Source organism: Phoenix dactylifera, unplaced genomic scaffold (genome assembly GCF_009389715.1).
Source record: "Phoenix dactylifera cultivar Barhee BC4 unplaced genomic scaffold, palm_55x_up_171113_PBpolish2nd_filt_p 000112F, whole genome shotgun sequence".
Taxonomy (NCBI): domain Eukaryota; kingdom Viridiplantae; phylum Streptophyta; class Magnoliopsida; order Arecales; family Arecaceae; genus Phoenix; species Phoenix dactylifera.
This window is the reverse complement of record NW_024067684.1, coordinates 1,239,907-1,382,623: the sequence shown is the minus strand read 5'-3', so window position 1 is coordinate 1,382,623 and position 142,717 is coordinate 1,239,907. Positions and strand designations below refer to the sequence as shown.

Sequence of the window (142,717 nt, the reverse complement as noted above, 5' to 3'; positions counted from 1 at the left end):
TCTATACTATTGAAGATTAAAAGCTAATTAAAAAGAATTGAAAGATTGAAAGTTAATGAATCAAAAATAAAAGGATTAAAGATAAAACCAAGTTGAGAATTTCATAAGAGTATTCAACCAAAAGGGTTTCTTTTCTGTTCCACAACTTCATGTTCCTCTGCTAGCCATTTGAGTAATGCCTTTTCCTCTATTTCGCCATGTGTTCGGTAAATCATCGCGACTACTCTTGTTTTCTCCGTCGCTTACTTGCTTTAATTTCAAATTTTTTATTGTTCCTCCAATTCTTCTGTGAACCATATTTTGGTTTACACCTGTTGGTATTCATTTTCCTCTTTTTTTTTTTTTTTTTTTTTTTTTTGCTGTGGCAGGTTCATCATACAATGCATGTACGAAACACCCAATAAAATCAAAAAATACAAACTCACGGAGCCTCGTGGCAGCTTCCTCTCCCCTGGCCACAGTGTACCCTGAGTGGTGAGCCGTGTAGGCAGCCATATAGTCGGCCGTCCTGTTGGCCTTTTTAAATACATGCCTGGCTTGGAAGGCCACCCCATCCTTTGTCATTATTTCTATATCCCAGGTCAAGGGGTGGTCTATGCTCTCGCCCCTCGGATCCTTTTGAATCCACCTGATCATTGTAATCGAATCGCCCTCCAAGATAACCGAACTAGTCTGCAGCACCCGCCTTGTATGTTGAAGACTCGCCTAGGCAGCCTGCAGCTCCGCCCGAGAACTGACATGTCGAACACCTGGCAGCCGCCTGCTGCCACTACCCTAGAGTACGGATCCTGTATAACAAAGCCCGCACGTCCTTATGCACTTCCATCCAATACCGACCCGTCAAAATTGATCTTAAAAAAGCTTGAGGGTGGGGGCTTTCAGGTGAAGAACACCGTCTGAGGGTCTGCCTGAGTAGAGAGGGAATTCTAGGTGTCCCGTACTATCAAAAATCCATCTGAAAAGGGGGTGGGGTTGATCTTCGTCGCTTGCACTCGAGCATACTCCGCAACAAACGTCGGTGACATCCTGCGCTCTTCAAATGTACGAACGTTTCTTGCTAGCCAAATTTGATACGCCGTGCAAGTTGCTCAATGGCCTTCTGACGTGTTAGCGGACTGCCCAACTACTGTCGTATCACCTATAGGAACTACAGCCTCTGACTCCAGGCCTCCTGCGGAATCCCTGCCGACTGCCATGTCAACCTCGCCTAAGTGCACTGGAATAGCACGTGGTCCACTGTCTCGTCAGCATCGCACGTCCCGCACTCAGTGGGAATTCCTAAGCCATGCCTGCTCAGCATTGTTCTCGTCGAAAGGCGGTCCCATGTCACCTTCCATAAGAAAAGTGCTGCCTTCGGGTGAAGCTCGGACCTCCAGATTCAAGTGTAGTCCGGCTCTGGCTCGTGCTCCTGCTGGATAACTTGGGAGAGGTCTCTCAATCCGATACTGGTTCTGCTCGAGGTGCCCCAAGCCTGGACATTTGGCCCCGCACATTCCAGTACCGAGAAAGACCGGACCCTCTCAACAAAGTGTATCCCAAACAGCTGTCGTAGCTTGTCTCATCTCACTTTGCCCCTCCTGGTGCTAAGAGGTGGCACACCAGCAGCCCCTCAGCTGCCTTAACATCAACCGTGGCCGGCCAGCTTCTTAGGCGAAGGGTATCCAACCACGGGCCACCGGTCACATCGATGCTCCGCTCATTACCTATCAGCCACCTGGCTTGCAATATAATGGGATGTACATTGATTAGTCCTATCACACATTGTTTTCATGTATTCTCGACCTATGCAATCAGTTTCTTGTAGCTTAGTCCTATCTTTTGTAATTTCTCCATTTAATCTACGTTTTTAGACGACATCCCTTTGGTGAATACACCATGATCAAGGTTTCTCAGTCTGTCCTTGCAAGCATACCTTATCCTTTACTAGGATGTCTTGGTACTCGACTTTTTTTTCTTGGGTGAATCAACTCACTTCTAATGATAATGTGTGATAGCTATGTTGAAAACAATTTGCGATGTGTCATGCACTATTTTTACGACACATCTTCGAATTTTAATCTTCGGTCAAGAGGGTAATCAGATGTATATGACACCACATCTTTGATTCCAATTTTTGTTTGATTGATTTCTTTGCCTGCTTGGTTCTCATTAACCTGCACAGTCAAATCGTCTTCTATACCATGAATGGCCATCACTTGGTGCTACGTGTTCACATCCTCACGGGCCATTCTAAGTAATATGAATGGTGCACACAGCCCAAAAGATTTATAAGGATTCTTTTCCTTTAAGCCTTGGTATGGTGCACCTTACTCTTCTATGAAGATAATCTTAACTTTTTTATCACCATCTTCTGCAAAGAAAACCCTAGTTACGAGTTTTCTTTCGATCTCCTTGCTTAAATCTTCCCTTGCTTGTCATCTCAATCACCATGAACTTTGAATCGACCGTTGTCTGATCCATGCTCACCAAGTTGAGAAGAAGAAAGAGCAATTAGCAAGCTCCGATCTTCTTGACTCTGTAAATCCACATTTATTAATTCATGACTCCTCTGGTCTCCTTATCTTAGGCTCCATTTTCGAGCATGGTGTCCTTCCTTATTTTTCCTCTATTTTTCTTCTTCATCATGAACAAACATTTCTTCTTCTTTTTTTTTTTGGTACAACGGCGGGTCACATCCAACGAATGTGAATGCAAGCAACAAAATCAGAAAGCAAAATGCTACATAGCAAATCTGGCACCGGCCCATGATCTGTCCAAATGAAGCCTCCGGAGTGGTGAGCCGCAAAGGACGCCACCTAATCTGCAGCACCGTTCGCCTTCCGGTAAATGTATAGCCTGATGGGATGCGCGCTGTCTCAATAGTCTATGAACGTTATCAGAGGCCCAACTTTAGGACTTCAATCTGGAAGGATCCCAATCCTCATCGATCTTGGCCTGCTAAAACAGCCTATGGAATCATTGGCTTGACTATGGAATCATTGGCTTGACCTCAGCCCTAATTTCTTCCTACATGCTTCCTAACTCACCCTTGGTCTTGATGTAAAAACTCTAGAAAGATCTGTTGAAGTCATATTAACAGCCATCTTAGGAAATAAATCTCCATCTACCAATATCACATCCTTGTCTTTTTCTAGGAACTTTAGCCTGCCATTCATAATAACCCTCTGAATTGCATTTTGAAGCATGACAAAGTTATTTGTGCTATGACTCACTCCATTGTGCATTTACAATCCTTGTTATCTTTTCATACTTCGGGAGGAGGGTTCTCATGTCCTTCAAGTAGCTTAATCTATTTCTCTTAGCAAATGATCAAAAATCTATTTCGCTTTCTTCTTGGCATTACCTTTAGGACTGATGGTTGAACCTGTATATTCAATTTGCATAAGGCTTTAGAAATATAAGGCTTGCCTATCAAAATTTCAGCCATGCCAACCTCGGCCTCATCCTGATGCATAATCACATGGTCAAATTCAGTCTCCACAACTAAGATATCATAATTTAGAAACCCTTCTCTGCTCATCTTTTCTCAAATTGCTTCATAAGTTAATCACCTGCATGGTTAGCTGGACTAGCTCGAAAAACTTTTGTCCTACAAACTTCTTTCTTAATCTAAGGTTGAGGCCATTTTATGCAATTTTAATATATTCTGCGTCTCTAAGCAGAGCATAACATCTATTTCTAGCTCACTTAAAACTTGTCATATATTTTTGACTGATTCGCTAGGTTATTATGTCAATCTAGCTAAATCGACCATGGATACTTTGTACTCAGTTCTATAAAATTATGTATAAAACCGGCACTCTAAATCTTGCAAAGTATGAATAGAATTAGGAAATAAATTAACACAAAAAACTGACCGGGTCGGCAAATTTGCGAAGAGCCTAAGCTTAAGAATATCGTTATTTCTGGCTTCTCCACACTGGAATGAATGTTTTCCTATATATTCAATAGTGGATATCCCATCATCTCCAAAGAATCTCAAAAATTCCGGAGACTTATGCTCTCGAGGAAAATCATATGCTTGAAACCATAAGGCATCCTATAAATTAGCCTTGTTACTGGCCGGTAAGTGAAGCCTAGTTGATCCCTAATCAACTCCATCAATTGCACCAAATTTTGTTGAATTAGACCATGATCAGAAATATTTTGATTCAAGAGAGGTTATAGAACAAGCCATTAAATATTTGGCTGATACAATGGAATCCAATATAAATTATAACCCTCATTCTCTGCTTGCAATTGCCTCTCGGCCTAAAGATTTGGTAGACGAACTCAAGCTTGAGGATACCGCATCCATTGAGGCATTTCCCCCACAAGCTGTGTGGTCTGAGGAAAATCTAACCTGTGGAACAAAAGATTGCCCTCCAATGCTGATACCAGGAACTATTCCAACCGAAGAAACTATTGCCCCCAAGATATGCTCCCCACATCTACCTGACCTCTCATATCGAACCCGGATGCATGTAGGTACTTAACAAGCTTGCTTGATCCCATTTGTAGGTAAAGCCTTCATCATATCACTTGAGCTTCTAGAGATTGAATCTTTCTAAGATCTTCACACCCCTATATTGTAAGTTAAGAGTGTGCTGACCTATTAGTCATTAGGGAACTGATATTAGGTAGTTCGATAACTGGAGAGCTGGTCAATGGAAATTGTGACAAGCAGTGCAGATCCACCAACACTATGGCTAACCTCTCCATTTGCTTAGCTATCTCAATCGAAGACGTATCTTGTTGGCTAATGAATGCCTCGCTACCATAGCAATCTAGCTCATCAATACCTCCGAAAAGTTGTTCATTCAAGTGGAATTTAGATTGTATAATCGCATCACACGGTTGTCCTGCTATCCACTGTAAAATCCCCAAATGTGGAGTCCAGCCTTCAAAACCATAGTCCTTCGATGGGCTTGAATTGAGTTGTGCCTCACAGATGGTGGTGGTCTGAACCTGCCATGCTTGTGGACTATGTTCCAGTAGCTCTGCTTATGGCGCCTGCTGCTCCTCAGGAGCACTATGGGCAAAATTTTGGAATTGAATGGTTGCATATCAATTCTTTTCTTGGGCATAGATATGCCAAAAACTTGTTTCCCCCTTTTCTAAAATGGAATGGAGAGGAAGCAAAGTCTATGATCAGATCAAATAACTGTGCAGACATGCCAGCGGTTGTCACTGGATCAAAAAAGGTAAATGGATTCAAATGTCTTGATCTTCGAGAACTTTTAGCTATCAGAATGCTACCTGTGCTATCAAAGATTAGAAGCTAGTTAAAGAAAAATAAAAAGATGAAAGATAAAACCGAGTTGATAATTTCATGTTCAACATACTGCAACTAGTTATATATGTTTCACTGTACAATGCTACAAAATGCTATGAAATCCATCCTTCTGGTAACGTGTATGACTCTCAAATCGAACTCCCATAGTTACCGGAACAAGTTACCTTCTATACCTCTCATCAAACTCATGCTTTGTTTGTTATTGATAATAAGGAAAATGAGATCCCAATGCATGTGTAGCTAGTGTTGATACAATTCTGCTATTCTGAACAAATAGCAAATTAGAATCCACCAAAGGGGAAATCACTACTTTACAGTGTTAATTGATCGTAACATTTCTGATTCTTGATATTAAGACTTTCTATAACCATGACCTGGTACACATTACAACCTTGCAATTTTTGGACACAAGCAATAAAACAAAAAGATTATCCGAAAATTCATGAATCAATCAAGAAGACATATAAGATAATGCTGACAGAAAACATTGAAAGAATGCTCTCCGCCAACATAAACATACGGCGACATTTTCATAGAAATTGCGGCATAGCAGCTAATCAAAGGACTTCCTATTTGTGATAGATAATTATGGAAACCATATATGAGATTCAGTTTAGGCCATTGGTGCAAGACCAGCCTTACCTAAATCTTCTGACTTGTGGCAGCATCAATCTTGAAGGATTTTACGAGGAAGGAATGGCTAATGCCAGGTCCTGACTGCTGCAGTACTGGACATGAACAAGTTCCTTGACAAACACAACCATGTTCCCAGGTTGGAGTGTCTTGAGTATAGAGCTTGTATGTAGTGTCAACAAATCCAACTTCTAGGTAACCGCCTGCAAGGAATAGGAGCTCAGCAGAATAAGAATGAGTATGAGGTGGATTGCCCCTGCCCGTCGAGATCTGGGAATTCTGCCTCGGTAGCTTTTAAGACTCTGAAGGCCTTTGGTGGTTCTGAAGTGATCAGTGTTCGCATTCCAGTGAAAGTGAAGAAGCTGCCTTCGACGATGGTGGGATGGTAAAATCTGAGGTAATGTCAGGATCACCTGCAAGTGCCACATAAGACATGTCCAAGGTAAGCAGTAGGAAGAACCAAGGCATTGTTGAGAACATTCAGAGCTATGGTTCTGAACTTCGAAAACTTGTGAGGAGCTTAGCATAACCCATGTATTTCTATATGTTTGGGTGGATTGTAAGCCTTGACCATGATATGGCCATGTTGTTGATATGGTGGCAAGCTGAAGGAAATGTCTAGGGCAATTTGTTCTTTATCCTTTGGCCTCTTGTCAAGTTATGACAAAAGAAGGGACCCTTCTGCTGAAACTACCAATTGAACTCCAATGAGGGGAAAAAAATAGTTATAAATTAAACAATTAGGAAATGGCACGCCTCTAATCTTTGATTATGACATTATCTGAATAGATCACCATGGAAGATGTCCGTGTCTCGAAGTCCAGAGGCCATCAGTAGGTCCCAGTTTAACCAACAAAGAAATGACAGAAACAAGGGAAAATTTGTGGTTGAAGTTCAACTTAACCAATACTTTCAAAAGGATCCCTGGAAGAAACATTTCAGGACCTGCTTTATCAGGATGACAGGAAAGGTCTATTCAAATTCTTAGCTCAAACCTTGGAATCCAAGAAAGATGGTGACTGATAATATCAAGAAAGCCGAGCACTGTCTGGCAGCTCCTTCTCCCATTTATCTTAGCCTTTTAAAGTGGTAATGAGATGAATGAGATGTCAGGGTACAGATGATATAGTTTTTGAATGAATGCTAAGCTTTTGACATTATGCAGGAAACAGAAAAATTCTCAATCCTCATGGAGCAATATTAATTATTATAGAAAGTAAATGCACATAAAATTCCTATAACATGCCTCCTGAGCTTAATCTTCCGTGTCTTTATGGCAGTTTTGTTCTCTTTGGATGGATGGAGACTGAAACAGAAGTGGCACACTGACTCACTGCAGATCTTATTTCTGATTCCAGTGAAGCAAGTTAGAGATATCAAGTCCATAGTGAGTTAATGAACTGAAAATTAGCCATTTCAGCAAGACTTAATTAACAATCTAGATTCCTGATCGGGTTCTTATATCCTTGTTTTGGACAATCCTACATCAACCATCTTTCACACTCCTTACTATGTTCAGCTTTTTTCAAAATTCACTAGGAGATAGAAGAAAGGTATTACTTATTGCATAACATTGATCTATTTTTCACATAACTTAGTTTCTATCTGGATTTTTGTAGGTTATCTATGATATATTACAAGAAAAAAGGATTTCAATTATTTTTTAGTTCATTATCCAAATAATCCCTATAACCCTCAAAATCAAGCAAACAACATCCCTTTTCTAGGCTATATGTAGTCTTGGTACCACAAAATCAAGAAATCCTCTGTCAATTGATGCTGAGATTTTTTTTTTCCAGAGCAACTTTGAGAAGAGAGGGTTGCTAGCTTATTCAAGCAAACAACATCCCTTTTAAATTCGACAAACAAGAATTTCCAGTATATATAGGGAAGAATGTAAAGTCTGCCTTGCAAAAGTGCTCTAAACTCTCAGACACAATTAATATAGAAACATATTAGAGCTTTTAACATGCATCTTCGAGCTTTTTCTTCATTGTCAACTACTATTTTGGAGTAATGCTGGTGCCACAAAAATTTGCAGAATTTGGAAGTGCTCTTAGCATTCGATAGCCATAGAAATTATCCTCTTAAAAATTAAACAATTGTTATTGGTGGAAGTAGTTGCAAGTTGTATAGGAAAATAATGATACTTTGGTTTCTATAAACAAAACTAATATGCATAAGACTAACTAGTTGCAGAAATAGCAATCTTTGGGCCTTGACTTCTGCAATACTGGTAGTGAACAATTAATTCCCTTGGGGTATGCAAACATGTCCCCTGGTTTGAGACTCTGAGAATATAGCTTGTTCTGGTGTCCACAAACCTCACTTCAAGAAAACCATCGACGAGGAATAGGAGCTCAGCAGCACAGGGATGAGTGTGAGGGGGATTGACAGTGCCAACAGGATACATCAGTATGAAATTACAGACTTCTGGGAATTCTGCTAGGGCAGCTCTGAAGACAGTGAGGCTTTCGGTGGTTCCAAATTGATCACTCTGCACATGCCGGTGAATGGAAGCTGCCATCAACAGCAGTGGAGTTTGGTGGGAGGACAAAATCTGAGGTGAAGTCAGGATTACCTGCACGGGCTACATGAGATGGGGCCAAGGCAAGTAGGAAGAACAAGACATGATTAAGGACATTCAGGAAATGACTGCACATTAAATTGTTAGTAATATTATTCCTACACTAATTTTTTCTCCATCTCCGTTGATGCTTATGCTGTCCTTGGATTAATAGACAAAACCTAAATGGCACATCTAATTTGCAAGTCTTCTGATTGCACTGGAGAAGGTTGCTGTTGGGGATATGACTGCAACTTGACGGCTAGCTCATAAACACCATGAAAATCTTAGCTAAACTTACATCACTTGGTCCTTACATCCTTCTGAAGGATTATCACATCTCCTCCATCTTTGATGTTCCTTGTGGTCAGCTTTATTTCATATTCATGAGGCGATTGAGATGATTAAGGGCGTGATCCACCAACTTTACATACTATTAATATGTTTTTCTTACGACATGCATGGTTTTGTTCATATGTTCAACTGTATTAAACTACATCTATGTTTTGTACATGGCCCAGATAAAGGAGGAGGGTTGCAATAGGTTGAAGCTCAACAAAAAACTATAGTCATATCATATGAACAAGAATCATGGTTTTGTTTATATCTAGGTATTTTTCTTTTACAAAAAAGATGTTGGGGATGTAACTCGGGGTTTGAACCTTAGACCTCTCCCTAGTAGAGAGGAATAGCAACCAGCTGAACTATGATTGTGCAGCATATGCAGGAGTTTATTAGCTTCTTTTCTACTATATGCACATTAGAAGGAAGTTATGCTTTCTGGAATGTACAGATTAATCCTTATAACCTGCACTTAACCAGAAAATCATATCTCATCTATATGGGATCACCCACATTGATCAAAGTATGACAAGGGAAGTCTAGTAAACTTTTTAAAACTGGCTGAATTCTAACAATAAATTCCTATGAATTGGCAGCAGATACTTGGCCAAATTACTTGTTCAAGTTGTTTTGATCACCCTACCCGAGATGAATCCTGAAATATAATGGATGAAAGCATCTTTCCATTATGATCCTATGCAACTCCAACAAGCAAGGAGCCTGTGATGATACTACAATGGTGACTTGGAGTAAGTTTATGCAAATGATTAGCAAACCTTAAAGAGTCCAAATGCATGAATAGATTGTATAAGGATAGGAACGAATGTAAGATTGTTATTTGGTAAGCAATGAGTCCAATGATAAGCCAGATACTCTAACTGAAAATTACAGCAAGACAGAACGTGTCTATCCTTAATATCTTTTCTGATCAAACAAACATCTTTATTATGTTGCCAGAACTGTAATTCTTGAAGGTGTTGATAGCAATAGCATAGTTAAACACAAGTTTTGGCCATTATATGCTTTCCAGGCAATTTTTTGTTTCTGGGCAGCAGTCCTAGTCAAATTTAACAAACTAATGAGAAAAAGGTCATACAAACAATAGCCAATGAAATTCACAAGTCAGTTTCATTTTAGCCAAGAATTCATGACTTAATAAACAATAGGCTAAGCCCTTTGTCATCTTGACAATCAGAAGTTTTGATGCTCGAAAAAGAAGAAAAAAAATCCGTATCTTATAAGCTCCACCAGATGGAGAAAGAGTGGCATCCCCAAAGTATATATGTAGCATTAGTAACGATTTTTATTACTAGCCAAACAAAATATCATATTATACCTTTTTTGAGCCATAATCATGATTTAGAAGTCTTTATAAATGTATGTTTGCCCAATGGCATTAATAATATCTATTTTAAATTATGAAAATATGCTAAATTATAATACAACATGGTAGGAGACTGGAGTTACCTCATTGCAAATTCAGTTTATCACCAATAGTCCCCACAAGAACAGCACCCTTCTTTAAAGTGGTGAAATCGGTTTGCATCTCGAACAATGATCTCCCTCTGTACAATAGCCGATACCAGCTTAGTAAATGTGTGGCAGTCCCCACAGACTCTAAGGTTCTTAGCTATCCTGATTGTTGTTCCATCAGCTGTTGCAATGAGACCAAACGCAATCGCCAGCTTTTCACTGTGAGTGTATAAGAACTCTGCTTTAAGTTCCTCGTCCACGTCATGCAGCACAAAATTTGTATCAGGAACGTAACCAGCCAACTCCAACTTCTCTCTCAGGACCTTCAACATTTCATAGATCTCCTTTGATTGAGGATGGCTCTTGTCACCCACTCTAAACTGATAAGCCGTGTTATCAATCTCAATCCATGTCCAACCAGGAGTCTTCTTCAATCTCCTGCTGGACATCAAATCCCTTACCTTGGCCACATCTTCCCACCTACCCGCATTGGCATATATATTAGAAAGCAAAATGTAGTAGCCAGAATTTCGTGGACCAAGTTCGAGAAGGCTTTTTGCAGCCTTCTCTGCCAGCCCTACATTCCCATGGATCCTACAAGCACCTAACAATGCACCCCAAAAGCCCTCATCTTTCTCTAAATTCATTCTGTTTGACAATTCCAGTGCCTCATCAAGTTTTCCTGCTCGGCCAAGAAGATCCACCATGCAAGTGTAGTGCTTCAAATCCGGTTCAATCGAATAGTCTCTCTTCATTGAATGGAAAAACTGCCGACCTTCATTAACCAAACCAGCATGACTACAAGCAGATAGGATGGAAACAAAGGTAATTCGGTTTGGTCGAATCCCACTCTCCAACATCTGAGGGAACAACTCCAAAGCTGCTCTACCATGCCCATGAATCCCATAAGCCGATATCATAGAGCTCCAAGTAATGACATTCTTTTCCTTCATCCGATCAAAGATCTCCCTGGCAGCATCCATGCTGCCACATCTGGCATACATATCGATCATTGCTGTCCCCAAAATCACATCAAATGAGAAATTTCTCCTTGATATGTAATCATGGACCATCTTAGCCTTATGCATGGCCCCTAGCTTCGCACAAGCAAAAGCAACGGTCACCATCGTGACCTTATCAGGAACAATTCCTTCTTCCATCATTTTGTCAAACAAAACCAGAGACTCATCAGGGTTCCCACACTCGGCATACCCGGAAATCATGACCGTCCAACTCACCATGTCCCTCTTCGACATCTTATCAAACACCTTGCGAGCATCCTCAACAAGCCCACATCTGGCATACATGTCGACTAATGCTGCCGACACAAAGAGATCCGAGTGAAGCCCAGCCTTGTAAACAAGATGGTGGATCTCCGTACCCAATTGGACTGACATTGTATCTCTACACACTCTTAATGCAAAAGGCAGAGTGTAGTTATCAACCCGAGAGCCAGAACGAATGTACTCTCTAAAAATTCTCAAAGAATTCTCGTAATCTTCAATCTTTGCAAACCCACCGACCATCACACTCCAAGACACATTGTCCCGCTCTTTCATCCGGCAAAAGAGAGCATGGGCATCAGCCAACGCCCTGTACTGCGCATAGATATATACCAGCTTGTTGGCGACGCCGAGGTTTTCGATCATTGAGGTGGTGATAGCCAAGGCATGAACCTGCTTGACCTGGGTTGGGTTCCAGCATTGCACCAGGGCCGCGACAAAGGATCTGGGATCAAGGGAGATGGGGAAGAAGCGGGTCTCCGGGACTCGAGTTTCGAGATTTGAAACGATCCTTTGTGGCTGTGAAATGGACTCTATAACCACGGGTGCCACCGCTGCCACGGCCGAGGAAGAAGAAAAGAAGAGATTTTTGGCTTCATGGGGATGGAGGGAGAGACGTAAACATTTAAATTTGAGCATGGGATTACTAGCCGTTAGGAAGGGAAGAGAGGCTCGCACCATATCCCACAGGGATTTATGTAGGGGCACCGCGGTGAGGTTAGCTTGGATTACCGCGGTGGACCACGGCTACCTTAAAAGCAATGGAGAATCTGACACGTCTGTGAGCGCACTCCCGCTGCCTTTATCCGAGGTTAAGTGAGAGAGGAGGAGAGGGAAATGGGTTTGGTTTAGCTTTGGTGGATGTAGAGATGGGAAATAGGTGGAGAAAACTTGCTCTCCTTTTGCTCCTTGCTCTGTTTCTTCTTCTTCTAGTGGTGCAGTCGATTGGCGCCAATGATTCAGGTAAGTTTTTCTATCTGTTCCTTCTGTTTTGATGCTGTTTTCTGGTGCTTGAGTTTTTTGTTGCTTCCGCTTTTATTTTTTTCCTTTTTCTTTTTTTTGGTGGGGTGGGGTGGGGTGGTGGTGGTTATGAGAACTTGGTTTTGAGCTGTTATTGGTTCTGATAGATGATCAGTTTGTTTATGGATTTCCGTTTGTATGTTAAAAGTATGCATGTGAATTTAGATTATGAATAAGGATTGAAGAAACTGCAATGAAAGGGATTCCAAAGATAATTGGGCGAGATATGAGAAAAGGAATCTAAAAATATGGAAAGGTGTATTTTTTGCCCTTTCAGATATGTTCAGGATATAGCTTTATAGTCTGTGTTAATAAGTAAAAACAATCTACTAGCTTGGGCCCATCTCTGAAGTGCAATTGAGAAATAAAAGGTGAGGAATGAGTTATTTCCAAATTAATTGTTATGAGATCATGATTAATTTTATTTGATGGTAATGATGATAATTGTTTTCTTGCCTTCATGGTTCAAGCTTTTACTACGAGAATGTCTAGTTTCATGCCAGTTTGAGTTGTCTATATTTTGGGTGGTTGAACTACTAAAAGGACAGGCTCCCACCATTGCGGGATCTAGAGAGGTTAAAATGTACGCAGCCTTATCCTGTGTAGAAAGGTTGCTTCCATGTTTTAAATCCATAATACCTAGCTCATAGTGGAGCAACCTTGCCATTATACCAGGAGCCACCTGTTGCGCTACTAAACTACTTTGTCTGTAATTGTAATTTTTTTTATTAAATGAGAATTTTGGACTTTTTTTATCCATCGGCCTTTGTTATCTACCAAATATGGAGAAGAATGAGAAAAACGGTATCCCAATAGTGACACTAATGTGAAGCTTTGAACAAATTATTTTTTCCATACATTTCAAAATTTTGTTTTTAGTTGAATGATTTGGACTGAATCTCTAGTCTAGACAGTTTGAGGAGCTTTTAAATAAAAAATTTGTAACCTAAAAAAAAATAGGAGCATCTAATAGATGGAAATGTTAGGCATGAAAGATGCATCTTCTTTAAGATAACAAAGGTTGTTGCAATAAGATATCATATATTCTTGGGTAGTTGCTTGTCAATAGATGCTCGAAGTCCTATGAACAATATGAATCGGGCTGGTGCCTAAGATGTGTGCATGATCCTGCAACCAGAGAAAATAAATTGGCAACTATTTTGAGGATTTGGGAAGCAAACATGCAAAATCATCTAACTATTGGATTCTTCAGCTTTAGCACAATCATAATAACATGTGCTCAAGCTCAGCTCATAACTCACCTGAATGGGCTAACTTTTAAGCCAAACTCAAGCTTATATCTCTTGCAGTTGGATCAATTATAAGATAAGCCCTAAAATACAGGTTCGACTCAACTAATTTTTAATTAAGTTTGAATGAGCCAGTTCTTGAGCCGAGCATGAGCTTTTCATGAGTGGTTAAATTTCATTAGTAACCCTACCCTATGAAACATGCAGAATACAACTTTTGTGGAAAGATGAATTTTAAAATCTATGATTATTGAAATTCAATATTTCCATGTCTCAGTCTTACATGTACTCTTATTTTGCTCTAGTTTGGTCTCTTTTGCTTTCAAGTTTGAGCATACTCTCAGTCCCTCATCCGCCTGACTAGTTGCTCATAAAACTTTGGTGATGCATGCAAGCTTCTCTTCTCCTCACTCATTTATTTCTTCAGTATGCGCAGGTCAAGCGAAGTTACCCAAAATCATTGTCTATGCAAATAAAAATTTCTAAACAAAGTATGAGGAAAACATGATTCAGGCCTGTTGTAACGGCCAAAACTTAATATAGTGATGCCTATATCCTTGAAAGCACTTCTGAGGATTGAGTTTCCTCTAGAGGGTTTTATGCCCCTTGAACATCGAAACATTAACTGACTTGTATTGTGGTATAATTGATCATGGCAGCTGTATTTTAATGATGACCTGGCTTCGAAAAATTAAATACAAAAGACAATTATTTGTCACTTTCTGTTTTCTTATTCTATTATTTTCCAATCTTATTTTGCAGATTTATGGATCAATTGTTTTCTAAAGATTTCACTCATCTACTTTTGTTTTTTATATGGAAAGTCTGTTCGTCAAAACATGATATTGTGAAGGTAGATTTATTTTGAGAATCTGAGAGAAGCATATTCATTTTTGGCTCGTTGTTAGGCATTGGTCACATATTATACTAAGATAGCTGGACAAATGACATAAAGCATGAGTTCTTATATAATTCGATAAGATACTCTTTATCTAAGTAGTTGCCTTGTGTGTCACCTATATGATTTCAGGCTGGCCTCAAAAGAACCTTAGGACCCTAAAACAGCTACCGTTCTATAAAATCCTTTTTAGAAGTTGTTAAATATCTTCTAGCCAACCGAAATAATGATTTCTAATTAAATTCAATACATCGGATGTGATTCCAATGCCATGAGTGTTATCCAGTGTTGCATGGTTATGAGCACAAGATTGGGAGTGTGTGATTTAGCAATAGGAATAAAACTAGATATGAGTACATGAGAAAATTAATATTCATAAATTGATATTTACATTATTATTCAATGTTGTAAATGTATTATTAAGGTGTTCTATTTTCTGTATAAAATTGACAAAGTGCTTTTTATTTGTTGAGTGCTGACATATGAGTGTGATTGTTCATAATGTTACCCTTGATTTGAAACATTCCATTAACTGGGGCTTTTCTTGACACATATGTCAAAAGGTTTATGCTGGTAAGTTAGTGATATTTCCACAGATCTTAAGTAGTGGTTAGATGAATATTAGGGTTCCAAAACTACCAATATATAAAACCTGCAAACAAGTTAGGAAGTACTTAGGGTGTCCGACACACATCCAACTCACAGACGCATGGTGACATGGATTCTTCGGGCTGGACACAAAAGTCGATGCGCCACTAGTTTTATAAAAGTGACCAACTTCTTCAACACTTTCTCATTGGAAAGGATTTCACCTGCTGGAGAAGGTGGCAATAAATGGTTCAACATTTTTGGTTGTCTCAAATTTGTATTTAGGCCCTTCTTGGTCGGTGACTTTATGTTCAGTTATTAACTTCTTCAGAAAGAGGTGACTTTGCTAGCAAGGCTCGCAAACTCTTCTATAATTATTTGGTTTTGGAGTCTTGAAAAATCCTTGTGAACATGGAGGTGCTGTCATGTGAGATATTTAGGTTCTTTGGTGATTCTTAGTTAATGTCGGCACCGACCTTATCCGGAGGATTTTCTTAAAAGGCTTTCTCCTGTAACATCTATGTAAGCACTTATAATCCTTTTTCTGTTGAGTTCAGTGTGTCCACCTGTGAAGATTGTCAACTATTGCTGGCAAGTCCTTGTCATGAGAATATGAACAAACGATATTGCTCACAAGTTTTCCTGATAAAAATTTTATGATGCGCTTTGAAAAGTGGCGCATCATGCCAACTTTATAGAATTAGTAGCTTATATTTGAGTAATCCTGAGCACATTGTTGGGAGCTTTTGCTCAGTGGCCTAGTAGCCTCACACTGACAAAGAAATCTGGGACATATTCTGAAAGCAGTGTTTTTAAGTATTCTGAAGGAAAAGAATAGATTCTAGTCCTTTACGGTTTCTATGTTGCTTGTGAATAGTTCGCTTCCTATCATGATAAAAGCAACTTCTTTTTAGCAAACACATTAGATGTCCAAAATGTTTAAACAACAGAAAATAAAATTACTGATAATTTCAGAAAAAAGAAAATGAGGGTAGTGAGACATTATAGAAATATGAAGCCTAATCCCCTGATTCTAAGGTTGGACACATCAAACCTACTTGCAACAGAAATACTTTAGTAACTCAGGTGCAGCTCAAAAAATCACTCAGCTGGTGTTTGTGTTCTCATGCTCCCTTTGTATTTGCATTGTGAACGGTGCCTCATATTGAAGCAAAGTGAATGGTGGAAGACAGTTGAATGACTTTCTTGAGTGATTTTTCTGAGTTACCATAGCACTGCTCTCCTTGCAATTATTTCTTATTGAATGGTACACATATAAGGATGGATCCTCCAACTTATAAATTTCCTTACAGTTCATTTCCCCTTACCACTATCAAAGTTATCTTTAATCATGCCTATGTCTTTTGAGACCTTTGACTTGATTGAAATTGCTTCACTTGATCTGCTGTTAGTGGCACTTCATAAATAGATCTTCAAAAAATGCATTTTCCCCCCTACATCTGATTGCCAATGGTATAACCATTTTATTTTTCTTTTCTGTGTTCATAAAATGGTGGTCTTATCAATGAGAATGCATTAGTGGTGGTTCAAGCCATGAAAAAAATGGCTCTTTTCCTGGACTCTTGGCTGATAGTAATCCTTTTGAGGAGGAACAGTTACATCCAATCTTTAGTTACTTCCTCGATGAGCTTTTGTTTGCAGTAAGGACTAATCTGGTGGCTTGTAAAATTGCTCTTGACTTAATATTGCATACCTTGAGACTTTGTTATTCTGTAGATACCAGCAAATACATTAATGTCATTGATTTTGTCATCTTACGTACTTTAATTGCTCCTCCAGCTCGCATGCAGGAAACAGCAGGAGAAAACAAAACGACCGCCACCAGACGGTCAAGTGGTGGCGGTTCGCATGGAGGGCATGGTGGTTCATCTGGTAATGGTGGTGATGGAGCCTCAGATGGCACTTCCAACACACCTGATGGAAGGGTAATCCCAGTGATTGGAGGGGGTCTGGCTGCTCCAAGGAATGGAGCTGCCGCTGGCCACCGGAGGCATAATGCAGCGAGCAGCACCCACAGCTGCTGCCTTCCCATTGTGCTCACTTCTACTGCACTTGGAGTCGTCTTTCTGGCTTTGTAAAGAGATATGCAAAGACACCTAAATATATACAAGATGCTCTGTATGCTGTCAACGTAATTTTAGAAATCATGTAACAATTTGTATAACTTATAATATTTTTTTTTATTAATATAATCCTATATCAACTTATATTATTTTTTTTAGCATGATCTTGTTAAAGTGATTTTAGAGATTACATAACAACCTGAATCACCCATAATATTTTTTTTTGTTAGTGCGATCCTACATCAGCTCATATTATTTTTCTTATATGATATCTGTACACAAATATATACAGCCCGTGAGATGTACTGTATGTGATGGAACAAAGAAATAAAATTACTTTTCTCTCTCTTTCTCTTTATTATTTTTTTCTTCTTCTACAAATATTTTAACATGGTATCAAAGCCACCGATAATCTTTTAATAGCTGCCGCTATCTATTCTGCCTTTACTATGTCGTCGTTGCCATGTCTAGAAGCTTTAATTGGAGACTCCTATTGTTGATCTATCGATCTCTATTTTATGGTAAATCAACACCCAAAGATCCACTATATTCTAGTGGATCCACAGAGTCTCTGTTTCCCTGCAAATCATCTATTTCCTAGTGAATCAATATTTGAAGATCTCATATTCCTTAGTACATCTGTATATCCTCTATTTTTAGTAGCTTAATACCCGAAAATTCTTTATTTGCTAATGGATCCGTAGTTTCTCTCTATCGCTTTTCTTTTTAGCTTCAGATCTTCGGTCATCTATCCTCATCATTGCTTAGTCCCTTTTTTTCCATCTCCGATTTTATTTGCTACCTCCGGCTCCTTCATCATCCAGTTCGAGGTCTCTTGCTTCTCTTTCATTGTGCCTCTGTCTATGAGGATCGTCAACCTTCAGTTGTCTTCTTTCTGAGCTCTGTCCTTACTGCAATTGTCATCTTCTATGTGTCTTCTCGCTGCCACATCATCAGATAAGTCAATCAGCTACATCGTCAAACACGTCATTCAAACACATCTACAAACACACCAGTTTGCTATGTTAGTCATGTCAATGGATGCATTAGTCTACTGCATCAGTTAGCTACGTCAGCATTGCTGTGAGACCCTGGAACTGGCCCGATCAACTTGACCGGCCCAGTCCCAAGTTTCGACCTCATATGTGGCGGCGAGATGGAAGGATCCATCCCGAAGGAGAAGGAGACTCTGATTTAGGGCTTCTTCTCCTCCTTTGTGGTATCAGGGAGAGCCGCCACACCCAAGAAGAGGGAGGTGGGGTTCTTCTTCGTGTTGCCGCCTAAGAGAGAGGGAGAGAGAGAGTCGTTAAAGCCATAGGGGGTGGTCCTTTTTCCTCCATTGCCGTCGAAGAGGAAGAAAGCCGCCGGACCTTCATCGGGGCTGAGGTAAGGCCTTCTCCTCCTCCTCTTTTGGTGATTAGCCATAGTGCATGGTGGTTTTGAGCTAGCCGATCGCTGAAATTGGGTCAAAAAAAGGGTGTTCTATTCGACCCGGAAGCTCTTGCCACCGGCCTTGTTCGCCACCGCCAACTGCCGGGGGTGGTCGGGCTTGCTCTGCCACCTCCTGCCGCTGTTAGGGCCGGCCACCGTGGCCGCCCTTGGGCTCGACCGAGGAGGGAAGAAGAAAAAGAAGGGGGGTCACGGCCCCAGTTTCGCCAAAGGAGAAGAGAGGAGTCGGGAGATGAAGGAAAAAAGGAAAAACAAAAGAAGAAGGAAAAAGAAAAAGAAAAGAGAATAAAAATTAAAAAATAAAAATAGATAAATAGATAAATAGAGGGGGTGGTTTATGGGTACGAATCCGAACTCGGGGTGCTATGCACTTCTGCAGAGTCAGCCATGGGAGAATATTAAAATTTAAGTTTTTGCATACATATATTGTGATGAATTTTAAAAGAAGAATATGAGTTTTGGATGTTAGGTTCTGTGAGGGATTTGCGGAATTAATTGGATTTGTTGTGAATCGCGTTCGTAAAGTAAGTGATGTAACCTCTTTACTAGATTTATCGACAAACTATATATGTTTTACGAATCGAATTATTCGTGATTACGAATTTGATGCATGGGTTATATGTATATTTTTAAAATACTGTATGACTCTAATTGGACGTATTTGCTTCTGATTTGGATTGTGTTTGATTGCTCTGACATTGTACCTTTCGGTTTGGAACACTGAACATAATGTGAGAAAAGATAATAACTAGAAATAAATCAGACTCGCAGTCAGGCTATGTTGAGGATCCTGCCAATGGGGGCTAATACATTGGTATCGCAAGAAGACTAGTCGGTGATATGGCCCTGCCACAGGGAACATGTGGTCATAGTTCCTCGCTGTTGAGTTGAAGCTGATAAATTGAAAGAAATTAAGATATAAACGATATTTGGTTTTGACACTGCATGTTTTCATAACTGAAATATGAAATAGAGAACTAATTAAACTTCAACCTAGCTATGTTGAGGATCCCGCCAACGGGGGCAGATACGTTGGCAATCGACTATTCTGAAGGACTCACCGCAAGAAGATTAGTCGGTGATGATGACCCTGCCACAGGAAACATATGGTCATAGTTCAGGATCGACAAGATAAATTGAATATGTGAAAGAATCTCAAAACCGTGAAAAGAATCTTAAGAATTTAAGAAATATTTGACTTGTACCTTGGAACTGCATATATATTTATTTTCTACATATTATTGCTGATTTATCTAGCTAAAGTATTCATTACTTACTGGGTTGTTTAGCTCATTATACAATTTTTTGTTGTTTTACAGATTTCGAAAACTAGTCTATTGGGGTTCCAAAATAGGAGAGCGACTAGAAGGATTGTGGTGCAAGCTATCTTAGATTAGGGTTATTTAAGTTGAACTGTTATCTTGGATATTCATTATGATTGTTGGACATTGCAAGGTTTTGTTATTTTAAGAACTAAGTGTTGCATGCTGATAAATTATTGTTCCGCTGCATATTTGGAACTGTGAGACTTTATGACTTGAGTTAGTCAATGGAATAAGATTGCATTTATTTAGTTGAATTATTTTTGGATTTATATAATTGAGATGTTGGTTAAGATGCCTTGTATGCTCGTAGGGAGAGTTTCCTATGGGTGTGCGGCGGTTGGCGCGACCTCCGGCTCACAATATCAGGCCGGGGGCGTGACAATTGTCAAACACATCAGTGCACTCGTTAGCTTCCTAAAAGCCGCATCAGTTTCTAAGTAGCTATATCAGCTTCTGTTCTGCCATATCAAATTCTATATTATCACATCAGCTTGACACGTCAGTTTGCGATATCGGCTTTTAAGATGTTATGTTAACCCCTAATCTGCTACATCAGCTTTCAAGCTGCTATAGCAGCTCGTGTTTCGCCACATTAGACTCTATGCTGTAACATTAGCTCTTGATCTACTACCACATCAGCTTCTGAACTCCTATATCAGCTCCTAGTCTATCACGTCAGCTTCTGAGCTGCTACTTCAGCTTTTGATCTAGTACAACAATTTTTGGATATTCGTGATCTAGTTTTCAAACTCAACATTTTGACTTTGAAAAGGGATGTTAACATAATTTTAACATAATTATGTTAAAGTACCACATCTACAGTACCATTTTGACTTTGAAAAGGGATGTTAACATAATTTTACGAATCATGTAACAACTTACATCACCCGTAATATTTTTTCTATTAGCGTGATCCTATATTAGCTTTTTTTTTTTTTTGTTAGCAAGATCTTATTACAGTAATTTTAGGGATCATGTAACAATCTGTATCGCCTATAATATTTTTTTTTGTTAGCATGGTCCTATATCAGCCTATATTATTTTTCTTATATAAAGTTTATATGTAAGTATGTATTACTCCCGAGATGTACCAAATGTGATAGGATAAAGAAATAAAATCACCTGCCTTTTTCTCTTTTCTCTTTTCCTGCAAATATTTTAACAGTTTGGTATATTGAGTCTGGCCAGATGACAATGATTATGAGATATCTGCTCTTGGTAAAAACACGGGTTGCTACCTCTTTGTTTTTGAACCACAGCTAGTGATCAGTTGAGCGTGCTTGTTCATTTGACATTGTACATGAGTAATTTGGTTTCTCTATTCCAGTACTCTGTTTTGGTTACAGATTAGTACTTCCATTATTATCTTTATTCATATTTAGTCGTCTATAATGAATGTTCTTCATATTTATCGAGTAGTTGATTCAGTTAGCTGGGCAATGTAATGAAAAAAGTTGCATAGGAGAAGCATCCATGACTGCATTAACAGGACATGATATGATATAATTTGTGGAATTAAAGAAGATGGTCTAAGCTTCTGTGTATTTCACTCCGGATTTTACCTGTCAATTTTTTAGATAGAATTGTCCTTAGTTTTTTTTTTCAAAAAGAAAAATCAGTTTATCTTTTTTGAAACTAATTGATAATAAAAGTCTGACTACTCGGCAAACAGGATAGCATGTTAGCTTTAGTATCTATTTTCTTTCTTTTAATTGCTTGATTCAAACATCTCTTGAATCGAAGACTGACTTTTATAGATTATGTAATACTTAAAATTTTATATTTTTAGTTTGATAGAATTGTTTAATTAAAAATCTTCTAACTTGGACGCTTCTTTCTCGCTACTCTGCAAGGGCTGTAGAAAGGGAAGCTCTAAATGGTGAATGACCCGGCCACGAGCAGCCCCTGTGCATCGGTTCATCCCAAGATCATCCATCCTTTTATTTTTTTCTTTTTTTTTGGATAAAAGCAGCATTTTATATCACTCTAACATGCGTACAATCTGCCAAATTAGAAAAAAAATAAACAGTACAGAGGAGTGGATATCTCTGATGCTCCTTTCTTCAAGTCTATCCGAACACTCTAAACGAGTTCTAGGCCTTTTTAGCCATTTACATGCTCCGTTCTTTATGTTTATTCCTGCATTTTTGAATTTTATATCTTAATTTTTAAAAACCTAAAACCAAAAATTGTAGTGATGATACCAAATAGGACTCAAATGAAAACTTCAAAGCCCCACTTTGCCTTTTTTTTTTTTTTTTGGTAAAATGGATGAATAAATCATTTAAAATGAGTATAAATAATTCATAAAAATTAGAAAATAAAATATTTAAAAAAGTTTTAGAAGAAACGAAGAAAAATTCTATAATGTAAATTCAGTATGCTTAGCTATATAGCTCACCTTCTAATCTACAAGAAATTCTTAAATATGATAATCCCATGATCCATCATCCTATGATCGCAATTGATGACCCGACCCATCAACCTGACCTGCGACAATCTGCTTTAAGCATGTTTGAATTTGACAATTGACATAAATGGATCAACCTGCCTCGTCCTGTTTGCTAAATGAGTTGGATTCAAATTTAGATCTTTAATCCATTCAACCCATTTTGACCTGTTTAATAATTAATTAGATTGCAACATAACCCAACCCATTTAACCTATTTAAAATCTGTTTAAGCTATTTAAAATATACTTAATCTATTTCTGGCCTATTTAATCAAATCTGTTTAACCTGTTTCATCTTTTTAAATTTATTTAACTCATTTAATTTGTTTATGCTGATTTTATCTGTTTAAAAAATAAGTTATGTAGATTCGCATCGTATTAATTACCTACCGACCTATTTATTTAATAAATAGATCCGATACAGTTTTAAAATTTTGATCAATTTAATAAATAAATTAAATTCGAATTAATAAATTTTTAATTCGATGCATGTCCGATTTAATTCATATCGATCCGATCTGATTCGGTTGTCGCCCATTATTAATAATGTCACTACCATCTCGCATCCCGCTTTGCATTTCATGCGCCTCCGATAATGGAGCGCTCTTGAACCACTCCATGTGAATGGCGGCGGTTCGCCCAACTACTTCGGTCGCCCTTGAGACGACGACCTCATTGTCGTCTTGATCACGTGGATCCCACGTGCCTAATGCTCTAGTACAGCAGCAAACCAGCCGACGACAGTAAATCGACAGTGTCCAAGAACCCGAAAAAAAAAAAATCCGTACGGAGAGAAATAATGAGCAACCGGCGGCGGTGGAGCTGGAGCTCCGCCCTGATCGGCGCGGCTTCCGCCACGGCGGCGGCCACCATCATTTGGGGTCGGCCGAGGGACCCCACCTTCCACCTCATCTCCATCACCCTCTCCTCCTTCCACCTCAACCTTCCCCTCCTCGACATCGATCTCAACCTCACCGTCCACGTCACCAACCCCAACGTCGTCCCGGTCCGCTACTCCGCCGCCACCGTCTCCATCTTCTACGCCGGCTCCCGCCTCGGCTCCGCCCAGCTCAACGCCGGCTCTCAGCCCCCCATGTCCTGCCAGCTCCTCCGCCTCCCCGCCCGCCTCGAAGCCCTCGAGCTCGCCCACCATGCTCCGGCCCTCCTCGCCGACGCCGCCCGCCGCGAGATCGCCCTCGACGCCTCTGTCGACATTGCCGGCACCGCCCAGGTCCTCTGGTGGGCGCACCGCTTCAGCGTCCAGGCCAACAGCCACGTCCTCGTCGACCCCATCTTCCTCGAGGTCATCGACCAGGAAAACCACTCCGAGACCCACCTCTACCTTGGCTAATTGTAGCCATGGAAAATTTGGAAGCACCTCTCTCGTTATTGTTAAGAATCAATGCCCTTTCTAATGCAAATAGTAACTGTTTGACAAAATGCTTGCGGTCACACAAATATTGCACTCTTTTGCTTTGTTTTCTCTTTCTTCCATACATCACAATAGTACAAATGGATAGAATGGGGAGCTAAGTTAGCTCCCTCCCTGGCTTTAAATTTATACCAGCAGATGATAAAATTACAGTACGTGAAATGAGGGAAGGAACTCCAAAGAAATAGAGGGAGAAAAACCCAACTTCCATGATGCTTTGAGGTCGAATAGGTATCAATCAGTTGAGCTGGACGAGTGGAGAGCGTGGTATGAGAGACGGTTTGGGCTCCTTGGACTCGTATGGATGGTTCTCCCGGAACTCTTCAAGGAGGGCTTCTATCGGCATGGCTCGAAGAGATTCGATTGTTCCCCTGCTTGGTATATCTGGTTCCGACCTTGTTGGGGTTTCTCCCGTTGGTTCATAGTCCTGTAAGGATGGGTCATTTCATGTTATGGTATAGTAAATTAAGAGCACTGTCGCCCATCCATCCTAGCCTGTATGTGAGCAGCATTTTACTTGAAATAAAACTAGTGACTAATCAATCTGAGAGAGAGAGAGAGAGAGAGAGAGAGAGCCAGTTTATTTTGTTGGATCCTAACCATGTAGGTGTTTTGGAATGTGTCCTCCGCATGGCTATTAATCTCTGTTGCCTGGCTTGATTGTTCCTCTTGCAGTTTATGCAGGGTTGCTGAGTGAGCTTCGACTGCTGCCATCACTCCAGCGGCTGAGTTGCGCTCATGATCAATCACAGCTGAAACAAATTAATTCAAGATATGTCAAAAACTTTAAAAATTTACAAGTTACTTTTCTTCATATTGCTTTCTTGTGTTACAGAGCATCAAAGGGGGCAGATAAAAAGATGAGCCAATCAACTCACTATCAAAATGCTGAAGAACATCTTTGCTATTTTTCGCTACATCCTCTTCTGCTGCCATTCTTGCTGAAGCAACCTCAGCATCATGCTGATCATTGCTCTCAATGGCACTCCTGCAATGAAGTTATGCAACCATGGGTTTGATGCAAGAAAATGGAAAGAGAAAACAAGATGAATGAGAAACCACAGGACTTACCTTACAAGTGCTTCAATTTCAGCAACGTGTTTGCTGCTCATCTCACTAACAGATGCATGTGTCTTCTTCCACTGTTGAGAAGTAGCATCAACAGAGTTTACACTGAGGCATAAAGAATGCAGTGAGGAAAATGATAAGATGGATCCATGAAAGTAAGAGAGGAACAAAGAAGAGAACTAGAATATACCACTGTTGGAGCATGAGTTCCATGCGACAATGTTTTGCTGCTGAAAAGTTAGAACCGTCCTCTGAATCTTGCTCTGCCTGCTTGGAATATTCTTCCCACTTCCTCTTAGCATCAGTTGTGACGATGTCCATTGATGATGCATGGTTATCCATAATTGCTTTGCTATCTCGAGCAGCATCTCCCAGTCCAGTGAGCCTCACTTCCACCTGCAAGTCAAATCATCTTATAATTTCACTGGAAACAACCAGAAAAAAAAAAGCCCAGATAAGATGATAGAAAATCAGGACAGACCAGTTCTTTCTGCCGGCGCATGTGACTGGACACTAAATTGGTTATGCCTGCTAAAAGTTTCTCTTCTTCTGATCTAGATTGTTCCTGCTTACAGTGTTCAATGATTAGATGCTCTATGAAGACAAATTTGCAGTACTGGATAATAACATGTTGCAAGCAGTGTACCTCATATGCCTTTTGGAAATCAGCAATGCTCTTCACCTGAGCCTCATGTACCAAAGTTGAGTCATTCTGAAATTCTTTTGTTCCCTTCCCTATCTTTTCAAGCAGCTCAAGAATAAAATTGGACATCTCCTTTGTCCGATCCAAATTAACTTGAAATTTCTGCGCAAGTTTAACATCAGCAAAGTCCAATGAACCTCTGAATTAGGTTCTCATTATATTCATGAAATAATAGACTCTGAAAAAAAAATTATATAACAAACCTCACGAAGTTCACGGGTGAAATTTGCAATCTCTCCTCGGTGAATTGACAATATGCTTTGCAGATCACTAAAAATCAGATCTGCTTCGCTTTGCCCCAAGGCAAGTAACTGATGCAAAAGAAAGCAGCCTTTTTGTGGTGAAAGAGGAAGTCTTATGATGTGAATTCAGAAATCCAGATAAATATAGCTACTCACCTGATCAAGAGAGCAGGTATTGGCAGAAATCATGGATGACATCTCTTCTAAGCTGGCATTGCTGCTTGCCTTATGCAAACGCACTACATTTTGTAGTGCTTCCATATGGGAAGTATACAAAGCTCTTGAAGCTGACACTTTCCTTTTCAGCTCTGATACTGCCTGAATGCAGAATATCAATAGGGAAATAGGAAGGTAAAGAAATCATAACAGTGGAAATATTTGAAGATCAAGAAAGTGACTTTTGAAGGTTAGGAAACCTCTTTATCATCATAGGTACCTTGTCATGGAAATCAAGGCTAGATTGACATAGTTTCTCAACAGACTGAAGGTGTTCATTTTGCCGATCCAAGGATGCAACAACAGTATTACAAAGTGTTCCAACCCTTGTTGCAAGATCAGCCCGAAAATTGTTCACAATAGATCTGTTGGCAGTATTCAGTTTGTCTTCTCTAGCTGTGGCATCATGTTTAAACATGAGAACATAGTAACCTTAAATGTTAGGGAATAACAAATAGGATCGGCAACATATTGTGCAAGTAGAGCAGTGTATGAGAAGCAAAACATACCTATTTTAGAAAACAATGAAGCATTATCACGTAGAGATTTTTCCAAGTCGGATCTCAGAACACAGGCTTGATGTGCCAAAGCATTTTCTGTTTCACGCATTGCAAAGATTAAGAAGTTGTTATAGTCTTTGAAACATTAAACATTTATTAATTATACAGACCTGCTTTCCTCTGCTCTGATATAACAAAATCTTTCTCCTTCAGAGTATACTGAGCTTGCTTCAGATCTTCTCTGGCAGCAGCCAATAACTTGCTAGTGTGCTCCAAACTTTTCTGCATATTAAAAGAGCTTAAGACAGATATATGACAAAAAAAAAAGAAACACAGAAAATCTTGAAAAAAAAAGGACTTTGGAAGACTCCAACTCAAATTACCTCGGTGGCATCAAGCTTTTTGCTCAGGTCATCAGACTGTTGAAGTTGAGTATTATACCTTTCTTGTAGATCCTCAATTTGCTTTTGATGAAATGCAGAAAGACAAATACCGATTCAGAAACTGAAAAGCTTAAATAGGACAATTTATAAATCAAGGACATGCAAAAAAAAAATGTTCTGACCTTTTGATTGTTTTCGAGCAAGACCCCCATTTGTTCAATTTGTTCTGCCATTGCCTTTAAGTAACAAAACACAGAGACTCAGTCAACATTATAAATAATATTGCAAGTTTTGTTGCAGAATATAAATGTTACAGGAATGATAGACTTTAGATAGTGAGATGGAAACATCAGGACAATCCACATATCCTTCATGGGACACCATAGTGGGGGTTTCAGAAGTAGGTTTGCAGACAATTATGAAAAACTGAAGCTAAAGCCATAAATGAATTGTGGTGACACTGACTATAGGATGACTCATAAAGCCAATCCCAAAAAGGTGGGTTGAGGCTTTCAAGGTTGCATACACCCTAAAAGGACCTGATGATGTACACGATACTAGTGGTAGCTTATTTTTTTATGTTAAAATATCATTGACATATTATGAGAGACTTTTTCATGTTTCATGGAACTGACATTTAATATGGCAGCATATTTTTGGGGGAGAGAGAGAGAGAGATGGACAGCATAGTTAGCCCAATACCTTCCGTTCGCTCTCTTCTTGATGGTAGCGTTCTTTTGGTATGTAAACTCCAACTTTCTCACGAGCAGCATACACCTCTGAAAAAGAAAAGCTTTTAGTCCATTTAATAATGCTGCAGTATACAATTGACCGCCAATAGATGGCTACTTACCTGCTTTTAGACGCTCAATTTCTCCATAGAGATCTTTGATTAATGTACATTTCATCATTTTTTGGTTTACCTGCAATTATTAAAAACAACAGAAATTAAGATGAGTAACTCGTAACTAACAAAGTCATATGAGGATGATTTACAAGCCTTGTCCCAATTATTTGGATCACGAGGACTAATGGTAATTGTGAAATGAGCATAAATAACATGGTGGCACTATCCTTCTCTCAAAAGAAAATATCAGCATTATCAGAATATATTGCAAACCATCATCAGCAGAGCTCTTTCAAATGCACAGCTAATGATTCTGTAAGCATTTAGTAGTTCAAATAAGTTCAGCAGAGCTCTTTCAAATGCACAGCTAATGATTCTGTAGGCATTTAGTAGTTCAAATAAGTAGTACATTTGGATCATGATTCAGTCAGCCCTGACTCAGACCACATATTTTGTTACAATCTATGAATTATCAAATTGGCACTAGATTAGTTTCCTCAAGTACAATGAAGAGAGCGATATAGAGAGAGCTAAAGACAAAAACCATTTGTTGATATGTTATTCTAACGAATGATTACAGGCATTGAGTAGTTGAAAGAACTAGAACATTTTGAATCTTTGATCCTAAGTCTGTCGGCCTGGTTCAGAGGTCATATATTCTGCTACAATCTAGGATCATTTGATTGATGTTAGACTAGTTTACTTAAGTACACAGATATCAAGAAAGCTAAAGACAAAAACATCTATTGATACTTTATTCTTAAAAGACTTATTTTTTCATGGCATGATATTTAAGATCTTATTTCACTTTCATAGATATTACATAGAAGATGCAAAGGTTGAGATGTTCTGGTGATGTCAACATAGTGGAACTGGATCAGCTGATCCAGTTTTGGAAAAACTGGAGACTTTACTACCGAACAAGACAGACCATTTTTTTTCTAAACCCATGATAATGTCAGATTACTGCAGTTTTAAAAGTGATGAAGCAACATAAACTTCATGTAAGTCGTATTCACACCTACATAAAACAAGAGTGGAATCCACAGTTTCCAACCTTCAAATGTGCCTTACATTTTTCCATCTAGAGAATTGCTTACAAAGTCTCATGAATCATGCCTTGTAAATCACTGGGATAACAAGTTCCAAAATCATCTCTAAATAGCTTCTGAAACTGAAAAACACCTTCTCGATGATATATATGTGCAAGGTTGAATGGTATAAATGTCTAAAGTACATGCCAAGTTAGCACAGGATGAAAGAAACAGATGTGCACCTAAAGAATGGAACTAACTGATCTTTTCTTGATATATACCAAAATAAATTACATTATCTGAACAAACAAAAATGGGGAAGAAGAATGCACCTCAGGTCTGTTCTTTATATTCTTCGCCCTATGAGCATAGTCTAGTGTACTAAGGGTTTCCTCAAGACAGTGTACAGATGGTGATACAGTAGCTATTATGCATGTCTTAGTTCTTCCACCCAGTGAATCACGAAGTAACCGTGTCAGCTTGCTGTCCCTGCATGTCCAAGAAATAAACTTTTAAAACAAGTGGCTGGAAGAGTATCAAGATGAGCAGCTAGAGATGATCAAAGTATGATAAGTGTCATATTTCAAAGTTTAAACCTGTAGGGAACATGTCCTAGATGTTCCACAAGAGCAGTAATGACACGGCCCAGAGTAAGTAAGCTTTTGTTTATCTCTCCAGCTTCTCTTGCGCGACCCTTCAAAAAAAAAAGAAGCTCAGAAAGGTAGAGATTTACGAACAGGTTCCAAATTATCAATCATAGAACTAAATCAGATAGATAATAGTGCACTATATTACTTAAAATAAGCTAACAAAAAAGTGTCAGTAGAATAAAATTCTGACTATAATGCACTACCTCCCTGGCACCTGAACGAGAAATATTCTCTGACCCAGCAAGGTCAACCAAATTTAGTTTCCCACATTTGATCAGCTCTTCACCTTCTGGAGTTGCCTCTTTGATGTGAATGGTAATAGAAAATAGAGAATGTGACCGACTGAAATTATGAAATAAAAAAGGATTAAAATAAGCAGAAGCAATTACATAGCACATTTCATGAAGACAATTGCAAGTATCACCTGGATTGTTTGTTTAATAAAGTCTCTGCAGTACGGCGTTTTGCAGACCCCCTTTCTAGAAGTGAAAATATTTCATCTGCACTTGTTACTATTTCTTCCTCTAGGCCTCTCACCAACACACCTCCTTTACCATCCTCCATGAGAGGTAATGGCTTTTTCTGCTTGTCCTCCACAGAAATTTTGGACAACTCTTCTGGAGCAAGCAAATCGGTGATTTCCTCATTATACAGCTCTAGGAAAGTAACCTTAACACTGTATTCAGCATTTTGACTTTCTAACGTGTCAAAAATCTGTTTGACAGCTCTTGGTATGACACCCGCATCTGCAGGTAACTGGCCTTTAGGCCCACTCTGCAAGGATGGTTTCCACAAAAGAATAAAAGCCATTCTTATGGTAGCATATATTTGTAAAGTGCAATGAGTTTGTGGAAGAACCCCATTGGAAAATGATAGCAGGCAACAAAAAACTTTTCTAATCTAAAGTCCAAAACCTACCTTAGCTCTTTTGCATTCACCTTCCATTGTGTAAGTTTTCCCTGTGCCAGTTTGACCATAAGCGAATATAGTACAGTTGAAACCCTCTAAGACCTCATTTACAATTGGAATCACTGCTTGGTCATAAAGAACTTTCTGCTTAGCTGAGGGACCAAAGACCTGTGAAAATAGATATTTGTAACCAACATGAGATGTCTGAATTTATATGAAATACAAATTAGTTATGGAAGCACAGAATATTCATGTCAAACATGGAGGGGAATGCTATAGTCAGAATACATGCTGCTTCAATAAAAGGTCATACTAAACACACTGCAAGGAGCCAGACAGATGTTTTCATTTTTTCCTTCTACTGAAAAAACTGGGGACCATTCATCCATACCAAAATATCATACAGTTAGCACATCAGCACAGGTCAAAATAGCATGTAGAACCATCAATAAATCCACAACACACCATCGAGAATCCAAGCCTGTGAGTCAGCCTGGAGTAGCCAGCCAATTAGCAACATATGGTCAGTAATAACCAGGGTTGCAGACACCTGTAGTGGCTTTAAGGTCAAAAAATCATTCGAACTACCAATACTCTTGAGCTTGGCCAACTAGTCTGTGTTGCCTGTTGGAGTGTGACAAAATTCAGCTCCATTAGAAGGTGCAGATCCTTATCTTGACAAGCAAAGAATGACCACCAATACAGATAAAGACTAACCAATACAAAGAGTAGTTTAATGTGTTTCTGGAGATTTAGTCCTGCAAATAGGCACTGCTATCTTTCACAGTCTCAACCAGTAGCTTCCACTTCTGCATCAACCAACTAGTTGCGAGAAAAGTTCTTAGTACTCAATTCAAGCTAGCTACTATATGATCATTTCCAACAAACATAGAAGGCCTGAGCTGCAGAGTACAAAGGCACTCATGAAATAGCACTTACTGACTTGCCTATATATAGGCTTGAAAATGACAAACAGTCATGACTAGTTTCTGACACATGCTCTGCATGCAATCCAGTGCAAGTGTTTGGTGGGTAGACAAAATGCAAGAGAAAGGAAGGTAAACAGAGTAGGCCAAACACCAAACTCAAGGTAGAAAGTAGGGGGGAGCATATGGAGTCGGTTTCTTAAAGAACTGCAAATTATACACAATATAGTTCACATTATGACTAGCTTACCACATCAACCAATTGCTCATGTAACGTCACGTCACATGGGTGTTTGTGTCGATAATATAGGGTTGTGCATCTGCAATTCAATGTAAGCCAACAAAATTTGGCAACTGACTGGAGTATGTGATAATGTGATAGACATCGACCTAGTTTGGAGACCCAAATAAAATCTGAAATTGATGGGGCAATCATCAAGCACACAAAAGATGCGAGTTTTAGAGCAGTTCCCATTAGAAAATGCTCATTTCTTATTAGGAGTATCAAAGAATATTACTTGTGTCTTTATCACATTGCACAGTACTGCCTCTGGTGATATGTTTAGAAGCATACTAAACTAAATCTTCCCCAAACAGAATCAAGTTTCAATATTTAACAACGAACATAAACTTAGCAATAGCATCCTTATTCTCATTTAAATACATCCCATTCCTGACTAAAATCATTTCATCAAAGGAACTATTATGTTAATGAGTTCTTGATTATCTCTAACCACTAAATAGTTGGAGACGTTCATCTCAGCATTATATTTAAACTGATAGTTTCAAAGGAATTATTATAATATAAACTTACAGATCAATGTTAAGGATAAAGTTTTGGTCACTAGACAGTAGCAGGGGTTTTATGGAAAGATGTACTCATGGGCCATGGCATGAGATAATATCAATTTACAACATCATCAAACTCAACCAGCAAGAAGAAATGTTTAAATCATTTCAAAGAAAGAACAGGTACACTAACAAAGCATGAGTCCTGAAAATGCTACCAAAATGTCTGCATTAAGAACCTAATTAAGTCAAATATTATAATACCAATTAAATAACAAACAAACACTAAAACTAGTGCAAAGTAACAAAGGAAAGGCAAGGACAAACTAGTGAACTTAAGCCACAATTTCACAGGCATATATGTAGCACCAACTGAAAGCATCTTACCTGTTAATCATGAATCGCTCTCGTATCTGCCTCTCTATCAAATTATTGCTTTTATAAAAAAAACTAAATCGATCAAATCATTTTCATATATCATACTCCTTCAACATTATATTACCAATAAACAACCAGTAATTCTTTTGGCTCCCCATCATGCATAAAAATTGAAAAAAAAAATGGACGAAATGCCTGAATTGAATCAACAATGAGGTATCCCAACTTTTTCTTTATGCCATTAGTCACAAGATTTCTTATGTCAGGAAAAGCAACAGATGTGAAGCTGATACAAACTGCCATCCACACTGAATATAAATAACATCAGTAAATGAAAAGGACAATAAAAAACTTCCCACTGAATTGTATTGCCAAAATTTCAATTTTTTATCATAAGGGGACAGAAAAGCTACTGTGGTGATGGCTTGATTTCAAAAATGCCAGTGCAGCTTAAACTAATTCAATCAATTTAATAGTCAATATCTATAAAAAAAAGCTCAACGAAATTTTCATGGTATATGTCCCCACCAAATTGCTTCCAGATAACAAGAAGCAATAACCAAAAAAAAAAAAAAAAACATGATACAGAATAGAAATTAGCAAGTCGTAATGCAGCAAAAAAAAACCCTAGAAATGAGTAGCAGATACCTTGTCGAACGTAAAAACCCTATCAATTTGCTTCCCTGCGATAGTCTGCGTGACGGCAACCTCTCTCTGGTATTCATTGCAGGTCACGACCTGCGGCGCGTTATTCCTCAGCTCGTCATCGTTGAATGGCCTGCGAAAAAATAAGCAATCAGTCACCAGAAGTAAGAAGTCACAATCAAACAACATCAACACTATCTCGAACCGAGTCTGTATCTCTCAAAAATTACGGCATAGATCTATCCCTAGATCGGGGAAAGGGAAAAACCCTAACCCTAATAGAATAGATCAGAATAAAAATTCCTTTTTTCCTTGGTACCTGCAGCGCAAGAGGACCTGAACGTTTACGGCCTTATCTTTCTCGTGGCGAGATCCCATCGCAGAAGAGAAGAGAGAGCGCTGCTGAGACCTCGAAGCTCCTTTAATGGCGACGAAAGGAGACAAAGCTCTCTCTCTCTCTCTCTATCTCTCTCTCTCAATTCTATTTCGTTTTATTTTTATAGAGGGAGAGCGGGATCGGGAGGGTATTTGAAATTTGGAGCGCCGCCTCGTGAAACTAGAATGTGTATCGGCCGTCTGATTTTTGGTTCAGAAAAACGGACGGTTCAGATGGTGGGGAGAATAGTTCGCCTGTTTGACTACATTGGCCTTAACTTGTAGTTGGATTTACTTAATCATCCTACATTCGATTAGAGCGGATCCGGTGCCGACCACCGATCGGCGAATGTCACCGTTGGATGAATTCCAGGCGGTGATCTCAAGGCAAAGCCCGGTTTTGGGTCACAAGACTCGCTCAATCGACTATTGCAATCTGAAAGGTGATATAAAATTAGCAATTGAGTGAGATGAAAAGGATTGTGTTGGCCCTGGTTAAGAAAAATCCAACACCAGACCAATCATCATTGGTTCTCAATTTTTGAAGTTAGAATTTAATCAATTAATGTCAGAATCAAGCCAACGCAATGCAACTGATATCAAATTGGCTTGTGTCTCTTCTTAAATTATCATATAATAATAAAAATAAATATATTAGTAAAGAATTTATTTGTTTTAATTTAAAAAATTAATTTAAAATAGATATATAAATTATTAGGCAGCCGGTTCAAATATGGGCACCCTCATTCCTCCACAACCATGAAAAATAATTTTATATCCATGTTCTCTACAATTATAAAACGTTTTTATAATTTTATTAGACAACTAAATCGAGTATGTACCCTTTCATCTTTCTATAATCATTGCAATCATTTTTATATCTTTTCTCTCTATAATCAGGATTCATTTCCGTATTTATGTTCTCTTTAATCATGAGATTATTTATTGTTGACTTCTATTATCTTACATACCTTATAGTTATTTTTAAGATCATTGAATTTGTATTTCTTGCCATCCCAGAAATTATAGAATTTAATTCTATGAAATTATATATATTTAAGAAAATGTAATTGAAAAGAATAAATCATTCTTTCTAACCAATTTTCTCATGGTATTAGAGCGAGACATCTAACATTCTATCTCCTCTTCATTGCAATCTATTGCACTCCTTGCATCCTATCACCATAAGCATATCGGAAGAAGTTGCCTCAAACAAATCCAATAGCATCAACAATGATGATTGTATGATATTTGACTTGAACTCTCATTATTATTTGCATTATTACTCTGGTAGTCTACATACTATACTAACTCCACAAGTTCTTATTATTGATAACCATAGTAATTGGTGGCTTGAGGTTATTATTGTCCTTAGAGCAAAAGAATAAATTTTGTGGTTGCTTCTTTCTCTAAACTAATTGCACACAATCCTACTACTAAGGCAAGGAAGGATGCTGATGACCCAAAGATTGATTTTGATGATCACAAAACCTTGAAGTATAGATACTAATGTTTATGTTGCAAGGAGAAAGATATTTATTTTGCAAGGAACATAGCAAGTTGGGAGAACACAAGAAGGCCTCCAAAGCTCTCAAGTTGGAAGAAAGCTACAATTTATTGGCCCAAGCTTAAAGTTCAAAGGATTCAAATTGGAGGAGTAAAATCAAAGAAAAAATTCAAAAGAATAGTCTTCGAGTCGACTCCTGAGGAATTCGAGTCGACTCCAATGTTTACCGAGTCGACTCCGGAGAAGTATGAGTCGACTCCTAGGAGTCACAGGCAGAAAAGTCAGAGAGCAGTTTTCGGGTCTGAGATTCGAGTCGACTCCAGTGGAACGCGAGTCGACTCCAGTGGAACGCGAGTCGACTCCGATGGTTGGTAGGTCGACTCCAAAGAAAGCAAGAGTCGACTCTCAGCGGAACACAAGGAAAAAGTCAGAGAGCATTTTTGGGACTCTGAGATTCGAGTCGACTCCCGTATTGCACGAGTCGACTCCGAGACTCCGCGACCATCAACAGACAGAAAACCAAGTTACTGCCTCTGAGATTCGAGTCGACTCCCAGACAGCTCGAGTCGACTCCAAGGCAGCGCTACACCAAGATGGCAGAAGGCTGTGTTTCGCAAACTGAGAGCCGAGTCGACTCCAAGGAAGTTCGAGTCGACTCCAAGACTGGACGAGCCAAAAGACAGAGGATCGGGAGTTCGGGCTCTGAGATTCGAGTCGACTCCCAGGACAGTCGAGTCGACTCGAGAGGACAAAATTCAAAATTGGATCCACGGACTTCAGTGGATGAGCCGACTCCGAAATTGCCAAGTCAGCTCCAGAAGTTGGCGAGTCGACTCCAGGTTAAGACGAGTCGACTCCCAGTCGAGGCAAGCACATTAATTCAAATTTGGAACAGTGGCCGAGTCGTCTCCGGTAAAACACGAGCCGACTCCTGCAACAGGCGAGCCGACTCCTGATCGCGCGAGTCGACTCCGATCCCAACGGTAACATTGTCAGGAAATGCAGACTGTGTCCAACGGCTCCTTTTCTTGTCTCTAACGGCTATATTCTTGTTTCCACGCCATCTAAAGCTATAAAAACAAAAAGAGAGCTAGGGGAGAACTTATGGAAGTGGGAGAGATCATCTAGGAAAGAGATCTCAAAGAGATTACAAAGGAAATCTCCCATAAGCACAAAAGGGCCATCCAAAACGAAATAGAGAGAAGAAGAGCATCCAAGTGAATCCGAAAGCTTCCTCTCCATCCGTGTGCTGCCTCGGGGATCCTCTACTTCATGCCAAATCAGAGGAGGATCAAGTAAAGAAGAAGCCGAGCTCCTCCATCTTCAAAACTCGTTTGAGGGCTTCTCTTTACTCTATTTGTTTATATTGTCATATTTACTTGTTTAAGAAGCTTTGTTTTGTTTTATACTTTGTTTTAATATCTTGTAACTTGATTCAATCAAGGGATTGAATCAAGGGGTTAAGGTTTGTTGGTGAGCCAAAGAAAAACCAACGGTGTTAAGGTTTGTTGGTGAGCCAAAGGGAAAAACCAACGGTGATAGGTTTGTTGGTGAGCCGAGGGTAAAACCAACGTGTAAGGGTTTGATTGTGATCCCGGGAAAACAATCGGGGAGGTTCTAGTCGGTGAGCCTGGGAAAACCGACCGAGTTCGTTGTGACCTCGTAAAACAACAAGTTGGGTTGTGAGCTTGTAAAACAACCGGCTGTAATCTGTAGGATTATAGTGAAATTCCCAAGAAGTCTTGGGGAGTAGATGTAGGTGCTGGGGTGCACCGAACCACTATATGTTTGTTGTGTTTGTAATGCTTCTGCTTATTGTCTAACTAACACACTCACTTACTTAGATAAACTGCTTGCTTAACTCTTATCTGGACATCCTTTAGTTGCAAGCATATTTAATCAAGTCACATTCTATACATCAAACTGTTGCTAAGTTTAACTTTCATTGCGCATATATACAACTTAGCATAATTAATCAAAAAGTACTGGAAGTAGTTTAAAAGTTTTAAAAGACCCAATTCACCCCCCCTCTTGGGTTGTATCTACTGGGCAACAAGTGGTATCAGAGCAGGTGCTCAAATATTATTTGTAGTCTTAACCGACTAGAGCCAAAGATCATGACAACTCAAATAGATAGTTTTCTAGGAGAAGGACAATCAATTGATACACCTCCACTATTTAATGGCTTAAACTATACACATTGGAAAATACGCATGCGCGTTTTTATTCAATCACAAAACTATTACTTATGGAAAATCATAATAAATGACCTTCACACACTCTCTCAAACTTTTAATGAAAAGGACTTAGCACAGTTGAATGCTAATGCTATGAACATATTATACTGTGCTATTAAAGAAACAAATTTTAATGAAATTTCTGCATGCTTATCTGCTAAGGAGATCTGGGATACTTTAGAAAATGTTTATGATAAATCTCAGACTAGCTCACATGTGCTTCAATTATATACTAACAATGAGACTGCAGAAAAGGGTGTTGAATCTCCCTCAGTCGAGTCGACTCCAAGTATCTCAGAATCGACTCTCAAGTTCACCGAGTCGACTCCAATAAGGTCCGAGTCGACTCCGAGGCAAATCAGCTTCCTAAAGACAAAGAAGAAGAGGAAGCAAGAAGAAAGGAAGAAAGAGGTAAAAAGGAAGAGAGCCTTGACCAAGAAAGAGTCTAGCAAGAAAATAGAAGTTAGGAGCAACAATGATGATATCAGCTCCAAGGAACTACAAGAGGTTACCAACTTGTGCTTTATGGCACAAGAAGACAAGGTAAAATCTGAATCTACTCTTACCTCAAATGATTTTCAAGAAGAATTCTCTTATGATGAATTATTAAATGCTTTTCATGATTTGTATAGTGAATGTAGAAAATTAACTGTAAAGAATAAAAATCTTAAGAAACTAAATTCTGAAAAAGAAAGCTTAAGGTCATTTTCAGAAGAATTGATTCAGAAAAATCATAGCTTAATTAAAGAAAATCAAAACTTAAGTAAAGAAATTAACCAATTAAAATCTTTTATTAACAAATTCACCGTAAGTTCAGAACGATTAAAAATGATGTTTGAAAGCCAATATGTTACTTATGATAAATCAAAACTTGGCTTGACTTCTTTACTTAACAATAAATCTTTAGAGAAAAAGGTTATTAATTCACCAAACAAACCATTAAATAAGATAACTTATTTCAAAAATGAAAAGGGTGGGAATAACAACTTTACCTATCGTTCTAGTATAATTAAATCAAATGGTAAGGTTATTACTATTAAACAGATATGGGTTCCAAAAGGAACCATATGTCCTAACTCTCAAGGACCCAAGCAAGCTTGGGTACCCAAAATGAAAATATGAGGATGTAGACATAGATGTGCCAAGATACCCATGGAACAAATAGAACCTTCATACAAATGGGTGCTCTAGACACACATCAAAAATGAAACTTAAAATATACTTATGAAAAGTAATTTTAAATGAAATAATAATAATAATGAAATCAGTAATCCTTGCATCTCATCATTATTTTTGCTTTAATATTTGATATGAATTGCTAGTATTGATCAATTTTGTGATATAGAAAATACTTTTGGAAATATAATCAAATCATTTCATTTTATAGTATACTTTACTCACTATTGGATAAGTTGCTAAATGATTAAACAATTTATTAAAAATAACTCTATGAACCCTCTATATGCTTGATTAAGAATTTTTATCCATGACATTATTTTTATTGATCATCAATATGATAATGTGTACTTGGTATGCTTTTGAATATATGCACTATGAATACCAAGATTAAAGAAACCATCCTTGGCACATAGAATCAACTCATGCTAGTATGTACTTAATCTCAAAAGACCTTGCCATAGGCTTGCTTAGATTATCTACTTAAAGGTCAAAGTTTTGCTATGCATGCTAACTAAGGAAACAAACAAAAATCATTTCTAAATCTAAAGATGTTGTTTCCATCTCTAAGTCTTCAAAAGCTTACATTGGACTTGTTCTTGGAGAATAAAACTGAAGTATTTTTCTGTATTTACTAAATCTTGTAGAAGCGTTTCAAATGAAAAAGGTTTCCAAACTGTGAAGATCATGGCACAGTGTTGAAAACCAAAATCCAGATTAAGGTTATACAGAAAATAGTATTAAATTCAATTATTTCAGCTCCATGGACATCATAAGTAAAAAGGGGTTAATAGAATTCTTGAAGAAATGAAAAAGACAATTATGTATGATAGTCATCTACTTAAATAATTTTTAAAAGACTATCATCACTGCTTGTCATACATATGATTTCTATTAGATCTATTTCTGATGAAAATTTTGATCTTCTGAAAAAAAATGAAAAATGAACCATTGCATATCTTTCATATTTTTCAGTCGTACATGTTATGCTTGATATGCTCTTATGAAAATAATGCCAAATCTGATAGAGATATGTCTATCCTTGGATATCATTCATCAAGCAATGCATATAGAGTATTCAATGAAAAGTTTTTAGTTGCAAAAATATCAAAGTATTTTATTCTTTATGAGACTAATGATTTATTATCAAGATACTAAAATTAAATTATGTATGTATATGGTTAATCTTTTACATATAACAATCTGAAAAACTTGTTAATAATTAGAACCAACTTGGATTTTTCAGATATACTCTTAATGAAGAAAAAGTGATGACTGTTAAAAGACTAAATCAAGAAAAAATGAAATAGATCTTGATAAGTTTCTTGCATAATTAAAAGTAAAAATCACCATTATCATTTGTTTGCTTAATGAGCTTTATTCTCTATCAAATGAATGTGTAGAATGCACTCCTATGTGGTTATTTCATTAAAAAGAAGATATATGTTAAATAACCACCATATTTGAAAACACTCATTATAAATATGATAAAGCAATATATGATTTGAAACAAGCATCAAAAGCGTGTTATAAAAGCTTAAGCAACCTTTTCGACAGATAGTGATAAATCTATGCATCAAAAAGAAGAATCTATGATATCTTGCTTGCTCATAGCACACATTGATGACATCATTTTTGGTTCTACTAATGAAGAGTTATATTGCAAAGTGAGTTTGAAATATGATGAATGAATTAACATCTTCTCTCAAACTCCAAATTAAGACAAACAGGAAAGGGGATCTTCATTGACCAACGTTAGTCTTATAGAAGATTGGCGTGAAGAAGATTACTTGAGAATAACAAAAAGAGAGAGAGATAAAGAAAAGAAAATGGACATCGTTCAAGAGATGAAAAATCTGAGCAAAGGCAAGTACTTCAATCTTAAGGAAAAGCAAAACAAGCATAATATATTCGGCACATTTGGAAGGGATAAAATCTATAATTAATTACACTCAAACAGGAAGAGTTTGAAGTAAACATTTTAACCTTTCTATATTGCTCATCATAGGGATGGTGCCAATGGGGAGGCTAGTGGTAGTACCCGGCACTATTTGACCCAACTATTCGGTGTAGGGCATATTAGGGACGGCACAAGAGGGAGGCTAGTGGTAGTACCTCGTGCCTCTTCCCAACTCCACCGGATAGGGAGCACATAGAGTATAGAGCATAAGAAAGTAAAAATGAAAGACAAAGTAAATGAAAGTATATAAGAAGAATCAAGTTTTTTTTTTTTTTTTTCACTTGAAAACATAATTTAAGGATGAAATCAATGCAAGATAATATTTAAATAGGAGGAGTTTATTTGAAAAGAATTGATTTTGATCCTTGACATGCTTGTTCTTACTATTTTAATGTATGACTTAACACTTAATATAGTGTGCATATGGTATGATGTCTTGATTTATGGGTTCTCAATGTTTTACAATGCTTCATGCTTGGATAATTTGATTGAATATTTGGAATACTATATAAATTTTTTTTTGTATTGTTAAAAAAATTTCAGATTTGTCATTCACAATCATCGTTAAAATCTGAAAGGTGAATAAATTTGTAAAAAGGAGAAGAGAAGGATATTTCTATTTAGGCAAAATGAATTGAGTTTGTTCTATCCTTCAAACCTTGGTATATAATGTGCTAAACATAAATACAAATAGATATACTATAATTTTGAAAGATCCATTGCAGAAATGATATTAAGAAGATTTATTATGCTTCATGTATCCATTGCAGAAAAACTATAATTAAGAAATTGAGTTCTATAAATAGATATACTTCAATAATCATCTATATGTTTTTCTCTCCTACATTATTAAAGACTTCCATCAATAGAGTGAATGATCTTAAAACTAGAAATATTTCAGTTCACTCAAATGACTCTAAAAGAAAGAAAATGTAAATGCTTTTGAAAGAAATTGAGCTTCAAATGAATCATTTTCTGATTAATATTTCTATACATTTTCTCTAAGATTAAGAGAAAGCATAACTTGTTCGTAAAGGATTAGAAAGAGTAATTACTACAAATTTTGGAATAATACTAGATTACTCTACATTCTCGATATTACAGAATTTCAGTGTTATTCATGTTTATCACTAAAATCTGAAATTCAACAATTTAAAATGATTAAAGAAGAATGCATCTTTTGAGGGGGAGCTTTAGATATTCAGTATCCTATCCCAAAGACACTTTATTTTGATGCATACTTTGAATTTTATGGATTGATTTTGATGAACCTCCTTATATTGCAAGACATGCTTTAATTTCCTTGAGATGAGTTCTATAAAGGTTGTCTTATCTCAAACCTTGAGTCTTATGAAAATAAGCTGAAATATATTTTTGAGATTGACAATCTTATTGAACATTATCTTAGGATTCTAAACTCTTAAATGGAATGATCAATTGAGGGGGAGAAAGAAAATTTCAGAAGGAGAGGTCTTATGGAACTTAATCGCATAAATCTATAACTAAAGGAGAGAGAAAGAACACTAAATGAAAAGTGATTCTAATACTCTCCAATATGTATCATCTGAAATTTAAATCTGAAAATCTGTATGATACACCTTGAGGCGTGTTATTTGGTTAGTATATCTCATGCATCACTCTTGAACCAAATTGCAAATCTTAAGAGCCTCTAATTTAATGAAAACGGGGGAGAATAATGTGTTAAATTTTCTTGAGTATCTCTTAGAAAATCTATTTTTGGAACTTCACTAATGAGCTCTAATTGGCTTGCTTTTTGGAACTTCAATTTTATGCAAATTCATTATTTTATGTATCAAATTGTACTTATTTTCTAAAGAAATAAAAGAAAGTCTTTAAAAGAGCTCTAAGATGTATCAAAAATTGCATGAATGTATATTTTGATATTTGTGCCCCAATGCTCCTATTATCATAAAAGAACTTTGAAGTCATTAAGAAAATTAATTAAATTGCTCTCATGGTTGATAAAATACTTAATAGATTGGGCAAAAGGTCTTAAATGAACAAGCTTTCATACTCAGTGAAGAGAGGTTGGATTTCCACTCATGTTTTTCCTTGAATATCATTTGTAGTACTTCTTGAATTAACCTAAGGAAGATTCCACCTACACTTGATTAGAAAACTATCTGTAGTATCAAATTAGAAAACCTCTTGAATTCACACTCGATGTGTTCTGCTCTGATCTTTGTGCTTAATGTTTCACTATCTTTTTGATGTTGTCAAAAAGGGGGAGAAATATCTAAGTATATGCTATATACCTCAGAATGCTTTATTACTTTGAATTGAATACAAATCAGCTTAAAATTTAAATATGTTGATTGTGTTAAGCTGATTAAATCTAAAAGCATTATCATGAAGTATGTTTTAAATATACATGTCTTCTACTTCATGCAACTTAGCTATGTATTACTTCTAGAAAACAATATCTTTTATATTGCATATACTCCAAGTTTTGTCATCATCAAAAAGGGGGAGATTGATGACCCAAAGATTGATTTTGATGATCACAAAACCTTGAAGTATAGATACTAATGTTTATGTTGCAAGGAGAAAGATATTTATTTTGCAAGGAACATAGCAAGTTGGGAGAACACAAGAAGGCCTCCAAAGCTCTCAAGTTGGAAGAAAGCTACAATTTATTGGCCCAAGCTTAAAGTTCAAAGGATTCAAATTGGAGGAGTAAAATCAAAGAAAAAATTCAAAAGAATAGTCTTCGAGTCGACTCCTGAGGAATTCGAGTCGACTCCAATGTTTACCGAGTCGACTCCGGAGAAGTATGAGTCGACTCCTAGGAGTCACAGGCAGAAAAGTCAGAGAGCAGTTTTCGGGTCTGAGATTCGAGTCGACTCCAGTGGAACGCGAGTCGACTCCAGTGGAACGCGAGTCGACTCCGATGGTTGGTAGGTCGACTCCAAAGAAAGCAAGAGTCGACTCTCAGCGGAACACAAGGAAAAAGTCAGAGAGCATTTTTGGGACTCTGAGATTCGAGTCGACTCCCGTATTGCACGAGTCGACTCCGAGACTCCGCGACCATCAACAGACAGAAAACCAAGTTACTGCCTCTGAGATTCGAGTCGACTCCCAGACAGCTCGAGTCGACTCCAAGGCAGCGCTACACCAAGATGGCAGAAGGCTGTGTTTCGCAAACTGAGAGCCGAGTCGACTCCAAGGAAGTTCGAGTCGACTCCAAGACTGGACGAGCCAAAAGACAGAGGATCGGGAGTTCGGGCTCTGAGATTCGAGTCGACTCCCAGGACAGTCGAGTCGACTCGAGAGGACAAAATTCAAAATTGGATCCACGGACTTCAGTGGATGAGCCGACTCCGAAATTGCCAAGTCAGCTCCAGAAGTTGGCGAGTCGACTCCAGGTTAAGACGAGTCGACTCCCAGTCGAGGCAAGCACATTAATTCAAATTTGGAACAGTGGCCGAGTCGTCTCCGGTAAAACACGAGCCGACTCCTGCAACAGGCGAGCCGACTCCTGATCGCGCGAGTCGACTCCGATCCCAACGGTAACATTGTCAGGAAATGCAGACTGTGTCCAACGGCTCCTTTTCTTGTCTCTAACGGCTATATTCTTGTTTCCACGCCATCTAAAGCTATAAAAACAAAAAGAGAGCTAGGGGAGAACTTATGGAAGTGGGAGAGATCATCTAGGAAAGAGATCTCAAAGAGATTACAAAGGAAATCTCCCATAAGCACAAAAGGGCCATCCAAAACGAAATAGAGAGAAGAAGAGCATCCAAGTGAATCCGAAAGCTTCCTCTCCATCCGTGTGCTGCCTCGGGGATCCTCTACTTCATGCCAAATCAGAGGAGGATCAAGTAAAGAAGAAGCCGAGCTCCTCCATCTTCAAAACTCGTTTGAGGGCTTCTCTTTACTCTATTTGTTTATATTGTCATATTTACTTGTTTAAGAAGCTTTGTTTTGTTTTATACTTTGTTTTAATATCTTGTAACTTGATTCAATCAAGGGATTGAATCAAGGGGTTAAGGTTTGTTGGTGAGCCAAAGAAAAACCAACGGTGTTAAGGTTTGTTGGTGAGCCAAAGGGAAAAACCAACGGTGATAGGTTTGTTGGTGAGCCGAGGGTAAAACCAACGTGTAAGGGTTTGATTGTGATCCCGGGAAAACAATCGGGGAGGTTCTAGTCGGTGAGCCTGGGAAAACCGACCGAGTTCGTTGTGACCTCGTAAAACAACAAGTTGGGTTGTGAGCTTGTAAAACAACCGGCTGTAATCTGTAGGATTATAGTGAAATTCCCAAGAAGTCTTGGGGAGTGGATGTAGGTGCTGGGGTGCACCGAACCACTATATGTTTGTTGTGTTTGTAATGCTTCTGCTTATTGTCTAACTAACACACTCACTTACTTAGATAAACTGCTTGCTTAACTCTTATCTGGACATCCTTTAGTTGCAAGCATATTTAATCAAGTCACATTCTATACATCAAACTGTTGCTAAGTTTAACTTTCATTGCGCATATATACAACTTAGCATAATTAATCAAAAAGTACTGGAAGTAGTTTAAAAGTTTTAAAAGACCCAATTCACCCCCCCTCTTGGGTTGTATCTACTGGGCAACAGATGCAACCATATTGTTTTGTCTAAGTTATTGAATATTATTAATATAGATTTTGTTGATAGTGTTGCTTATGTTGAGACTACTCAAGAGTTATCCTGACCACTTGTTAAACCTACATAAAGAATAGCATTTGGTCAGTTGCATATGGCCAAGTATAGTGATTTAACATGGAAGCCCTGTGAAGGAGTGGCCATGATGTCAAAGTATGAGAAGACGAGGAGGGAACTGGAACCCTCCGCCCACTCCGCCTCACACCTTTGGCCAACGACCATTTTCACTCTCAAACTAAAATTCCTCTATTGTTCAGAGCAAACACAATATGGCTTGGGTGACAAAGAGAACACGACCTTCCTTTCACTATTCCATCTAGAAAAGCCAAACATGGATCTTGGACCTCCATTCATCACACTATTAAAACTGAAGCGCTTTCTAAAGTTTCCTGGTCCAAACCACACGGTAGATGGACCCGATCTCATCTTGGGAAAACAAAAGCTTTCTCCAAGGAATAAGAGGCCTATCATTGAGAGTGCTCCCAACCCTTCATGCAATCATCCCTTCAGGGAGCATCAGCCACGTTCATATGCTGAAATGGTTAAGAAAACCTATTCTAATTGCCATGCCACTTTGATATCTCAACGGCAATCAGTGATGAGAGGTAAGAGCCCCCTCACTCCTCATACCTTCCTATCCCAGCACCCCAACTCTTCTCATTCTCATGCAATAAAAGCCCCCTCCTCCCTTCCAAGAGTTTTTAAAAGAGGTGTACGCTTTTGATGTGAAGACTTGGATCACCTCAAAAAGACATGCTGGAATCCATTCAGATGCTTCAGTTGTCTCTATTATTTCAGTCACTCCTTTAAATCCTGCAGATATCCTAAACTGAAGTCCCAACACAATTCTGCTAGAACCCGCCCTAACTCTTTCGAAACTCATTACCCAATTCCTATTTCTATCTCCCCACAGCTATCTAAGAACCTCCTAAACCTAGCCAATCTTCCCCCGAACCACTACTACAGTTTCCAGCCCTCTATCCTGCAAACCCTCTAATGGCATCTACTTCATCGACAATACCCCATTATTGCAATGCATATTTGCCTTTCACATCAAAGATGGAAAACATCTCCTTATACCTTAATAGGGTGGCACTTGTAGAAGCTTTTGGTAAACCCATTAAGGTCAACGATATGGCGATCACCCTTACTAACAAAGCCAAGGTGGCCAACTCATAGACAATTGTCCAAAGAGAACTAGTTCTTCATTTCTTGCCTGCCAATGAAGTTGTCCAAAAGTTCGTGGCTGTGGGTCATATTAGGGGTGATGGGTTCTTCTCAGTAATGAATCATTAGGACCAGTTCAAGGAGGAAGTTTCCCATAAACTCAAATAGAAAGTTAGTGGCAGCCTCGTAAACCTCCCTCTTATTTGCTGGAATGCTGAAGGGAACTCCCCATAAACTAAAATAAGAAGTTAGCGCCAGCCTCGTAAACCTCCCTCTTATTTGCTGGAATGCTGAAGCTATAGCTAATGTTATCTCAAGTTTTGATGTCCCTTTTCGAGCTAGTAGATCTAGTTTACGGTGGAAAGACTCAACCAGTTTCAATCTCCACTTTTATTGTGAAGACCTTACTGGAATTCTTAATTTGGTCGATATAACAATCGGGCCTTATACATACAATATGAAAAATCTTTGTTAACTTCTCTAAACTCCATGTTCAATCGAATGACCTATCTTCATCACACGATGAGCAAGGCAACATGGGGGATAGCGACTGGAAATTTTGGTTTGGCCCTAGGAGCCAAAATCCTCCGTCAAGCCAATTGTGACAACATCTTCCTTTGGAAAGTAGTTCTTTAGAAAGAAGAAATTCAAGGAATGGCGAAAGCTCTCACCAATGACAGTCGGAGATGCCTACCTTCCACCTTACCAACAAGCTTGATTTTCTCTCCTTACCTAAATTGATATCTACCATGGAGTTGTACCACATCCTAGCAAGCTTTTTCCTATCGCTGCTTCTCCTAGCCTTATGATACCACAAAACCTAAACCCTAATGGCCTTTTAGGTTCCAGCTCCAACACATCTGCTTCAAATCCTTGTTTGAATTCAAATTCAAAACTATCCTTATCCATCTTTGGTAGGGTGCCTTAGACTGTAGGCCAATTTCAGTCTCCCAATAGGACCCTAAGTCACCCCCATACCCTTTTGATTGGACCTTTGCCTTGAACATCGGTCACCCCTTATTCGAAAAGCCAAACTCCATCAGAGCTAGCATATGATCTCCCACGTGCATCAAAACTCCATCGACCACCCCTTATATTTATGTTCTTTAGGATATCTTGTTAATTGATCATGATTTGGGCTTATTTTCATTTAATGATAGTGAATATGGATGGAGATGAATGAGTTGATTCTTTTCAACTAGAGAATAATATTGAAGACAAGAATAACGAAAGTAATATTGAGCTTGATACACTTGTTCTAACTAGTATAGTAGTATGTGTTGATTATTTTCTCAGATATATTTATAAGGAGCCCTGTAGAGATTCTTCATACATGTGGGTTATGGATATTTTGCATGGTTTTGGTAATAGATGCTATGAGGAATTTCGAAGGGAGACACATGGGTTTCAAAATCTTTGCAGTCTATTCAAAGATAGGTATGGTTTGACAAGTATTGAAGAAATGAGCATTGAAGAAATAATGGCTATTTTTTGCTAACCTTGGTTCATGGAGTTAGTACTAAATTTGTTCAAGAACGACTTCAATATTTTGGGAAGACTATTAGCAAATAATTTTATAGAGTTCTTTGAGCATCTGAAAAATTTGCATTTGACATGATAAGGCCACCACCATATTATAATGATATCATCCATGAATACACTTGACAAAGACAATAATTTTACCTATATTATAGACTTGAGTTATTTTTTTTATATTCATTAGCATCTCTACATATCATAATGCACAGGACTACATTGGCGCTATTGACGGGACACATGTTCGTGTGGTAGCTCCTATGGATAAGTAAATTCCATATATAGGGAGGAATCTTATTACACAGAATATTATGGCGGTATGTGGGTTTGATATGTGTTTTACATTTGTCTGAGTTGGGAGGGAATGCATCGCTCATTAAACACATATTGATTGAGGCTTTACGAACACCAGACTTAAATTTCCCAACACTTAAGAGGTGGTGAGCATAACAAATAATTCTATTACAAACTTCATTATTGGAATGAATAATTCTCCTATTTGACATAATATTATTTCTACCTTGGTCGATAAATATTATGTTGTTGATGTGGAGAATCCAAACATGAAAGGGTACTTGGCACCTTACAAAGGAGAAAGTTCTCATGTTCCTTAATTTCAAAATGGTAGTCAACCAATATGAGATCCAAATGATGTATTCAACCAAGCTCACGTGTCTCTTCAAAATATTATAGAGTGTGTATTTGGATTTTGAAAAAATAGAGAGACTATAATTAGGCAAATGTATGCATATCGGCCAGATGATCAAACAAGAATTGTTGCTGCTAGCATGGCAATCCATAACTATATTGGAAGAATGCAAAGCATTATGAGGAGTTTGATAAAGCGGATAATGATGATGACTATATGCCATTTGTTGTGAGCGATCTTGGCCATGAGAATATTATACAAGAGCCCCTACCAAACATTGTGGCACAAGATGATAGCATTATGGCTTAAATACATGATAGAATGCGTGAAATGTTAATGTATAGATAGGTATTGAAGTATTTTAGTGTAACCTTCTTTTGATGGAACATTCTTAATTGATAATTATTTATTATTTTTTTTCCACTTTTCACATTAGCTATATGTAAAACAACAGTGTTATAAGATTGTTATTAAATTTATTTACATCATGGTACTCAACTGTCTTATATCTAAATAATTTTAGAACCACTTTAAGCATTTGTCCTTTTTGATCATTTTGTCATTCAAAATTAGATTTTGGATTTGCCAACCTAGAACATATTAGTTGATAAGTTGAGTTTATTTATTTTTAAATGATGGAGTACTTGGAATCTTTCATTGGCTTTAGAACCTACATAGAACATATTTTTTATCTAATTATTGTTTAGAATTTGCTGACCAATTTGATGTTTTAAGTAATATTGTTGGGCTGGTAATACCATGGATCTAGTCCTACAAGGTCTACTTACGTTGGATTTGTTGTGATATGGGCTTGACCCATGAGAGTTTCCTCACTTATGTGAGATGGCTCATATCATGATATATCCTACCATTATAGTTAGAGAGCCAAGGGATTTTTCAAGAGACATTCTTGAAGAATAAAGAGCTATTCCTAATATTTGATATGGAATAAAGAAGGGTTCAATAGAATATAGGACCCTTTACTCCATTAGTTCCACTTTAACTTGCTAAACACTAAAAAAAATAATCAATTTATTTGGAAAGTAAATTGGGCATTAGAAAGTTTCAGTTACTGTTCAACATAATGCATTCATGTAGGGTGGTGTACTATATTCCAAAGTAAAGTGGCTTAGGAACAAATTAACCAATTTACTCTATATTAACTTATTCCATAAATAAGCATTTGCATAAACTTTATAAATCTTGGTGTTCTTGTGTTGGCTCTTGATGATGCTTGATGCTATGTTTTTAGATCATTTTTGTGTGCTCCTATGCTATTCTTGCATATTTTTTGGTGAAAATATCTCTTAGGAAGATTATAAACCATTCCTATCCCATTTTTCTAAATTACCATCCATCTTTCAACTGTGCTTTTGAAGGTGTTTTTTTTTTTGGAAAGAAAGTGAGAGAAACCCACTTGCGGTTTAACTAATCAAGTTCACATCTTGTGCATGAAGTTGTGTAAAGCATTTTCACAGTCGCTCATGTTCATAATTGTTGTTATGCGCTTGTTTTTACTGCAACAGTTTATTGTACATATTTTTGCCTACCATCATGCAATTCATGCAATTTGGTTTTGTAGTTTTGTTTCCATCATAGGTGGTGTTTAGGACACTGACAAACCCTCTTTTGGATATTTGTTTGGAACATGATTATAGATTCCTTGTTGTAATTGTGGGTTCAAGTTGTCTGTGAGTTGGGTGTATGGGCCAAGTTTTCTAATTGAATCATGTTGGTTGCATCAGTTATGTTCCTAACAAGATGTAGGATATTTGTAATTTAGTTGCTTACTTGGATACATGTTGGTTTTTGGATTTTTTTGGAATGGAGGTTTATCGCATGAAAATTGTGTTGATATTTTAATTTATATTTGTGAAAATTAATTGCTATGATGTTAACCATAACCTGTTTATTTATTTGAAAATAATTGGTCAAGTTGTTCTTGTTGTTTGTGAGAGCATATATTCAAGCTATAAGGTATGAATAGAAAGATTGGTTCAAGTCCTTATATGTCCCTAATTGTTGAACTAGTTTGAATCTAAACTATGCTAAAACAACTGGATTAAGCTTATATTTGAATTGGATTAAGTTTAAAGATGCATTAGACTAGATCTGATAAGTGGGCCAAGCTCAAAGCAAAATAAGGTTAAACTTGACTTGAATTTGAACTAGGATTACTAGAAGAGAGATAGAGTGTTAAATTTTAGTGTTTTACCATAATAAGTTAATAATTAATATTTATTAGTTAATAACATGATTAGGGTATAATCTTTTTTGTATTATTTATTTTTCATTACCAAACGTGCCATGTGAGTGTACATATTATTTTATTGTGTATAATATTATTACCTTGTTGATTAGTCTTCAAGTTGGAAGATAATTATCTCATATCAATAATTTAAGCTATTGAATATAATCTGCTATCTCCAAATTACTTACATTTTATAGACTATATGATTCCGATATCTCTAGCCTATGTGTAAGTTGTCAAAAGGAGGCATAATTTTAACTATCCATTTTGATCATACCATATAGAGATTTGGGTCTCCAAATTACATAATTTTTTTCTGTAAGTAGTTTGAAGGTAATGTCTCATAGTTAATGGCTTAGATCATCGGTGTCCAATACTCATCTTCCACTTTCACTTCAACAATCTTATTTGAAATTCAGTCAATTGTACCTAGTTCACCTCATATCTGTATGTGTTTATATTTGTGTGTGTGTGTGTGTGTATATATATATATATAGGTGTATGTGTGTGTATGTGTGTATGATATGTATGTATGTGTATGTGTGTCTGTGTGTGTGTGTGTGTGTTTATTTGCTTATCTAAGTTGAGTGTATTAGACTTGTTTAGGTAGCTGATTTGTGTTGGCTTTAACCTCAACCTTAACCTAAGCTACTTTTGAGTCGAGTTGGGATTTTTGAATCAAAACCAAAGCCAAGCTCATTAAACTTGCTCTAATATTGCCCCAATGAAGAAGCTGTCTGCTCAAGCTCGTGTTGAGTCTGTTAAGGAATGGTCCCACTGATAATTGTGCCAACTATAATAGTTTCTTGATTTAGGATGCATTCCTCCTGTCGGGGCTTGGGATCATGTGCACGGAGAGACAGGCGGTCCCAAGGAGAGAGTTGTATTAGGGCAACAAATCTAGTGGGCCCATCCATTTACAAGCTAAACTTTTGGGTCAGGATTTTAATGCTGTCCAACCAAGATTGAGCCGCACTCTCCTCCTTCTCATCATCTTTGTTTTTAAAGATTTTTCGCATACATATCCTCCTAAATATTAAAATTTATATACATATCATTTCAAAATTGATATTTGTATGTTTGCTCTTATAAAATACTTGTTATGTATGTATACCCTTTATTTTTCTTTTTTTCTTGCATATATGCCCATACCATCCAACGCCGTTAAAAAAATTAGCAGTTTAAAATTAAAAATAACTGAAATACCCTTAATGGGTAGATATGCAAAATAAAACATTTGATAAGATAACACTTTGCGAGAGTATTCATACAATTTCACATATTTAGGACGGTTGACATGTAAAAAAAAAAATCTAATTTTATTTTTTTCTATTTTAACATGTTTTAACACCTAGATCTGTCTAGTGCCTTCTCCTCAATATTTTTCGTAAAAATATTGTTTAAGAAAAAATTAATTTGACAATTAGATAACAAAAAGAGCTATGAAAGTTCTTTCACTAATCATGAGATTATTCTATTTTATTCTTCTTCATTTATAACAACCACTATATTTTATTTCATTGAAACATAGCTTATAATATTTATTATTATAGATGCATATATGAGGGCATATATTAAAATATAAAAAATGATTAGAATCTCTTAAAGACACAAGATATATTGCAATGATTAAGCTTTCTTGCTACTACTAAGTATAGTGGTTCGGTGCCAACTGCACCTACGTACACTCTCTAAGCTATCTTGGGAATTCCACTATAATCTTTCTGATTACAATGTAGTTGTTTTACAAGTTCACAACCCAACTCGTTATTTTTTCGGAATCACAACGAATCCAAGTTGGTTTTCACAGGCTCACCAACCAAAACCTATACCGATTGTTTTTCGGGTTCATAATCAACCCAGTTGGTTTTTCCAAAGGCTCACCAATCAAAACCTTTACACTGTTTATTTTTCGGGCTCACAAACAACCCATTTGGTTTTTTCTGAAGGCACACCAACCAAAACCTTTTCCCTTGTTGAATCTTCCTGATTCAACAACTTCCAATTTAGGTTTGGAAGTACCTTTACAAGTGCAGAAATTGAAAGAATTAAAGTATAAAAGATTATTGCTCAATAAATAAAAATGTAACTGAATAAGGAGAGCAATAGAACGTTGTTGGTGATCTGAATGCTGTCATGGATGCTTCACCAACTTCCAGAGCTGTAGACTTGATGTTGAATGCTTGTAATAAAACTCTTAAGGCTTTCACTTGATTGCTCACTCCTATGCTCTAGTTTTTGGGGCTCTTTTATGATTTGGACATTGGGTAGTGGAGCTCTCATCAATCTGAGGTAGTTCCCTTGTATTTATATCCTTTGAGGTGGTAGGAACTTGATTTTATCTATTAGAGATAAAATAGAGCTGTTGGAGATGAAAAACTAGCCGCTGGAGTCGTGAAAAACTAGTTGTTATGCCTTCCAGCAGATTTAGAGTCGGCTCTTGTAGGCTTGGAGTCGACTCGGCTGAAACAGAAGTCGACTCGAACTTGTTGGGAGTCGACTCGAGCTCGGGCTCTTTAAAACTAGGTTTCTATCCTTTCCTGCGGGAGTCGGCTCACGTTTTGTAGGAGTCGACTCGAGTTCGGGCTCTTCAAACTTGTGTCTCTGTCTTTTTCTACGGGAGTCAGCTCGTGTTTTGTTGGAGTCGACTCAAGCTCTGTGCCATGAGACTCCAAAGTGCCAAAGTCGACTCTAAACTTCTAGGAGTCGACTCGAGGACTGTTCTTTTGAATTTTTCTTAGAATTGCTCCTCCAACTTGAATCCTTTGAACTTGTAACTTGGCCTAATGAAGTGGAGCTTTCTTGAGAACTTTTGAGCCCTGCTTGTATTCTTCCTACTTGCTATTCTCCTAACAAAATATCTTTCTTCTTGCAACACAAACATTAGTAATTATACTTCAAGGTTTTGTGATCATCAAAATAAATTTTTGGATTAACAGTAGAAGAATAACATTAATCATCCTCAAGCAAAATTATTGAAGAACAACCTACGCGACCATATAGTAGAAAGCCGCTCCTTACATTATGTACCTTCAGTCAATTTTTTTAAAGCTTTAATTTTCTAGGAGAAGAAAATATCTAGTGTATGGGGCCCATCTTATCACAATAATTTGAAATCATCCATCAGTCTGCACATGAAAAATTTTCAAAATCTAAAAAATAAAATGTTGTAAATCTCATACACTAAAAGATAAATGTTGCTAATCTCTCACAATACTTTTCTTTAAATAATTTATAAAACTAAAAGCAGAACCTAACTATCTTCATGTAAAAAAGATACAATGAAGGACTATCTATGGTAGAGAATGAAGTCGAGAAAATAGTTTTGATTCTAGACGGAGAAGTGAAAGAAGGGGTCGAGAGAAATCGAAAAATTTCTCAAAGAAGGTAGAGATATTAGTTTCGAGTAAGACCTATTTACCTGTTATCCACTTCAAAAATAAAAAAATACTTTTATAATTTTAATTAATTTTAATTTAAATAAATATGATTTTGGCTAATTACGTTAACTGAATCGCTATATCAAAGGTATTCATACAAAAATAGTATTTTATGAGAGCAAGTACGTAAATATCAATTTGGAGGGCATTCATGCAAATTCTAATATTTAGAAGGATATTATACAAAAATGTAAGATTTTTTTTGCATATATACTCTCCTAGATATATAAGTATGAATATCCTTCAAAATTGCTATTTGTATGTATATTTTTATAAACATTTTTTTTGTTGACATGTTTATCTGATATTTTCATCATTCCAATTTTAAACTGCTAACTTCTTAACAGTATTAGATGGCATGGATACATGTGCAAAAAAAACAAAAAAGAAGGATATACATACAAAACAAGTATTTGATGAGGATATATATAAAAATATTAATTTTAAAAAAAAATATTTCTATAAATTTTAATATTTAAAAAGATATGCATAAAAAAATTATTTTTAGTCTATATAAATGAACTGCTTTTCTTTGGAAATGGGTTCCCAGGCGCATTTATGGGAGCCCCTCTCCTCACTCCCTTTCCCATGTGGTGGTTGGCCAGCATCTCGGGGGGCCCCAACTCCCAAGGTAGCTCGCGGTCAGCCAAGAGAGCCTCCCTAGATGGGTCTCTGCGAGGGAAGTGAAGGGAGGAGGGCCGTCCCAACTCCCAAGCCTTCTCCATTCCCTCAATAATGAAGCTATGGGATGACGAGCACTCTCGACAATAGAAGAATGAAAGCTGGAACTGAAATTTTTTTTGCCAAACAATGGACAAAGAGTAGGTGCGAGATAAGCATCAAATTGTCCCGAAGGCCAAACCAACCAAATTGAAGGAGAAAAAATAAATAGCACATGATGGAGGAAAAAATGGATCATTCAACACATATGGTTAAAGCACCCGAATCCGACAATAAGCTTGGTCTCGACGTGATCTCGATAAGTATGGTCTCGGCTAAGCAAAGCTCGATTGACCTCGAGGTCAAGGAAGACCTAATCAGAAGCTGAGATCGACCCCGACTCCACCGACAGTCAAGCCGGTTCCTAAATCGAAGCGTCTGGATAAAGAAGGGGTCACCAAATCCTTCATATTTGGGATCAAATCCCGCAGTCTCCGCCATAACAGCTGTCAAAATTTGAATTCTTGCAATCTCAACAGATTGCCAACTAGCCTGAAATTCCGTGCCATCTAAGGTCTGCCGGAGACAGCCGTCCACCACCGCCTACGGCAGAAGCTCCTCCTCCTGGTTCGCAATCACCCCCGGGTCTGATTTCCAGCAATAATAGCACAAGTTCACAATAATAACTAATAACCGTTTGAATGATGATAGTTATTTGACCAACCGTAGCAATTATTATGTAATGCTTTACCCATTTTCTCCAAATAAAGTAATATTTTATTGGTTAAGTGCTTTGAACAAATGGTGTCATTTCTTTTCTACAAATTTGTGTTGAAATGACATAATGGTCATTAATTTATTTTGAAATAAACCCAATAATGGGTTGAAATGGTCTAGAATGCCACCAACTCGATCAAACAGCGAATAACCATGATAGATGGGTATAACTACAACTAGAAACTTGGACTAGAAGTGTAACACCTAGCCCAATCGGACAAATAAAGAGCTAAGCCTGATTCACTTGACCGACTCAAATATAAAAATTTATTAGACAAAATCCGACTTTAGGGCGGCTTGGATTCCGATGCCCTTTCAGCTCCATTTAGAGCCCTTCCAGCCTCCCTTCCACCTCATTGATGAAACGAGGCCCATAATCGGAGTTAACCGCCAGATTTTTTCTTGGTCTTCTCCCTAAATGTCGACTGTCACCAGTATTGTGGCCATGGCCAAATACCGCCGGAAGCCAGGTAAAAATCCGACATCTCTTGATTGACCCTCCTTTCCCTCTTCCATAGTCCTTGGAACTCGAATTTTGGCCAATAATCTTTGGATTTCAGCTAAGAAGGGTGATGCCCTATTTTCCCTATTTTCGAAAGTCCAACCCTTCTTTTTTGCAAGATGTTTTTCATTGTCGTTGCCAGATACCGTGGTTTCACAATTAAAGTGTCGAAGCCTTATTTTGGTTATTTTTTTGCGGTTGTTTTCATCGCCGTTGATTGCCGGTTGCAAGACCTACAACTATACCATTATGGCCAACACCATTGTCGGCCACAACAACTGCTGGCCGTGAGGTTTTTTCGTTTTAGAAAGGGATGGGCGTGAGCTACTATGTTCTACAAAGAAGCCAAGAAAAAAAAAAGAAAAAGAGATGGAGAGGGTTCCATTTCTCTCTCTTCTCTTCTTCTCTTTTTTCTCCCTTCTCCACTTTCTCTCTCTTATTTCTTTCTCTACATAGATATTCTCTTTCTCTAAGATTGTCGGATCCTGCAAAGGGCTTTTCTCAATCATTTTGGATTGATCCCATCTAAGACTGTCGGACAGTGTGCCGATCCCCACCTTAGTTCTTGTCGAATACTATTCGATTTAGGGTTTTATTTAAAGTTGTCGTAAGACTTTAGAATATTGTTGATATTATGATGCATTTAATCTTAATTTAGTTATTTAGAATAAAAATTTGAATGTTATTATTTATATTTATTCCGCTGCTTATTTATGATATCATGATGAGCTGTCTTGCATGCTTATGAAAAGAATTTTCTATAAGTATGGAAGGAAGAGAAAGAGGATCAATTAATGTCGAAACCAAAATTTTCAGAAAACATTTTTTCATTGCAGCCACCCTGCAAGACATGTTACTCATTTCTATACGGGCCAAACTACCCCATGTGATGCCTTTCAATTGAAAAAAGACAAAAAAAAAAAAAAAGGTCAAACCTCAACATGGCTAGGTTGATCAATGGGACGAACCACTTGGGTCTGAATTTATTGCATGACATTAGAGCGCCATTCCTTCTAGCTAAATTCGTTTGCTCCAATTCTGTTCCCATTTATGAATCTTCATGGGACTTCGCATGGCTACCATACCTAATGAATAATTCTATATGGATGTCACCAGCTGATACTGATAAAGTGCTTATTCTGGTTTCGATTAATTAAGCCAGAAGTGAACAAAGCATTAAAAAAATTGCCCACCATAAGCAAAATATGCTCTCAAAACATTCACATTTGAATCATCTTGTAGAACTCTTGTATCCTTCAAATCCAGTGAAGCTACTCGTAATTTTTACTGTCTCAAAGAAGAATCTAAGATTCACCATGGTAGATTTAGAGTATGGAGAATCGACATAAATGTTGGCATTCACAGATGATACATCAGCATGATATGCTGGAATATTGGATCGGAGGAAGGTCATATGATTTCACTCTCTTCTTGGCAACATATGGCCCCCTCATGAACATCTAACTACACAAACAATGAACTAGATGGACCAAGTACTTGCATTTACCTGAAAGGGATTGGTCGTAGAGGAGTCTTGGGATTAGGCGCAAGGATGGGCCAAACATCCGTGCACCACGGGCATTTATAAATTCACGTGCTCCTACAGTGCCCAATTGGGAAGAGAAAGGACGGAAGGTGTATGTTATTATGTGAGGAGAGGGAGAAGGGGGAGAAAAGAGAGAGAAACAGGAGGTGTATTTTATTAGTGCAGGACAGAACGAGGAAGAAAAAAAAGAAAATAAAAAGAAAATAAAAATGAAAAAAAAGTAATTTAATATTTTTAAATTTTACATCTTAATAATGCAAATTTATATTCTCAAGTATATAATGATAGGTTTATATAGATTCCTAATAAAAGTCCGCGTAGAAATAGAATACTAGAGTTCTCATAAAATTTTAGCCCTAAAATCCTCATAAAAAATAAAAATTTAATTAAAATTCTAAAAATTTAAATATAATAAGTTTTTTTTTAATTTTTATATTTGTGCCTAACTAAACTATGCCAAGATGTTTTATAGGATGGTCCTCTGTCAATATGTATGTATGTACGTATGTTGTATGCATATGTATATGTATATGGACTTTACTTTTTTTCGGAGAACACCCAAAATCAATTGTGAGATATTCAGATTAAAGATTCAATTGCTGTTCATGATTTATACTACTAAAACTGCTTATAAGTCAAAAATTACTTGCTTTGATAGTCACTAATCTATGTGTCAAGTGAGTACAAAATGACGATTAAAATAATATGGGATCATGTTTTGCTATGATAGAAGCATTAAAATTAATTGATCTTCAATCTATATTTTTTAATATATATTAATCATGATTAATAGGATGGATTTTTAATTTAGATACTTTAGCATATATTTTGGCATACTAGCATAACAAAAATCGTACATCGATGTATTAGTTGGAGACTATAAGATATGTGATATTTATTTTCTAAATATTTTTATCGATATAGATCGTGCATATATATGTATGTATGTGTGTTACGTGTATAATTCAAATTTTTAATATACCTTTTAGATTAAACTTCATCTTTGGCCATGTATTTACACCAACTCCAATTGAAATGGGAACCCTTTCCTAAATTCTTAAGATAAATTGCATCATTTGGATATGGGTCTTAGTGCAATGGATCTTAGGATTCTGAACACAAGCTATTTAACAAAAACTTCAATGATCCATGATTGAATGGGACCACAAATTGATGCATCACAATTGTCATTGCTTCCATCATTAATTTTGTACCATGCAAAGATGATACGATTGATCAATAATATTAATATACTAGCAATCATCATATAGTTTTCATGTACCGACAGTTACCACGTACTCTGTGAATAATTCAACAACATCATCCATGAGCGAAGGAAAATCCCGGCATCCGCAAAGAGACGTTTCGACTCCATTCTCTTACAATATATATAGAAAACAAAAGGAAGCCAAACCAAGCATCAAACACCACCTCTCCCTCCCTCCTTCCTCCACTCCATCTCTTCCTCACAATCAACGATGGATTCCCAAACCCTCGGCGGCGATTTATCGAAGGGCCGGCCTGTCGGCGGCACCGAGTTCAGCTGGTGCCAGGCCGTCCCGGGCGGCACCGGCATCACCGTTCTCGCCATCTTCCTTTCCCGCCCCGTCTCCCTCCCCGCCCTCCAATCCGCTCTCCAGTCCCTCCAAACCTCCCACCCCATCCTCTCCGCCGTCCTCGCCGCCGCCGACACCCCCCAACCCCTCCTCTCCATCCCCTCCTCCCCTCCTCCACTCCGCCTCCGCCGCCTCCCAGCCGCCGACCTGATCGCCGCCCTCCCCTCCGCCTCCCATCTCCACTCCCTCCTCGAGCACGAGCTGAACCAGAACCCCTGGTCCGACCCGGCCGACGAAACCGGGGTCTTCTTCGCCACCCTCTACGAGCTGCCCGAACCGGGCCGGTCGGTCCTCGCGCTCCGGTTCCATACCGCGGTCTGCGACCGGACCGCGGGTGTGGCGGTCTTGAAGGAACTCTTGGACCGGCTGGGGGGAGATTCTGGGAATAGTGGAAAGGGGAAAGAGGAAGGGATCATTCTGGGAATAGAGGATTTGATTCCAAAAAAGGACGCGTGGAAGCCGTTCTGGGCGCGGGGGAGGGACCTGGTCGGGTACTCGATGAACGGTCTGAGGGCGTCGACGCTTCGGTTCGATGACGCCGGTTCGGACCGGGCTTCGCGCGTGGTGAGGCTGGTGTTGAGCCTGGAGGAGACCCAGGGACTCCTCACGGTAAGCGATGGCTTCATGTTACTTAATCTGTGGTGTCCGGATTCAATTATGGCCGTTTGATCTTTGGTACGGAAAAAAACGATGACAGGGACCATCAATGAAACGTGAGCCTCAGAAAACTTATCTATCCCCTCCCCTTGCCTTAATGATGTTTCTTTAGAAACGCAAAGGCATGGAAGTCTGGCCGAATATCCCAGCCAGAGGGGAGAGTATCAAACCCAAGCCCAATGTTTTCTTTGTATCAAAACAAGAAATTTTATTGTTAGCTACATTAAACATTATTTGTTTAAGTAATTTTATTATTATTATTTTTTGAAACAAGGTGTCTGAGTTGGGAATTTTGGAGAAAATATCCACATTCTTTTTGCAAAATCAATTCAGTATCATAATAACATACTCTCCCACACTCAAATGAATGCCTGCATTTAATTGATGGATGAATATTATTGTAGCTAGTGCACAAATTTTGGTAGTACATTGATGTAAATAAGGTACACCAATGCACAAGTAAAATGTTATTAAAATTAGTTTGAGGATAGGAGTTATAGTAAAATCTAAAAGAGATTGTTTTTGTTAAATTAAGAAAAATTTGACTTATTTTTTTGCAAAAATCAAATGAATTGCATTTTCTTAGAAGTTTTCTTGGGAATTACACTAGCATATCTATAAGACACGGCCTCAAAAAATTATTATCTAGAAAGTGAGGCCAGTTTAAATATTTCTAGTGTTTACTGCTGCAAATATTTTTAGGTGATTGGACAAGGCTTATTAGGAAATAAAGATCACCCTGAAATTAAAAAAAATCTGTTTTAGGGAAGTTGGAAATTAAAAAAAATCATAAATTTGAACCTATTATATATTTCTTGTATCAAGATTTCATAGCATATTCTCTCAAAAATAAAAAAAAAAGATTTTATAACATCATAAATTTGAACTTAGCAGCCTATTTTGTAGATTTTTCTGTTTCAATCATTCATTTCCAGAATTCTTCCAAAATATTGACAAAGTTTTTTCAAGGAACCAAAGGATACATCTAGCTATGACATAGAAATAAAATACATATGAAAGGTTAGTCAATATTGTTAATAGCAATGCTAAAATAACAATAAGCATCATAAATAACTATAAAGTCAGGATTAGCATCCTGAAATTTTTGTTTATATAGGGTTGACCACCAAGAGCAATGCCCATGGCCTTTTGTTTGTAATGGTTATTACTAATTTAGCACTTCTCTACTTTAAATGCTTCATTGTTTAGACAGAAACATTTCATGTTTTGAAATCAGGCATGCAAGGCAAGAGAAGTCAAGCTCTGTGCTGCTATGTCAGCTGCAGCACTAGTTGCTGCACATTCTTCTCAGCATTTCGAAAGCAATCAGCAGAGGTCTTACATGGTTGCAACCCTCATCGATAGCCGAAAGTATCTGAAACCCGTTCTACATGATAACAATATTGGTAAGCCCTTACAAAACCATATCTCATTGATTTTGGAGATATTGATTAGATAATAAAGCTAAGAGCAGTGCTACAGTAACACCAACATTTCAGACATTGGAGTTACACACAGAATCTGTGGCTGTCTGTGATGGTGTGCGTGCAGAGGGCTAAGCATGAATTTCAGAAAATTTTTATGCGGAAAGAACGGGTTAAACATTTTAACCAAAAACATGCTTGATATTTTAGATATTTTAACTCTGGTACCAGTCGAAGACAGTCTTCAACTGCACATCACATGTGGCGCAGGCTCAGTCCCAATACATAGGGTGACACCCGCGCATGCCTATCAAAGCACTCATCATATGAGCCCCCGGGTGGAGAGCCACGCTTCGTCACACGATCACGCGTGAGAGTTCCCGAGAATTGGATAGTCTCCACTAATCCTTTGCTTTGACACCAAATATCACAAAGCCCTCAGATCCCGAGGATTGTGTAATTCAAATCAATATGCATAAATCACAATTTCTTGTGATTTGAAGATTGAGATCATATCTCAACCATAAAAGAGATCAGATCTCTTACCTTTAGAAGGGGGTTCCTTCAAGGATGCTTCGCAGCCGCACAAGCGTCCGGCCTCGATGACTCGTCCACGCGAAGCTCCGGAATGATCAGCTTCCCGGGGAGTGCTAGCTCGCAGGGAGGCAGAAGGTTGGCTGAAAGGGAGAAGGAAGAAGATGGACCTTCACAGCTCAAGAACTCCTTCTTGGGCTTTCACCTTCAGAACTACTCTCTCCTCTCACTCTCTTTCTCTGGTGCTCTCCATGTGTTGGGAAGAAGGAAGAGGGGTGGCCTATTTATAGGCCAAGAAGAAGGTGAGGTGTCCCTATGAGGTGTCCTGTGAGGTGTCCTGCCAGGACACATGTCACACATGCAAGGAAGAGAGATGTCCTGCTCCGCCACGTGTCACGCATGCAAAGGGGTGAGGTGGCCTGGAGGGCGATGTCATGGATGACCTCATGAGGCAGATGAGGTCATGGATGACATCAGGAGGAGTGTGAGGTGTCCAGGCCCGCCACATGTCACACATGCAAGCAAAAGAGGTGTCCTGCTCCACCACGTGTCACGCATGCAAGCAAAAGAGGTGTCCTGCTCCGCCACGTGTCACGCATGCAAAGGGGTGAGGTGGCCGGGATGTGGGTCCCACATACAGTATGTGGGTCCCACCTAAGCAGGACATGGGTCCCACATACAGTATGTGGGTCCCACCTAGGCAGGACGTGGGTCCCACATACAGTATGTGGGTCCCACATAGGGAAGGAAGTCCTAGTCATACTAGGATCATAATTGATTTTAATCCAATTTGACTCAAGCCAAATCTGATTTGGTTGGGGCAAATTAGACATTTTCACCAAACCAATTTTGGTGTCAATTACGGTTTTACCAACTTCAAATCATATTTGAATTTGGTCAAGCCCAATCTCTATTACTCAATCAAATTGAGTCTAATCAGTGATCTAATCACCAATTAACTTCTCCAAGCAACAATTGCTTAGGGCAATCAGTCAATCACATTGACTATTTTACCTCTAGACGATTCTCAATCGTCAATCAGCCATTTGATCAATCCAGAAACTTCTAAGCGTGTGACCTCACAGGTTCGAACCTAAGCCGGTAGTACAAGAACACTTCCTGCACTAATCGAAGTAACCATCTAGCAATGGGACCCGACGACCGGATAGGCCGAATAGATGCAAAGCAACATTCTAGAACCTATGGACTATGGTTACTGCATAATTCATCCTCTTGACCAGAAAATGCCCAGGATGGGTTTAGAGTCTGTCTACCCTGAAACGATCCATCCGGAAATATGTTTCAATTCAATAAGTCAAGTGATAGTGATTTGACTTTTCCTGGCCAGGGTACTACTTAATTGAAAACACAAGGCATTCACCCTTATTTCTAAGGGAGGTCAATCCCATCTTGATCTGCAACTGACTACCACAAGTACTTGACTGGACCCAGAAACCTTTCGTCGCTGGATTAGAAATTCAGGTAGTCCGGCACCAAAGTACAGTGAGTTGCTTGCAAGCCACCGGTTGCAATCTCAGGTCTAAAGGATACATATACCCATATCCACTCGGAACAACTCTTGACAAGAGAGAGTCCGTCAATTGGTCACGTTCAGTGAACGTACACTACCATTCACCTGTATACCATACTAGTATCTCTATACTCTTTGGTTTGGAAGACAACCAACAAATATGATACACAATGACCTACGCCCGATAATACTATCGTCCTATTAATAGTATATCATACGGTCATGAACATTTAAGGACCTGTGTGACAAAATCATATTTCATTACACAAAGCAGTCCTAAGGACTTCATCACATCGGAGTTTGTGAAGATGTTCTGGTGATGAATAAATACCATGTTATTTATAATTGATTCAAATACATTTACAATCAACAATTGATTGGATTTAGGACATAATTTCCAACAACTCCCACTTGAACTAAAGCCAATCAGTACAGTATCGTATACCCATCTTCAAGTAATGATGGTCAAACTCCTTTACACTGAGGGCCTTAGTGAAGGGGTCGGCTAAGTTATCCTTCCCGTCAATCTTTTGAAGATCAACGTCACCTCGTTCTACTATCTCACGAACCAGGTGATATCTGCGCAGAATGTGCTTGGTGCGCTGGTGAGCTCTTGGTTCCTTGGCCTGAGCGATGGCACCAGTGCTATCCGAATAGACAAGGACTGGTCCACTAAGGGAGGGTGCAACTCCGAGCTCAGCAATGAACTTCCGCAGCCACACAGCTTCTTTTGCCGCATCCGATGCCGCAATGTACTCCGCCTCGCACACAGAGTCCGCTATAGTAGTCTGCTTGGAACTCTTCCAACAGACAGCCCCACCATACAGGGTAAAAACATAACCAGACACAGACTTGCTATCATCACGGTCTGATTGAAAACTTGAATCGGTATAACCGACAAGTCTCAACTCAGTATCTCCATAAACAAGCCACTTATCCTTAGTATTTCTCAAATACTTGAGGATAGTCTTTACAACTTTCCAGTGGCTTTCTCCTGGGTCAGATTGGTACCTACTCACTACTCCTAGTGAATACGCCACATCTGGTCTAGTACAAGTCATAGCATACATAATAGATCCCACAGCAGAGGCATATGGAATTCTACTCATACGCTCTCTTTCTTGGGGAGTTATGGGGCAATCTCCTTTAGAAAGAGTAATTCCATGACCTATCGGAAGATAGCCTTTCTTGGAATTTTCCATGCTGAAACGTTTCAGCACAGTATTTATGTACATGGATTGGGACAGACCGAGCAACCTCCTAGATCTATCTCTATAGATCTTCATCCCAAGGATGTAGGATGCTTCTCCCAAATCCTTCATGGAGAATTGTGATGAAAGCCATATTTTTACTCCCTGTAGTGCAGCAATGTCATTCCCTATTAGGAGAATATCATCCACATATAGTACAAGAAATAAGACTACCGTACCATTAGCTCATTTGTATATGCAAGGTTCCTCTTCGTTCTTAACGAAGCCATAAGTTTTGATAACCCTGTCAAAACGAATGTTCCAACTCCGAGATGCCTGCTTTAGTCCATATATGGACTTTTGCAGCCTACACACCTTAGACTCATCTGCAGAAATAAAACCTTCAGGCTGTATCATATACACCTGTTCCTCTAAATCTCCATTTAGAAAAGCGGTTTTAACATCCATCTGCCAGATCTCAAAGTCCAGATGGGCCGCAATCGCAAGCATGATCCGAATGGATTTCAGCATTGCCACAGGCGAAAACGTTTCGTCATAGTCAATACCATAACGCTGACGAAATCCCTGGGCAACCAGACGAGCTTTATAGGTTTCCACCTTTCCGTCTGCGCCTCTTTTCCGTTTGAAAATCCACTTACACCCTATGGGTTTAAATCCTTCGGGTGGGTCAACCAATGTCCATACATCATTGACCTTCATGGAATCCATTTCAGATTCCATGGCTCCAAGCCATTTATCAGAGTCAGACCTTTGCATAGCATCCATATAGGTGACGGGATCCTCATCGTTCTCATCGAGACCAATGGGATCATTGTCCCGGACAAGAAAACCATAGTATCTATCCGGTTGATGCGGTACTCTACCGGATCGCCTAACGGGTGCAACCTTAATGGGTTCTGAGTTTGATCCAATCAAATCAGACTCTAACGGTTCAGTTCTAGTTGTCTGATCCTCTACCTGTTGAACTTCATCAAGCTCAACCTTAGAGCTGTTCGTTCTTTCACCAAGAAATTTCTTCTCCAAGAAGACAGCTCTATTGCTGACGAACAACCTTTGTTCATTAACCTGGTAGAAATAATACCCTTTGGTTTCTTTTGGGTAGCCGACAAAAAGACATTCTTCCGACCTAGCTTCCAGTTTATCTGCTTTCAAACGACGGACGTAGGCTGGAGACCCCCAAACTTTAAGGTGAGAGAGTACAGGCTTTTGACCGGTCCATATCTCATATGGAGTTTTAGTCACAGATTTACTGGGAACTCTATTAAGAATATAACAAGCGGTCTCAAGTGCATAACCCCAAAATGATAAGGGCAAAACTGTAAACCCCATCATGGATCGGACCATGTCCAACAGAGTCTGATTCCTCCTTTCAGACACACCATTATGCTGCGGTGTTTCGGGAGGGGTCCACTGAGAGAGAATCCCATTCTCCTCCAGATATGTCAAGAAATCACTGGAGAGGTATTCACCACCTCGATCAGATCGAAGTATCTTAATACACTGTCCAGTTTGTTTCTCTACTTCATTACGGTATAATTTGAACATTTCAAATGATTCATACTTGTGTTTCATAAGAAACACATACCCATACCGAGATAGGTCGTCGGTAAATGTAATGAAATAGCTGTATCCACCTCTTGCACTAGTGCTCATAGGTCCACATACATCCGAATGTACAAGACCTAATACAGCACCAGCTCGTATACCTTTTCCAGTAAAAGGCGACTTGGTCATTTTTCCAAGAAGACAAGACTCACAGGTAGGTAATGATTCACAATCATTAATATTTAAAATATCCAGTGAGGCCAACCTGTTGATCCTGTTCTTGTTAATATGACCTAGCCTACAATGCCAAAGGTAGATATCAGAGACATCATCAGATCTAGGGCGTTTACTTGTAGTGTACATTACACTAACAGGTTGTGACAATACATAAATGCCATTGTTTAATCGTCCATTGATTACTGTAACACCATTCATAATGATATCACAATAATCCTTCTTTATACAAATTTCATAACCGTTTAAGGCCAAATGACCAACGGAAATGACATTCATTAAGAAACTAGGACAATAGTGACATTCACCAAGGGCAATTATGTGAGAATTTGAAACAATTTGAATATTACCTAATGCAAGAACTGGAACAGTTCTTCCATCTCCAACATTTAGGAATTTCTCATTGTTACCGAAATTCTCAATGACTTGCAGTCCTTTCAACGTATTACAGATATTAAAAGGACTTCCGGTATCCAATACCCAAGTCATCATATCACATACAGAGAAATTATAAGGTGTTATCATATAACCACCTTGACCAGCAACTCTTTGCTGATTTCTCTCATTAGCACTCGAGTTAGCCTGATTCTTAATCAAAGGTCTAGTCGGCTCATCACTATCCAATAGTGATAGGGGGAACTTATAAGAGGACATTTCTGCATAAAGGATAAAACCATGGCCTTATTAGTAAATGAATCAATTAATCTAAAGATATGGATTTTAGTCTAAAGATCCTTCCACTATTTTATACGAATCAGGAGCCTCTACCTCTAATCCGAAGAATTACTCTTAATTCTTTAGTGGGCACTAGAATCCAATAGGCTATACCTAGGCCCGACTTTGGTCGGTATCAACCCAAATACACCTAAAGGTAGGTTCATAACAAATTGCTTCAACTAAACAACTTCTAGTGATCATTCTGCCCCAGGAAGCACTTCAGCAGGCGTATATCGACACTACTAAAAGTCCCGGTCAGGTCCAACCATTAACATGTAGCAATCAATGCAAACTATCTAATAGATGGTCAAGCCCGACTTTGGCCGGTATCCAACCGGACCACCCATTCCAATAGTTGCAACCGACTCATCATTATTGTATGACAATTCCAATGGCCGATACGCACCAGTGCGCGCACGCGCCTCCAATGTATATAGACGTATTGGACTCATTATCACACAACTAATGGGAGGCTATGACGTGGTCATCTCCATTAACCATATCATTTTATGGACCTAATAATTTAGAGGATTTTTATAATAAAAAGCTGACTCAATCCAAATCCTCCCACTGACTTCATAAGTCAGGTATCATAGGAAATAGATTCAAGTCAGTGCACCTAAATCAGTCCAACTGATTTTCTTACAGGCATGGGTCAATTAGAGTCAATCAGAGATCTGATCAAAAGAGATTCACCAAGATGGCCAGGTAAGTGAGATCAGCGGAAGGGTATGCCATTAACTTGACTGGACCGAAACCCAGCAAGTAGCTCCCAATTAAAAACCTACTGATTACAGTTGCCTTTGACACCAGCTGGTTTATCAATTTCAATTCGATCAATATCATAACTCAAGCTCAACCACGAAGCCTAAATCAACATCCATTTGGTCTAATCAAAGACATGGACTTGATCAACTACAACTATTGCAAAGATCAAGAGCAATCTTGACCCAATCTAAGAAACAACTTTAATTAGATTAGATCAACTACTCTACCAAGTTTGATTTCAACCATTGAGTCCAAATCATTTGGATTTGATTTAGCTAACCCATTACCCCATGAATTATGCAATGTCTTAGACATTCAAATCACATTTAAAGTCTAGGATCTATATCATTACTCAATTCATAATTAAGTATATTACATTATTCATGTCTTATCTTTGTTTTGCATGCTCCGTAACTTTAAATCGTTAAAACACTTTTAAGATTCAAGTTAATCATGCAAACAAACATGTTCATTCATCATATGAATAACATAATGAAATAATATAATTAGTTTACATCATATGTAAAAGATCACATCTTGCATAAATATTTGATATTACAAAGAACCTGGACGGGCTCTGATACCACTGATGGTGTGCGTGCAGAGGGCTAAGCATGAATTTCAGAAAATTTTTATGCGGAAAGAACGGGTTAAACATTTTAACCAAAAACATGCTTGATATTTTAGATATTTTAACTCTGGTACCAGTCGAAGACAGTCTTCAACTGCACATCACATGTGGCGCAGGCTCAGTCCCAATACATAGGGTGACACCCGCGCGTGCCTATCAAAGCACTCATCATATGAGCCCCCGGGTGGAGAGCCACGCTTCGTCACACGATCACGCGTGAGAGTTCCCGAGAATTGGATAGTCTCCACTAATCCTTTGCTTTGACACCAAATATCACAAAGCCCTCAGATCCCGAGGATTGTGTAATTCAAATCAATATGCATAAATCACAATTTCTTGTGATTTGAAGATTGAGATCATATCTCAACCATAAAAGAGATCAGATCTCTTACCTTTAGAAGGGGGTTCCTTCAAGGATGCTTCGCAGCCGCACAAGCGTCCGGCCTCGATGACTCGTCCACGCGAAGCTCCGGAATGATCAGCTTCCCGGGGAGTGCTAGCTCGCAGGGAGGCAGAAGGTTGGCTGAAAGGGAGAAGAAGAAGATGGACCTTCACAGCTCAAGAACTCCTTCTTGGGCTTTCACCTTCAGAACTACTCTCTCCTCTCACTCTCTTTCTCTGGTGCTCTCCATGTGTTGGGAAGAAGGAAGAGGGGTGGCCTATTTATAGGCCCAAGAAGAAGGTGAGGTGTCCCTATGAGGTGTCCTGTGAGGTGTCCTGCCAGGACACATGTCACACATGCAAGGAAGAGAGATGTCCTGCTCCGCCACGTGTCACGCATGCAAAGGGGTGAGGTGGCCTGGAGGGCGATGTCATGGATGACCTCATGAGGCAGATGAGGTCATGGATGACATCAGGAGGAGTGTGAGGTGTCCAGGCCCGCCACATGTCACACATGCAAGCAAAAGAGGTGTCCTGCTCCACCACGTGTCACGCATGCAAGCAAAAGAGGTGTCCTGCTCCGCCACGTGTCACGCATGCAAAGGGGTGAGGTGGCCGGGATGTGGGTCCCACATACAGTATGTGGGTCCCACCTAAGCAGGACATGGGTCCCACATACAGTATGTGGGTCCCACCTAGGCAGGACGTGGGTCCCACATACAGTATGTGGGTCCCACATAGGGAAGGAAGTCCTAGTCATACTAGGATCATAATTGATTTTAATCCAATTTGACTCAAGCCAAATCTGATTTGGTTGGGGCAAATTAGACATTTTCACCAAACCAATTTTGGTGTCAATTACGGTTTTACCAACTTCAAATCATATTTGAATTTGGTCAAGCCCAATCTCTATTACTCAATCAAATTGAGTCTAATCAGTGATCTAATCACCAATTAACTTCTCCAAGCAACAATTGCTTAGGGCAATCAGTCAATCACATTGACTATTTTACCTCTAGACGATTCTCAATCGTCAATCAGCCATTTGATCAATCCAGAAACTTCTAAGCGTGTGACCTCACAGGTTCGAACCTAAGCCGGTAGTACAAGAACACTTCCTGCACTAATCGAAGTAACCATCTAGCAATGGGACCCGACGACCGGATAGGCCGAATAGATGCAAAGCAACATTCTAGAACCTATGGACTATGGTTACTGCATAATTCATCCTCTTGACCAGAAAATGCCCAGGATGGGTTTAGAGTCTGTCTACCCTGAAACGATCCATCCGGAAATATGTTTCAATTCAATAAGTCAAGTGATAGTGATTTGACTTTCCCTGGCCAGGGTACTACTTAATTGAAAACACAAGGCATTCACCCTTATTTCTAAGGGAGGTCAATCCCATCTTGATCTGCAACTGACTACCACAAGTACTTGACTGGACCCAGAAACCTTTCGTCGCTGGATTAGAAATTCAGGTAGTCCGGCACCAAAGTACAGTGAGTTGCTTGCAAGCCACCGGTTGCAATCTCAGGTCTAAAGGATACATATACCCATATCCACTCGGAACAACTCTTGACAAGAGAGAGTCCGTCAATTGGTCACGTTCAGTGAACGTACACTACCATTCACCTGTATACCATACTAGTATCTCTATACTCTTTGGTTTGGAAGACAACCAACAAATATGATACACAATGACCTACGCCCGATAATACTATCGTCCTATTAATAGTATATCATACGGTCATGAACATTTAAGGACCTGTGTGACAAAATCATATTTCATTACACAAAGCAGTCCTAAGGACTTCATCACATCGGAGTTTGTGAAGATGTTCTGGTGATGAATAAATACCATGTTATTTATAATTGATTCAAATACATTTACAATCAACAATTGATTGGATTTAGGACATAATTTCCAACAGTCTGATGGATCTGTTCTTTGATATACTACATAGTGGGGCAATTGGGAAGTTTTACATGCCAGTTGTGTAACTTCTTTTTTTTTTTGGTGTAACATTGCTGTTTTACTGTAACATTTTACTCAATCTAACAACTATACCAATGGATGTCAAGGTAGACTATATTAGCTCCCTGATTATGGTGTTCCCAAAAAAAGTGGGTAAATAATTTCACTGATAGACAATAATATCATCTGTTAACTATGATAAAGTCAGGTACCCAAGCCCTTTGAAAAGCTGTACCACATTTCTTTTGGGGCTAAAAGATGAGATAGTAAACTAATTAAATATACGAAGTGATATCAGGGTAAACAACAATTAATTTCATGAATATTTTTTTATTGGAAAAGTTGGTCATTGAATTCAAGAAATCTCAAATTTCACTTGAAGCACAGAAGTGAATCTCTGGTGTCGGATAAAAAAATTTAGTAGGAGTGGTACTATATTTACTAAGAACTGGCCTTCCACACCCTAAGCCTGATTCCAAACCCATGCAAAAAATAAGAGATGGTGATTGTGTTCTGTGTATCTCACATTTTATGCTGTTGTTGTTTGCTGTCTCTTCTTCTCCTTCTTCTTCATCTTCTTCTCCTTTTTTTACCTTGAAATTTAAAATAAATAAAATAACTGAAGTGTCCCTAGTCACAACATTGTTAGATAACTTAAAAGCTATCAAAAAACATCAATTATGCTAGTTCAACAGGGAAGTCAGAGATCAACTCCATATCCATTCCCTCTTGTTTGCTTTCGTCCACCAATTCGTCTGCAACCCCATTCCATTCATAATACATATGATGGTCTTCTATTAAGCAAAAGAAACATGTATTCTATGATCAGCTGTATGATTCAAGGTATTCACTTAGCCTGTCTAAGTATAGAGATAAGGGTGAGGGAGTTGCTGATCTAGCATTTTTTGATGAAAGCTCATATGTAGTACTTTCCCTTAAATTGCCAACTAGTCAACTTCAAAGTTTTTATCTTAATAGAAAGAGGGATTTATGTATCAACTCTTTATCTTTTATGATTGCATTAGTGTCTTTTCTTTGTGTAAATAGAGGAGCTTTAGGAGGAATACATGTTAGTTAACAAGATAAGAATGCATTATAACGAGACCTGAAATGGCTCCAGGGGATTTCATTTCAGAGATGAGAATGTTTTTAGCAGTAAAACCCCCTAAACTACACCCTCTCATTCTGGCAGGATTTTACCATTCCGGCATTATTAATTCCTATGCCGTCCATGGAGGAGAAGATCTATGGGAGTTGGCCAATAGATGCCAAAGTGCCTACTCCAATGCCATGAAGAACAAGAAGCACCTGACCGACATTGGCGAGCTCAACTTCCTCATGTGCAAGGCCATCCAGAACCCCCACCTCACTCCTGCCTCATCACTTCGCACTGCACTCATCTCGGTCTTCGACGAGCCTGTGATATCTGAATCGTCCGAGCTGCAGCAGTATCTTGGAGTGGAGGACTATGTTGGATGCTCTTCAGTCCATGGGGTTGGCCCGTCGATCGCCTTTTTTGACACAATCCGAGATGGCCAACTGGATTGTGCTTGTGTCTACCCTTCTCCTCTCCATTCAAATAAGCAAATTCAGGAACTAGTGGAACACATGAAGGGAATTCTAATAGAAGGGAGTCATGTAAAAGTGGAAGAACTGAAGCATCCTCAGAGAGAGCAGTAAGTATGATGCATGTTTTATATATAATGATGCAATAAAATCTTTTTCTACAGACTAGGCTTCTGTGACAAACAAGTTATTGCGATCTAAAACCTGCAGCTAGAAAATTTACCAAGTCTGTAACACTTTCGCTTCAAGATATTCTCTAGATTAATTGGCTCATTTCATGGGGAGACAAATTTAGTATCTCATCACAACAAAGTATTCAGTATGCGCACTACAGTCTCAGACCGTTAGCATTGTTGAGCAGTCGAATTCTTTCTTTCTGCAACTCCAAAAGTCTCTTCAATATGATTCAATAGAACAACTCAAATTTTTTTTGTTTTGCCTGTGGTTCTTATGACTTGGTCACCACTCAATGACATTAAAATTAGGCAGTATTAGGATGCAAAACTGATCAAGAACAGGGTTCGCAGTATGATAGATTACTTTGCGTGATCACAGGAAGATAGCATATGGTATGATCAAGATATTAGTTGGTCTTCATTGGGCAGCCAAGAAGATGACATGCAGTGGCCTGTAAACTATCATCGGTCATATAAAATTATGCTGTCAATTAATATAAGCTACCACTGTCATTGAGGTAAGAACAAAAAATGTAATGCTACAAGGTTGTGACAACAACTATTTAATAGTCCTTGTGATTCAAATTGGCCACCTTTCGCCGATGAAGTACACATCAGAGAATATGGCCATTCCGATTCTGATTCCGGTCGCGAACCAAACACACCCTTGGATCCATGCTAGGTATGCGTAGAGGATTCTAAATCAAAGAAATAATATATGTACTTGGGATTTGGGTGTGGAGATGGCTCACTCGACCCGATCCCAACCTATTAACACTACTGGTTGTATATAGAAGCATAACTCGTCAATAAGCACCTTCCTTTGATCTCAAACAAACCAATATTCAAGCTAGCCTGTAACTTTTGCAAGGGTTACAAGCTCATGCTAATGAGAGGTTCTATGACACTTGCTGGACTTCGAATATTGTGATCATTCTACAGAAAGGGTCCCAAAAATCTAGTGCATTACAACAACTATTAGATCAAGTATAGGGTTCACAAATATCAAACAATAGTTGTAGATAGAAGTGTAGTTCAGCTGAGCTTGAGCTTGAGAACCAAGTTCAAGTTCAGCTCAGCTAATCTCAAACCAACTTGATGAGCTCATCCTTTGGGGCAAACTTGAGCTGAACTAAAGCAGTTCAAATCAATTGACAGTCCTAGCTATATGCGTGAGACAGATAATTGCTTTTGACTGAAGATTACCAATTAGAAGTGTCCAAAGGTATATGTACAGACCAGATAGTGAGAGACAAGATTTGCTGCAATCTCTGACCTTTTTTCAAACAATAGAAATCTTTGGAATTATATGCATGAAAAGAACTTCCAAGGCACTAAAACAAATGAAACAATCACAGAGATTTGAGGGGTATATTACAAATGGACGGTGGATGTGTGCCATCTATTAGGGTGGTCAGCGATTTGAGCATCGCGACCACTCGTTGCTGATCGCAGGTGCACAGGCAGACCAGGTCTACATACTGCATGGCTTCATGAGGGAGAAGCCCAGCCATGAAGAAGGGGAAGAGGTGGGAGTGAGTACTCTCCATCAACAACATCACTTGTTCTGCAAAAGAGGACGAGGTATCATTCTCTTCTCCAATTCGGGTTCTTTCCGCAGCCTCTAGAAGTGGTAAGAGCTCCTTCTCTTCCTCTTTGAAGTGTTCCTTGCAATGTTCCTGGCCATAAACCCAATTGTTGTTACTTAGAAAAGATCACCAATAACAAATAATATGGGCTCGTATTAAGATTTTCTCTTTTTAATTTCTTTAAATTGGTAAATATATATTTATATTTGAGTGCACTCCTTTTTTTCCATGTCCTGGAGATACCAAACCAGGAGGGTGCATCCACTATAATAGTTAGCTTGTGGCTCTAGAGGTGCTCTGACCTTATGCAGTTGTACCCAAGTGGAAGGCTGGAACTTACAATCTTATACTTCGTCCCAAGTGTTACAGAAATGATTCAGGACACCATCAAATGAAATAAGTTTAGACAACTTGAAATTTGAAGAAGAAAGAGATCTTAGATTCCTTCCTTATTTGCCTATGATTCTATGCAAAAGTTTATAAAATATTTGCCCCCCTTTTTTTTGTTATCCCCCAAATTAATCATCTTTGCCTGTTTATTGCATTCATACTTAAAGTAAACATAGAAGAAGAATTATCAACATAGGATTTCTAGATGTTGCTTTAATTGCCACCTTGGTTTGACTGTCATTCAGTGCCAGTTGCCTGTTGAGTAAAAGTTTTTTATTCCAAAGTCCTCAATGCTTGTGGCAATCTAATCATTAGCCTCTCTCCCTTATTTGAGAGTGTACAATAAAAGATACAAGTGCATGCAAAAAATCTCACCAAGACCAGAAATTAAATGAGGCATGGCCAGCCCCAAAATCAGCAAGCTAATGAATAAAGCTACAAAAAAATAAGGGGTGAGAAATCTATTTTGCCTAAACACTTCTCATTCATGACTGAAAGTTCCTATCAGCTAACTGCCCAAAGTTAGAATTATGTGGCAACTTTCTATAACCCATCAGAATTCGCATGTCAAAAAGGAAAATTATTCTATGACAAAAGATTCCAACAAGTGTTTTCCCACCCATGTAAGCAAAGTTGGTGGAAGGTTCTTAGTGTAATAATAGCTACCTCCAAATTCCTACAAGTCAGGAAGGAATCAATCATTTCACCTTTCACCTTTCGCCTTTTTTTTGTTCTTTGGCCAAAAAAAAAACAAAACAAAACAAAGCCATCAAGATATCTTAGATGCTACTCAAAGAAGCTGTTCTGTTATGATTAGGAGGAAAGAATTACTTGCAAGGTCTTGAAGCGAAGGGAGAGATTGAGCAATGCCTCCTGATAGCACGGCGCTCCTGCATCCATCGCCACCAGAGATTTGATATCCTCGTTTATCCCGTTCATTATGGGCAGGTCCCTCGCGTGCTCCTCGTTCGCCACTTTACACACCCCTAATTACCAATAAACACGAAACTAATCATAACTTGGTCACCAAATCGCCCCTAATTTACGAAACTAATCATAACTTCGTCACCAAATCGCACCTAATTTAGACTGGGCGTTTGGTCTAGTGGTATGATTCTCGCTTCGGGTGCGAGAGGTCGCGAGTTCGATTCTCGCAACGCCCCCTTTTTTAAAACTAAATAATCAAAATTTAAAATTTATTTTTTTGTAAAAATTTATTTTTTTAGCGAAAATTTAATTTTTTAACGAAAATTTAATTTTTTAACGAAAATTTAATTTTTTAGTGAAAATTTATTTTTTTAGTGAAAATTTATTTTTTAGTGAAAATTTATTTTTTTTAGTGAAATTTTATTTTTTTAGTGAAAAATTGGACGGTGGGGATAGGGAGGGTTCCGGTATACCTCTATCGGCGGCCGCCTCAAGGGCGGGGAAGAGGAGGCGCTCCTCCATCTGCGCGTGCTCCAGCATCACCTCCACCAGTTGTCCGTAACTCCGGCCCACCTTCCTTGCCTCCATCCTCCCCCCGCCTCTTCCGCCGGCGACCAGCTCCGCCGCCCACCGCACCATCACCTCCACGTGCCGCTCCACGCTCCGGTGCTGCAAAGCCGTCACCAGCGCCGCCTTCCCGGCTGCTGTTCCCCTCTCCACCGCCACCACCGGCGGCCGCGGGAACTTCGAATCGATATACCTCAGAAGCGAATCCGCGGGCCCCTCCACCGCCTCGCCGCCGCACCTGAGGAACACCGGCCCGTCGGTGGGGAAGAACTGGACGGCGACCGATTTGTAGAGGAGCGCGACGCGGATCCGCCACGCGATCGGACACGATTCCTTCCCGTAGAGCCGCACAATCGGGCCGGGCTTCGCCGCCGCCGCCGCCGGCGATCGGGTCCCATTCTTCGGTTTCGGAGAGCAGTTCCCCATGGGCTCTCGGCGAATGATCGAGAAACTTCCAGAAGAAACCGGAGACCAAAAGGAGAAGAGAATTCGAACGGCGTTCCTCTCTCTGTCTCTCTCTCGTCCCTCCGACTTCTTTGGCTACTAAAAGAGGAGGGGAGAGATGAATTGATGGCGCCGCGGGCGCAGGAGATGGAGCCGTTCCCGTTCGCTTGGTTTTATGCGGTCGGGATCATGGACTCACGGGTTTCCCGCCATCGTGTATATGGTTGATCAGACCGTCTGATGGAATATTAACGGAGATTACATTGGGGGTTCACTGGATCGGATCGGCGAGTTACGAGATTTTACCCTTTTTTAAAGTTATCCCTCGAGTCTTTATTGCTGAGACAAATTTGGTGACAAAAGATTAGTGTACTAGCCGTTGAAATTATAAAGATTCGCTGTTACCAGTATATCCATAGCACCCTCGCATGGATCCAATTCAAGCTTTCGATAATCTTATAGGATCAAAAGGGAACATAATTTTAGTCAAACAAAATTTGCATTCTACGTTGACCATGATCTACACCAAAAAATTATATAAAAACTTTGATTTCTAACCAAATCATCAACTAGATGCCAAAATATATGGCTTTAATGATATGATATTAGATTTTACTATAATATAATCATTAAAATTTAATGATTTTAAATTAATCAACAGTTAAGGAGATATATATATATATATATATATATATATATATATATATATATATATATATATATATATATATATATATATATATATCCATATATAGATCAAAATATTTAAAGTAAATTTTTTATTTATGTACTTTATCATGTAGTTTACAGTAATAATACAATTGATATCGTTTATTTTTGTACTATCTTGATGTATAAATTATAGAATATTAAAATATATAAATTTTAATTTTTGTGTATTTTTTGTAATATAGATTATGTTTAAAGGATTGGATCTTCAATTTAAATAGAAGAATGTGGAGAGGATTAACTAGTTCTTTTTCTCAAGCTTGTATTTTTTTTTTCTACGATCTTTTTTTAACTCTCATCCACAACCATATCAATACCCAATTTCTAATTAGCAGTTAGATCTCAATTCCGTCTAAATCAAAATCATACATAAATAGAAACTTTCAAACCTAGTTATTCACTTATCGGGGTTAACAATTTTCAAGATATAACTTTAGTAATTACTGGCAAATAGGCATATCTATTTGCATGTTTGATAAAATAATGATAATTAAAACAAGTTAACATTAGTATATTTTTATTTTAATTATTAATTAAAATGAGCACATAAATGATAAACATAAAGATCATTTAAAATGTAAAATCATATGAAGAATAAAACAAGTTCAAATAAAATAAAGATCATAAATAAGGAAACATAGTAAGGAGAGTAAGAAATGGATCACTTATAAAAATATAAAAATAATAAAATAAACTTCAATAAAAAACCATAAAATAAAGCTAAAAGTAAAAAAAGTAAAATATAAATATCAAAAATATAATTTTATAAATAATATAAAATAAAAATAAAATAAAATAAGTCTAAACTAAAGATACAAAACATATGTGTAAAAATAATATCAAATAACATAAAAAATAGGAAAACTAATTTGAAAAATATATCAAATGATATAAAAAAGAAGATTGAAGGATATATATTATACATAAACTAAAATGAATAAAAATAAAAACTAGAAAGTAAATATAAGAATAAAAATAAAGATATAAACGAATTTCAGAAAACTAAAAACAAAATCAAAATATTAAAGCAATAGAAAATACATATGAAACATAAAAATCTCAATTAATTATAAAAATAAAAATAAATGAATAATAAACAAAAATATTAAACTAAAAATATAAAATAAAATAGGGGGCGGGGGAGATAGCGAGGTAAGTGGAGGCGGAAAGGGCCTGAGAGGGAGACAAAGCGAGCACAACAGGGAGGATGGGGTGTCAGGTCAGAAGAGCAATGGAGGTGGTGAGCTGTAAATCTTTAACATTAAATGATATATCCTAGTAGTTTGAGATAAAGTTCATTATGAAATAAAATTATTTTGTTAATTGGTACTTAGAGGTATTTAAAGTTTTAACTTTAAGGGATTATGGGATACTAATATTTTTTAAATTTTAAATTGATTTCAGTCAAGTGGCTATACATAGAGTCCAACTCTTTTGGGATAAGATGTTTAGATGAGAGATAAAAGGTGCAATGGTTTATATATCTAACTTTACTAATTGTACTTAAGGTTGTAAATAGATTGGATAAACCTGATTCGACCCGCTTTAAAGGATTCGTGGGGTTGGGTTGGATTTTAAAATTAGACCCATTCTATTTTTTGGATCAGATTTGGATTTACTAAATTATAACTCGATCCGATCCGATCAGATCCATTCGATTTTTAGAGCAATTTTAGATTTTCTACCCTACTATCTGATCCGATCCGATTCGATCCGAATTGGTGAACTATTAGGGCCTGGAAGGGTGTTTAAAATTGTTGGAATTAATGGAGCAATGCAAGACAAGCAGCCTCATGCCTTCGTGTCACAACATCGGTCTTACCCTTGATCTTGCACTTAAATCGGCCTCAAACGGATTTTCACAACATCAGACACCTATAGCTTTCCTCTGCTGTCATCCTGTCTTCATCAGTAGTTATTCTCATCCAACTGTGCGTGGGAAAAAGGCCATCTCGTTCACCCAACAAGCGACGAGAGGAGCATGCTTAGCTCTCTTGTGTCACATCATAACTTATCTCTATGGCTGCATCTGATACTTGATTGCAATAATGGTGTTTCCCTTTAAGTTAACATTGTTTGTCAAAAAGGATATGTGCAATGCAGAGCCTGTGATTAATTACAGAGACTTCATGCATAAGGTCTGCTTTTACCAAGCTGGAGATCATTTACAGAGGAGATTAGTTAGCTTCCCGTTCGTTTTAGCTCAACATGAGCTTGATTTCAATTTGTCATGATGTATGTAATTGGATATTGCATGATATTACATGCCGCTGTTATATGATTGCAATATGGATAGATTTGCAGTAAGTTGCGAAAGAAGGAAAAAAAAAACTGGAAATTGATACTTTGGCAGCATATAACTTTGGATAAACTTTGTTTGATTTTCTTTCTTTAAATAAAATTTGGTTTATTTGGATTCAACTGCATCGAGTCCAAGCAGATGACATGCATAGCTTAACAATTTTGCACAGTCTTAAATTAGTTCGTAATGGTATCAATAGCTTAGACATTTTTACTTGTATAGTCCTGCATAATCTGCCTTCTGGAGATTTCACTCATTGCAAAAGAAACCAAGTACAATAAATGACGAGTACAAGAATCCAACCTAATCCTAATTGGATCGATCCAGACTCAATTTTTTTGGGTTGGAAGGGGGTTATATATGGACCCGATTCAATCTGACCCGAATGACCTGTCAAGTTAGAAATTTTAGATGTGGATCTGATTCGATCCGACTCAATCTTCTATTGTATTGGGTCTGAGTCCAACATTAGGACCTGAATAAGAATCCGAGTTGGGTCGGGATCACTCATGACCTAGTCTAACCCGACCCATCTGCTCCCCTAATTATACTTTTGGTGAATATTCGTAAAGTGTGGAACTAAGAATAGATCAGAGAAATGGTAGATATAAATCTAAAATATCACCCCCGTCACTCATTCAATAGTATTATGACATTATTTTTGAATAAATGGTTGAAAGAGAACAAAGTATTAGTTTTTAATAAGTGGTTCAAAGAGAACAAAACAAGTACATAATAAGATAAATATAGGTTAAAATCATGTGTTGAATTGAATCTAAAATGCTTGAGTTCAAACTCAAATCTGACTGTTAATAGAGTTAAGATTCCAAATTTGGGGCTCACTTGTTTTGATGGATCCAAACCCAAATCCGAACTCAATTTGTCCTTTACCAATTTTGGACGTCTATATAGCATGGATCAGACCGAGGCTGATCTATTAATGGCCACACTCATAAGCATTGTTTAGGTTTGTTTCAGATCCATCTTCTACACACCGAGAATCTTATCTCTGAGCGACTTTTGAATCTCCCAATTTGCTATCTACGGATGATAGGTCAAAGAGGGAACTAGTTTTTCAGTTTGTGATGGATCAAAATCATAGCCTGTGCATCCACTTATCTTTTATATATTGCACCAATCACTAGCTATCATACAGGGAAATGTTAACAAATGCCTTAGGGGGCATTTATTTAGATGATTGCTCTATCACTAATGATGTATTGGTTATTGAACTCCAGTGAAATGTTAACCCACCCATGTATTAGAGTCATTCCTTTCATATCACCATACTAGTGGTTAAGATTTATTGTAGTCAAATATAGATGTAGATATAAAGCTATCAATATTAGAGAATAAAGTTAATAATTTATATTAGAAAATAAAATTTTCTTAGAAAAATTAGATTGCTCAATCTTTTATAACAAGTTGACCTCCATTCAAATATGAGTACATTGTTTAAGATAATAAAGTAATCTTCTTAATGAATTTTAGTTGCCATTCATTAACAACACACATATGTAAGTCCGGAGAGGGAGCATGCATCAATGCTCTTCAAGACACCTAATCTCATATTCTTTAACCATGGTGTGGCTTTGTGTGTTCATGAATATTGATACATAGAGATACCTAATTAAAAACTTATTGTCTGAACAAATTTACAAGAGAAAATGAGTTTGTGTTGGTTGGAGTTCGATAAAGATATAATTGTGGTCCTATCCAAAAGAAAAAAAAATATTTTCATGATGTAATTTGCATTCTAAAATGCCTAATAGGCATTTAAAGAAAATTGTCTATAGGCTTCTTTTAGATCTTGACATTTCAAGTCTCACTAGTCCAGAATCATTTTTTGACGGTGTGCACATGCCTGGGCATCCCCTTGAAAGTTCTTAGGTCTAAAATTAATAAGAGATCAGGTGCCTAAACCAAGCTCCTTATTGGTTTTGATGAATCTTCATCCAACTAACCTAAACCCGTCTCTCCCATGGTGCCATGCTCTAATTCTGCTTCAATTTGGTTGCTAGCTCACTTCACTTTTAGCTGATCAATTGCATACCTAATTGGACCCAATTAAACCCAATTGTATCAATTAATTGGTTTACATAATTCTAACCTCAGAATTTTCACTCCCTATCTAATTCACCTTATCTCACTTCATTTAAGATTTCTAACCTTATTCTAATATTAGTTGACCAATTTTAAGCTTAATTGAGCAATTTCACAAACTCTACTAATTCGTCTTGAATCGGTTATCTCGATTCACTTGGTTCAGCTTGATTTACTAACATGCTCCAATTTTTCTCTAATTCACCTTCCTTTCCATCTTCCTTCCATCCCAATTAGTGATTCATAGGTCTAGTTCATGCTCAATTTGTTTGGATTCCTATACATGACCATCAATTAAATCCAACTTGATTATTTTGAACCAAATTTAAGATTTTCCAGAGCCATGTCAAATAAACTCAGATCGGGCTCTAATTTGAACCCTAACTACCTCTTAGTCTAGGTGTCCCAAATGTAATTTGATAATTTTTAGATATTTCTATCTCTTAATTAACATTATCCATAAAAATCTGAAAAAACATCTTAAATCCTCAAAACATGGAAAAAGAGTGAGAATAGACAATATATCTGAAAGTTTTGGGCTCCAACTCACCCTCCAAAAGGAAAGAGTTTCCAGCTCTCGAATTTAGGAGAGAGCATCAAGCCATCCAAGTTTCAAAATTAAAACACTTGTTCCATGGCTTGCTCAATAAGCAAATCAATGGATGCTGCTAGGCAAAATCTCAACCCTTTTTAAAATTTAACACTTCAAATTTCAATCATTGATTCCCCCACAACCTCTATAAGTAGACCCTAATAGAAGAGAATTAGAGTACTTCTAATCCCTTTCACGCTTTCGAACCCTTCCCCATTCCATTAGGTCCCTGTAGCTCTAGATTTCCTAAGTTTTAGGTTCTCCACCTCCCCCTTCTTCTTCCCCAATTCTTCTAGATCTAGATCCATCCAATCCAAGGAGCACCACTTCTACCCTAGATGCACGAAAGTCAAGAGCTAAGAGGAGCACAAGATAGGGGAGATCTCCTTTAGGGAGCTAAGAGGAGCTAAGAGTGTGCCTATCATGCCAAGACACTACTGGAGAAATTTTTTTTTTCATATTCTTCACCTTTCTTTTTTCCTTAAGTCTTTCTAATTATGATGCTAGCATCCAATTCCTACTTTGATTCAATAAAATTTTCTCTTTTATGTTGAAATAGCTTATCTTTGCTAATTTTTGTTATTTTATCTAGCAGGTTGTAGATTTCTTTTTTTTTTTTTCTTCGAAATTAGGCATCTAGATGGGAGGATAAGGTACAAGAATTTTTGATCCATCACCTTAGAGGTCCCTACGTATTATATCTACTATAAATCAAAGTAAATGGCACTTGGCAGAGGGACTAGAATTTTCAAGCTTTTAGGGCACAACTACCATGAACCTATTGTAGAGGCACAAGACACAAATATTTTAGTCACTTACATTGGATGAGCACGGGCCCAAGTCTTTTGTACATAAGGCTAAAGGGGGTGCCTTGTTCATCAAACCTTGCCCAAGACTTTTGTTCTATTTGATACCTCTCATCCGACCACTCTTTCATTCGGTTTTATGGTCCTCTCTATATAGGTGGCTACAAGTGGGGCTAAACAAGGAACTTTGATTCATTAGAGTAGTTTAGGCCTAGATCTGAAATCAAGAATCAGCCTGATCTAAACCCAAATCTTGGAGCTTAGTCAAGAATCCAGGTTGGCCTAGGCTTTATTGAAACAAATAGATCATAATCAATTCTCAATTGTAAATCTTTATTTCATACTGAAGAAAATATGAGAGATGCCACTAGCTGAAACCCTCCTATCGTCCTACCTCCCGTTCTCTATGCTATCTCTAGATTCGTCATTCTCTCCGTCTTTCTATCATGCTAGAAGGAAACCATCAGCTGTTCTAAGATCTTGTCTCTAACTAATGTTTATGGTCTAGTAATATGTCTTTCTTCTGATGTAAGCAAGAAATCCCAAACTTCACATATGTCTAAACTTGAGACCAAACAGAAATCATGAAGGCTTCAAACGCATAGATGAGATTGTTAGAAAATAATTATCCAAAGCCCAAAAGGATATCATGGCCACGACGAAAGCTATACTTGAACAAGCATGAAAGCCAATATCCTAAGATCCATGCCAAGATCTATTGGTGGAATAGGACAAGTTTGAGAATACAATGTGTCTTTTGACTCACAAATGTTCAATGAACATGAATTTTATAGATTAAATTAATTCATAGCAAAAATAGTAACTTTCATGCGCATCTATCCAAAAAAAAGCTTCATCATCATCAGCATGGTCAGAATTTTTATATAAAACCACTTAGGTCATATCCAGTATCGAGCAACCTTCTACTGTATCTTTGAGTTACCCAAAATGAAGGTCGAATGAGGGAGATATGGATGAATTATTAGGGGGATGTCAGTGCTGCTGAACTTCCAAATATTTGTGGAAATACCATTACACCTCATGATAGTTTAAGGATGAATTTTTTTATTTATTTTTATCCAAATTTCAATATTTATTTTTCTAAAAAACTCTTGTTAGGTAAACTAGAAAAAGTACTATTTTTTGATATTATATCTTTATTTTCTTTTAGGCAAATCGTACATGCTCATATATTTATATATGCATGCAATCTTTTATTTATAGACATAGGTACATGTGCATACTTATGCATAATTCAATATATAAATGTACACGAATTAATGGAATCAGAATAAGTACTTTTTGATAAAAGTAGTGTTTTCGGGTTAATCTAATAAATATAGAACAATCTGGAATGTTACAAACTGGCGAGCGATCCAAGCGCAGCAAAAAAAGGATCCTCGCTCGCCAAAGATTTTTTTTCCCTCTCTGCAAATGGTAATTCCATGACATTTGAGTTCATCAAGCGAAGAACAGAGATCCTTTCTCGATGAAGGTCTTCTTATCTTATTCCTCTGGGAAAGACGTGGTTCATGAGCCATTGACTCGATCATCAAGTCGAAATAAGGCGCTTTCTTGAGTTCTTTTACCCATCTATTGTACCGTGGGGAGCAGCATCCGAGCTATGGGATCGCTAGCTTATGAAAGATCATAGACTGGGGACATCTGACTGAGATAGATCATCATCTCCGAGCGAACCTCTAAATAAGAGACAAGCTGGAATCCTTGGTGCTGAAGTTCCATCTAAGTAACTTAGCCATAAGAGTCTTCTATACAATGAAAGCATGTCTCGGGATTCGATCCTTGTGCCAAATCAAGTTCGATCACAGAACAGAAGGGTGATGAGTCCTAATCAGCCACACCCTAGGTGGAACACTAAACTATACCTCTTACCTATCCTAATGGGCGAGGGTAGTTAACCAGCTCTAATTTCACCCATGAATCATGATAAGAATTCTGTATGTATGAATATGGATATAGGAAAGAAAAAATAAATGCTTCGCCGAAGCGTGTACGACATTGCCATGATTAAAAAAAAAGAGTAAGAAGGAACCCCCCTTCTCATATAAAACTAGAGGAAAAGGCCTTGTTTGCTTAAATATTAAAAAAATATGGTGAACTTGTTAACAAATACATGTATAATATGAGGATCATATGAGGATTTTAACTATATTTCCATATTTATTAGTTACCAAAATTCATTAACATTAGTAAAGAAAACATATCCTCCTAGTACATACTATAATTAACATATACAAAATCTCAAACTCTCCTAATTATGACTCCCCAGCAAGCAAATAAGATTCCAACATGGAGCTCAACCTTTCCGTACCAAAGTTACCACAAATACCGAAACGAATCAAGTCATGAAGCATAATTCCTACGCCTTTTAACAGCCATGTGATTAAACGAGGACTTAGCAGGGGACTTGGACGAGGTGGCACACAGGCAGTTGGAAGTACGTAATGGCCATGAAAAGCCAGATGATATGGATTTCTCAATCTAGTTTCTTCTTATCATTTCATAAAAAGTATATATATATATTGGTTCTTCCAGGTTTCTTTCACGTCTAGGAGACCATTGCACTGGAATCTAAGACAAGGTGTTTTCTTATGAACATTCATGTTGTTTCTGAATTTTCATGCTTATAGAAGTTCTCTTTCCATAAACTGAGAAAAATCAGCCGCCTGAATTTGGTGACATGGCTTTGTTATTGTTATCATTATATTGTTATTATTTTATTTTTGATGGCTCTATGCTGCAGCATTTGAACCGACTGATTTGATGGATTAAGGTGTTTGTTTCTTGATTTCATAGAGCATATAGTTTGAGTTTCATGAATGCACACTTGACATAAAGCTTTGGGGGCCTAAAAAGGGGAAAACAAATCAATAGCCAAAATCAAAGCACAAAAGTTTGAACCAAATTCAACAAATAAAAAACTGGTTTGCCAGCTCTCTTAGCTTATAGTAAGCTATCTAAAGGTTTAACCTACATGCCAAAACTAACAGACAACATTTGTGTTATTTTCGTTTTTGATGTCTCTTAACTTGGTTCAAGGAAGGAGATGCGGCATACCATACAGAGAAGGCTGCAAGCAAGGTGACCGCTGTCCTAGAAAGACAGATGAGTTATTTGACAGAAAATAAAGCTGATGCTCAGGCCAGAACTTTGTAGGCAGTGATTATATTGTACGCAGAAAGGCCATTATATCAATTATAACAGAAACTGAAATAGATCCAAAGTCGTCAAATATTTTCATCAATTCTGCAAAATTATTTCTAGAGGCAAGGAATTTAGCGGTACAAAATTAAGTTTATTATATAGTTTTGCATCATCTTGAATACTTTTTTAACATCATGTCAACACATTTATTCTGGAGAGAAAAGCTAAATTCTCAACCTCAGTGCCATGTAACACATCAACATCACAGAGAAGGTTTGCTGCCATCTAATGTCAAGAGTACCTTGTATAGGTCTGGTCGCCGATCACGAAATACCCCCCAACTGTATCTCTGCGTCTTGATTTTTTCCAGGTCAAACTCCGCAATCAGCATATCTTCATCTTTATCATTTGCAAGCGCCATTATTTCTCCACTTGGTCCTTTTTCAAGGATAATCAGTATTAACAACAGATCATTACATGATACATTGCTCATTTGCAATTTACAAGCATCAAAATGAGAAAAGCATGCTCCTATACTTGTAGTGGGGACAAAATACCTGCTATGAAAGAATTGCCATAGAATGTGATCACACTCTCACCATGTTCTGTTTTGATCGTCTCCTTTCCAACCCGGTTGGAAGCTACAAGAGGAACCTGCAAACTCACAAATTCATCATGCCCAGAGATTGCAAAGCAAAAATGCCGTATGAAGCAGCACACCAGCCAAACTTCCAAGAAAGGTTTAAACTAGAGTTGTAATCAAGTATTACCAAATTAGCTCCAGCATGTCCTTGCATTACTCGCTTCCAATGTTCGCGCGAGTCAAGCCCTTTATCTTGCGGTTCAGATCCAATGGCCAGTAGGATACAACAATATTTCTGCACCTTGAAGAGCCATAGCTCGTGCGGCTTCTGGAAACCACTGATCCCAACAAATTGCTGCCAACAAAAGGAAGCAATGGCCTCAGATAACTCTTTTCTTGGGATTAAAGTAAGTAGTAGTAATGCAATATGTGTTTTCTTATTTGATTGACAACTCAATATTAATTTATGCTTTTTTTAAATGCAACTCACTCACCAACCCCAATTTTGGCAAATTTAGTTGTGAAAACCTGCCTTTCAATGACACCAAGGGAAGACATTAGTTGAAAAGTAGATAGATGATTTATGGCTTAAACATGATACACACAAAATACTTTCGCATTTGGTATGAACGAGACTAGAATCTATTGAGGAAAAAAGGAAAAGAAATGATGAAAGATACACCACCTTGAAACCAGTGTCACCTGGATTGAAATAGAATTTTTCTTGGGTAACCTGAATAGCAGAAGTAATAATTGCTCATTAGCTGAAACAAGAATAGTATGTAAGTAGTCTAGCAGCAGATAATTCTGATATATCATGCCTGGTCCATCTGGAATATGTGATTCCTATATAATCCAAGATCCATCCCATCTGCATCAATGATGGCTATTGAATTATAATGAGCATTGTTTGCTTCCTCAAAGAAACTCACTGGTATCACAACGCCTAACTCCTTTGCAAGTTTTTGCATCCTGCAAAATGTGAAATGAAATTATCTTATGTTAGGATACTTGATGGAGTGATAATTTACCGTTGATTTTGTTCTTTTGATATGCATACTGATTGCAAAGGAATTTTGCAGATAAAGTTTAATTTTTACCTCAAAATTGTAGGATGCCCTTTATAAGGTTTAGCGCGCTGAAAAAAATCTGCCCTTTGAGCTTGGCAGAAATAGTACCCTTCAAATAGTTCCTAAGACACATCAAGAAGTCCTTATAAAGATAGTTAGAGAATCACCAAGTCCTTTCCAACTAGTGAACTTCTAAATAGATCAAGAGGCAAAATAGTTTACATCAACTATCATTACTCGTTCAGAAATATCAATAATCATGTCGAGTATGGCCATGTAATCACTGCTTAATTTTTTTTGGTTTGTTCCCTGAGTAGTATGAATGATTTGAGAAATAAGCCTGTGCAAGTAAATCCAGATGAAACTCATCTAACAAGGTTGAAGATTCCGGCCCTCTGATTGATTCAGGCAGCAGAGAGATGGACTCGCTTAATTACAATTTCAAATAGATTTTTCTTTGAGGTATACCAACCTTCCTGAATTGAAGTCAGAAACATACGAGAATCTTGCATGGTATCGCCTTCAGCTTACTTGAATGATATGATCATACTTATAGAAGCAACCACAAGATCAACTCTTCTTATTTTTTGTTTGCTGTGCGTGTGTTGGGGGGAGGAGGGGGCAGTGACTGCTTTCAATCAAGGCCAGACAAAAGCAACAGATGTAAAGAATATTCCCAAAGTGGATGGCCATGAAGTAAATCTAGTACATATAGGGAGGCACTACATCTAGCAAGTCAAAATAAAGTAGCTTTGTCCTTACAAATTAGGTTTTGGGTACGGGCATTAGAAATTAGTTAGCATTGCCTTCATTCTAAAATGAAAAAAGTGATAAGAGTGTGCCCATCTACAAAGAACAGATAACTTGAATTTGCATGCTGGGACCAAATCAGATACCAATACTTATGGATACTTCTAGGACACTATCTAATGCTTATGTTAAGTATCCTATTTTCAAAACTAAAACAATGCTTCAGATACTTCTCGGATACAATTGAGATACTTCTTTGGTACCTCTCAAGAATTAGGCGAAGGGCTTCGCTTCGTTTCTTTCCTCTTAATGAATGCTAACCTTTTAATAATGAATGGTTAGTTTTCGAGATTGTGATGTTCATATTATAGTATGGAGTATGGATTGGGGTCTACGGACTTGAATGATGATTAAATCAGGAGGTTATGGAAGCGAATGCTATCGTACAGAGCATGAACTCTGTTATTTCAATAGCCCATCATGCTTCATGGATGTTTTTTCAAATGTACATATGCATGTATGTAGATATGTGTGTATATGTATGTATTTATGGATATATTTATTGACATAGCTTAGCCATATAGTATCTTATTTTCTCCTAGATTTACTAGATCAGCATGTCCTTATCAAGCTATATCTATATTCTATAGTTGTACCTTTGCTTCATGGGCTCCAATCATAACACAAATTTATACATACCAATTTTGGAAAAGCAATATATAACAGAAATTTTTCTCAGATGCATGAATAATAATATGATAAACCCTTAAATAATAATTACTATACTGCATATAATCGATGTGAAAACAATTTGATATAGAAGATGTAATAAGATAGGTGTCAGGTCTGATTGTCAATCATTTTCTTTATCAAAATAAACTCTCCGTTTCTGATTTTTTACCTGAATCAGAATAATGTTTGCCCCTTTCTTATGAGCAGCTCTAATCAGCCTGCATAAAATATGTGTCAAAGCAGCTTATGTTATATCAAATACATAACTCAAATGCCTGAAAAACTCTCGAAGAGAAGCTATAAGTCATAGCTCATATCCAGCAAATCTTAAGATAACCTCTACATTGATGGCAAATCTAAAATTGAAAGCAAAATTCACACTATATTTGTTTGGGCATCCCCCAAAGACATGGTTAATATGATATATCTTTATTATATAAATTGTTGAGAAACAAGAAATCAGAGAGGTCAGTTACCCTAGGGTCTGACCCCATGTTGTATTTATATTAATAACAAAATAATATAATGTCATAACTACCCTTGATACATATACTTAATTACCCTTAACACTCCCCCTTAAGCTAGAGCATATATATCATATGTGCCCAGCTTGTACAAATATAACTCACCCAAAGGTTTAGTAAATAAATCTGCTAACTGGTCAACTAATCTCACAAAACTCTGTACGAATCACATTCTGTAAGAGCGAACGAAATGACAATCAATATGAATAGTTGCATGATTATTACACATCATATTCATAGGATGTGATTGTTTAAAACACAGTTCTTCCAACATGTGCTTCAACCAAATCAACTCACATGCAGTGTGGGCCATGCCTAGATATTCAGACTCTGCACTGATTTTGCAACAACATTTTGCTTCTTACTCTTCTAAGATGCCAAATTACCACCAACAAAGACAGTACCCAATTGTGGCCTTCTATCAGATGGAGATCCAGACCAATCTGCATCAGTATAACCTTCAATCTGAGTATGTGATTCTTATATAAAAAACCCTGGCTTGGGGACACCCCTAAGATATCTCAAAATACATATTACAGCACCCAGAGACTAGTCCTTGGAGTGTCCAAAAACTGATTCACCACACTAACTGCAAAAGAAATATCTAGTCCGGTGATAGTTAGATAATTTAGTTTCCCAACCAATCTCCTATATCATCATGGATCAGTTAATAACTGATGGGACATCAGAGCCGTTCGTTCAGACGATCGAGCCATCAGAGCCGCTCGCTCGCGCCCCGCACCAGGGGATGACATCATTATGGCTACAGAGGATCCTGAGCCACCAGATTGAGTCAGGCCCAGATCGGGTCCATTCGACTGTCAGCGTCATGTTTCTTTTATTGTCTTATTAGTTGCTTTTATTTGAGTCGATTTGGTTGTGTTTCTGTTATTTTGGAGTCGATTTGGTTGTTGAATCAAGTGATTGGATCAATTGATCAATGTAAGACCTAATTATAAAGGTCCAATTTTGGGTGTGATTCAATTGGGTTTAATGGTCTAATGTTTGTAAGATTTAATTTGGTATCTAATCAATTAATTGACTTAGTAAATTAATTGAAGGATCCAAGTTTCGTTAGTTGTTAATTGTTTAACTTGGTCAATTCATGATGTAAGGCCTATATAAGAGCCACCTACTCATGAATTAGGGCAACTGATGATTGAATAAAAAACCCTAGCCTCCTTCTTCCTCTTCTTCCTGCGTCTCTATAACCTCTTCTTCCTCCTTCTTTTCCTTCTTCCTCTTTTCCTCTTTTCCCCTGCAGTGGTCCGCCATTCAGCTTGGTATCAGGAGCAGCTCGGCTTTGGCCCTGCTGCCAAAAGCCACGATCTAGTTTTTGTTCTCTCTCTCTCCCTCCCTCTCTGTTTTCACCAGGAAAAAGGAGAAAAACCCTTCATCTGTTTCCAAAGGAGAAAGACCCAGTTCGTTCCCTCCCGTCTGTGCCAGCACCCCACCAAGCACTGAGCCTTTCTCTCCCACGCTCCCCTTCCATTAGTTCCTCATCAGAGCCACCGTCGCCATCCCTCCCACGCTCCCCATCATCAGTTCCTCATCAATGCCACTGTCGCCATCTATTCGTCGGAGCCACTCCTTACCACCATCACACGCTTGACCACCTTCACCCCGATCGCTGCCAACAACGCTCGAAGAGAAGCCGCCTGTGACGCGTCGCCGGAAGCCGCCACCAGCCGGAACCGTGACCGGCCGCCGCCCACAACCGCCCTGTGAGAACCCGGACGTCCTTCACTCGTGCTAGGGAGAGGCTGCCCGCCGCCGGTGATCGGCCGCCGCCTATCGCCCCCGACCACATAGCCAAGGCTGCGATCTCCGTCGCCGCCCCCCTTCGGCCGATCCGCAGCGGCCGCCCGTCCCTCGCCCCGCAGCCGCCGCCGTGCAGTCCACGGCGTTCCTCCCCGAGGCTGTCGGTGGGTGAAGAAGACCGGATTAACGGGTAAGGGCTAAACCCATTAACCCATAATCCGGTAGCTCAGATTCACCACAAAAAAAAGGAGCGCACGTGACGGACTGGTAGCAGGTTATCAGAGCGGGTCGCGCTCGATAATCCAAATCCAACCCGAACCGAGTTAAACAAAAAAGGAAAAAAAAAACTTGGTTCATCTTCTACCTTCCGTGGCCTCCTCTCCGCCGTTGCTCGCCGCCTTTGAAGCGCCGCCGTTGCTCCCTCCGGCCTCGCTGCCCCCGCCGCCTTCACCACTCCTCTTCTTCCTCACCGGTCCGCCATGTCGCCCGGCCGCGTGCCACCACCGAGCGCCGCCTCCGCCATTCTTTCCTTTGCGACCGCCTTGCTGTCACCTTTGCCATCCTTGGCCGCTCCCGTCCCACCGCCCGAAGATCTCCATTGCCCGAGCCGCCGTGCCCGAGCTCCATCAGCTCCGCCCGTGCCCTCTTCCCTCTCTCCGGCCCGTGCTACCCCACTGATGCCCAACTACTCGAAGCCGTCGCCGCCTGCCAGCGCCACCCCGCCGTCGCCGCCTGCAGCGCACCCCGCCCTCGCTAACCACCTCCTACTTTCCCTCGTTCACCGCCCTGCACCCCCTGGTTCACCGGCCGATGCCCCCCTCCCCTCTTCGTGAACCCCATCGTTTTCATCCCTTAAGGGGTTCAGCCCTGAACCCTCTCCATCTTTCCTCCCTTCACCTTCCCCTAAAACCCAAACCCCCTTCACACTCCACCATTCCTTTCATTAATAGGACACACCGAGCCAACACACACCAACCCCGATAAGCCATCCCCCCTTCCCCTTTCTTTATTCTACGGCCCCAACCCTAGCAGGCCACACCCCTCCACTTTTTTCAGGCCCATCATTGCCCTTCACCGGCCCCTCCTCCCTTTAATCAACAAGCCCAGTCATCAGGCCCACCAAGCGCACAGCAATTAAGCCCCAACAAATTGCTGAAGTCAGGACCATTTCTACAAAGAACTGCCAAATTGCTGTGATCGGATCCAAGTTGAAGCCCAATTGAAGCCACTTGAAGGGTCCATTAGCTGCAATTGCGCCCTTGATCGCCGCCACAGCCCACGAGCAAATGGTTCTGGTTGACTGCTCCACGACAGGTGATAGGTTTCTACTTTTCTTGGATTGTTTCATTTAATTATGTTTTAAGTTTTCTTGCATGATAGCCGTATTCTTGAAACTTATTTTTGCTGTCAAAATTTAGAACATAGAACCTCTACTTTCAAAACCCATCCTATCAACCATCAAATTTGATATTAAATTAGCACCACCCTAGCAAGAGGATGTTTTCACAATTGTTCATCGATCAATTTTCTTTAGGATCGGAACAACTATAATACTTGATTGCAACCTAATTTCTTAACTTTGATAATCTCATACCCTAACCTGAAATAACCAAAGTTAAAATCAGCAACATTTAAATTTAAGTTACTTTGTGAAAGCTTGCTGATCTCTGAAATTATAGTACGTTGCATTGATAGGTTGTCCTGCATCATAATTTATTAGAATTTCATATTGACATTGCATCTCACATCATTATACATTGTGTTATTCATTGCATATCAACCCGTAGCCGATAAGGGACAGTACCAAGCCGGTAGACCTAAAGTTCTCTTAGCTACTATGGATTCCGAAACTTCTGAAATTCCTCAAAGACCAGTTCGCTGCCATACGAGTTGAAAGGAAAGAAATCAGACCAAGAGGTCCCTGAGTTCATACGAAACTTTAGAACCCCTAAACTGCCAACCCCCATTGCAGCCCAGCCTGAAATCGGTTTGGCCGCACCACCTATGGTCCTTCCCCATACCCCTAGGAACCAGACCCAATATTTTAGATGTCAACAATTCGGCCACGGATAGGCGTCCCAATGTTCCACTAAGACCTACCTGATTACTGAACTAGAAGCTTGGAAACCAAAAAGGGCCGAATATGTCGAAGAAGTCTATAAACCAAATATAAAATATTATGTAGAAGACTGTGAAGACGAATCCATCGGATTAGAATTTGTCCAGAATGAGTTTCCAAAGAAAAACTATTGACCTAAGTACAACTAAACCACTTCATATCACTACTTTGAAAGAATAGTGAAGATATCTAGAGCCAGTCACCTATGTTGGCACTTGTGGCTAAAGATATCAATGTGGAGTTCAACCTTGAGCATCCCCTGTTATTAGTTTTCTTTCTAGAGGAGTTTTCATTCTGTAGTCCATGATGGATCTTCGAATGCACTTCTCCTCCGAATGTGTGATATCTAACACGCAATTGATTTAGTTTTCCGGAGCATCTCTGCCTAATTTTTACATTATAGGCTCAACCCGAATGAACATGTTAGGACCGTGATTTAATGTTACCGATAGTTGAGTTTGCATATGATAGTTCAGTCAATAAATCCCATAGACATGAGTCCATTTACAATGGTGCATGATTACAAACTTAGGCAGCCCATAGATCTGATCCCCATTGTCTCATCAGTATAGAGTGGTCTGAGTTTGCACAGTCATTCGCATCGCACCCACATTCATTGCATCAAGAAATCAGCAAATACATTCACTTTAATAACTGTAAAATATAATCTCTTACTGATTTACACAGACGCTATAAAGAGCTAAGTGAATGAGGTTATGTCATGATAAGAATTAGGCTTGAACGACTTTCTTCAGGAAGTTCAAGAAATTGCAAGCTCGTAGTGCGGAAACCGTTCCAAGTTCTATGAAAAATTAGTTCGAATGCTTATGTTTGTGAATTCTTTCCTAAGACTATGGATTAGTGCGACATTTAGTATCAAAGATTTAGTCCCCTATAAAAATACAGCAATTATTCCTTTCCAACCTCTTTGTTAACACGCCTTTCCCTCGATGATTACCCTAACCCATTACCTGCTGTTGAACCGCCACCTCCAAAATTTCATGCTGTTAAGAATATGCTTCACGACTGCAAATTCACGTGTTAAGTTTTCTAAATTTAGTTTCTGATCAATAATAGATGTTTGTTTTCATCAATAAGTCCTAGTCTGTAGGATATTGTTAGCGCATCACAAGTCATGGTTTGTTACCGTAAATCTTGTGATCCACTCTTTTCAGTTTTACTTTTGCACTATAAATGTAATACACTGGTGGTGAATAAAAAGAACCCCTTTGCCTGCATCATATCAGTTTTTTCGTTTTACTTTTTCTATTCCTTTTCTAATTTCAGATTTCACATACCTTTGTTTCTCTGTCTTTCCTTCTCAAAAAACAACAATTTGGTATTAGAGCAATTATTTCTTACGGGACCTGTGAGCAACCATGGAAGTTGGAAACAAGTTTCTCCAATTTCTCTCAAGCTGCTCCTCTAGTTTTCGACGGAGAAAACTTCCAGCTCTGGGCTGTTAGAATGGAAACTTATCTGGAGGCTTTAGATCTAATGGGAAGCTGTCGAGAAGATTACGAAGGTCGCTCCGCTGCCGAACAACCTGACGGTCGCTCAGATCAAAAGCCACAAAGAGAAAAATATGAAGCCTCAATAACCACCTTGGAAAATACTAAAGATCTGTCCAAGATTACCTTGGGCAGAACTGTTGAATGCTTTGCAGGCTCAAGAGCAACGGAGGCTTATGAGACAAGATTTCTACTGTTGAAGGAGCCTTGTCAGTTAAAACACCAGCATGTCCAGAGAAACAATAAAAAGAAGAAACAAGTCTCAAGTTCTGGAACAGTTCAAGCAACCACACTCAAAGCAAAGGTGGAAAGCTCAAAGGGAAACTACCCTCCTTTGCAAACACTGTGGTAAAATGGGTCATCCTCCATTTCAAGTGTTGGAAAGGGCCCGATGCAAAGTGTAGCAAATGCAATCAGCTTGGACATGAAGCTGTGATTTGCAAAAGCAAATTTCAGAAAAAGGAAGAAGATGCTCAAGTAGCTGATCAAGAAGAAGAAGATCAGATGTTTGTGGCCACTTGTTTCTCTACAAAGGTCTCCTCAGAATGTTGGTTAATTGACAGTGGTTGTACAAACCACATAACGTTTGACAGAACTCTTTTAAGGAGTTAAAGCCTACCGCAATGACGAAAGTTAGGATAGGAATGGTGGTTATATTGCAGCAAAAGGAAGAGGAACCATTGCAATAACAACCAGCTCAGGTACAAAAACAATTTCAGATGTTCTTTATGTACCTGATATTGATCAAAAATTGCTGAGTGTTGGCCAGTTAATAGAAAAAGGATTTAAGGTGGTCCTTTGAAACTTGTATTGTCGTATCTATGATGCCGCTGGAAAGGAGATCTTGCATGTTAAAATGAGAGGTAAAAGCTTCTCATTTGATTCCAATGGAGGAGGAGCACATAGCTTATTTCACCAATATCAACATCACCGAAGTCTGGCACAAAAGGCTTGGGCATTGTCATCTTCAACGAATGCTAAAGATGAAGAAAGATGAAGTGATAAGAGGTTTACCAGCTCTGGTTGATCACTTGCCCAAATTGTCATGCTTGTCAATTTGGAAAAACAAAGTAGGAAACCATTTCCTAAATCATCCTGGAGAGCATCACAGAAGCTGCAACTAGTTCATACAGATGTGGGAGGACCTCAAAAAACACCATCACTTCAAGGTAGCCGGTATTACATTCTTTTCATTGATGATTTTACAAGAATGTGTTGGATTTTTTTCCTAAAGTTCAAGTCTGAAGTGGCTGGAGTATTCTGGAAGTTCAAGAAGATGGTGGAAAATCAAAAGTTGCTGCAAAATTCAGATTTTAAGGTTCTGATAATGGAAAGGAGTACACCTCAGCAGAATTTAATTTGTTTTGCGATGAAGCTGGCATTGAACATCAGCTCACTGCTCCTTACACTCCACAGCAAAATGGAGTTAGTGAAAGAAAGAATAGATATGTCATAGAGATGGGCCAGATGCATGCTACATGAGAAGGATTTGCCAAAAGTTTCTGAGCAGAGGCAGCCAACACAGCAGTATTTCTGCAAAATCGGCTTCCAAGTATAGCCGTTGAAGACAAAACTCCATTTGAAGCTTGGTATGGGTATATACCTTCATTAAGCTTTCTTAAAGTATTTGGTTGTTTGTGTTTTGTCCATTATTCCACAGGTCAAGAGGGACAAACTTGACAAAAAAGCAATTCCAGGCATCTTTGTGGGCTATAGCACCGTTTCTAAAGCCTTACAAAGTATATCACCCTCAAACAGAAAAAATGGTGATTACTAGAGATGTTCACTTCAATGAGGATGAGCAATGGAACTGGGAAATTCGCAAGGAACAAGCAGACCTTCACAAGAATTTATAAGCAATTCTCTTGAAGAGGAGACAACGGAGCAGTGGCAAAATGAATTGGAAGATGATCCTCCAGTTAGAGGAACAAGACCACTTTCAGACATTTATCAAAGATGTAATGTGGCATTATGCGAACCTGCTGGCCATGAAGAAGCTCTTATAGATCCAAAGTGGAAGAAAGCTATGGAGGAGGAGATGTCAATGATTCACAAGAATAAAACTTGGGAATTAGTCCACAAACCAGAAGGCAGGAAAAATCATTGGAGTAAAATGGGTTGTACCGAACAAAGCTAAATGCTGATAACTCCATCAAACAAACACAAAGCAAGGATTGTTGTTAAGGGGCATGCTCAATTTTTGGTGTTGATTATTCTGAAACTTTTGCTCCAGTTGCTAGATTAGACACAATCAGATTGTTGTTAGCTTTAGCAGCACAAAAGGGCTGAAAAGTGTTTCAGCTATATGTCAAATCAGCTTTTCTAAATGGTGTTTTGCAAGAAGAAATATATGTGGAGCAGCCAGAAGGATTTGTGGTGCAAGGTGAAGAGGATAAGGTCTATTTGCTTAAAAAGGCCCTTTATGGCTTAAAGCAAGCCCCAAAAGCCTGGTACAGCAGGAGAGGATGAACATTTGCTAAGCTTAGGCTTCACAAGAAGCTTATCTGAAGCTACTCTTTATGTTAAACAAAAGGGTAGTTATGTTCTCATTGTGTCCCTTTATGTTGATGACCTTTTGGTAACAGGAGATAATGTACAAATGGTTGAAAAGTTTAAACAAGAGATGATGCAGGTCTTTGAGATGACAGACCTTGGCCTTATGACTTACTTTCTTGGTATGGAGGTCCAACAAGCCAAAATTGAAGTATTTATCTGTCAGAAGAAGTATGCAAAGGAAATTTTGAAGAAATTTCAGATGGAGGAGTGCAAAGCAACAAACACGCCAATGGTCAAAAAGAGAAGCTGAGCAAAGAAGATGGTGCTGATAAAGTTGATGAAGGCTATTATAGAAGTTTGATTAGTTGCTTAATGTATCTTACAGCAACAAGACCTGATATTTTATTTGTTGTAAGTCTCTTATCTCGATTTATGCATTGGGCTAGTGAAGTGCATTTAAAAGCAGCAAAAAGAGTATTAAGGTTTATCAAGGGTACTATTGATTGTAGGTGTTAAGTTTCAGAAGTGTCAAAACTTCAAGATGTGTGGATTTTCAGATAGTGATTGGGCTGGTTCTGTAGATGACATGAAAAGTACTTCAGGATACTGTTTCAGCCTAGGCTCAGGTATTTTCTCATGGTGTTCAAAGAAACAAAGAGATTGTAGCATAGTCCACTGCAGAGGCAGAGTTTATTGCAGTAAGTGCAGCAGCAAAACCAAGCTTTATGGCTGAAGAAAATACTAACTGCATCCACACATGGAAGCAAAATGATAGTACTCAGATTTTTGTTGATAATCAAGCAGCAACTGGCAATTTCTCGAATCCAGTATTTCATAGGAAAACGAAACACTTCAACATTCAAGCTTTACTTCTTAAGGGAGGTGCAGCAATCTGGAAGAAGTAAATTTAGTTTATGCAAGTCTGAAGATCGCTGGCCAGATTTGTTCACACAGCCAATTCCAGTTTGCAAGTTTGAGTTACTAAGGAAGAGAATTGGAATTTGCGGTGCCTAAAGCAAGGAGGAGTGTTAAGAATATGCTTCACGACTGCAAATCCAACGTGTTAAGTTTTCTAAATTTAGTTTCTGGTCAATAACAGATGTTTGTTTTTAGTCAATAAGTCCTAGTCTCTAGATATTGTTAGCGCATCACAAGTCATGTTTTGTTACCGTAAATCTTGTGATCCACTCTTTTCAGTTTTACTTTTGCACTATAAATGTAATGCACTGGTGTGTGAATAAAAGAACCCCTTCTGCTGCATCGTATCAGTTTTTTCATTTACTTTTTTCTATTCCTTTTCTAATTCAGATTTCACATACCTTTGTTTCTCTATCTTTTCCTTCTCAAAAAAAACAACACATGCACATAGAGAATAAATAGAACATATATTAGATGAGCAGGTTATGTCAATCAGAAAAAGGCAGTTACCAACGTTACCTTGTTCGGTGGGAAAGGCTGACCCAAAGTCTGACGTGACGTGAATTTCAGAGCCGAGTTACAGCGCATTGACCCTGCTTTTCTAGAGCAGTATGACAGCCGGCCAGATCTACACTTGACGGAGTCGAATTTTTACTTGGAAGGATTGATGGGGACATCAGAGCCGTTCGTTTAGACGATCGAGCTATCAGAGCCGCTGCCGCCGCCCGCACCAGGGAGATACATTATTATGGCTACAAGAGGATCCTGAGCCACCGGATTGAGTCAGGCCTAGATCGGGTCCATTTGAGTCAGCGTCATATTTCTTTATTGCCTTATTAGTTGCTTTGTTTGAGTCGATTTGGTTTTGTTTCTGTTATTTGGAGTCAATTGGATGTTGAGTCAAGTGATTGGATCAATTGATCAATGTAAAACCTAATTATAAAGGTCCCAATTTTGGTGGTGATCAAATTGGTTTAATGGTCTAATGTTAGTAAGATTTAATTTGGTATGTAAGGGGTTCAAGTTTGGTTAATTGTTAATTGTTTGACTTAGTCAGTTCATAATGTAAGGCCTATATAAGGGCCACCCCACTCATGAATTAGAGCAATTGATGATTGAATAAAAAATCCTAGCCTCCTCCTCCTTCTCTTCTTTCCCTCCTCTCTCTTCTTCCTGCATCTCTATATAACCTCTTCTTTCTCCTTTCCTTCTTCTTCCACTTTCCCTCTTTCCCCCTGCAGTGGTCTGCCATCAATAACTCACCCTAGCTTCTACAAGTTTAGTGTTTGGATCCATAGGAAACAACATCTATTGCTTGGGAGCCTAACATCACTATTTCAGAAAGCAGATCAAAGATATACTTTCTTTGAGACAAATAGATACCAAGGGCTAGATCAGCAACCTCAATAACCCAAAAAAATACTTCAATTGGCCAAGGCACCTCTGTTTGAAATTTACTTTGAGAAATAGTTTCAACTCTGCAATCCTTGTACTATCATCCCCCATAATCACAATGCAATCCACATACACAATCAAGAGTCTTCTACCTGCTCCCGTATAATGGTAAATTACAGAATGATCAACTCTACACCTTCGAAGTCCAAATTCAATAACCACATCATTGAATCTACCAAACCATACTTTGGAGATTGTTTTAAGCCATACAGAGATTTTTTTCAAGCGATATACTAATCCAAATTCCCCTTGAACAACAAACCTGGGAGGTTGCTCCATATAAACATCTTCCTGGAGATCACCATGTAAGAAGACATTCTTGACATCTAATTGATGTAAGGGCCAGCAAAAAGTAGCAACAAGAGAAATAAATAGATAAATAGAAGAAATTTTTACTACAGGAGAGAGTTTCTGAATAATCAAGGCCATAAATCTGGCTATAGCTTTTTGCCACTAGACGGGCTTTCAACCTATCAATAATACCATCAAGATGAACTTTCACAGCAAACATCCAGCAACAACCAACAGTAGATTTACCAGGAGAAGAGACACAAATTTTCAAGTATCATTCTGTTGTAAGGCACTCATTTACTCTTCCATTGCAGCTTTCCAACCAGAATGAGACAATGCCTTTGAAATAGACATAGGAAGAGAGAGATGATAAAAAAGCAACAAATGCGTAGTATGAGGGAGACAAGTGACCATATGTGACAAAGTTAAACATAGGGTAGGTAGTATAGGTACGTTTACCCTTTCAAGCCGCGATAGGAAGATCGAGCTCTAAAGTGGTATTGGGAGGTTGAACCGGATCTGATGACAATGAGGTAACCAGAGAAGTGGTGGAATCTAGGAGACTGGTATCTATCGTCTTCTGTCGGCGAGTATACGCCTGCAAAGAAGGATCAGGTGCCTAGGGATTCAAGGAACTAGAAGATATTGGGACTCAAAGCAGACAGGAGGCACAGGAAGGGGAAAGGATTCATCAATATTATGTTGAGAGTAAGACATAGGATAATAAGGAGTTCAATCAAAGAAAGTGACATCAGTGGAGACAAAGAAACGACATTAGCGACAGACTATAGCACAAATATCCTTTCCGAGGAAACTTTTGTTATGTTATATTCCACCCATGCAATGCTTTTGATTACACTAGCTGCCAAATAGTTCACCTAATCACATCATACAAAAAAAATTATAGTTTACATTTATAACCAGTGAAGGATTACCCATGTACATCTTTTCCAAGGAAAGTATCATGTATCTCTCTATGAAGTGTATATAGGATACAAAAACCAGCAGAAACCCTATCAGGATTGTTACATATTCTATAAGTAGTTTAATTGCTTTTGCTGGTCATAGCATTCCCGAACCCTCAAACAATCTAACACCATCTATTTTTTTCCACAAGCTTTCACTTGTTGATTTGCATAGTAACATTATTCTATGAATCATTTAAAAAAGTTCTTGAACTGAATAATGTTTTGCCTAACTAAATGGTTCAAAAAATTATTGTAGCATAAATGAAAAATTTAAAACCATCCATTCTTCATGAAGTTAACAATTTATTCTCACATTATTACAACTTACTAAGAAATATACATTGATTTCAGATTAATAAACTTAGCTATTGTTGTTTTATTCCACCCTTTCCCATGCTTTCTTTTGCATGATTAAATGTATACAATTATATAATGTTATTTCTCTATCTCGTTAACTTATTTCTGATTTCTAATAATTGCAATCTTTCTGAAGATTTGATGAATTCTCTGTAAGTATTTGCAAACCTGAATCTGAATCTGTTCCCTAGCCAAGCTTGTTACTACATTGATTACTGGAAGCACCAAACCAATCCAGCAAAGTAGAAAAACATGGACCACAGATGATTATCAGCAAAGTTTCAAATCATAGTATCAAAAAATTGACTGGATCAAGAAGTAGGCATATCAAGCAAAAGAGTAGGGGTGGTTAATTAATGGGCAACAGCTATTTTCCCATAAGAGGAGAACCTGAGATCCCCGTATACCTTGAAAATCAATTAAGAGAAGTTGTTGAGAGAAAGAAGTAGAGAATAGATGAGTAGCAATAACAGTAAGCAATTCCCAACTTCAATTCCTCAAATCTTCTGGTATGCCTCAAGATCCTAGATAGGTGAGAATTATGGTTAACCACTACCTTAAGCCCAGATTATCAAATCCTCCGCAACATGTTCACTATTGATACCATTGCCTGCCGGCCCATATTTTCTTCTTTGCAAAATGTTATCTTTCTGTAATTGTGGTGGTGATAGAAGTGATAACCAGGGTCCCCAAGTGAGCAGCAACAAGGTCTTTCTTGGGTCCAAAATTACTGGAGACAGTAGTTCCTCTCATGCTGATGCACCACGACCACACTAAACAGCTCCGGTACAACACTAAGGTTCAAAGGATCTCCAGCCACTCAGACTCCTAAAACCCACAGTCACTCCAAATTTTCTCCAGCAATGTGCCTACTAGAGAATGCATTTTTCAGGTAGCTTCTTCTCCAAGGTGTTTTCTCCATGCTAGTAACGCCTGCTACTAGAAAATACTTCTAAAATGTGGTTTTGGATTGAATCCATTGATTGTGCTGATGGAGAATTACCATGAATGTAACTCCCATTCCTTGTTCTTTTGTACCTAGCTCCAACATAAGACCGTACATATTGCCATGCTCTTGCGACTATCACGACAACTGATGGGGAAAAGAGATTTCACATACTAAACTCATCATTCATAGTTCATCCCATCCAAGAAAAACAGATGTTCGCATGCATGCATCTCGAATTAAAGCACAAGAAGAAACGTTAATTTCAAAACAAAGAGAGAGAACTAAAAATAAGATCCATCGGCTTCGACTTTGGGGACTGGATTCTACCATAATTCTCGCCAATCTAAGAGATAGCAGAGGTTAGTTGGAGCTGGGAAACGGAGGAGTTCTTGCCATATAATAATTTCTCAACAAATCAAATCCAGCATCTAATAAGTAAGATTTGACCGACATACCTTTCGGCGGTGGCGACGTTGTCGGAAACGGAGTCGGAACAAGCGAACTGGAGGGCGGCGACCACTACTTTCTCCTCCCTTCCATCTCTCTCACTCTCTCTTCGCTTCTCTTTCCTCTCTTCCCGACCCCCCCCCCCGAACGATAAAGTGCCCAGGCGGTGTTCCTGGAGGACTGTGAGATTCGTGCAATGAGCGATGATCGGTTGTGGACGGAGCTCGAAGGCCCCTGGATGAGACGGACACGGCGGACTTACGGCTGTACCCCTATTTTGCTTTGCCTCGTACCGGCGGCGATATGTTGAACCTGATCCCAAAATTCCGAAACCGAATCCAAAAAATTATTTTTTTTCCATAAATACCTTTTAAATATCAAATTTTACATAAATATCTTTCTAAAATTAATATTTATATATATACCCTCTTAAAATATTTATTTTGCTATTTATTTTTTTTAATCCTCATTTTTGCATATATATATGCGTTAAAAAATTAGTAGTTTTAAATTAAAATGATTAAAATATCTTTAATTGCTAGATATGCAAAAAGAAATATTTAATCACGGAAAGAAGACGGATTGCGAGCAGAATGGGGACAAAAAAATAATTTTAAAATTTTATTTTATTTTTAATTAATATAAATATGGTTTTCATTAACGAGAAGAATCGTTATATTAGAGGCATCTGTGCAAAAATAGTATTTTATGAGGATATAGAAATAAATATAAATTTTAAAAAATATTAATATAAATTTAAATTTTTAGAAGAATATTCATAAAGAAATCTAAAAATAAATTATTAATTTTTTAATAGAAATGCTTTTAAAGATCCCTGGCCGGGCTCATGAAAAATTTCTCAGCTCATAATTGCTGATTTAGTGGGCAGGATTTGGGTTTAGATTGACTCCTTTAGAATTATCTGCACGCAAATATATGAAAGTTGACCCAACATGCCTATATACGTACAAAAAAAAAAAAAAATCTGTTATGCTCATCTTCCTTTACCTTATACATGCATCATGCATATAAGTTTATATGTACATAGGTCCTCTTTTAGAAATGAGTATGGGATTGTAAGTTTGATTTAAGTTTATGTTTGTACATAGGTCCTCTTTTAGAAATCGGCATTAAGGGTTTTAATCCTCATCTCCTGGCCAATGATGATCCAAAATCTTGATTCATCTCAACCAAGATGGAAGGCTGGAAAAGCTAGAAAGAAACAAGATATTTTATGATTGCTGCTTATATTTAGTAATCAAACTGTCAAATATAGCAGTTTGAAATTAATTGCTGTTTAAAACATTGATAAAAAAATATTTGATAATTTGAAATCATTCAAAATTGTTATAAAAATGGAAAACTTGACTACTATTTGCTGTCTTATTAGTCATTAATTCGTTATCATATATCTCAATTTGTGACAATTAACATAATTAAATCCAAGAATCTAAATACATTTTGTTCGAATAATCCTACAAATACGAATAGATATTTTAGTCAAAAGCCATTCTTAAGTTACATCACATTAATTTATACATAACTATACTTTTTCATATAGCGAACATTTAATGAGAGTAATTGACAAATAGCCATGATCATCAAGGTTACCATCATCTATTTACTTGAAGGCATATTGTTTGATTTAGTTGATTACTTGATCCCATCACGTATGAGCCACAATAAACTTTAATATAGATGCACATCTTAAGGAATAGGCTTGAAATTTAATTAGATTACATATTCTATTCTACATTTTTCTTTAAAGGATAAAAAGAATAAAAGGAAGGGGGGGGGGGGGGGGGGGCTAGTTATCTCCATTCAAAAAGGATAAATTTTAAAAAAAAGACCTGAAAAGGAAAAGTATAATAAGTGAGAATTAAGTAATAAAATTGAATAGGGATCTAGATAGGGTGGAAATTAAAGTTAACCATCAGGTACCCATCTTGGCCCGATCTTAGTGGAGAGTTTTATCCAACTCGTTATAATTGGTGTTGTGCTAAAACCCACAATAAATTGAGATGGGGTGGGATAATGAGGCTCACTTCGAAGCCGACTTGATATATAGTACATTCATAAGTACTTTTTCACTTAATCACTTTACCTTTTCTATACGAACAACTATCAGTCACTTGTCTACTCGACACTCGTTGTCCTCCTTTCGCCCTAGTCATAGTGTTGCACCAAGTTTTTTTCCTCCACCTTCATCCCTACCTTTAGCCTCATCAGCGCTCTACCTCGAGATAGGTAGAGGTGGGTATGGATTCAAGGTTTCATTGCAGAGTGGGTACGGAATTGACCTATTGACCCAAACTAAGTTGTTGCCGTCCTAGTTTGGATGCGATGCATTGTTATCTTTCCTTTATTTATTTATTTTTTTTTGAGGCATAATGATGAATTGCTCTCCATGTTATTACGTGCAATAATAACGTTCTTCTTTATTTCGTTTTTATATAACGTTAGGGGTTCTAATTCCCCATACTTCACAACACCCCTACCCCTCTCTCTTGGCCTTCCCACCCAACCTAGCTTCTCAAATCCGTCCCATCCGGCCGAATCATAGCGTACCTGCGAAGTGAAACCGATTGCCTAATTCTATTCATAATAATATATATAAAAATAGTTAAGAACAGCCTGGACGCACACAACACACAGACACACAGGCAACCTGCACAGATTATTAGTTCTTATATATTTTTTACAACCATTTTCCAAAGGAATACTTTACTTTAAATTATTTGTGTTATACGTAAATTTATAATCGAGAATATTGAAGCAGCATAAACATCGCTCTTATTTCATAACTTGATACATATTTTGCATGAATTCACCCAAACATTTAGATAAAAGCCAATAATATTAGGCTTAATAGTGCTCATGAGTACAACCAGACAGCCTTAAGTAGGAAAGTAAAGAGCAGACAAGACGAAGAGCATAATAATATCACGGGCTATTTTATATCTTTTCAGATCAGGCGTAGATTTTGAAACAGGACGAAACAGTTTGGATAGCGTTAGATGTGTCTGACTCAACTTTCTCCTTAAGAACCTGATTCCTGTCGGTAACTTCATCAGCAACTCTGCAGGTTCCGATTACACTCTTGAAGGCTTAAACCATTTTTATACGTGATCAAGTTCTGTCATCTAGTATCAAAAATCACCAGAAATCAGCTTCGATGACATCATCATGAAATTTTTTAATGTCAATATTCTTTTCACTTGCAGAAAAATGCAATAAAAAGATATTTCAATATACCTTCAAGCTAAGTGTGGTTATTAACATATCAACGGAAACCAACACCAGCAATATGCACAGGGCTATCATTACATAGAAAAGAGGCGAAAAATAAACAGAAACAGGAATTCATCTTTGTCATCAACACTTGAACCTCTACAGGCATCAACCAGACTATGACTATGAGTGCATTACGCACAGCTACCATCAGCTTGAATCGGAGATTCTGGAGCCACATCTTCGTCGGAGTTGCCTGCCGTGTCTCTGAAAGCTGTTCAGCCTGAAAAAGAGACCAACAATTTTTGATGCTTTGAAACATTCCATCTGTTTTCACATTTCATGCCATATAGTGCTACAGTACTTTTTAATCAAATTATATTGAACTCCGTAAATAGGAGAATACCTATTGCAACTTTCGTCTTGCCACCAAAAGTCAATCTTCTCTCCCGATCAAGAACCTACGTCGATGCAAAAAATGAGTATCATCTCCATAAAAGTTCAGGGTTGTTAACCAGTATATTCCTCTATACAGTTTGCGCTGCTAATTTGTGTTTCGAATTCTTCGGACCATTAAGTTGATATTCATTTCAAAGCATTCCAATGCATTAGCTCATAGAATGAGGAACAAATGAATAGCTTTCTCGTTGCATCTTATCGAATATGTGTTCTTTTTTTTAAGTACTTCATTTTGTAATCAAGTTTTACTATCCACCTGGATGGTCATGGCTTAGTAAAGTCAAAGTTTCCCCAATGTTTGGTTGCTGGAAGTGAGGCTGCAGTGATGCACTGGAATCTGCTGATATAGGCTATTTCGCCACATTTCTCAATTAATTTCCTTCCCATCTACAGAAGAAAATGCTTAATGTTTCCATGTACAGGTCTGTTGATTTCTTGATTTAATGTTATAGATTAAAAGGCGGTATTTGCAGTTTATATTTTCAACTGAGCATTTTCATAGAATCTGGGAAGAAGGGGTATACCACACACAACATACATACATACATAATACATATATCTTTAATAACAAAAATGATGCACAAGCACATAGACCAGACCTCAATGTTCACCTGATGCATGGACAGCCTAATTCTCCAAAGCATATGAAGATTAGTAGTCATCTTCTTTAGCATAATAACTTTTCTATAAAGTAAAACAATTGCAAAAGATTTTGCTAATAAAAACAATTAGTTTGACAACGATTCTAGTGAAAGAAGCTTCCCTATATCAGTTATAATGTCCTGTTTATGTCATCTGTATGATCGAAGGAGTGGGAAGATGTACATGTCTGAGTGAATACTAAATTTAAAGAATCCTGATGTATATCAAATTTGTTCATGGAAGTTATGATTTTTAGGTGTAGATTAAATTAAGTTATTGGGGAAAGGAGAAATTTTTACGAGTGATGAAAACAAAAAGTATCATTCTTATCTTAAATCAGTGTGTGGAAGGAATTTAGAAGCGAACATGTTTTCGGACTATATATGTTATCTCTTAGCTTTGAAAACGTATTTCCATGAAGATTTGATACCTGAGTGTTCATCAAACAAGTGGGTTACATGAGGCATAATAATTTAGTAATAGAGTTACATACTGGATAGGAGGACGGATGACTACCTACATCATTTCAATCCGTGGAATGAAAAACACCAAATAGTTGCGATTCACTTCACTTAGTTTCTGTCTCCAGATAGGTGACTGTCATCTGTTTAATTTTATCTCGGGTACTAAACTTTGCTTTAGGACATACATGTAATTCGTGCGTTATGATACCATAGAAGCAAGCATCGCAGAAGATCAAAGGCTAAAGTCACGTCAATGTGGACGTCCTGTAACTCTTCACTACATTGGTGCTGTGATGTTTGCCAAGATCTGTCTAGTGATTTCATGGTAATGAAACTCTTATTTTAGGTGCCAAGGGCATTGGATTGGTATCTTAAAAGTAGATCCAATGAAAAAGATCAAGTTAGGGCTAATCCTTCTAATGCATTCTCAGTCTGCCTCAAACCATGCTGCACTATGCACTCCTAAAAGGGAGGTTCCTCTCAACGTCAACACAAGTTGCCTGAGTAAATTTTTCTCTCTTCACAATTCTTTGCAATGCTGCCATCTTAAGTTGAGCAACACCAACATAATGATCAAACATCCAGTCTGTTCCATCACTTATCAATGACAGCCACTATGCACTCTACACATTGCAGCTTCAAGCCCTTGAACATTTCTGTTTCTCTCTTGCTAGTCTTAGGAGAAATACTGGTACGTTTCCAATATATTTTTGTTCTGCACATAATTTCATCAGTTATTTAGAAATCCCATCATTAACTATGATTTCTTGACTACTATTTCTCGTAGCTTACTAGGAATTGAATTCCAAATGTGTTTAACAATTAACATATGAGCAATATCATCTCAACATATAATTTTTCCTAAATAGAATAATATGAAATAACATAGAGAACAACTTTTAGACTGAGACATAGAGCACAGCTTTCATAAATATTTTTCATTTTTTATTTTACAAAAAAACACCAATATGTTTTACAAGGTAAAATTTAAACATTCTGACGATTTATTTTGACCCCCCCAGGAACAATCCTGACTCCATCCCTGGAAAAATCATCCCTATTGAGTTGGTCACTGGAGTCTTAGATGATTGGAGAAAAATTTGGGCAACAGCCACCTCAAGAAAGAAAGAAAAAAAACAAAACAAAACAAAGAAAAAAAAAGGGATCTCAACTGAAAAGGACAGTTTTAATAGTCTTGTTTCTAAGAGCCAACCTAGTAGAAGCAAATAAAGATGCCCTGTAGACAATCTCCTCAATAATGATTAATGCTCATATGCAAGCTAGTTAATTTGAACTTGAAAATTCTATAGCTTTGAACCAGGACTTCTTGTGATTCATCATCAATAAGACTTATGCTACAAAGTTACGGACCAAGGGGAGAAAATTAATGACTAATACCCTTCCGATCAGTGTTACTTGGACAATTAAAATGGGTGCTGAGTGCTCATGCTCCTTGGTGTCAAACATTGCAACCTCCAAAAATCCCAAGATGAGGGTACATCATGTGTATATGTAGCATGATTGACTTGTTAAAAACACTTTCAGCTCCTAATGTACTTGTTCATGGTCATAGATACAATTCTCACACTACTCTTGCATATGAATGGCACAAAAACATCATGGGCACCAACACATTCTGATTGTTTAGGGGAATAAATGAAGACCCAAAACTACAAATATACAATACGTTGCATTATGATGCACTTTAGGCATACTTTAGTAAAATTGATACATATCATCAGAAGGACAATTACAACACCAAGTTCATAGTTATGTTTCATATGGCCTTACCAGTTTATAACATACGTTCACAAAATGCCTTCTTAAATTAATCATTTCAAATGGTCAAGGTTTTGCTAAAGATGGGTAAGTTCCTAGGTATAGAAATCGTCAAAAATGAATGTAGCTTATTATACTCATAGTGACGAGCTTATGGTGATCAAATTACAAAAGCACTTGAAGTGATTTTTCTTTAATTAGGAGACAGGAATATAATTTGAGCACCATATTGGTAAGAATCATCACAGATGACAGTTTTGAAAAGTATGGAGAGGTAATAAAAAAATTAATTAGAGTGGACAAAAGAGTGATTCATGGCATGTAGTATGAGGTAGATATTGTCGACGATGCTGTAAGATGAATGGGGGCAAAGGTCACCATATTGGCAAAAATCATCACAGATGACAGTTTTGAAAAGTATGGAGAGGTAATAAAAAAATTAATACTTGAACAAATTATAGTATAAGGGTGATACCTTTGTTTTTTTTTTTTGATACCTAAGGATGATACCTTCTTCATTCTTAACAAATTACTATATATATATATATATATGTATATGTATACGTATGAATGTATATTGAATTCTTTTACCTTGGTGGGCTACTAATTGTGTGATAAGCAAGGTGTGGGAATGTTGTACCCTTTTCAAGAGATTAGCTACCTATGTAACTAGTAGTTCATCATCAGGTGAGACAGGTTTGAAGGTTGATGCAATTTCTGTAGTATGGAGAGACAATGGAATCAATACTTCAACAAATTATAGTATAAAGATGATATCTTTTCAACTCTTCCTTATTGATTTGAATTATGATGCCTTGGTCAGCTTGCCGGCATGATAGAAAAAGTTGTTTAATGCCATAGCCTTTCCAAGAGGTTAACCAAGCCCTGATTTACTGTAACAAGTGGTTTATGGTTAATATGCTGTTCAAGTCATTAGGTAGCCAATTCTTATTAAGCCCGATTGTAGCTTTCTCCGTTTTGGAGAGACTCATTTTTATCAGAAGAAACTTTAGAGTTAAAATTCAACATAAGATCCAAGCCTACGTCTAGATGATCATTTTATGCTAATCTTTAACTGAAGAAAAAGAGTGCTTCAGATGGTGCCAAATTTACCTCTTTATGACTAGTTATCATTATTATGGAATTATGTACTTGACAATGAAAGTTCTCGGACTCTTTTGATGGTGTTGAGAACTCTCAATCACCAGAGCCAGCATGCCATATCAAAATTGTGGAGTAAAACAGACATTCACCTAGTAGAGGATAAAGTGTAAGACAAAAAATGCATGAAAGTTCAAAGCAAGGAATGTCGTACCGGCCCGTACCGGCCGGTACGGGCCGGTACAATACCGGTCCGGTCCCTGACCGGTACCGGACACAGATGAAAACCGGTATTTTCCAGTTTTCTTCTGTGAACGGCCGGTACCGGCCGATACCGGCCGGTACCGGCCTCGTACCGGCCGATACCGGCCGGTTCGCACCGGTACGGTGTTTTTTTTTTGGGGGGGGGGAACCACAGCGCCTCGCTGTGGTTTTTAAAACCACCGCGTGGCGCGTGGTTTCAAAAACCACGCGCCACGCGTGGTTTCAAGGAAGAAGTGGCCCACGGGCTACTTCTTTCAAAAACAAAAAAAAAAAGCCGTTTTTTTTTTTTTTTTGGGAACCACAGCGCCACGCGCTTGTGGTTTTTAAACCACCGCGTGGCGCGTGGTTTTAAAAACCACGCGCCCGCGCGTGGTTTTTAAAAACCACGCGCCCGCGCGTGGTTTTAAAAACCACGCGCCCGCGCGTGGTTTTAAGAAAGAAGTGGCCGTGGGCCACTTCTTTCAAATAAAAAAAAAACCAGGGTTTTTTTTTTTTGGGAACCACAGCGCCACGCGCTGTGGTTTTTAAACCACCGCGTGGCGCGTGGTTTTAAAAACCACGCGCCGCCCGTGGTTTTAAGGAAGAAGCTGTGGCCGAGGCCACAGCTTTTTTTTTTTTTTTTTGATGGGAAAGAAAGTGGTCCGGACCGGTACGGTACCGGTCCGGCCGGCCACCGGTACGCCGATCCGGACCGGTACGGCGGACCTTGGTTCAAAGGGTTTGGAAGATAGTCAGGAATAATATTATTCATTTTGTCAATGGAATCATTTCCATGGTTTCAATGCCTAAATTTTTGGGGAGAAATAATTACCTCAAGTATTCTTTCCCCTTCTTTGACACTTTTGTTCTTTTAATCATCTAGTTAAAGAATATAAATAAGGATGCTGACACACTTCTTAAATATCTTTCTTTTTATTCCATCCCTTTGACAAGATCTATCACCAACTTCTGTTAATTAATACAACAAAAAATGATGCTATCAAATTCCTTTCACTGCTTCAACCTCTCCAATGAAATCTGATGTCTAACCCTCAACTTCCTGTGGCATTGCTGTAGCTAAACTAGATGAAACTACATTGTTAATACCCAAAAAGTTCTATGAGATCCTAAGTTAGAAAGTGCTCCAGTTTTTCAGGTGTTTTTCCTCAATGCAGTACACTGAGACACACACAAACACAAAAATAGGGGAGGGCGCAGGGAAGAGAGAGAGAGAGAGAGAGAGAGAGAGAGAGAGAGAGAGAGAGAGAGAGAGAGAGAGAGAGAAGCAGACTCACGTAACAAATACAAAATATGGGCCTTCTAAACACAACTATCATCAAATATTAAATAATAGCATCCTTCCTAAACAAAAGAAAATCTAAGTGATCTTTTGTCCAGAGATTTAAGTGATCTAAGTGATCTTTTGTCTCAGTGTAATTAAATAACATATATATAATTGAGTTCAATGCCGTAATTTTTAAAGGTTCATAACATCCAAGCAGTGTACCATCCAGGTTGTCATAATGGATAATGCTTTTTGCAAAATAATGGTCATAGTTCTCACTTAGCTAGAAAAATATACTTATCTTTATATTATCTTTCAAGCATTCTATAAGTTATGAGCAGAAAGGGCGATAAAACTTCACACCTTCTCAATATTGTCCATCATTATTCCTTTAACCTCTGTTATCTGAGATTTCAGCTTGGATAGCTTGGCCATTTCTTCTGGATGATTTACACAATACTGCATATGCTCCTTCAGCCTTGGACTGTTACAATTAATAGACAATTTAATACAATTCATAATTGCAAGCATGGTTTTGGCAATTTTAAGTGCAGTCTAATACATACCCAAACTCCCGATCAAGACTGTAAGCAACACTGAACCTATCTTCCAACAGATCATCATCCTCATCATCAGCGAGCGTGTGGAAGCCTCCATCATTAATGTCCGATCCATAACGCTGCATGAAATCATCCTTAACTCGCTCTAGAAAAACAAATGGTACACTCCTCCCAATTGATTCATCAGTCACAACAAGGAAAACTACACAGGAAAAAAAACCCAGCTATTTAAAGACAGACTATGGCCAAAACAAGAAAAGAAAAGATGAGAATCTACAAGAAAACCATACCAAACCCTTTATCAACAAGGAAGTTGAACATATGCCCATCGCATGAATAAGTGTACTTGTTGCTATTTGGTGTCAGCTTCTGTAAGCACTGGATCGCAATAGTATTAAAATTCCCAGAAAAGGAAGTGTGCTCAGCAAGCACAACAGTGCCTTTCGCAACAAAACTATATATCAGTGGTTGCTTGCTCATGTCTCTGGAGTAAAAAAATTCTCCAATACACCAGTACCAGCCAATATATGAATATATCCAGCAATCGTTGACCACTCTGTACACATAAAGAGAGAACAGAGTAAAGGTCTTTAATTCCGCAACAACTTTAGAACACCAAAAAACAGAGGATAGCTGCGAATTTCTAACCTACTTGGGAAAAGATTTGAACCAAGGACTTCTTTCTTGAGAATATTTAATAGAAAATGAAACAAGATGAAATATTTATCTTTTTTTGTTTCATAATCGGAGTCTAGAACAGAAGTACCAAGAAGAATTTCAGATCAAGAATCGGAGGAAGTGTATTCGAATAAACCAAGTTAAATTTGAGCAAAATTGGAGAAAATTCCATGTGATCGATACTCAGATTGCGCAAGGACTGTCTGTCCAGGTGGGGGAAATCAGACGAAAATTCTCCCAGAAAAAAAAGAAAAATCCTCGAATCCAAACCGGTTTCGGAGATTAAAAAAAAAAAAAGGCGAGATATGGAGAGAGATCGAACCTCCAAAACCCTAATTTCGCTTGCTTCGAGTCGAAGGTCTCGCTCTCGCCATCTATCTCCGTGTACTTTGAGATGTCCTTCTCGGAGAGAGTTGGGTTTCGATCAAGCGGATAATAAGTACCCGCTTCTGCTTCCGCTTACTGAATTGAGCTCAACTTTTTACTGTAACTAGAATGTAACCCGCGCTGAGCGGCGGGTTTAACTTTATCTTGGATACTTTATCAACATATATTTTTTTATAATAAAAAATATTATTTTTTAAGTAAATGAATTTATATTAGTCTTAATGTTCAGTAAGTTGACCGTTTAAACCCAAAAAAAAGAAGAAAAAAATTAAATAAAAATATTATTCAATTTTGAACGTCCAGCAATAAAAATATGATTAAAAATTATAAAAAATAGAAAGGAAATATTTAAAGTTAAATTACCTTCTATAATGATAATACGGAGTTATATTAAATAATTTTTTTAAAAAATAAAAATAGTAATATTTAAAGTATGTTATCGGTTTGTGTTTGGTGAATCTTTTAGAAAGAATTGCTTCTGGAAAAGTTCATAATGAGTCTATTTTCTGGAGTTGAAATAACAAATTTTTCCTGCAACTTAAGGCGAGGAAGGTCTGGATCTAGAACTTTCATTTAGATCAGTATATTGAGATTCACTTTCTGAAAAATTATTTATGACCTTAAAATTATAAATGTTGTTATTAAAACTCTTGAGGCCTAAACATAATTTGGAAGATGTAGGTGCCATCAAGAATCTTTTTAACAATAGCTAGAAGAGTAAATCTATTGCATTTTGCATCCAGCGCAATGCCGGGACACTAATTAATTGCTGAACTAATTTTTCAAATATTATAATGATTGCTGCACTAGTTTTATTCTCAATGATTCGCTTAATTTATACCTTCAAAGATAGATATACAATAATTATTTTTGTTTAACTAAAATAACAATGTATCCGTTTTCAGTAAATAAAGTATAATACCAAATATTTACAGCAACTTTACCATGGAGTTTGGAAGCTGATCATTTTTACTACATTAGTTGCACCCAAAATGTATTACCAGAAATCTTTACCATAGCCTTGCAACTATAATATGCTTTATACCACAAACCACATGAGGTGTTGATTAATTTTAAAGTTGCCTTACACGTTAATTTCACCCCCTAAAAAAAATTATTTTAAGATTTTTTAATGCAAAAGCCAAATCACTGCAAGCCCTACCATCCTCCACTGCATCTCCACACGTGACGGTGCCATGTCTCTCAAGCACTCCTCGATTTCTGTACTCTCTTTGACGGTAGTGATGAGAAGGGTTGATTGTTGGGTTGTGGAGCCTGATCCATTCCCTTTTCCTAGACCCCTATGTGCACTATGGTGGTGGAGGATCAAGGGAAGACAAGCCGGAAAGAGTTTCGAGAAGATTCAGAGTTGAATCAGCAAAGAAAGAAACCTTCAGCAAGGTCCGGAGTCGACTCCAGCAGACTTGGAGTCGACTCTGGCACGCAGGTAGTCTTGGCACAGTTTTTGGAGTCGACTCCAGCAGACCTGGAGTCGACTCTCCAGTGTTGGAGTCGACTCGAGAACTCTAGGAGTCGACTCCCACAGGCAGACAGAGAGGCATTTTTCTGTGGACTGTTGCCGAGTCGACTCGCAGAATTGCGGGAGTCGACTCGAGCACGGTTTTCACGCGAGGCTGAGTTATGAACCGGGTCCAAGCCAAGGTTTTTTGAGCCCTAATCAAAGTAAGAGATTGGGAGGTATATATAGACTTCTTGAGGGACACGAGAGGTGTGGTTGCAACCTAGAGAAACCCTAGAACTCATCAACGAGAGGTTCAAAAAGTAGATCCTTTGTGTGCATCAGGAAGACGACGTGTTGCTCGTCTTGAGAGAGATTGTTTGCTGTGAGAAAGAGAGTTTGTTTCTCTTCTCTTGAATCTCTGTAACTTTCTTTGATCATATAGTGAAATATTGATCTGTGCGGCTGTGGACGTAGGAGCAAGAGACTCCGAACCACATAAACTTGAGTGTCTTGTGCGTTTTGCTATTGTTTTTTGCCGTGTTATTCTTTCTCCTACTATCCTTTATATTCCGCATTCGTAGGGTTGATCCCTAACAACTGGTATCAGAGCAATCTGGTTCGAAGAAAAAAAAAGTGGGAGCAATGGCGGCTGAAGAAGGCAAGGTCAAGATTGACAGATTTGACGGCAAAGACTTTGGTTTCTGAAAGATGCAGATCGAAGATTATTTATATCAGAAGAAACTTCATCTATCTCTTGAAGGTATGAAACTGACAGATATGTCACAGGCCGACTGGGATTTAATTGATCGTCAGGCTTTGGGAGTTGTTCGCTTGACGTTGGCTCGAAATGTTGCATTCAACGTTTTGGAAGAAAAGACAACAGTAGGTTTGCTGAAAGCACTGTCGAATATGTATGAAAAACCCTCGGCCTCTAACAACGTGTACCTAATGCGCCGTTTATTCAATCTGAAGATGAGTGAAGGTTCCTCAGTTACGGATCACATCAATGAGTTCAATCTGATTACGAGCCAGTTGAGTTCGGTGGAAATCAGCTTTGAGGATGAAGTTCGTGCTCTAATTCTCCTATCCTCCTTGCCAGAAAGTTGGGGTGCAACGGTGACAGCTGTAAGCAGTTCCTGCGGCTCAAACAAACTGAAGTTTGAGGAGGTCCGAAATCTGATACTCAGTGAAGATATCAGAAGGAGGGAGTCTGGTGTGAAATCTGGTTCGATTCTGAACACATCTGAAGGCAGAGGAAGAACTGTGCAACGTAGTGAAAATCGTGGCAGATCGAAGTCTAAGAGGAGGAGCAAGTCTAGATCGAAAGGCGATGGCTGCTGGCATTGTGGCAAGATGGGCCACACGAGGAAGAATTGTTGGCTCAGAAAGAAGAATCCAAGCAAGGGGCAGAATGAGGAGTCCGTGAATGCAACCACAGATGAAGCCAACGATGCTTTGATTTTCAGCGTGGACAGTCCTATGGAATCGTGGATACTAGACTCTGGAGCTTCGTTTCATTCTACCTCACGGAAGGAGTGTATGCTGAATTACACTGCAGGAGACTTCGGAAAGGTTTATCTCGCTGATGATGAGCCTTTAGATATTGTGGGGAAAGGTGAAGTTCATATCAGGATGCTGAATCAGTCAGTGTGGAAACTGAAGAATGTGAGGCATGTCCCAGGCTTGAAGAGAAACTTGATTTCTGTTGGGCAGCTTGACAGCGAAGGGTATGTTACTACCTTCGTAGGTGGTTCATGGAAAATTACCAAAGGAGCTATGGTGATAGCACGTGGGAACAAGTTGGGAACTCTCTACATGACCAATGACACCAAGGATACGGTGGCATTAGCAGAAAGAGGTGCAGGTAGTTGTCTTTGGCATCGCAAACTCGGACATATGAGTGAGAAAGGTATGAAGATGATGGTGAAAAAGAACAAGCTAGCAGATCTGAAAACTGTTGATGTAGGTCTCTGTGAAGACTGCATATTTGGGAAGCAGAAAAGAGTTAGTTTCTCAAAGAGTGGAAGAACACCGAAGACAGAAAAGCTAGAGCTTGTACACATAGATGTGTGGGGGCCTTCACCGGTTGCATCTCTTGGAGGCTCACACTATTATGTCACGTTCATCGACGACTCTACCAGAAAGGTTTGGATTTATTTCATGAAGCACAAATCAGAGGTATTTGTCACCTTTAAGAAGTGGAAAAGTCTAGTGGAGAATGAATCTGGTGTAAAGATAAAACGACTAAGGTCTGATAATGGCGGTGAGTATGACAGTAGCGAGTTCAAGAAATTCTGCGCAGAGAATGGAATCCAAATGGAGAAGACAATACCGAGCACATTGCAGCAAAATGGGGTGGCTGAGCGAATGAACAGAACCCTGAATGAGAGAGCCAATAGTATGAGGATCCATGCTGGTTTGCCCAAGATGTTTTGGGCTGAGGCAGTCAACACCGCAGCGTATCTGATAAACAGAGGCCTGTCGGTTTCCCTAGATTGCAAATTGCCTGAAGAAGAGTGGATAGGAAAAATAGTAAATTTGTCACACTTGAGGGTCTTTGGGTGTGTCTCCTTTTTGCACATCAATGCAGAGAAAAGGGACAAGCTAGATGCAAAGTCCAGAAAATGTTTCTTCATTGGATACGGTACAGATGATTTTGGTTACAAGTTCTGGGATGCGCAGAACCAGAAGGTCATCAGAAGCAAGGATGTGATATTCAATGAGCGAGTTCTCTATAAGGACAAGAATACTTCAGATCTTGAGAATATAGGGGAGCAAAGCAAGGAAAAACAGCAAGTTGAGTTGCAAGAGATTACAGAAGAAGACGTTGCCAAAAGAGTTCAGAGAAATCCTGAAAATTCAGAAATTGTTGTGGCACAACCTCAACCAAGTATACCGCAGCTGAGAAGATCTACAAGAATCTCCAGACAACCGGATAGATATTCATCCTTTTTACATTATCTGCTATTGACAGATGAAGGTGAACCCGAGTGTTATGAAGAAGCCATGGAAAGCAAAGATTCGGTGAAGTGGGAGTTAGCCATGAAGGACGAGATGAAGTCCTTGGATAGAAATCAAACTTGGGAGCTCAGTTCACTACCAGAAGACAAGAAGGCTTTACAGAACAAGTGGGTCTACAAAGTTAAAGAGGAACATGATGGCAGCAAGAGGTACAAAGCAAGGTTGGTTGTGAAAGGCTTCCAACAGAAGGAAGGTATCGACTACACTGAGATTTTCTCTCCGGTAGTCAAATATTCAACAATCAGAGTGATTCTGAGTATTGTGGCAGCAGAAAATCTGTATTTGGAGCAGTTGGATGTTACAACTGCATTTCTCCATAGAGAGATTGATGAAGACATCAACATGCAGCAACCTATCGGCTTTGCAGTCCCTAGCAAGGAGAACCTTGTATGCAAACTGAAGAGAAGTTTGTATGGTTTGAAACAGGCCCCGAGGTTGTGGTACAAAAAGTTCGATGGATTCATGATCAACAATGGTTTTGCAAGATGTCAAGAAGATCATTGCTGTTATCATAAGGTACTTGATGGCAGTTTTATTATCTTACTATTGTATGTTGACGACATGTTGATAGCCGGACCGAACCTACAAGAGATTGAAAGATGGAAGAAAGAGCTATCAAGGAAGTTTGCAATGAAAGACATGGGTGCAGCAAAACAGATGCTTGGGCTAAGGATTGAAAGGGATAAGGTGGCTGGAACACTGAAGCTTTCTCAAGCTAACTACATTGATAAGGTGCTGAATAGATTCAATATGACAGATGCAGATTCTGTGAAGACACCTTTGGCAAGCCACTTCAAACTTTCAAAAGAGCAATCACCCAAGGATGATGAGGAGCTGAAGAAGATGTCAAGGGTACCATATGCTTCAGCTGTAGGCAGCTTGATGTATGCTATGATATGCACGAGACCCGACATTGCACATGCAGTGGGAGCTGTGAGCAGATACATGGCCAATCCGGGTAGACAACATTGGGAGGCTGTCAAGTGGATCCTAAGATATTTGAAAGGTACCAGAAATGTAGGCTTGTGTTATAGAAAAGGCAGTCAAACACTACAAGGTTTTGTGGATGCAGACCTAGGAGGTGATACTGACACTAGAAGAAGCACCACAGGGTATGTTTATACCGTAGGTGGGACAGCAGTGAGTTGGTTCTCACAACTGCAAAAGATCGTTGCTCTTTCGACAACTGAGGCAGAATATGTTGCCATTACAGAAGCCAGCAAGGAGATGATTTGGCTACAAAACTTTCTGAAAGAGCTGGGCAGAGAACAGAACTGTAGTGTACTATTCTGCGACAGTCAGAGTGCTATTCACTTAGCTAAGAACCCAATGTTTCATGCGAGAACGAAGCACATACAGCTGAGATATCACTTCATCAGAAAGTTGCTAGAAAATGGCAGTTTGTTACTTGAGAAGATTCAAGGAGTAAAGAATTCAGCTGATATGTTGACTAAGACAGTCACTACAGAGAAATTGAGGCGATGCATGGCCTCAATTGGCCTCCAAAGATAGTTGAATAAAGGTGCCGCACAAAGAATACATATCAAGATATGGAAGTTTGTATATTTTTAAGATAGATGCACGACTGGATGTATCAGTCTCCAAGTGGGAGAGTTGTTGGGTTGTGGAGCCTGATCCATTCCCTTTTCCTAGACCCCTATGTGCACTATGGTGGTGGAGGATCAAGGGAAGACAAGCCGGAAAGAATTTCGAGAAGATTCAGAGTTGAATCAGCAAAGAAAGAAACCTTCAGCAAGGTCCGGAGTCGACTCCAGCAGACTTGGAGTCGACTCTGGCACGCAGGTAGTCTTGGCACAGTTTTTGGAGTCGACTCCAGCAGACCTGGAGTCGACTCCCCAGTGTTGGAGTCGACTCGAGAACTCTAGGAGTCGACTCCCACAGGCAGACAGAGAGGCATTTTTCTGTGGACTGTTGCCGAGTCGACTCGCAGAATTGCGGGAGTCGACTCGAGCACTGTTTTCACGCGAGGCTGAGTTATGAACCGGGTCCAAGCCAAGGTTTTTTGAGCCCTAATCAAAGTAAGAGATTGGGAGGTATATATAGACTTCTTGAGGGACACGAGAGGTGTGGTTGCAACCTAGAGAAACCCTAGAACTCATCAACGAGAGGTTCAAAAAGTAGATCCTTTGTGTGCATCAGGAAGACGACGTGTTGCTCGTCTTGAGAGAGATTGTTTGCTGTGAGAAAGAGAGTTTGTTTCTCTTCTCTTGAATCTCTGTAACTTCCTTTGATCATATAGTGAAATATTGATCTGTGCGGCTGTGGACGTAGGAGCAAGAGACTCCGAACCACATAAACTTGAGTGTCTTGTGCGTTTTGCTATTATTTTTTGCCGTGTTATTCTTTCTTCTACTATCCTTTATATTCCGCATTCGTAGGGTTAATCCCTAACATTGATGGCATTGGAATTTATAAGGTTGAAGGGAGCGGTAGGGAATGGAAAGAAATAATGGAATCCAAATGTGGAAATCAATATGAACGGAAAGAGATGATAATTTAGTCATCAGCGGTCAATATTAAGTTATTGATTTTCTTTTTGGAAATCGATAGGAACGGAAAGAGATGATAATTTAGTCATCAGCGATCAATATTAAGTTATTGATTTTCTTTTTGGAAATCAATAGGAACGGAAAGAGACGATAATTCCTTTTCTGTTGGAATTTATCTTCAGGTCAGCGATAATTTTGCATGCATGATTGAATAGGAAAGGCTAATCACGTACAAGGAATAAGCCTCCTTCCCCAAATAGAATTACTATTGCTCATGAGCGCATAAAACTTGCTCCGAGTTAAATGCTCCGTTAAAAAAACCTGAAAAGCCTTGAAAATCATGAAACTTTCATTCTTAATCATGAAATATCTGTTCCAAGGATTTAATGAATGGGATCCATAAAGCTGGACTCCATAAGATTGAACAAAAAAAAATAAATAAAGAAAAACCATAGCGCTTTCTTCATACATGCTTCTGTTTCAATCTTCTAAGAGAGAAAAATCAAATGAACAACAATTTCCCCGATATCTGTGGCATATGTTTCAGTTTATAGTTCATATTCTTGGACTTTGAAGGATCCAAAATTGCATCCTTTAATTTTATCCGAAATAAAATGATCCATATCCAAGCACATCTCGTTGTAGGCACGAAGATGGCAAGATATCACTTGAGCATCACAGCCGTATCATCTCAGTTATAATAACATTTCTATCTACGTTTTGGGCTCTTTCCAATAATTTCTTGGAAGTGATGTTTGTGAAGTACTACACTTGCTAGCAGCAAAAATGTTTGCTCTTTCCAACATTTTCATGGAATTACGACATGACAAAGGGATACTAGTGAATATTGTTTATTTGGTTATAAATGGGAAGTCTCCATTTTCCAAAAGGGATACTAATTTACTTGAAGTTGTCATCATTTTGATATATCTAGTCCCTTCAATATACAAACACATAAAACTATAAAATATTTTCTCATTTTTTTGCATACCTATTACAGGTTTCGTTATGTTTAATTGATTTCGAAAAAAGAAAGCTATATAATTATTTCACGAGATTATGAAAAGGATTTTTCGTAAATGCCCCTTGGCTAGGGATTATTCGTAAATGGATCTAAAAACTAAAATTCTTGAACAATGTTGCGTCTTCCCACTTGTTTACATCCCTCTAGATGCCGGACACTTACAAACTTGAATAATAAACCACCTGATTGTTGAATTATTCTAGACATGGTGTTTGCCCATGACCATATAAAACTGATGTCATGACACTTTTTGGTTAATTCACTATCGCCAATTGCTAGATAAATCACAGTTATTAGCTAAATCTGAAAGATGGTTTACAATTTCTGCCAACATCACTCCACCAATGATATAAGAAAATACAACGTACACATAGTTTTAAAGAATTTATCATCATGCCATCATCTTTTATCTCTAATACGTAAAAAAATATTCAATAACAATATGTATGGACAGCTAACATAACTCTAGTGTTTTTAATTTTTAGTGAACCAAGCATTCCCTTAATCACCATCTCATCTTGGCCACTGTTTTCTTCCATATGTTGGTAGTTGGTACTTGGATGAGGAGAATTCTACTAACTTAAAAGGATCCTTTTTCATGGAACAAAGAGGAATCCAAGGAAATATTTCTTACCACTGTTAGTTGTACTGATATCCAGAAAGATCAATAAAATAGCTTTTGCAAATAACAACATCAAATAATATGTAGGGGAAAAGCAAAAAGAGAAAGAGAGAGAGAGAGAGAGAGAGAGAGAGAGAGAGAGAGAGACGATAGGAGCCTTTTCCATGGGAATAACCACTAAAACCAAGTTTTTTTATTCATAACATGAAACGAAATACCAAACATGTTGCGAACAAGAAGCTAAATCAGCCTTTTGAAGAAAAGCATGAAAGAAAATAATTGAAAAAGTCCCAATAGAGATAGAATTTAGATTGACTTTTTCAACTTTATTCTCTTCAATTTTTTGCTACCGGTGGGTCAACACGACAACGGGTAATCGGATTGCAGCCACGGTGATAAGGGTTTGATGGTGTCGATAGAGTTCTCTTGGATTGGAATACACCAAGCATGCGCCGTGGTTCGACAAAAGCCTCATTGGACCCGCCTTTCACGATCTCCTCCTGCGCTGCTTCCACGAAATAATAGTTGTTGAGCAGCAAAAGCCAAATCACTGCAAGTCCTACCATCCTCCATTGCATCTCCACTCGCGCCATGTCTCTCAAGCACTCCTCGATTTCCGTACTCTCTTTGATGGTAGTGATGAGAAGGGTTGATGGCGTTGGAATTTATAAGGTTGAAGGGAGCGGTAGGGAATGGAAAGAAATAATGGATTCCAAATGTGGAAATCAACATGAACGGAAAGAGACGATAATTTAGTCATTAGCGAACAATATTAAGTTATTGATTTTCTTTTTGGAAATCAATAGGAACGGAAAGAGACGATAATTCCTTTTCTGTTCGAATTTATCTTCAGGTCAGCGATAATTTTGCATTCATGATTGAATAGAAAAGGCTAATCACGTACAAGGAATAAGCCACCTTGCCCAAATTGTCACGCCCCGAACCCATCATCCGGGTCCGGTACGTGACCGGCCGCATGAGCCCTAGAGTAGTACCCTAAAGATCATGCAAGGCTTAAGATAAACAAAAATTCCAAATAATCCATAATTAATGTATTTAAACCAAACCAAATAAAATGTACTGAATGATTACATAAATTCAAATGTCCATGAGCAAAAGATCAATTAACTTCTATCTATCTAGCAGTCTGACTCCAGATCGAGCTCACTTCTTGTCCTACCCGACAGATTCTACGAATCCAGTGCCTCTGAAAAAAAATGGAAGTGTAGTATGAGCTTTTCCAGCCCAGTAAGAATTTCAACAGCCACACACAGTAATAATAATAAAATAATCAAAGCATCAAATAAATGTCATTTCATCATTTCAAAGGCTCAACAAATAACAAGTATATATACTCATTTCATATACACAAATTCATTTTCCACATTATGTGATCCATTCCCGTATTACTCTGATTCCCAAGTTTTAGAATTTATCACTTCTGGCTTTGGACAAACCAAGTTCATGTCCCAGTCCAAGACTGCACAAATCCCATGCATAAACTCGTGGCAGCTATCCCACGCGTAAGCCCGTGGAGGCTATCCTACGCATAAGCTCGTAAAGGCTATCCCACGCGTAAGCCCATGGAGGCTATCCTACGCATAAGCTCGTAGAGGCTATCCCACGCGTAAACCCGTGGAGGCTATCCCACGCATCAGCTTGTGGCAGCTATCCTACGCATCAGCTCGTAGAGGCTATCTCATGACAACTTGTCATTGACAAGGTTAGTCCAACCCATTCTATATGTCTAGTTTTACATGTTTAATCAAATTCCAATCACATCACATATTTTCTTAAATTCTCAAAAATATGTTAATTCTTTCCAGTTTAATTATTTCAATATTTTCATAACGAAATGCACATCTCATATGTGTCATACAAGCTCATAAAATTAATATCAACATACTGATAAATTATAACCAACGATAAATTTCATACATGCATAAATAGAGGTGCTTAGTTGTAGGGATTCTTACAGAAATTGTAGACTGACACAAACACGGATCCGAATCACAACCTACGCGTTGGGGTGCTGAGTCCCCTGATCAAAATCTCCTGGCTCCGCTGACACTTTTCCTACAACATCAGTTATAAATCACAAACTAAATTATTTAATATTTAAATATTCTAAATCATAATTCACATCTACTATGGGGTCCATCACCAGGTCTCCAAACATCTCAATCCCTCCAGATCTAGGGCAGTCAGGGTGGCCCGACCCCCCACCTTGTACCACCGGCCCATGTCGTCGCCAGCCATGGCCGCCGCCATGCCGGTGACGGTGGCCGGTCTCGGTGAAAAGACCAAAAGGAGGATGAACCCTTCTCTCTTCACGGATGGGAGTACATCTCCCCTTCCCCATTTCTTGGTCCAAGGGCAACAGCCACCACCTTCCCAACCTTCGGCCACCACCCCCCCGACCCTCAGCCACCACTGGCCAAACCATCGCCGGCCGCCACTGTTGCAGTCGCCGGTGATGGTGGCCGGCCAAGAGAGGGAGAGAAGAAGAGGTCTTTTCCTCTTCTTCTCCCAAGAACCCGATGGACTCTCCCCCCCTCCTCCATCACCAACAGAAGGCCACCATGATGGTGGCTTGGTTCCCCCCCCCACCCGACGGCAGCCACGGTGGCCCACGCCGCCGTCGTCGTCGTCGCCGGTGGCCAACCGACGGAGGAAAGAGAAGGAGAGGACGGGATCACGAGGAGGAAGGCCTCGGATCCGCCATCCCCTATCTCCAACCAAACCTGTAATCCATCACCAATCTCCATACAAACCCGATCAACCCCCAATGCCATGGATCCCGGCCAACCGGCAGCCGGCGGCGGCAAAAATCCGAAAGAGAGAGGCCGAAACAGGGATACCCTGTTTCAGGCTCTTCTTCGACGATTCACCGGCCAAAATCCCCTCCAACGCCACCCAAAATCTAGAACATGAAGTATAAGGAAGGGAGCCCCACTTACATTCTCACATTCTCCCTTCCTAAAAAAAATTTCGTCCGCAAAATTAACGTACCTGGAATACCAAAGAGTTGAGGGTGTTTGGCTTTTATTTCTTGCTCGAGCTCCCAAGTGGCCTCTCTTTCTGAGTGGTTGCTCCATTGCACCTTTACATAAGGAATGGTCCGACGTCGCAACACTTGATCCTTTCTATCCACAATCCGTACGGGATACTCTTCATAAGTCAGATCCTCATGCAGACTTATAGGCTCAAAATCTACCACATGGTTCGGGTTCGGAATATATTTTCTCAGCATTAAAACATGGAATACATTATGTACACATGATAAAGCTGGTAGTAGAGCCAAACGATATGCCACTTCTCCAACTCTGTTCAGGATCTCGAATGGACCGACATACCTAGGGCTCAATTTGCCACGAATCCCGAACCTCATCACACCTTTAGTAGGAGATACTTTCAAGAAAACATGATCACCAATCTGAAACTCCAGTTCTCTTCTCCTATTGTCAGCATAACTCTTTTGTCTACTCTGAGCTATAAGGAGCCGTTCTCTGATCATCTGTATCTTATCCACAGTTTGCTGTTCTATCTCTGGACCCAATACTTTTTTTTCTCCCACATCATCCCAACAAATTGGGGATCGGCATTTCCTGCCATACAATGCCTCAAAAGGAGCCATCTGAATACTGGCCTGATAACTATTGTTGTAGGCAAACTCAACCAGCGACAAATGACTATCCCAAGCACCACCCAAATCCATGACACAAGCCCTTAACATATCCTCCAAGAACTAAATAGTGCGCTCCGACTGTCCATCAGTTTGTGGATGAAAAGCTGTACTGAAGTCCAGTCTTGTACCAAGAGCTTTATAAAGGCTCTTCCAAAACTGTGACACAAATCTAGTATCTCTGTTGGACATAATTGAAACTGGAATCCCGTGCAGCCTCACAATTTGCTCTATGTACAAACTTGCCAATTTCTCTAGAGGAAAGCCAACTCTAAAAGGCAAGAAATGTGCTGACTTGGTCAGTCGGTCAACAATCACCCAAACTGCATCATTACCCCGAGGGGTCTTAGGCAAGGCAGTCACAAAATTCATGGTGATATGCTCCCACTTCCACTGAGGAATAAGAAGAGACTGTAATGGCCCAGTAGGCCTCTGATGCTCAGCTTTCACTTGCTGACACACTAAGCACTGTGCAACATATTGAGCTATATCTCGCTTCATGTCACTCCACCAAAAATTTTCTTTCAAGTTCCGGTACATTTTAGCACCTCCTGGGTGCACTGCATAAGCTAAGTTATGGGCCTCATCAAGAATCTCTTTCTTCATTTCTGGTACTTTTGGCACACATATCCTGTTCCCGAATCTTAAAGAGCCATCTTCATGCACTCGGAATTCTGATTGCACACCTGACTCTATTGTTTCTCAGATTTTCTGTAACTCTGGATCCTCTCTCTGAGACATCTTGATCTTTTCAATCAGAGTAAGCTGCACTGTGAGGGTAGCCAAATGTACCTTAGGATCATGCAGCCGTATCTCAATCCCTGATCTCTCCAAATCTAATAAAATATGCTTATGTGTAGTGATTAATGCTGCCAGCCCACTTGAGGATTTTCTGCTCAAAGCATCAGCCACTACATTTGCTTTCCCTGGATGGTAACTAATAGTCAGGTCATAATCCTTCAGTAGTTCTAGCCATCTTCTTTGCCTCAAATTTAACTCTTTCTATGTGAAGATATACTTCAAACTCTTATGGTCTGTAAAAACCTCATAGTGTTCTCCATACAAGAAATGTCTCCATATCTTCAAAGCAAAAACTACCGCTGCTAACTCCAAATCATGTGTAGGGTAATTTTGTTCATATCACTTTAACTGTCTAAAGGCATAAGCTATCACCTTTTCATTCTGCATCAGAACACATCCAAGTCCTTTACGAGATGCATCACTGTAGATGGTGAAGCCTTCTGTTCAAGATGGAATAGCTAGCACTGGGGCTGTCACCAGACGCTTTTTCAGCTCTTGGAAACTCTGTTCATAGTTATCTGTCCATTCAAAATTCACTTGCTTCTGAGTCAAGCGACTTAGAGGCATGGCAATACGGGAGAATCCCTCAACAAATCTTCTGTAATATCCAGCCAATCCTAGGAAGCTGCGCACTTCAGTTACATTGGTAGGTCTACTCCATCCAACTACTGCCTCCACTTTATTGGATCAATAGAGACACCTTCCTTGGAGATTACATGCCTAAGAAAAGAAATACTATCCAACCAGAACTCACACTTTGATAGCTTAGTATACAACTTCTTTTCTCTAAGAATTTGCAATACTACCCTTAGATGTTCTTCATGTTCCTGTGAGCTCTTTGAATACACCAAAATATCATCAATGAACACCACTACAAACTGATCCAGATAAGGTTTAAATATCCGATTCATAAGATCCATGAAGGCAGCCGGTGCATTTGTCAAACCAAAAGGCATGACCAAAAATTTATAATGCCCGTATCTGGTCCTGAAAGCTGTCTTGGGTACATCCTCTGCCTTTATTTTCAATTGGTGATAACCAGAACGAAGATCAATCTTCGAGAAAACCTGAGCCCCTTGCAGTTGATCAAACAAGTCATCAATTCTTGGTAGTGGGTATTTATTCCATACTGTTACCCTGTTTAGTTCCCGGTAGTCTATACAGAGCCGGAGACTACCGTCTTTTTTTTCACAAATAATACAGGAGCGCCCCAAGGAGAAACACTAGGCCTGATAAAACCCTTATCCACTAACTTCTGTAGTTGTTCCTTCAGCTCTTTCAATTCAGTTGGAGCCATTCGATATGGAGCTTTTGAAATTGGACCAGTGCCAGAAATCAAGTCGATGGAGAATTCAATCTCCCTATCAGGGGGTAATTCTGGCAATTCATCTGGAAACACATCTGGAAATTCTGCCACCACAGGGATATCCTCTAACTTGGGCTCCTCTTTCTGGATATCTAACACAGCAGCTAAGAATCCTTCACAACCTTTTGCGAGAAGCTTCTTAGCCTGTAGAGCCGAGATTAACTTCATTTGATGAGGTGACTTGCTACCCACTAAACCAAACATTGGCTGACCCGGGATCTGAAACTTGATCGTTTTCTCAAAACAATCAACAGTAGCATGGTATGCTGCCAACCAGTCCATACCAAGGATCAAATTAAAATCATTTATCTCCAAGACCAGCAAGTCTGCATTCATTTCCCTATCCTCAATGCCCAAAATACAGTTCTTGCAAATTGAATTAACTAATATAACATCTCCACTTGGCGTTGAGACATAGAGATCAAATTCTAATGGCACAGGTGATATTTCGGTATTCTTTCTAACAAAATTGGCCGATATGAATGAGTGGGTAGCACCAGAGTCAAATAAAACATTCACATCATTAGACAATAACCTAATCATTCCTGTCACCACTGAATTAGAAGCCCTGGCATCCTGCTCTGTGAGTGCATAGACCCGCCCCTGGGTCCTAGGCCTCTACTGCCATCCCTCTTGCTGCTGTCCTTCCTGAGGTGCTCGGTTTACAGGAACTCTTTGAGAGGACTGTGGTGCCTGTCGCCTCTGCGGTTCTTTCCCATTAGGACACACAATAGCCTTATGCCCTTCTTGTCCGCAAGAAAAGCATGTCCCTCCAACCCAAGTGCAATCTCGCTTGAGATGAGGTCCTCCACATCTGTAGAATCTAATGGCACCTCGGGCTTGACCTCTGTCTCTAGTGACAACTTGATTCGGTCTCTGATCCTTCGACTTTAAGGGTCTACTATTTTGGCTCGGAGAATCAATGGGTCGAAACCTTTTTTTCATATTCTTTTCTCTGGCAGCTTGGGCATTGTCAAGCCCTTTTTCTATCACCAGGGCTTTGTTAACCACATCTTTATAATTAGACAGTTCAAAAGCAGCGACTTGTTGTTGAATTCGTCCCCTGAGTCCATTTTCAAATTTTCTTGCTCGGTCACTATCCTCTAATATCAAGGTCGAAGCATATCGGGACATCTCTTCAAACTTTGCTGCATACAGGGCAACTGTCATATCACCCTGCTCCAGTCGGTCAAACTCTCTATATTTCTGGAATCGGATACCCTAGGAAAAATACTTCTCATGAAAAACCTTTTTAAATTCTTTCCAAATGAAGGGGGCATCATCCGGACCAAGCTTCTCTTTCTCCATCTCCTACTAGTCAGCTGCCTCATCCTATAACATGAAGGTGGCAAAAAGGACTTTCTCTTCATCAGGGCATCTCAAGGTTTGAAAAACTTTCTCTATCTATTTCAGCTAGCTCTCAGCCTCCATCAGATCAGCCGTACCTTTAAATGCTGGGGGTGCATATCTCTGAAAATCCAACAGACTGACTCGGTGCTCCGACTAGGCTGTAGTACCTTGAAACTGTTGTTGTTGCTGCTGCTGTTGTTGATACATTGCCTGCTGTTGCTGCAACTGCTGCTGCAAGAACTGTTGTTGTACCTCTACCATCCTCATCATGTCTGCCCTGGCAGCAGCTTGCTGTTGCACCATAATTTGCATCAACTGTGAAGCACTTATCGTCTCTTCAAGCTGAATACTTGGTCCTTCGGATGTCCCAATCTCCGGAGCTCCCATCTCTGGAGTACTGCCAGTAGGGTCAATAGTGTGCTCCTGCTGTGGCACACCCCGAGTCGGCATGGATGAGGTACCTTCATGCTGTCCAGAGGGTGCCCAAGCCGTGGAGCCATCCGCAAATCGGGTCGGCCTTCTGGCACGCCCCCGACCACGCCCTCACGCCATATCAACCTACACAATTTTTCCAGCATCAAGATTATCAGATTGAGAAAATTTTGCATCCTTCAAATGCTAATCACACCATTTTAATATCTTACGTGTTTAGTGATTTTCCCCACTCAGGCTTACTTGAGTCTAAACCCTAGAAGTCCTAAACCTTAAGCTCTGATACCAAATCTGTCACACCCCGAACCCATCACCCGGGTCCGGTACGTGACCGGCTGCATGAGCCCTAGAGCAGTGCCCTAAAGATCATGCATGGCCTAAGATAAACAAAAATTCCAAATAGTCCATAATTAATGTATTTAAACCAAACCAAATAAAATGTACTGAATGATTACATAAATTCAAATGTCCATGAGCAAAAGATCAATTAACTTCTATCTATCTAGCAGTCTGACTCCAGATCGAGCTCACTTCTTGTCCTTCCCGACAGATTCTACGAATCCAGTGCCTCTGAAAAAAAATGTAAGTGTAGTATGAGCTTTTCCAGCCCAGTAAGAATTCCAACAGCCACACACAGTAATAATAATAAAATAATCAAAGCATCAAATAAATGTCATTTCATCATTTCAAAGGCTCAACAAAGAACAAGTATATATACTTATTTCATATACGCAAATTCCTTTTTCACATTACGTGATCCATTCCCGTATTACTCTGATTTCCAAGTTTTAGAATTTATCACTTCTGGCTTTGGACTAACCAAGTTCATGTCCCAGTCCAAGACTGCACAAATCCCATGTATAAGCTTGTGGCAGCTATCCCACACGTAAACCAGTGGAGGCTATCCTATGCATAAGCTCGTAGAGGCTATCCCACGCGTAAGCCCGTGGAGGCTATTCTACGCATAAGCTCGTAGAGGCTATCCCACGTGTAAGCCCGTGGAGGCTATCCCACACATCAGCTCGTGGCAGCTATTCTACGCATAAGCTCGTAGAGGCTATCTCATGACAAGGTTAGTCCAACCCATTCTACATGTCTAGTTTTACATGTTTAATCAAATTCCAATCACATCACATATTTTCTTAAATTCTCAAAAATATGTTAATTCTTTCCAATTTAATTATTTCAATATTTTCATAACAAAATGCACATCTCATATGTGTCATACAAGCTCATAAAATTAAAATCAACATACTAATAAATTATAACCAACGATAAATTCCATACATGCATAAATAGAGGTGCTCAGTTGTAGGGATTCTTATAGAAATTGTAGACTGACACAAACACGGATCCGAATCACAACCTACGCGCTAGGGTGTTGAGTCCCCTGATCAAAACGTCCTGGCTCCGCTGACTCTTCTCCTACAACATCAGTTATAAATCACAAACTAAATTATTTAATATTTAAATATTCTAAATCATAATTCACATCTACTATGGGGTCCATCATCAGGTCTCCAAACATCTCAATCCCTCCAGATCTAGGGCAGTCAGGGTGGCCCGACCCCCCACCTTATACCACCGGCCCATGTCATCGCCAGCCATGGCCGCCGCCATGCCGACGACGGTGGCCGGTCTCGGTGAAAAGACCAAAAGGAGGATGAACCCTTCTCTCTTCATAGATGGGAGTACATCTCCCCTTCCCCATTTCTTGGTCCAAGGGCAACAGCCACCACCTTCCCAACCTTCGGCCACCACCCCCCCGACCCTCAGCCACCACTGGCCAAACCATCGCCGGCCGCCACTGTTGCAGTCGCCGGCGATGGTGGCCGGCCAAGAGAGGGAGAGAAGAAGAGGTCTTTTCCTCTTCTTCTCCCAAGAACCCGATGGACTCTCCCCCCCTCCTCCATCACCAACAGAAGGCCACCGTGATGGTGGCTCGGTTCCCCCCCCCACCCGACGGCAGCCACGGTGGCCCACGCCGCCGTCGTCGTCGTCGCCGGTGGCCAACCGACGAGGGAAAGAGGAGGAGAGGACGGGATCACGAGGAAGAAGGCCTCGGATCCGCCATCCCCTATCTCCAACCAAACCTGTAATCCATCACCAATCTCCATACAAACCCGATCAACCCCCAATGCCATGGATCTCGGCCAACCGGCGGCCGGCGGTGGCAAAAATCCGGAAGAGAGAGGCCGAAACAGGGATACCCTGTTTCGGGCTCTTCTCCGACGATTCACGGGCCAAAATCTCCTCCAACGCCACCCAAAATCCAGAACATGAAGCATAAGGAAGGAAGCCCTACTTACCTCGGTCCGACGGCGTGCTCCGACGACCTTTCCGGCGAGGAATCGGCGGAGAAATTGTGAGCAACTCGGATTAAAAAAAATTCTCTCTTGTGGAGGGTCTTCACCGAAGGAAAGAGGAAGGCTTCCCCGCAGCCGGCCGGATCTCGGAACCCTCTCCGGCGCTCGGTCCTCTCCGGCGATCAACCCTCCCCGAACGCCGCCGCCGCCCCTTCACCCCTCACCCCTCTTCTTCCACTATCGTGCCTAGGGCACGATCGTAATAAGGGGGATGGGCCTGGTCTTTTCAAGCCGGCCACCCTTTCTTCTTCTTTTTTTTTTTTTTTTTTGGTTCTCACACAAATAGACTTACTATTGCTCATGAGCGCATAAAACTTGCTTCGAGTTAAATGCTCCGTTAAAAAAAAATCTGAAAAGCCTTGAAAATCATGAAAATTTTCATTCTTAGTCATGAAATATCTGTTCCAAGGATTTAATGAATAGGATCCATAAAGCTGGACTCCATAAGATTGAACAAAAGAAAATAAGGAAAAACAATGGCGCTTTCTTCGTACATGCTTCTGTTTCAGTCTTCTAAGAGAGCAAAATCAAATGAACAACAATTTTCACGATCTCTATGGCATATGTTTCAGTTTACAGTTCATATTCTCGGACTTTGAAGGATCCGAAATTACATCCTTTCATTTTATTCGAAATAAAATGATCCATATCCAAGCACATCTCTTTGTAGGCATGAAGATGGCAAGATATCACTTGAGCATCATAGCCTTATCATCTCAGTTATAGTAACATTTCTATCTATCCTCTGCAATACATCATATTGCTGTTACTTTAACTTCTTGTGCTCGAAAATAGAGTGATAGGAACATAAAGGATGTGCACCAAAACAGAGTGAAGTCATTAAACTACCCTGGTTTGCTCTTTGCTGCATTTTAATGGATAAGAAGGAAAATGATGCAGGAATTTGGCATTTGGTAGAAGGAAGCTTTAAAGCAAAGGCTGAGAAAGGTTCTCACTAAAGGAACTTAGAAATTCCTTCAAGTCGAAATTTTCCATGTTATGCATAAACGAATTCTCCATGATGATGTAAAGCAACTTGATAATACTCTCTCTCTTTCCTTCTGTCGAGTTGTTTAGAAGGCGCTTTCTACTCTATGGTACCCTGGAGCTAAGGGTTAGACAGAGGCCCTCTGACTGTGTTACTCTTTCCAACTTATACCATTCATCTTCAAATATTTTAGTGGCAACGGAATGGATTATTAAAATGATACATAGGAATTCAATTTGAATGATCAATTTATCATAGAAATTTTAAATATTTCAAATTGATTTTATGCTCTATCTATCTCAATAAACCCAACTTATAAAATCACATTGCAGGCAGCAAAGGCAAAAGTTGGAAAGATATGTTGAAGAAAATGCTGGCCTTGCACCTAAAATTGTAGCTATGTCTATGTCGGTTTCCCTAGTCATGGCCATGTTCCTATCAACAATAAGCACAAAATTTTCCTCTAAGAAAAATTATAATCATGTTCAAGAGGTCTTCGAAGCACATCAAGGAGTCCTAAATCTGTGGAGACAATAGAGATACATCAACTATAAGAAGAATAAAGAAGAAAGAAATAAAGAAGAACATGATGATAACTCCACAAGAGGAAGAGATACATCTCCTGGAATAGAGAATACAATAGGTGGTAGTTTGTTACCAGAACCCAAAGAGGTGTTGATCCATAAGGCCAGGGTTTTCTTAGATTGAAGCAAAGGAACTTGCTTCCCAAATCAAACGTTAGATCAATAATGTGGTATAGGCGAATATTTATAGGAATAAACCAAGGATTTACACTCTCCTACCAAGATTTAGAAGTGGGTTAGATCAATTGATGGTGCCAACTGCCAAAGACTACCCATCACAGTTGCTCGTCCCCAAAAGTGGATGCGACATGTGGCACCTCCAAGGTGTCTCATGATCATTGCCGGTTGCAATCCCTGGATGGAACTAAGAAGTCGATGACCTTCGGAACCCTCGCTGCACGAAGAGGAAAGAGGGACGAAACTTGAAATGAGAGAAGTTTGAGGCATGGGGGGTGAGGTCGAAGGAAAAGGGCAGAATGATACTGAATCGGGTTATCAAGCCTAACTGCATCGGCCATCCAGATTAGAAGGTATGGATTATAGACCTTATTATATGGATATCCTGATCTGAATCAAGGAAAACTAGGTTAATCAAAATCCGTATCCATATCGGGAAGTGAATATACTGACTATCTAGATTCGCGTCTGGATTCGATTGGACGAAGTTAGGCATGGGCCCCTTGACTTCTAGCTATGTGCTGTGATCGACTATGTTACTCTTTCCAATTTATTCCATTCACCTTCAAATATTTCAATGACAATGGAATGGATTATTAAAATGATATAGAGGAATTAAATTTGAATGATCAATTCATTATAACAGTTTCAATTATTTAAATTTTCATTATGCTCTATCTATCTCAGAAAACCCCAACTTATAAGACCACATTATAAGTATCGCAAGTGAAAGTTGAGAGGATATGTTGAAGATAATGCTGGCATTGCACCTAAAATTTTAGTTGTGTTTGTGTTGGTTTCCTTAGTCATCCCCATTTTCGTATTGGAGCCAACTTCAGGTCTAGGTTTATTAGCCAGTCCATGTAAATTACTGAGACTAATGATGTTATTTATAAAAAAATATATAAATATTACATTTAAAATATTAAATTGTTAATATATTATCAATAAAATAAAATAATATTCAAAATATATATACTCAACTACGTTCGCGAGTCTTCGAGTCGAGTATTTTGCTACTCGAGCTCGACTTGGAAAACTATTTGAGCTACTCGAGCTACACTTGAGATTGGCAATATTCGAGTCAAGTCGAGCCTAAAGCCGAGTCGAGCTCGCATTGCTCGTGAGTTGCTCAGCTCATTTACACCCCTAAGTGCAATTTGATCCAATGTTCTTTTCTTTCATTGGTATCGCAGCCAATGTCACTGGAGTTTGTACCTTGGTTCGCTGCTGCTGACGGAGTTTCAAATCCTATTTCTATTCAAGAATGAAGCCTTATGGTCCCTCTAACAGACTGATCTGCTTTCTTCTATTGCTAAGATTAGCAAAGAAAGGAATCAACAATCATTATCGTTATAGCATTGATGGAAAAAGAAAGTTATCATTTCATCCTTCATCTTTTCTTCGTTATGTTCTAGCCTAAGACCTTTCCACTTTCTCAATTAGTTTGGAAAAGTTGTAGACCTGCTCTATTGTCCCAAAGAATAGCTTGAGGCTATCTTTCCCTAATATAGCTTCAAGCTTGGCAAAAATAGGCCTTCAATCAAAGGCCATGTCAGAGCACAAACCTATTTTACCTTCAGCATAACAACAGTCACATATTCTTGCGCACCGTGCTAGCTTTAAACAACAATATCTTCATTATTTAACTCCAATTAATAATCTATCTGTAATTACACACTCTATACATTGGGGAATATTCAGAGATAAAAATATATTCAAGTCTATAACAACACATAGAATACAATGAGCAGCAAAATAGTGTTGTTGGTTAATTTTTTAGTATTGATTTAGTTGGTGTTCTTAATCTAAGCTAATTCCTTTTCTCTATGAAACTATCTAATAGAATAATTATGAATAAATTGTCTGAAAAGTTAAACTCTTCTAATTTTGGCATATGGGAATGGAGGAAAAGAATTCATCTAGCTGACCCCAACTGGTTTGGGATTATGGCTTTGTTTAGCTGAGTTGAGTTGGAACATAAAATGGAGCATAAGCTTACTGAGGATAAACTACTATGTGCTGTGAATACCAAGAAAAGGAAGTGGAAAACAATTGAAGATGAGAATAAGAAATTCAAAAAGTTTGAAGAAGATGTCTTAATTGTGATGTTATCTTTTTAATGCATTCAATATAATGTGATTAGAGTTTTTCAAGAGTATGAAACAATTAACTGTTGGTAGCAATATCTAGAAAATATGACACCCACTCTGATACACATGGTCAACTTCTTAATAGTTGTAACTCAAACTAAAAGGGGATAATGATGTGGAACATGTTGATTAGCTGCTTTTGATGGTCAAAGTTCTTGCAGTAGCTAGAAATGAAATTTCTGAGAAAATACAATTCTCAACCATATTAAATCGTTTGCTCATGTCTTTGAAAATGGCCCCTATAGTTTTAAGGTCGAATGCCAAGAGGTTGAGCCTTGGCGCAATGATAAGATTGCTCTATTATATTTTGGAGGTCATTGATTCAAAACATGGAGGCAGCCTTTCCGCTTGGGGTATGTTAGTGTACATCTAACCTTCCCTAGATTCTACAATGGCTGGAGGCTCATGCACTAGACTGCCCCTTATTTATCTCAAAGATTGAAAACCAAATATTTAAATTTTATATATTTACCTTTTTAATTGAACTTTGAGCAAGAATACATGAACATAGACAAGAATAATGAGCAAATGGTTGTCGAAGTAGGCTTGAAAAAATGGTAATAAGAATAATAACACTCAACTAAAAATTGAGGGCATTCTAAGGATAGGGTTAAGAAGCCATCTTTGAAAATACTCAACTAAATTAATCAAAGAGATATTTCTTTGTATGTGCAAACCATTTGAAAGAAAATTGCCCGCAGTCAAAATGAGAATAGACAAGAAAAGAATAAGTAGTGGTAGAAGGAATTTACTGATGAAATTTTCGAGTGCCTTTTCGTTGACCATGACGTGAAAGTCTAGCGGGTTGATTGATGGTCAAATTGCAATGTTGCTTTAGAAGCCAGTTCAATTTTGAGAGCTTCAGATTAGGTGGAAGGAAGATTTGCAAGGGAAATAGGACCTATATTCAAATGTTTTGGGGGGGATGAACCTTGAGGCTTAACATTGGGTAGGTTTGTGAGAATAGGCCTGAATGAGCTGAAGTCAGTAGGCCCAGCCGACTTCCGCCCATGGCCTAAAGAGGAGTCGGAGCAGAGGATCGTGATCTCCCTGCTCTGACTTCCTCGGAGAGTGATGAGGCCGCGGAGTTGTGGCCAACTTTGCAGCAATTGAACCCTCTGACTCCGCGGTGTAATATCCAGGCCCAATATTTGTAGGGCCCAGTTGAAGAGTATTGGGCCAGGGGGGTTAGTGGGCCATGTTGGCCCATGAAGAGCAGCCAGGGAGGACTGCCATCTTCCGCCTGAGGGCTGAAAGGACAAGACCACCAGCTGGCCAATAGAGAGACCCCCACAGCCATGCAAAATAGGAGCCTGCCATCTCCTCCCCCTCGGTAGCTGATCACCGAGCTGGCCTGAAGAGGGGGGATAGCTGGTGGCTCCCGGAGCAGTGAGGAAGGAGAGGATGCCACCTCTCCTTGGGGTCAAATCCTAAGCCAAATATTTATAACCCCTAAGATTTGCTAACCCCCGGTTTTGATATACCCTCCTAAACCTCTAACCCTCTGGATTTACTGCACCAGAGAGCTAAGCCTTGGAGCTGGAGGCAGAAGGAATCTCGCAGCCCTAGGAGAGGAAGAAGGGAGCGTGCCGAGGTGATACTGCCCAACTATGACCAGCCAAAGCAAGGTAAGGGCCACTGTGAATAGGGCCTTAGGTCAGAAAAAGGGTGAAGAAATCCCTCTATGGGGTGTTCTCCTCTCTGTTTCATCAATGAAACAGAGGGGAGGAGACCAGCACAGAGAGGAAGACCGGCACAGAGAAGAAGACCGGTACTGTGGGAAACGGGAGAAGGGCCGCGGGCCGGACTCACAGGCCGTGGGCCGGCCTGAGGATGACCTAAGCCCAGGCCCGATATCCACCCGAGCTGAGCCCAATCGGACTCAGCCTGCGAGTTACAGGGCACCGCAGCCCCTTCCTCGGCCGCGGCTGCCCTAAGGCTGAGGGGCAACCAAGGGCCGCCGGGTCTGGCCGAGCCGGCGATAGACGCGGCCACAAGGCCGCCAGCCCCAGCCGAGCCCCACCTCTTCGCCGGCGAAGAGGTGGTAGCGCTATTTTTTTTAAAAAAAAAGAGAAAAAGAAAAGAGGGAAGAGGGGGAAACAGAAGCAGGAGAAGAACAAAAAAAAATATACTTACCTCGGACCGCGGCCTTACCTCGCCATGGTCGGAGCAGGTGAGGATCTCCCGGAGGAGATCCGGCCTCGAACCTACCTCCCGGCTCTTCTCCTCTTCTTCGGCATCACTTTGGAGAAGAGGAAGGGTCGGCCTTCCACCGCCGCTGCCCCAAGGGGGAGCTCCGCCTCGGTCGGTGGATCGGGGGAGCCTTGTCTCCCAGGTCGCCGGCGAGAGGAAGGAGAGGAACTGGAAGGCGGCGAGGGAAGAAGAAAGGGACCGGAGGAGGAGGAGGTCGAGGAGGGGTTTCGGCCGGAGCAGGAGGGTTTCGGTGAAAAACGAAGGAGAAGCCGGAGGAGAGAGAGAGGTAGGGGAGAAAGGAGGCTGAAGCCTCTGGAACCATCCAGAAGACCCTTAAACGGGTCCACCTAACGGGTCGGATCCAAGTTCGGGTTCGAAACCCGTTAAGCCCAAATAGCTTGAATTGGTTTAGGTAAACCCAATAAAAGGTTGAATCGAGCCCAATTGAATGAAAAGGGTTAAATTAAGCCCAAATAGCATCGGGTTTGAACCTGACTGAGCTTGAACAAACCCAATTAAGCTCAATCGAGCTGGGTCCGAGCCCTATCCATGTCATGTTGATCTTAGCAGGCCCAATCAGGCCCAGATCATGTCCAATTAAATTAGCAGAAAGCCAAATGGGCTAGAGAAGGTTGGACTTAATTATAAATCAGGTCCAACCCTTTTATTTAAAAGCCCAATTAAACCATGTGAACCCAAATTGGCTTTAATTGAACCCCAAAGGCTTCAAGTTGGGTGAATTGAATTGGGCTAAGATCCTTGGATGGGATCCAAACAAGTCCATGGTAAGATGAACTAAATTCTATAATAAATAGAGAATAATGTGATTTTTATAATGTGGTTTTCGGAATCAAAGACCCGTCATATGGACCTAAGGAATTGGATAACAAATTATTGTAAGTAACCTGTTCTAATCCTGTTATGGATCATGTCATGCTTATTAATATTTCCTAAGCATTTTTCAATTATATACTTTATGCATGATATGTTATAAAAAGTGAGTAATCTTGCCTGATCTCATAAATTATGGCCATGTATGCACCACGATTATGCTAATATGTTAACATGCACGCAAGCTAGTATAGCAAAATTGTATCTAGCCAAGAGGCACTATAAAAGGGCTCAAAGATGCTACTGAACGAATGCAACTGAGCTGGCCTTGCTAGTGGCCGAAAATGACTGAGTTGGCCCCGCCAGTGGCTAACTAATAACTGAGCTAGCCCTGCCAGTCGCTGAGAATGATTTCGCAATAGCATCCGAGAGTATGTACCACAGCATGCCGGGGGCACGTTTTCATGTGTATATTTTATGAAAATTATTGTTGACTTAAAATACTGCTTTAATTACTTAGTATTCATGCCAGCTTCTCAAACCCTGTTTAAACATATTTAGCATATTAGTTGACTTAGAATACTGCCTTGATTTCCCAGTATAAATATGTGATTATGATAAAATTATTACATAATATACATGTGAGCTTCTCAAACCCTGTTTAAAGATGTTAGCATTTTAGTTGATCCGATAGGATTATGCAGGATTACTTACTGAGCCGTGTAGCTCATGCTCGTTTATTTTCATTTTCTTTCAGATCCTCACCAGTGATCGTCACCAGATGTATTTTTCTTTTGTAACAGAGCTTCGTTATTTTTGGGTGATGCATACATACTTTTGTATATCTAAACAGTATAGAAGTTCTGTATTTTTGTATCAGCCTTAAAGATTGTATCACACTTATTTTCATACATGAAAGTTTGACTTATTTTAACTACCAGCTACCCCTGTATGAGGCTGCGTGCTATTGTGGGCGATAGTCGGCAATAGCATGGCCGTGTCACGGATCCGGGTCCGGGGCGTGACACGCGGGGAGTTAGAACGGCTGCTACCGAACTCCGCGGGGAGTTAGAAAAATTCCATCGGGGAAATTGGTGACTCGTTTCTCCCTCCCTGAACGGTTCTTGATGGAACCCCCAAGAAGCATAGCTCGTAGGCCAGAAATCTTGAGCCTGGATATGTATCTTCAGAGACATTAAAGAACAAAGTTAGACAATGGGGATAATAACTATCATTACAAATATGAGGCGATAACTATATGTTCGGGTTTTGAGAAAACCAAAGAAAAGTCTTCCTCCAGAGTTAGAGATTATTTAGATCCACTTGCTTTGTCGAATCTTCTGGGAGAGCTTGGATGATGGAATATATGGAAGTGCAACCAAAGAGTATGAAAATCTCCATGCTCGGAGGATGCAGGTCATCAAATTCTTGTCCACATTATGGCCATCACTTGCAAATTCCTATCCAAATCTATTATCCAGCTCTCATCAAGGGATAAATATTTGGTCAGACCTATCAACCGGAGGGAATCAGAATTCAGATCGACGTGTTGATGGTTCAATATTTTCAGAATTGATTTGGAGGCTGACTTCATTGATGATGCAGCCCATACATCCATGAGAATGTCTGCAGAAAAAAAAAACACGAGTCCAGTGTTCAGAATATTTTATATTGGGGTGATTCTGATTTAATGATGCATAGGAAAATTCCAGATGTTGCAAATGGCCCTTCAGATTCTTGCCCAAAATACAAAGAAGGGAAAGACAACACATCTGTCATAATTCTTGATTCAGATGATGAAGATGCAATCCATAAAACAGGAAGTCAACATGCTTCCCATTCTGGAAGGAAATTTTCTGATTCACAAACACTGATGGGAACTCGGATTGAGAGCCTCCAAAGACAAGCCATGATAGCGCAAGAAAGTCATTCAAACCAAATAATTCCCTCAGACAATGGAAGTAATAAGTTAGATGGTAGTGTTGCATTTAGAGCAAACTGGTGACCATCTTTTCAATATCAAAAAGTTGTCCTACAGAAAGTTCCTGAGAAGCAGCGATTTCAGGATATTGTGAACCAAGACTATGCAGAGAAGAGACGTGAAAGACAAGGTGGAAAAGCCCTTGATTATGAAATGACTATGGAGATAATAATAATAAAAAAAACTAATGTAAACCCCACGCTTGTTTCATCTGCGGCTGTGCAAGAGCATTCATCGATCATGGGAATCTACCAAAAAGATGAGGCAGAAAACTTAGGAAATGACGAGCATCAGCTAGATGATCTTTGGAAAGAAATGTCATTAGCTATGCAGGGGTCAAAGAGTCAAAAAAGATGCGCCAGCTGCTGTACAAGAAGAAGAAGAAGAATGCAAGCACTTCTTCGTACTTAAGGATGATCTAGCGAGTTATTCTGTCACGCCCCCGGCCTGAGATCGCGAGCCAGAAGTCCGCACCAACCGCCGCATACCCGTAGAAAACTCTCTCTATGAGCATGCAAGGCTTCTTAACCAAATATCTCAATTATATAATCGAAAATAATTCAATTAAATAAATGCAATCTTATTCTATGGACTAATTCAAGTCATAAAATCTCACAGTTCTAAATACGCAGTGGAACAATAATTTACCAACATGCAAAACTTAGTTCTTAAAATAACAAAACCTTGCAATACCTAACAATCATAATAAATGTCCAAGATAATAGTTCAACTTCAATAACCCTAATCTAAGATAGCTTGCGCCACAATCCTTCTAGTCGCTCTCCCATTTTGTAAAACTCTGGATCGAGCTAATTCTTCGGATCTGTAAAAACAGTAAGAAATCGTATAATGAGCTAGATAGCCTAGTAAGTAATAAATACCTTAAGTAGATAATTTATATAATAACATAAAATATAAATACAAATTACGATGAAATGGCATAAGGACATAACCAATTACTTTTCAAACACAAATCCATTAGAATCCGTATTTTTCAAATATCCATATACATAATCATAAATCTGATTCGAAACA

At 39.0% G+C, this 142,717-nt stretch overlaps 8 protein-coding genes and 1 non-coding gene across 11 annotated transcripts; 4 read left to right on the top strand and 5 right to left on the bottom strand.

The window, feature by feature from the left end:
• Positions 1–4,119: 4,119 nt before the first annotated feature.
• On the bottom strand, positions 4,120–12,271 carry LOC103718892 (pentatricopeptide repeat-containing protein At3g26782, mitochondrial-like). 2 transcript variants are annotated; one of them, XR_001880073.3, is made up of 3 exons: positions 10,284–12,271; positions 5,918–6,321; positions 4,120–5,169 (listed from the first exon to the last, which is right to left on the bottom strand). XR_001880073.3 is itself a non-coding variant. In XM_008807893.4 (2 exons), exon 1 carries the CDS (start codon positions 12,251–12,253, stop codon positions 10,304–10,306), a length of 1,950 nt encoding a protein of 649 aa, XP_008806115.4. In that variant the 5' UTR covers positions 12,254–12,271; the 3' UTR covers positions 4,120–6,321; positions 10,284–10,303. The 2 variants fall into 2 exon arrangements, 1 of the variants encoding a protein (XP_008806115.4); XM_008807893.4 differs by having other exon boundaries at positions 4,120–6,321.
• A 77-nt stretch (positions 12,272–12,348) lies between these two features.
• LOC103718876 (glycine-rich protein 3 short isoform-like) lies at positions 12,349–17,561 on the top strand. The gene is made up of 2 exons (XM_008807876.3): positions 12,349–12,535; positions 17,129–17,561. Exons 1-2 carry the CDS (start codon positions 12,442–12,444, stop codon positions 17,425–17,427), a joined length of 393 nt encoding a protein of 130 aa, XP_008806098.2. The 5' UTR covers positions 12,349–12,441; the 3' UTR covers positions 17,428–17,561.
• A 5,670-nt stretch (positions 17,562–23,231) lies between these two features.
• Positions 23,232–24,113, top strand: LOC103718874. Its single transcript, XM_008807874.4, has one exon. The coding sequence runs from the start codon at positions 23,437–23,439 to the stop codon at positions 23,986–23,988; it is 552 nt and encodes a 183-aa protein (XP_008806096.1). The 5' UTR covers positions 23,232–23,436; the 3' UTR covers positions 23,989–24,113.
• Positions 24,081–33,834, bottom strand: LOC103718875 (kinesin-like protein KIN-5C). Of its 2 annotated transcripts, XM_008807875.2 has the most exons (23): positions 33,679–33,834; positions 33,363–33,492; positions 30,631–30,789; positions 30,137–30,486; positions 29,916–30,054; positions 29,659–29,756; positions 29,395–29,551; positions 28,035–28,104; positions 27,884–27,960; positions 27,364–27,417; positions 27,182–27,262; positions 26,969–27,080; positions 26,808–26,894; positions 26,519–26,694; positions 26,239–26,400; positions 26,044–26,151; positions 25,784–25,942; positions 25,619–25,702; positions 25,328–25,533; positions 25,141–25,242; positions 24,948–25,057; positions 24,670–24,821; positions 24,081–24,496 (listed from the first exon to the last, which is right to left on the bottom strand). In XM_008807875.2, exons 1-23 carry the CDS (start codon positions 33,735–33,737, stop codon positions 24,308–24,310), a joined length of 3,021 nt encoding a protein of 1,006 aa, XP_008806097.2. In that variant the 5' UTR covers positions 33,738–33,834; the 3' UTR covers positions 24,081–24,307. The 2 variants fall into 2 exon arrangements, with proteins under 2 accessions (XP_008806097.2, XP_017701147.2); XM_017845658.2 differs by having other exon boundaries at positions 25,619–25,942.
• A 25,287-nt stretch (positions 33,835–59,121) lies between these two features.
• LOC103718873 lies at positions 59,122–72,885 on the top strand. The gene is made up of 3 exons (XM_008807873.4): positions 59,122–60,018; positions 61,304–61,472; positions 72,213–72,885. The coding sequence occupies exons 1-3, from the start codon at positions 59,272–59,274 to the stop codon at positions 72,698–72,700; spliced, it is 1,404 nt and encodes a 467-aa protein (XP_008806095.1). The 5' UTR covers positions 59,122–59,271; the 3' UTR covers positions 72,701–72,885.
• A 1,062-nt stretch (positions 72,886–73,947) lies between these two features.
• Positions 73,948–76,985, bottom strand: LOC103718891. The gene is made up of 3 exons (XM_008807892.4): positions 76,142–76,985; positions 75,573–75,727; positions 73,948–74,441 (listed from the first exon to the last, which is right to left on the bottom strand). Exons 1-3 carry the CDS (start codon positions 76,659–76,661, stop codon positions 74,115–74,117), a joined length of 1,002 nt encoding a protein of 333 aa, XP_008806114.2. The 5' UTR covers positions 76,662–76,985; the 3' UTR covers positions 73,948–74,114.
• TRNAP-CGG lies at positions 75,833–75,904 on the top strand. The gene has a single exon. It is a non-coding gene; the product is annotated as a tRNA-Pro (tRNA).
• Positions 76,986–86,445: 9,460 nt separating the features above from the next.
• Positions 86,446–103,461, bottom strand: LOC103718872 (N-carbamoylputrescine amidase). Its single transcript, XM_008807872.4, is given in 10 exon segments — positions 86,446–86,814; positions 86,934–87,030; positions 87,147–87,233; positions 87,235–87,314; positions 87,454–87,487; positions 87,645–87,692; positions 87,781–87,931; positions 88,060–88,151; positions 89,681–89,729; positions 103,316–103,461. Coding segments are annotated over 7 exon segments (672 nt in total). The 5' UTR covers position 87,931; positions 88,060–88,151; positions 89,681–89,729; positions 103,316–103,461; the 3' UTR covers positions 86,446–86,638.
• Positions 98,566–114,211, bottom strand: LOC103718871 (vesicle-associated membrane protein 727). The gene is made up of 8 exons (XM_039116555.1): positions 114,072–114,211; positions 113,362–113,627; positions 113,078–113,273; positions 112,875–112,995; positions 106,945–106,999; positions 106,741–106,812; positions 106,563–106,624; positions 98,566–98,667 (listed from the first exon to the last, which is right to left on the bottom strand). The coding sequence occupies exons 2-8, from the start codon at positions 113,549–113,551 to the stop codon at positions 98,566–98,568; spliced, it is 798 nt and encodes a 265-aa protein (XP_038972483.1). The 5' UTR covers positions 113,552–113,627; positions 114,072–114,211.
• Between the last annotated feature and the right edge of the window lie 28,506 nt (positions 114,212–142,717).

Excerpts from the sequence above, each read along its gene's own strand:
- LOC103718892 (XM_008807893.4), bottom strand. The coding sequence starts at position 12,253 with ATGGTGCGAGCCTCTCTTCCCTTCCTAACGGCTAGTAATCCCATGCTC.
- LOC103718876 (XM_008807876.3), top strand. The coding sequence starts at position 12,442 with ATGGGAAATAGGTGGAGAAAACTTGCTCTCCTTTTGCTCCTTGCTCTG. Across the intron at positions 12,536-17,128 it reads GATTGGCGCCAATGATTCAG|CTCGCATGCAGGAAACAGCA; the intron begins GTAAGTTTTTCT and ends TTGCTCCTCCAG.
- LOC103718874 (XM_008807874.4), top strand. The coding sequence starts at position 23,437 with ATGAGCAACCGGCGGCGGTGGAGCTGGAGCTCCGCCCTGATCGGCGCG.
- LOC103718875 (XM_017845658.2), bottom strand. The coding sequence starts at position 33,737 with ATGGGATCTCGCCACGAGAAAGATAAGGCCGTAAACGTTCAGGTCCTC. Across the intron at positions 26,401-26,518 it reads GCCTTGATTTCCATGACAAG|GCAGTATCAGAGCTGAAAAG; the intron begins GTACCTATGATG and ends TTCTGCATTCAG. Across the intron at positions 25,058-25,140 it reads GAAATTGAAGCACTTGTAAG|GAGTGCCATTGAGAGCAATG; the intron begins GTAAGTCCTGTG and ends ACTTCATTGCAG.
- LOC103718873 (XM_008807873.4), top strand. The coding sequence starts at position 59,272 with ATGGATTCCCAAACCCTCGGCGGCGATTTATCGAAGGGCCGGCCTGTC. Across the intron at positions 60,019-61,303 it reads AGACCCAGGGACTCCTCACG|GCATGCAAGGCAAGAGAAGT; the intron begins GTAAGCGATGGC and ends TTTTGAAATCAG. Across the intron at positions 61,473-72,212 it reads TCTACATGATAACAATATTG|GATTTTACCATTCCGGCATT; the intron begins GTAAGCCCTTAC and ends TCATTCTGGCAG.
- LOC103718891 (XM_008807892.4), bottom strand. The coding sequence starts at position 76,661 with ATGGGGAACTGCTCTCCGAAACCGAAGAATGGGACCCGATCGCCGGCG. Across the intron at positions 75,728-76,141 it reads TGAGGCGGCCGCCGATAGAG|GGGTGTGTAAAGTGGCGAAC; the intron begins GTATACCGGAAC and ends ATTGGTAATTAG. Across the intron at positions 74,442-75,572 it reads TTCGCTTCAAGACCTTGCAA|GAACATTGCAAGGAACACTT; the intron begins GTAATTCTTTCC and ends GTTTATGGCCAG.
- LOC103718871 (XM_039116555.1), bottom strand. The coding sequence starts at position 113,551 with ATGAGCAAGCAACCACTGATATATAGTTTTGTTGCGAAAGGCACTGTT. Across the intron at positions 106,625-106,740 it reads GATTCAAGCTGATGGTAGCT|CCCTGTGCATATTGCTGGTG; the intron begins GTGCGTAATGCA and ends ATGTAATGATAG. Across the intron at positions 98,668-106,562 it reads TAACCACACTTAGCTTGAAG|TTAGTATTTTCTTCAGCCAT; the intron begins GTATATTGAAAT and ends GTGTGGATGCAG.